This window comes from Pristiophorus japonicus, chromosome 17, assembly GCF_044704955.1.
Source record: "Pristiophorus japonicus isolate sPriJap1 chromosome 17, sPriJap1.hap1, whole genome shotgun sequence".
Lineage (NCBI taxonomy): Eukaryota > Metazoa > Chordata > Chondrichthyes > Pristiophoridae > Pristiophorus > Pristiophorus japonicus.
In genome coordinates this window covers 89339286-89483464 of record NC_091993.1, presented here as the reverse complement: position 1 = coordinate 89483464, position 144179 = coordinate 89339286, and the positions used below count along the sequence as shown (strand labels likewise).

At 43.7% G+C, this 144179-nt stretch overlaps 1 protein-coding gene across 1 annotated transcript; it reads left to right on the top strand.

Moving 5' to 3' along the window:
- Window positions 1-34916: 34916 nt before the first annotated feature.
- On the top strand, window positions 34917-106851 carry LOC139228225 (plakophilin-1-like). Its single transcript, XM_070859402.1, has 15 exons — window positions 34917-35154; window positions 36019-36122; window positions 60358-60782; window positions 68716-68845; window positions 70653-70860; window positions 74891-75056; window positions 86745-86862; window positions 90179-90343; window positions 91752-91769; window positions 94052-94213; window positions 94635-94788; window positions 97185-97371; window positions 98766-98850; window positions 100500-100633; window positions 106786-106851. The coding sequence occupies exons 1-14, from the start codon at window positions 34965-34967 to the stop codon at window positions 100602-100604; spliced, it is 2217 nt and encodes a 738-aa protein (XP_070715503.1). The 5' UTR covers window positions 34917-34964; the 3' UTR covers window positions 100605-100633; window positions 106786-106851.
- Window positions 106852-144179: the final 37328 nt, after the last annotated feature.

The following is a 144179-nucleotide window of genomic DNA, read 5'->3' as shown; positions in this document are numbered from 1 at the left end:
TTTCTGGGCGCTCTCCCCTCTGAGCGAGTTTGGTCAGGCCCTCACGCCAGCGGGGAGAGAAGACCGCTTCCTCCCAAGATTGGTCCGTGCGGTCCTCTGCTCCAGCAGCAGAAGAGACCACCATGTGGAGGCAGGTCTTACCTGAACGGTAAGTGCAAAGACCTGCAAGAAAAGGTCAGTGCACTTGTTTTCTTCATTTCTTTTGCAGCGATTTGGGTGGATGGGGTCATCTGAAGGATTTGCAGTAGTTTTTTTTAATGTTTTGAAAATATTTTCGTTTTCACGATCCCCTTCCCCCCCCCGCTTCTTGGGCCCGACTTTATCCTCTGTGTTACTTTGCCGTGGATCGCATTTGCTGTCCAGAATGCGGCCTACCGCCTGCTGCCTCCCAGAATCGGCGTGTAAGGCCCATTTTGTCTGCCGGGCATTTTTTCCACCAAACTTCCGTCCAAAGTACCGTCAGGATCTTAGCGGTCCTTTTGACGGTACATGGGCAGAACTTAGGTTTCACCAAACTCGGGCGCTAATTAGATTCCAAAGGTCTATCTCCATAACTTCCTTTGACCCCATGATAGCCTCTGTGCTGTTAGGCTGCCTGAATGACATCAAGTCATGAATGAGTCAAAATTTCCTCTAACTGAACACTGAGAAGACCAACATTCTTGACCTCCGCCATTAGCTCTGGTCCTTTGTCACTGACTGAAACCCCTCCTCGGCCCACTACATAGATTCAACCAGGCTGCACAATACCTTGGTGCCCTGTTTGATCCCGAATTGAACTTTAAATCCACCTGCAAACCATTAGCAGGAATGCTTATTTTCACCTCCAAAACCTTACCCATCTCCACCCCTACCTCAGCTCCACTGCCACTGATACCCTAATCCACATTTTTGTCACTTCAAGACACAATGGGCTGGATTTTCTTCTTTTTGGTGAGATTGGCGCAAGGCAGAACTGCTGCCCATTGCCCCAACCCCACTTTAACCGTAATGCATTTTTTGGGTTAAGGGTCATTAAGGCAGGGTAGGTTCCCAGTGGATCCCTGCTACCAAGAGATAGCCAACTGCTGTAGAGAAGGTGTTGCTGCAGTGGGTGAAGAGGAGGAGAACACCTTAAATGAGACAGAAGTGCCCTGAATGAGTGGGAAATTTATTTCATTGATGGCCTCAGAGTTGATTGAAGGTGTAAGAATAGGCCATTCAACCACTCGAGCCATCTCCACCATTTAATTAAGTCACGGCTGATCTGTACCTCAATTCCATCTACCTGACTTAGCTCCATACCACTTTACCTAATAAAATCTATTGATCTCAGTCTTGAAAGTTCCAGTTGTCCCAGCATCCATAGCATTTTGGCAAAGAGAATTTCAAAATTCTACTTTTGGGTGGGTAGTTCACATAAATTACCATATCTCAGTTTTGTTATCACAACTATTTCCACAAGTTTGTTTTATCATATTTTTTAGATTTTAAGATTATGCTTAAACAAAAGATGTATTCAGAATTAGAATATATCCTGTTTTCCAAACCTATTTGTGTCTGAGTGCATAACCTTGGGCCTGAATTTGCCGTCGGAGGCTTCCCACGGGGAAATGCCTCCGATCTGCAAATAAAGTCCGCGCCTACCTTCTGCCTCGGGATCCACGGAGACTTGCACCTCTGGGCCTCTATGCACAGACATGTGTAGAGGCCCACGTATCCCAGTGCCGCTGTCAGTTCGCAAGCTCACCCAACCAATCAAAGAAGGGAATCTCCATTCATAAACATTTACATATTTACATACCAAATAAATAAAAAAAAATTACATATTTAACATTAATTAAAATACAATTTAATTAAACATTTGAAACCAAAATGTATTTTTTTGAAAAATAAATGCAAATGTTTTAAAGGGGCTAAAAATAACCTTAACTTATTTTACAGGTGTTTTCATGTTTAAATAATTGAAATATATATATATTTATATTCATTTAAACTCTTAAGCTGGCAAAAGCAGCCTTTATGAATTTCAAGGGCAATAGCTGGGCAGTACTTGGGCAAATAACCCAACTCTCCGGCCGTGAATTCCCTTTTCCCAGCAATAGCTATAATTTGTCAAGAGGATTCTTAACAGATCGCAAGTTCGGGGTTTGCGCACGAAAACCCAGAACTTGCGTGGCCCTTTTGAGCATGTACACACCACGTACGCACCCAAAGGCACCGGAAAATATAGGACATTACCTTGTGCGTGAAGCACATTTACTTGCATGTGAACTGTATAGTTCACGTTGAACATGCTGGTTTTGGAACTGGCATGTGCTGATTTATGGTGCATATTAACTTGTGGGTGAATCATCCTGGAAAGGTCATTAATGTAGAAGAGACACTTGGTGCATCAGATGTAATGTAAATATACTGGTTTTCAGGGTGTGACAGATCAAAGTCTTTGTAGATATTGGTGACATATCTGGGTGTGCCATTTGTGGATTAACAACAGCGTGCATCGTTATCTTGTCATTATTTTTCCAGCAAGACCTGGCCCAATACGAATGATTGCAATTGGAAATAAAGAAGTGTATGATTGACTGGGTGGTTCAATGGATTAGAGACTGGATTTTCACCTTTGGGAACTGAATCCAATCCAGCCCCAGACTGATGGGGTGCAATTCTCCTCTACCTGCTGGCAAACATCCCTGATTTGGGCAAACGGTCAACTGTTTTAGTTCCTGTTTGCACCAATCTCAGATGGGCCAAGAAATGTGTTGCTTTTAGAAGAAAAGGGGAAGAGTATAGCCTTAAAATTTCTTGGACACCAGCTCTAGCTTGAGAAAAGCAGAACCTATGGGACAGATTTTAGACCCCAACGCCCCATGGAAATGGGGCGCATGGTGGGGGGAGGTTAAAATATCAACAGCATGGCACTTCCTGGGGCCATGTTCCAGACCCACCCCTGTGTCATTTTAAATGCATTGTTTGGCAGTATATGAGGCATTCACCCAAAAGTCTCATTTACATTAAAAAATCAAAGACCAATGACATTAATCAGACTCCTATTTAAACTGGCAGCAGCAAAGTCGGCAAATGGAGCCAGTGAATCCCGGCACTGAGGATCAGCAGGCCCAGAAGAAGGCCAAAAAGGTAAAGTTATTTTATTTTATTAGCTGAATGCATGCACTGGCAAACACAGTTAGACTGAGTGTAGTCTGTGTGATCTCATGCAAGACACTGAACTCGCACTGAATCAGTAGAGTCACAGTTTTCTTTTAGGACAGATTGACGGTGTTCAGTTATTTCATCAATTGTTTTACTAAAGCCATTTTGTAGCATACATACACTGGGTGAAAAATATTGTAAATACTGTTTGGATTAATTTAAGATTGAGAATGAAACTGAGGAACGACGGAGAGGAGATGAATTAGAGTGGATGAGGTATAGTCAAATCAGGCAAATAAAGACAAATAAGGAGAGGGAACGAAAGATTGGATTAAGAGAGAGAGAAAACTATTATTTGGATTAATGTTATGTGGCATTGTAACACTAGTGTGCAAGCCATGAAACTCAAATGGACCAGTGAAATGCACGAGTAGTCAATGGATAAACTAATGCAATATTGATTAGCATTTATTGTGTGTTCCAGTGCACTGGAAACTGTTCTGCTATGCAGTTATAAAGTTAAATGACAAATTAGAGCCCTACTCTGCATCTAGCCTGTACTATACCTGACCTGGGAGGGCTTTATGAGAATCGTGGTTGATAAAAGTGGGAAAGTATTTAATTTCATTGTGTTAATATTCCTCTCCTTAATGAGGATAAACATATTGACACATTTAAAAAAGTGTATTGAATAAATGATCATCATTTCAGATTATCCATAATAATTGTGTCTATTTTACAGAAATATTAACAAAACAGGATATATTGGACAAAATGAGCAACACATTGTACATAATGATCATATTTTAAATCTGCTCACAAATGTTAGAAATGAAAAATGTGACACATTGGAACATATTTTCCTCTGTTCACTAACGCCAGCAAAATAGTCGCTGTGGGCATAAAGCTTTATATTCAAATCAGCATATATTTTTCAATAACATTGGCAAATGGTGGAAAACATTTTTTTTTAAATATTCGTTTATAATCACGGCTTCTTCAGCAGCACCTCTCAAACCCGTGAATTCTACCACCTAGAAGGACAAGGGCAGCAGGGCGCATAGGAACACCATCATCTCGACATACCCCTCCAAGTAGCACACCATCCTGACTTGGAAATATATTGCCGTTGCTTAATTGTTGCTGTGTCAAAATCCTGGCATTCCCTCCCTAACAGCACTGTGGGAGTACCTTTACCACACAGACCACAGTGGTTCAAGAAGGCGGCTCACCACCACCTTCTCAAGGGCAATTAATGATGGGCAATAAATGCTGGCCTTGCCAGCGATGCCCATATACCATGAATGAGTTAAAAAAAAAACTTGAGTCTTGCAATACAAAAACCAAATTTGAACAAATGTGGTGAGACCATAACTAATTATATGATGATCGGCAATATGCCAAATAACCTGCTGAAGTTTCATTTGATTTGAATCTGTCTTGCACTTAGAACCCTTTGATTTAAAAATGAAAGTTATTTAATGTCATCATGACAGATAAGTTTGTCACCTAATTGTCTACACTACAAAATCTAAAACCAATGTGCATTCACTGATGAAGTGAATAAACCCAATTAGAAATGAAATATTTTACACCTTAAAAACCAGTGTGATTAACTATAAGAAAATCCTGTAAGTATTTGTTTCCTTGCATAAATGATTCACAAAAACGCCCAGCAGATTAATGATTCACAAAAACGCCCAGCAGATTAATGATTCATAAAATGGCATAGTTTTCTTTGCTGATGCTGCCACCCTATAAACTCCCCATCTAAAAGGGAAGCGGCAACTTAATCACTACAGGTAGACACAGGCAATATTGGGGTTTGTACCAACAAAAGGTATGTTATCTTCAGGGCTGAGAAGACCGAGTCAATTACTCTGAGAAAGGTGGAACAAAATGTTTACTATATAAGGCCTGGAAGCTATTCAGCTAGAAGCATTCAGCTCTTTTGGAATGGTAATCACCTGTGCTGCACCAAGCAAGTGGTAACGATTAATGGAAAAGCTAGTGGGACTAGGAGAATCCGCAAGACCCTCAACCCTAGCTCTCACTTTTTTATGCCAACTTATGCATATTTCAGATGTAAACTAATTCACGCACACAAATCTGATCATTCTCCATGGATATATGCTTATTGAACATTATCTGGAAAAGTGTGTCTTTATGAAAATAAATGCTCGCAGCCAAAATCAAAATAAGACTGAGCTTAGAAATTACAGTGGGGCAAAATTTAAACTTAGGCCTAGAAATTCGAGTGTACACAAAAATGGGCATGAAGTGGGTGAAGTGCATGCTGTGCCTGTTCAACATGGTGACAGGAACCATGCGAAATTGATGCTGCCTTCTCATTATAATGAGTCTCGTGGGCAGCCAGCACTATCCGTGCTATTTGGCAGTGAACCTATTTGGGATGGGAATTCAGGCTCCACTGATACCACTGAAAGGCAGCCAGTGTCTCTCAAAGGGAAGAAGCACTTTGGCGGCAGGCACCAGGGAATGCTTGTAAGGAGAGAAAGTATCTGAAGATTGGGCCCCTGGGTGCTCTAATACCATGTTGGAGGCCCTGATCCAGGCGGTGACATGAGGAGCGAAATCTTGTTTACAGGGGTTGCGAGAAGGCCTCCAGGCAACACCTCTGCCACCTGTGGGGAGAGGTTGCAGATGAGGTAAATGCCAGGAGACTAGTTCCCGGGGTATATCTGCAATGACCTAACCAGAGTTGTCAAGGTAAAAATCTTACTTCTCACCTCAATTGCTGTCTCATCAAACCTCTGCCACCTGTAGCCTCACTACTCACAATACTCCCCTCCCCTGCTACCCTCATTCTCCTACAATCAGTGCACCACACTTCACTTTACTACTTAAATAAAGTGTCTGCTAGTTTAAGGTGGGTGCGCATGCCACCATTAGTGCTGCTCACCTGAAAATTCTTCAGGGTATAAAGTGGATGGAGTTCCAACACGACATTTTCTGCTTCCTGCCACCTGAATATCACTTGGTTTCCATGGAAATATCTATAACTAATAATGTGTTATAACTAAAGCCAGTTGTAAGTCAGCTGCAATAATAGTTCAAGTTCATTTAATAAGGTGCCAAATAGCCAATTATCTGCTGTAAATAGTGCAGAGTTGAACAATTAATCTATGGAGTTCACTAACTGAAGTGTCCTGGTGGGAATATAGATCACGCAAAAAGCTTACTGAGGATAATTGTAGGAAATGTGATGGCCCAGTGAAGTGCTCTTTTCAGAGAGGAAGACTCATTAATAAGTGAAAGGTACAGCATGTATCAGAGGTCATTTTTTAGAAGGTGAACATACCATAAATGGTTGGGTTATTTTTTGATATGCACAAGGAAATATCTGATCTTGATAAAGTATGTCGATGAACAATGGAGATGCATGAGAATAACCTGAGCCTAGTGTGCCATTTAAGGTGAAGTTACAGGTGAGAAGAATTGATTCTAACCATTAGAATGGATAAATCATATGCACTCACACATCTTTTAGGTCAGCTATTGATATACTTCAAATTCTATTTTATGACACATAAAACCATATACATTGTGCTGCAACTATAGCTTCTCACTGCATAATGTCCTGTCAGTCAATGCATATTGTCTTTTTCGTTGAAGCAGACACCAGTTGAGAGGTACATATTATGGATGATTTTAATGATTTACAGTAAGTGTATCATGCGTCACAGATACGAAAGATACAGAATTGGTGGCTTTGCAATTTTAATGTCACCAGGTTTCCAATGAAATGCAGGATGTTTTTTTAATTAAATACCATTTACTACAGTCACTTGTGCACTTGAAAAACATGATGGAAACAGGTTTGGTTAGTACTTACGGAATCTACTATCCAGTTATATACCGTTGTGGAGCAACTATTGAGCAGTATAGATTATCTGTAACAAATGCAGAAAAGAACTTGGGCACTGAGGTGACTAGCACTGTAACAGAACTTCGCAGGAATATTGTGAAGGCATTTAAGTCTAAAATCAAAGGCATGATAAGGTCACCTTCCATGTATATAGAACAACCATAAAGGAATGGTTCGGAGACTTCACACAAATGATCCAATCTATGCTCAAACAAATTGTGGGCTAATTAAGAACTTATCCTCCAATAACTATGCATGCACAGTGGGAAATTGTGCACCGGCTTGTGACTATCCATCCTTTATCAATTATACTTTCAAAATGACAGGCTCAGTGTGCGCAATAAACATAGAAACATAGAAAAATATCCTAATATGTGCTCTTGGTGTGCTTCAGGTGCACTGAGGTGGAAAATCTCTGCTACCATCTTTACTCCCTCCCCTTCTACAGAGACACCAATTTGTGTGAGCATAGATTGGATCATTTGCCTATCCCACATAGCCATGCCTGCCAACCCCATTGAGGAATCCAAGGAGAAGACAGAAAGAATGCGAAGAAGAAAATCAGACAGACATATTAACAATAACTTGAGTATTGTATCAAGATAAGACTAAGGTAATCAGTCCAGTTCATCCTGAAAAGTTCTCCTCATTAACATCTGAAAGCTGGTGCCCAAGATGAGGGAGGGATCTGTCCCACAGACTAGTCAAGCAACAGTCTGACACAGTGGGCCCAAGTTTGCCCCCACGCTTAGAATGGCGCAACTCCGTGAGCTGCTCCGACTTTTTAGAACAAAAACTGCGCCTAAACTTCCCTCAGTATTCTCCCCGCTGCTGGAACGTTCCAGGCCCTTGGCGCAGCGCAGCACAAGCTGTGGGGGGGGGGGGCGGAGCTAGGTCCCGGCGCTGAAAACAGTGCCGGGACCTCTGCGCATGCACGCTAGTGTGTGCGTGCATTTGCAGTAGCTCCAGGCCGCCGAGGCTGCGTGGGAGGGGCCTGAAGTACGCCGCCCCTAGCCCTGGCCGAATGGGCTCACTGGGGCGGCAGAGTTCGGGCTGGACCTCCCTCGTCTTGAACTTTAGCTCTAGCTCCGGTTGCCCCCCCCCACCCCATTCAGGTCCGCTGCCTGCCGCTCCTCCCCGCTCCCCCGTTTAGGTCCCCTGCCTGCCGCTCCCCCCCTCCCACCCCATTCAAGTCCGCTCCCACTCTGGTTCCCCCCTCTCCCTCCACTCCTCCCCCCTCTCCTCTCCTCCCTCCCTCCTCTTTCCTCCCTCCTCTCCCCTCCCTCCCTCCTGTTCTCTCCCTCCCTCCCCTCCCCCTCCTCTTCCTCCCCCTTCTCCCCACTCCTCTTCCTCCCCCTCCTCTTCCTCCTCCCCCCCACCCCTCGCTGTCAGAAATACAGAGATACACTGACAGACAGCAAGAGAGACACTGACAGAGAGAGAGACACTGACAGAGAGAGAGACACTGAGAGACAGCAAGAGAGACACTGACAGAGAGAGGGACACTGACAGAAGGCAAGAGAGACACTGACAGAGACACTTGGGGGGGGGGGGGGGGGGCATCCCAGCACACTGCTGGAGGGCTCCCGGTGCTGCAGTCAGTCAGTAGAAACGTAATTTTTTATTAATTGATTTTTTTATTATTTTTTTTATTTTTAATTTTTTAATTTTTTTTTAATTGATTTATTGGTTGATTTATTGATTTATTTATCATTTATTATTGATGATGACTCTTTATTTGTAAAAGTGACGTGTTTCCCATTAGTAAACTTCCCTCCCCCCCCCCCCCCCCCCCACCCTACCTATCTCTCGTTCCCTACGCCTGATTTCTAAGTGTAGGCAAGGTTTTTCTGAGCTTACAAAAATCTATACTTACTCCATTCTAAGTTAGTTTGGAGTAAGTTCTCACTGCCTAAACTTGCAAAACAGGCGTAAGTGGCTGACCCCCTTTTGAAAAAAAAAACTGTTCAAAAATGAAACTGTTCTAACTTACTAGAACTGGAGCAAACTAAATGCCGAGAATTACAATTTCTAAGATACTCCATTCTAAACTAGTTGCTCCAAAAAAATAGGAGCAACTCAGGCCGAAATTTGACCCCAATCATTCTCAGATAATCATATCTATCAGACAGCATTCCAGACACCTGTCACCATCCCTGAATATGTTCTGTCACACCAGCAGGATAGGAACACTAGAGATGGGGGCACAGTGTCATGCTGTCAGGTAGGAGTGGCCTTAGGAGTCCTCAATATTGACTCTAGACCCCACAAAGTCTCATGGTTTCAGATCAAATAAGGTCAAGGAAAGCTCCCTCTGATGACCACCTACCATCCACTTGAATGAACAAATTAATACTCCTCCATGTTGAACAATACTCGGAGGATGCTCTGAGGAAAGAAAAGACATAATGGGCCCGAATTTGGTGGAATTACCGCCGGCTGCCGCCGAGCTTTCTTGGCGGTCTCCCTATTTTCTGGATGCTCTCCCCTCCGAGCGAGTTTGGTCAGGTCCTCACACCAGCGGGGAGAGAAGACTGCTGTGGAGCGTCCGCTGGCATCCTCCCACCCGCTCCCTCCCCAGTTTGGTCCGGGCGCTCCTCCGCTCCAGCAGCAGAAGAGACCGCCTCGTGGAGGCAGGTCTTACCTGAACAGTAAGCATGAAGACCTGCAATATCAGGTTAGTGCACTTGTTTTCTCCATTTCCTTTGCAGCAATTTTGGTGGCTAGAGTCTTCTGAAGGATTTGAACATTTTTTTTCCCCATTTGTTGAAAGAAATTTATTTTTCGCGTTCGCCTTCTCCCTGGGCCCGACTCTATCCTTGGCGCTACTTTGTTGAGGATCGCATTTGCTGCCCAGAATCCGACCTACTGCCCGCTGCTGCCCAGAATCGGCGTGTGAGGCCCATTTTTTCCACCAGGCATTTTTTTTCCCACATTTTTCCACCAAACCTCCACCCAAAGTACCGTCAGGATCTTAGCTGTCCTTTCGACGGTACATGGGTGGAACTTAGGCTTGACCAAGCTCGGGCTCATAGAATGTACTGTGGTTGGGAAAGTTCAATGTCCACCATTCAGACTGTCTTGGTAGTATCACCACTGACTGAACTGAGCAAGTCCTGAAGAATATGACATCAAGTGGTGAACATGAGTAAGTAACCTACTTGAACTTGTTCTCAACATCTACCTGTCACAGCCATGTCTGTCCACGATAGTACTGGTAGAGGTGACCACCTCACAGTTCTTGTGAAGAGAAAGTCTCACCTCACCTAGGAGGAGCTCTTTCATTGTGTAGTGTGGCACTACCATTGTGTTAACTGGGACAACTAAAGGCCAAATCTTGCAGCCCAAAACTGGACCTCCATGAGGTTTTGTGGGCCATTAGCAGTAGCAGAATTATATGACACCACAATCTGTCACTTATTTGGAGTCAGTTGCTACATTGTATCGAAACTCAGCTAGTGAGAGACTATCAACAAAAGCATAACGTAACATAAAAGCAAAAGCCATCATAAGATATATTGCGGAGGCACAAGCCATGAGAAATCTGCTATCCCGGAGGTTCAGCAGACTACTGATTGCGTGAGTGCAATCTTTGCAGAAACAATAGGCTGGATTTTAATGTGCAGGTGGGTTTGGGAGCGGGAGGGGGGTTAAAACTGGTGAAATAGACAGCGCGTCGGGAACATGGCTCCAACCCGCCAAATTGCGGGTTTCACGGCAACGCATTAAACTGTATACACATAACCCCCTTGGGAGAGGTGGATTACCAATTAAGATATGTCAATCGCTCAATTAGAGCGATATTGACATCAATTTTTCATGGGTTTGCCGGGCTCCCTGGAACTCGCCAGTGAAAGTACGGTGAGAACACAGCAACAATTGAGGTGCTGAAGCAATCTCAATTAAATATGCCACTAGGTACTCAGTACTCACAGCTGCTTTCTTACCTATTTGTGCAAAAGGGGTTGCTCACAGTACTTTTGCTTAACATAAGAACATAAGAAATAGGAGCAGGAGTAGGCCATTTGGCCCCTTGAGCCTGCTCCACCATTTAATAAGATCATGGCTGATCTGATCATGGACTCAGCTCCACTTCCCTGCCCACTCCCCATAACCCTTTATTCCCTCATCGCTCAAAAATCTGTCTTAAATATATTCAATGACCCAGCCTCCACAGCTCTCTAGGGCAGAGAATTCCACAGATTTACAACCCTCTGAGAGAAGAAATTCCTCCTCATCTCAGTTTTAAATGGGCGGCCCCTTATTCTAAGACTATGTCTGCTAGTTTTAGTTTCCCCTATGAGTGGAAATATCCTCTCTGCATCCACCTCGTCAAGCCCCCTCATTATCTTATATGTTTCGGCTAGGTGGATGCAGAGAGGATATTTAACCTGAGAGGTTATTTTATCCACTTTGGAGGTTTCTTCAACACATTGAAGGTTTGGAGGTCTGAACTGCACTTGGGAGATCTGATCTATCAGATCAGGATGGGTGCAGCTTATGCTGCCTTAGATTGGACCTCAGAGGAGGAACAAATGACCAGCAACAGCGCGAGCAGCAGCAGCCCACTGGTTTCAGACATGTGGCTCCACAGGAGAGAGAGGAGTAGCAGAGAGGGAGCAGCAGGGAGAGCAGCATCAGAGAGGTGCAGCTCACAGGAGTTCATACCCAGCACACAACATCGAGAGACAGAGGATAAGCTTCCTCGACATGTCTGAACACCAGTGTCTGAGGAGGCTCAAAGTTTTTTTTAATTTCAAAATATACTTTATTCATATAAATATTTGTACAGTACATTCAAAAGCAGTTCAGTATATTTAGCTGCGGTCAGCAATCCCATACACTACATTTGGGTGCTGACGGCAGTTCCGTTCGATACATTTCCTTGTTTTTCATTTCAAGTACAATTCGGTACAATACGGGATACATTGTAGTACATTTGACAAATTACATTACATGTGTCACTATACAGTACACGGAATGGGTGACGGTACATTTACATTTTTTTTCTTTTCAACGTGCATTACGAAACAGACCTTGCACTGCGTCATGTTCTGCTGAGACCATACCTTCCGTACTGTGTCCAATTGTGGTCCCCGAGATACAAAGGTGACATTTAAGCCACTGAAATGTGATTTATTGTTGTTACTTTAAACCGGCAGACTGAAATATTCTCTCCCCTCCCCCTGTTGAATTGTCTCTGTATGACAGCACAGTTACACACTTGTCCCTCGTCCCCTGGAGGAAGCCTGTTGCTTGGACTCCGAGAGTTCTGTGATGGCCTCTTAACGTCTCAACAACTCACATATATAAATGCTTTGCAGGGTACTGGCCATTTTTATCACTCCCTCTGTTGGAAGTAAAGTATAGCTGGAATTGAAGTATACCATGAGATTGATCAACAAATATTGAATTTACAAATGCATATATTTATAATTTTGATAGGCTCAGAGTGTCTCATCAGGAATGGGCAGACATTGCAGCCTGCTGGAAGAGTAGCCAGCTCAACCGGGTGGCAATGCTTTACCAGTGGCCGTCAAAATCAGCAGGGCCCTTATCTTTTTTGCCTTTGGATCCTTCCAGGGCTTTGCCGAGACATTTGCAGGATATCGCAGTTGGCAGCACACAAATGCATAAGACAGGTTACTGATGGCTTGTTTGCCACGGCCGGCAATTATGTCAATCTCACCTGTGATGAAGCCAGTCAGAATGAGCATGCGTTCGGCTTTGCGGCTCTGGCTGGCTCCCCACAGGGGCAGTGCATCGCTGACTGCACGCACGTGGCAATCCGGGCACCGCCAGAACAACCAGTCAACTGCCAGGGTTACCATTCCATCAATGTGCAGCTGGTGTGCAACCACAAAAAGATCCTTATGCAGGTGGGCACAAGATTCCCAGGAAAACGCCATGATGCCTTCATCCTGTAGCAGTCCATCCTGCCAAACGTCTTCACACCTGAGATACTGTCTGGCTGCTCGGAGACGAGGGATACCCACTTAAAAGGTGGCTGATGAAACCTCTCAGAAGCCCAAAGGAATCAGGCCCAATGAGTGCCATATGACCACCAGATGTGTCAGCAAACAAACCATCGGCATGCTGAAGATGCACTTCAGCTATCTGGGCAGAACCAAGAATAAGCACGAGGGGAAAGTGGTGCAAAAGAATAATATTTATTTGCTTCAAATGAGGAAAGGAACCTTCACAATATAACAATGTGCAAGACACCCACGTGCATATACGCTTTTGCAACTACAAATCTTTACTCTTCCTTTGCCTAGTGCTTCTATGTGGAGCAACCACTGTAAATTGAGCAGAGGTAGAGGCAGGCTGCTCACATCCCTGCTCTGACTGCTGAGATGCTCTTGGCCGACATCCTCTGGGTTTTGGTGCACGCGAAGCCCTGCCAAAGACTTCTGCACCTGCACTTGTGCCAAGGCAGACTCAGCCATTGGGACACGATGTCGGGTACTGACTGAGGTGGAGCCAATGGGTGACAAGTGGAAGCGCTTTGAGCAGAGTCCTCACTTTTATGTCTCCTTTCGCCAGCATCTCTTTCATGGCCCAGTTGAACTTCACTGCTACAACTGTGCTGGAGAACACTTTGCTGCAGATCAGTGGAGTGCTTGCTACAAGGCCAAGGCTAGGGTATCGTTCATTATTTAAGGTAGTATCCAGAATCTGCAAGCCCTTGTTCAAGGCCTGCATGCACTCATTCGATTGCCGCATTTGATGCTCCATGCAGTTGTCCACTCTATCCATGGAAGAAGACATCATCGCAATGGCCTGCAACAGCATCCGACTGATGCTTGAGATGGACTCCTCCAATCTCCCTGAAATCATGGACAGTGTGCTTGGAACTACTGTCAGTACATTGCACTTTCACTGCTGCTGCTCAATGATTATCCTCTTCATCAACGGCACCAGGGTTGCAGCATCTGCGTCCAGCTGAGCAGAGCTTGGAGAGGCTTGCGCCCTCCGATGCGGACTCTCCACTGTTGTCCCTGGCTCCACCACCTGCTCTTGCTCACTTGTGAAGTGTGAGTCACCAGATGAAAACCTAATTATTTCTCTTACTGGTGCCACCAAGGTATCTTAGTTTGCATGAGTTCTGTGATGGTGCACCCTCAGAGGGAATGAGTTCCCTTGAGGAGTTGTTGGCGGGTAACTCGACCAACTCCTGCTGGACATGTGAAGGCCCTGTGGGAGATAAAAGACATTCATCCAAGGAAGAATGTTGGACGTTATCATTATGAACATGATCTTATTTCACTCGCTGTTGACATTAAGTCAACATGACTGAATATTGCATGTAAGTGCATTCAGGTGTTTTCAAAGCACTCCCACTTTACTATAATTCTAACGCTGGAAATTATTACTGTACGGAACAGATGAGTCAGGGACAGGTACCTTGGTCCGAGTATCGGCAATGCTTTTATTAAAGTTAAAACACACATCTGCACCCAGTAAAACCACACACACCCTGGTGTGTAACACAAACAAATGCAGTACAATATACAGTCTGGCTTATCTAAACAGGCCCCTAACGCGAAGTACCCACGTCTAAAACACCTCCCCTGTAAATCCCTAAGAATTTGGTTGGGAGAACGCATGATACCCCCTCGCACCATGGCAGTGATCTTAAACGATGTGTGTGCAGAGGTGATGCTCACCGAATCGCTGGCTTACTTGCTGCTTCTTCCAATGAAAAGGTGTCTCTTCTAGTTTCTTCTCTCCGTCTATACAGAGTGTTGGATTCTTGTAGAGTCGAAGCAGCAAGGCAAGAGAGAACTCTATGGCCCACACGGCCTATTTTATATCCCAAGTTTGTTTGCCTTTTCAGGCTGCATAAAGTTTGTTTCGAGAGCTTCTTGTGGATGTGTCTTCTGCTTTTAGCTTAATAAAGTTTCTTCCTTTGTTTCGAGGTTTCCTGTTTTTCCAGTGATGGGTTTTGCTTCCGAGCACTCTGGGCTTAATGGCTTTCTATTGTTCTGCGTATCTCATCCAGGTAATTGCCCGATCACTGAGCAGTTCACTTGACGAGTTCATATTGCTTAACAAAATACAGTCCATTTGCTCATCACCTGCGATGAATTCCCTTAGCTTGGCCATTGTCTTCAGAACCCCTGCATATCCTTCCAAGTCCAACATGGAGCAGCACCCGGGCCCCTCCCACAAACAGCTTCCAGCTTTTTCTGCGGTGAGAAAAATATTAAAACGCAAATCCTTGGGGATTAAAACGCAATGTCCAGGTCCTTGGGGATTCAATGTTTACATTCCTTACAGTCCCCCCTACCAAAGTCTGCTGGTGAGGAAGAATCCGATCCCTTTTTCCTTTTAAAACACCCTGAATATACAGCCCTGAAATACAACCGTGCATTGCACTGTTACCATATAGATACAGAAAGTTATTTTCAAGGTTCGTTAACTACAGCCTCCCATCGACTCCGGAGCGCCTGACTTTTCTTTTTACAAGAAATACACAAGAGGTATATCACAATCAAAAACTATACAATGACGAGAGCATGTGAGCATATTCGGATCCACAGAGGAATCTCCACACTAATACCAAGGTCCCACCAGGGCGGGTAATTTATCCCTTTAATTCTTTCCCCTGTGTCATGGGTCCCGGCGCCTCTGGCGGAGGTCGTGCGTCCCTGTCCGACTCCCAATCCTCACCATCTTCCCCTTCCTTTTCCCAGTCCACCCGTGCTCCCCCCGGGGCTATTAAGCAGACCATTCCTTTGACCTTGGGTAGAGCATGGGTCAAGCTTTGGATTTTCTCTTGGCAGGGCCCGTGATTCTCACTCTCACTCTCAAAACCCTATATGCTGTCTTAATATCCTTCAGCTGCTCCTCCAGCCCATTTATATTACCCGCTAAATGAGCGGTCTCCTCTCATGCGACCTGCTCATTGAGCTTGGCCTCTTACCTGACACTGCAGGTACTCCCTTTTGTTACAGGAGGTTTCCTCCTGAGTGTGCCTCTCCAGCTTTTCTTCGCTCAACTCATCTAAAAGCATCGTTCCTACCATGGCTCTTGCGGCTGACTGCTCCTCGGACTCTTTGAGCTCTGCCTTAAGCCTACCAACCTGCTCCCTAAGCAGTTGGACTTGCTTCTGCAGACACAGGAGCCAGATGGCCTTTTCTTTTGCCTTTCTATGCTCCTTACTCCCCGTCCACTCAACAGCTTTGTCCTCCGGACTCTCAGCCCGCAAAAGATCTAGTACCCACTGTTGTGTTACGTTAACTTTCCCAAAGATATATGAGGAAATCCTAGCCTCCATTGCCGATCTCTTGGCTTTAATATCCTCCATAACTCTCTGTTCAGTACACCCAGCATCCAGCCTGCGGTCACCAGATTCTGTAAGTAGTTTCTCTTAGGTGTTTTCGAGGCGCCCCCACTTTACAATTGTTTTATCGCTGGGAATTATTACTGTCCGGAACAGGTGAATGAGTACCTTGGTCCGAGTATCGGAAATGCTTTTATTAAAGTTAAAAAGCCCACCTGCACCCAGTAAAACCACACACACCCTGGTGTGTAAAACAAACAAATGCAGTACAATATGCAGTCTGGCCTGTCTAAACAGGCCCCTAACGTGAAGTACCCATGTCTAAAACACCTTCCCTGTAAACCCCTAAGAATTTGGTTGGGAGAACGCATGATACCCCCTCACACCGTGGCTGTGATCTTAAAAGATATGTGTGCAGAGATGATGCTCACCGATTCACTGGCTTACTTGCTGTTTCTTCTGATGAAAAAGTGTCTCTTCTTGTTTCTTCTCTCCGTCCCATACAGAGAGTTGGATTCTTGTAGGGGCGAAGCAGCAAGGCAAGAGAGAACTGTGACCCACACGGCCTCTTTAATATCCCAAGTTCGTTTGCCTTTTCAGGCTGAATAAAGTTTGTTTCGAGAGCTTCCTGTGGATGTGTCTTCTGCTTTTAGCTCAATAAAGTTTCTTTCTTTGTTTTGAAGTTTCCTGTTTTTCCAGTGATGGGTTTCGCTTCCCAGCAGTCTGGGCTTAATGGCTTTCTATTGTTCTGGTATCTCATCCAGGTAATGGCTCAATCACTGATCAGTTCACATTCTTAACAAAACACAGTCCATTTGCTCATCACCTGCAATGAATTGCCTTAGCTTGGCCATTGTCTTCTCAGAACCCTTGCCCATCATTCTAAATCCAACATGGAGCAGCACCCAGGCCCCTCCCACAAACAGCTTCCAGCTTTTTCTGCGGTGAGAAAAATATTAAAACACAAATCCTTGGGGATTAAAACGCAATGTCCAGATCCTTGGGGATTCGATGTTTACATTCCTTACAGCTGTCTGATATTTAATTCTGTCACCGGGTAGCTGTGAGGTCCTCATCTCCACATCTCTGATGGCCAGGCATGCCAAGACTCTGCTGATCTCCAGTGCCTCCTCCTCTGCAGTTGTTGATTGCGAGATGGCTGGAAGACCACCTCCGGTTCTCTGCCTCTCCCTGGTGTTTTCTGCTCTCTTCTTCTGCAAGGAGGAAAAGAACAGATCTGTAATATAGAGCTCCCCCTGGTGGACTACTGCTCCACCTAGTGGACTACTGTGGTAATGCAACTATTGTTGTAAACAACAACGGATCATGTAACAAGGTTACATGATGACAAGTTCTGCTGGAGCCATTATGTAGAGTGTGTTTGTTAGTGACGTACTAAGAATATATCATATTAGCAAACGAGGATAGGATTTCTGGATTTCCTAGCTGAAATGTTTATTGGTGGATGATTGCCTGCCAACCAACAGAGAGGCTTTGAGAGGTTATTTGTTTTGCAGCACAGCTAAAAATCTAAGGTATTGTTCAAGCACATTGTTGACGTTACCAGAGTGCAGATGGCTGCGCCTATGGGAATAATGGGGTGCTTGCATGAGTTCCATCACAACCGAAAGACTTTCAGAACATATGTGAAGCGGCTAGAAATGTTTTTCCCTGTATATAGTATCGTCGAAGTCCCTGATGATGAAAACCGTAACTGGGTGGTGTTAGAAAGGAAATGGGCTATTTTCTTGACTGAAGCAGGCACTGAGGTGTACGAAACCCTGAAAAATGTGCTTGGTCCCATCAAGCCAAAGGACACTCCACTGATGGAGTTTGCACTACGGTCCCGAGCCTCTGGATATTGCTGAAAGTTATTGTTTTGGAGTATGAGATCAATTAACTGATGAAAATATCCGTGAGTAGATTGTCGTTTTAAAAGTGCTATCCATTCACTGTCATTTCGGAAACTTTCGGGACCAAGCATTGCCTGACCACTTTGTTTGTGGGATGCAAAATGAAGCAATCAGAAGAAGGTTGCTGACAACCCCTAACTTGACTTTAGATTTAGCTTGTCAGACAGTTATATCGATGGATGTGGCCGACCAATACTCCCGAGAATTTTGCGCCATTTCCAGTCATCAGACAACTGAGGTGAATCGTCTGCAGGTTAAAAGTAAAAGGCAGTTTGGTCCCAAGGCCTCAGCAACTGGCCAAGGTAACAGTACATTGTAGTCATGCTATTGGTGCCTGGAACAACATATTGCTCAAAATTGTCCATATGTGGAGGCAGAGTGTTTCTGCTGCAGGAAAGCTGGCCATCTTGTGAAGGCGTGCCGACTAAACATGTTCAATGCTATAAGTAGAAATCACCAGAGACTATATAGCACTAAAGAGAAGCAGCAGGACGAGGAGGTTCTGGAGATACATGTCATTAGGAGCACGAGGGCATTTAACAGTGATTCGCAAAGTAGGTGTTGCAGGAACCAGGATATCCATGGAAATCGACACTGGTGCATCCGTGAGCATAGAACCGGAATCACTATATCTCGACAAGTTCAGTGATTTTCCACTGGAGAAGTCGAAGATAGAGCTGCGAGGCTACTCAGGAGAGCCTGTGGTAGGACGTATCATTGTACCGGTGAAAGACAAGGGTCAGTTTCAGAGATTGCCTCTCATAGTAGTGGCAGGAGACAAGCCTGCCTTCATAGGTAGAAATTGGTTGGTATCACTGAAACTGGATTGGAATGAGATTTTTCGTGTTGAAACGAGATTTGCATCAAAGGATGATGTCATCACGCAGTATCCGAAGGTGTTCTGTGAAACAAGCAGTCTGATCCAAGGTTTCAAGGGGAGTGTCAGGGTACAGAAAGCCGCTAGATCAGTTTACTGCAAGCCACGTCCCATACCATATACACTCAAGGTGAAAGTTGAGCAAGAACTCAAAAGACTAGAAACTGAGAACATTATCTCCAAGGTAGAAGAAGTGTTCTATTTTTCATACATTGATGAGCTGCCAGTCACAGCTGAAGAGATTGGTAGAATAACCAAACGTGACCCAGTTATGTCAAAGGTGCATGATTACATAGAAAATGGCTGGCCAAACCAGGTGTCAGAGAAAGATATTCATCCATACTTCGTTCTTGGGAATGAATTATCAGTGGCTAAAGATTGTATCATGTGGGGTGCAAGAGTAGTTATCCTGACTAAGTTCAAGTTCAAATTGTTAGCAGATCTTCATAACCAGCACCTGGGAATGTGCTTGACCAAGAGTTTTGCATGCATTTACTTATGGTGGCCAGGTCCAGATAAAGATATAGAGTACATCATCAGTCAGTGTACAATGTGTCAATCGGTAAGCAAGAAACCACTATCAGTACCATTACAGCCATGGAAATGACCTCCCAGGGTGCGGCAAAGGTTACATGTAGATTTTGCTGAGCTAGAAGGATAACAATTGTTCATTGGAATTGATAGTCATTCAATGTGGGTGGGGGTGTTTTCGATGCAGAAAATAACAAGTAAAACACTAGACAATTTGCGGGAATTATTTTCTTCATATGGCCTACCAGAATAAATTGTGTCTGATAATGGACTGCAATTTTGTTCAGAAGAGTTTGCACAGTTCATGAGCAGGAATGGTGTGAAACATACCAAGGATCCACCGTACCACCCTGCTTCAAATGGTGCAGCAGTGCACATAGTACAAATTGTAAAACATGCCCTCATCAAGCAAATGTTGGATCCAAAATCCAAAGAAACAACAGTTGTCGTTGGAACACAAATTGGCAAATATTCTAATTACTTATTGTAATACTCCTCATACTACTACTGGTAAAACATCGGTAGAGTTGTTTTGCTAAAAGACATCCACGAACCAGGTTCTTGTTGTTAAAGCCAAACTTGGTACAGTCAGTAGAAGAGAAATAATTAAGACAGAATCATGATAGAGGTAGAGTAAGAGAGAGAAGTATGAAATTGAATCAGAAGGTTAGAGTGAAGAACCATCACCATAGATGGTTAAAATGGTTACCAGGAAGAATGGTGATGATATGTGGCCCTCACACATATTTGGTCAAGATGTTTGAGCATGGAAAGGTTAGCTTTGTTCACATTGATCATATTTTACTTACAGATGTGGAAGGAGTTGAAAGTTGGAATGATTCGATTATTTCTGATGAGTCAGAAGTCTTATTGCAAGTAGAATACCAGTAGAAAATCCAAATCAGATGTTCTGGAAACAAATCCAAGAGAAAGTCATAATTTAAGTCGGAGTCGAAGTCAGGCAGACAAACAGTCTGAAGTTATAGAGAGTCAAATTGTAGATCAAGGGTTGCCCTTGGAGAAAAACTCTCCTCAGGCTCAGCCTAGAATGAGTCTAAATTCAACACCAAATTTGGAAAGTTCTGTTGAAGAGTGAAGGCATCCCCTTTGAAACAGAAAACCAGTGGTTAAATTTGATTTGTAAGTATGGCAAAATATGTCCATATCTTTAGTTATGTATAACCATGCAAGCTATGTTTGATGATTATTTTGTTGTGATTACTTCTTCATTAAAGAGGGAGAAGTGTAATATAGAGCTCCCCCTAGTGGACTACTGCTCCACCTAGTGGACAACTGTGGTATTGTAATTCCTGTTGTAAATAATAAAGGGTCATGTGACAAGGTCACATGATTACAGTTTCTGTTGGTGCCATCTTGTAGAGTGTGTTTGTTAGTGATGCAGTAAGAAAATATCACAGGATCCATGAGTGACTGTAATGGCATGTGTTCACCTGATGGATTGGGAGCATTTGGTGAGGGTGACTATGAGGGAGAGGCATGACATTGCATAAGCATGAGAGTGAGTGTCAGTGGTGGATGGGTACAAGGGGATGTGAGGAAGTGCATAGACAGAGGGATGGGTGCCCTGCAAGGTAAGTTGGTGTGAGGAGTGATATACTGGAGTAGGCTTGAGAAGGCAGTGAGGGGGATGGGGTGATGCACACAGCAAGATGTGAATGTGCCACTGCTCTCACCTTTCCTGCCCTGCTTAGGTCATTAATCCACACTCTGCATTAGATTCAGGACGTTGCACTATGCTGCTGAGCTCCTCCCTTACCTCCAACCATACATAAGAATTTGGAACAGGAGAAGGCCATCTAGCCCCTCGAGCCTGCTCCAGCATTCAAAAAGATCATGGCTGATCTGGCCGTGGACTCAGCTCCACTTACCCGCCCCGTAACCCTTAATTCCCTTATTGGTTAAAAATCTATCTATCTGTGATTTGAATACATTCAATGAGCCAGCCTCAACTGCTTCCTTGGGCAGAGAATTCCACAGATTCACAACCCTCTGGGAGAAGAAATTCCTTCTTAACTCGGTTTTAAATTGGCTCCCCCGTATTTTGAGGCTGTGTCCCCTAGTTCTAGTCTCCCCGACCAGTGGAACAACCTCTCTGCCTCTATCTTGTCTATCCCTTTCATTATTTTAAATGTTTCTAGAAGATCACCCCTCATCCTTCTGAACTCCAACGAGTAAAGACTCAATCTATCATCATAAGGTAACCCCCTCATCTCCGGAATCAGCCTAGTGAATAGTCTCTGTACTCTCTCCAAGGCTCGTATATCCTTCCTTAAGTAAGGTGACCAAAACTGCACGCAGTACTCCAGATGCGGCCTCACCAATACCCTGTACAGTTGCAGCAGGACCTCCCTGCTTTTGTACTCCATCCCTCTCACAATGAAGGCCAACATTCCATTCGCCTTCCTGATTACCTGCTGCACCTGCAAACTAACTTTTTGGGATTCATGCACAAGGACCCCCAGGTCCCTCTGCACCGCAGCATGTTGTAATTTCTCCTCATTCAAATAATATTCCCTTTTACTGTTTTTTTTCCCAAGGTGGATGACCTCACATTTTCCGACATTGTATTCCATCTGCCAAACCTTAGCCCATTCGCTTAACCTATCTAAATCTCTTTGCAGACTCTCTGTGTCCTCTACACAACCCGCTTTCCCACTAATCTTTGTGTCATCTGCAAATTTTGTTACACTACACTCTGTCCCCTCTTCCAGGTCATCTATGTATATTGTAAACCGTTGTGGTCCCAGCACCGATCCCTGTGGCACACCACTAACCACCGATTTCCAACCCGAAAAGGACCCATTTATCCCGACTCTCTGCTTTCTGTTAGCCAGCCAATTCTCTATCCATGCTAATACATTTCCTCTGACTCCGCATATCTTTATCTTCTGCAGTAACCTTTTGTGTGGCACCTTATCGAATGCCTTTTGGAAATCTAAATACACATCCATCGGCACACCTCTATCCACCATGCTTGTTATATCCTCAAAGAATTCCAGTAAATTAGTTAAACATGATTTCCCCTTCATGAATCCATGTTACGTCTGCTTGATTGCACTATTCCTATCTAGATGTCCCGCTATTTCTTCCTTAATGATAGCTTCAAGCATTTTCCCCCCTACAGATGTTAACAATAGGCCGGTTAGTTTACCTGCCTTTTGTCTGCCCCCTTTTTTAAACAGAGGTGTTAGATTGGCTGCTTTCCAATCCGCTGGTACCTCCGCAGAGTCCAGAGAATTTTGGTAGATTATAACAAATGCATCTGCTATAACTTCCGCCATCTCTTTTAATATCCTGGGATGCATTTCATCAGGACCAGGGGACTTGTCTACCTTGAGTCCCATTAGCCTGTCCAGCACTACCTCCCTAGTGATAGTGATTGTCTCAAGGTCCTCCCTTCCCACATTCCCGTGACCAGCAATTTTTGGCAAGGTTTTTGTGTCTTCCACTGTGAAGACCGAAGCAAAATAATTGTTTAAGGTCTCAGCCATTTCCACATTTCCCATTATTAAATTCCCCTTCTCATCTTCTAAGACAGCAACATTTATTTTATTCACTCTCTTCTGTTTTATTTATCGGTAAAAGCTTTTACTATCTGTTTTTATGTTTTGCGCAAGTTTACTTTCGTAATCTATCTTTCCTTTCTTTATTGCTTTCTTAGTCATTCTTTGCTGTTGTTTAAAATTTTTCCAATCTTCTAGTTTCCCACTAACTTTGGCCACCTTATACGCATTGGTTTTTAATTTGATACTATCCTTTATTTCCTTGGTTATCCACGGCTGGCTATCCCTTCTCTTACCGCCCTTCTTTTTAACTGGAATATATTTTTGTTGAGCACTATGAAAGAGCTCCTTAAAAGTCCTCCACTGTTCCTCAATTGTGCCACCGTTTAGTCTGTGTTCCCAATCTACTTTAGCTAACTCTGCCCTCATCCCACTGTAGTCCCCTTTGTTTAAGCATAGTACACTCGTTTGAGACACTACTTCCTCACCCTCAATCTGTATTACAAATTCAACCATACTGTGATCACTCATTCCGAGAGGATCTTGTACTTGGAGATCGTTTATTATTCCTGTCTCATTACACAGGACCAGATCTAAGATAGCTTGCTCCCTTGTAAGTTCTGTAACATACTGTTCTAAGAAACAATCCCGTATGCATTCTATGAATTCCTCCTCAAGGCTACCCCGTGCGATTTGATTTGACCAATCGATATGTAGGTTAAAATCCCGCATGATTACTGCCATTCCTTTTTCACATGCCTCTATTATTCCCTTGATTATTGTCCGCCCCACCGTGAAGTTATTATTTGGGGGCTATAAACTACTCCCATCTGTGACTTTTTTCCCTTACTATCTCTAATCTCCACCCACAATGATTCAACATTTTGTTCATTAGAGCTAATATCATCTCTCACAACTGCCCTGATATCATTCTTTATTAACAGAGCTACCCCACCTCCTTTCCCTTCTTGTCTATCCTTCCAAATTGTCAGATACCCCTGTATGTTTAATTCCCAGTCTTGGCCACCCTGCAACCACGTTTCTGTAATGGCCACCAAATCATACCCATTTGTAATGATTTGTGCCGTCAACTCATTTACTTTATTTCGAATGCTGCATGCGTTTAGGTAGAGTGTTTTAATACTAGTTTTTAAACCATGATTTTTAGTTTTGACCCCTCTTGCAGCCCCTTTGTATTCATACATATTGTCCCTTCCGATCACCTTGTGGTTTACACTTACCCCAGTGCTACTCTGCTCTGTTGCCTCCTGCCTTTTGCATTCTTTCTTGGGGTTCTGTTCATCTGTGCTCTCACCCACTCTAACTAGCTCACAGCCCTCTCCTGTGTTCCGAATACTCCTCGCATTGAGGCACCAAGCTTTCAGGCTTGCCTTTTTATTACACTTTGAACCTTTAGAATTTTGCTGTACATTGGCCCTTTTTGTTTTTTGCCTTGGGTTTCTCTGCCCTCCACTTTTACTATTCTCCTTTCTGTCTTTTGCTTCTGTCTCCATTTTGTTTCCCTCTGTCTCCCTGCATTGGTTCCCATCCCCCTGCCATATTAGTTTAACTCCTCCCCAACAGCACTAGCAAACACTCCCCCTAGGACATTGGTTCCGGTCCTGCCCAGGTGCAGATCGTCCGGTTTGTACTGGTCCCACCTCCCCCAGAACCGGTTCCAAGGCCCCAGGAATTTGAATCCCTCCCTGCTGCACCACTGCTCAAGCCACGTATTCATCTGCGCTATCCTGCGATTCCTACTCTGACTAGCATGTGGCACTGGTAGCAATCCCGAGATTACTACTTTTGAGGTCCTACTTTTTAATTTAACTCCTAGCTCCTTAAATTCGTCTCGTAGGACCTCATCCCTTTTTTTTACCTATGTCGTTGGTACCAATGTGCACCACGACAACTGGCTGTTCTCCCTCCCTTTTCAGAATGTCCTGCACCCGCTCCGAGACATCCTTGACCCTTGCCCCAGGGAGGCAACATACCATCCTGGAGTCTCGGTTGCGGCTGCAGAAATGCCTATCAATTCCCCTTACAATTGAATCCCCTATCACTATCGCTCTCCCACTCTTTTTCCTGCCCTCCTGTGCAACAGAACCAGCCATGGTGCCATGAGCTTGGCTGCTGCTGCCCTCCCCTGATGAGTCATCCCCCTCAACAGTACTCAAAGCGGTGTATCTGTTTTGCAGGGGGATGACCGCAGGGGACCCCTGCACTACCTTCCTTGCACTGCTCTTCCTGTTGGTCTTCCATTCCCTATCTGGCTGTGGACCCTTCACCTGCGGTAAGACCAACTCGCTACACGTACTACTCACTTCATTCTCAGCATCGTGGATGCTCCAGAGTGAATCCACCCTCAGCTCCAGGGCTGCAACGCGGTCCGTCAGAAGCTGGAGGCGGATACACTTCCTGCACACGTAGTTTTCAGGGACACCGGAAGTGTCCCTGCGTTCCCACATGGTACAGGAGGAGCATATCACGTGACCGAGCTCTCCTGCCATGACTTAACTCTTAGATTAACTTAAATTGGCGATAACAATGTTAACAGGTTACTTACTGATATAAAAAAGAAAAAGAAAAGCTACTCACCAATCACCAGCCAATCACTTACCCCTTTGGCTGTGACGTCATCGTTTGATTTCTTCCTACTTCTTTTTTGCTTTTTCTCCTGGCTGGAGCTGCACAAGCCTCGCCTTTATAGGCCTCACCCCGCACCCCGGACTCGTGCTGCTCGAACTGCCGCTCCTCCTCCGACATTGGGCCTTTATAGGCCTCACCCCGCACCCCGGACTCGCGCTGCTCGAACTGCCGCTCCTCCTCCGACATTGGGCCTTTATAGGCCTCACCCCGCACCCCGGACTCGCGCTGCTCGAACTGCGCTGCTCCTCCGACGTTGGACCTTTATAGGCCTCACCCCGCACCCGCGCTGCTCAAACTTCCGCTGCTCCTCCGATGTTGGGCCTTTATAGGCCTCACCCCGCACCCCGGACTCGCGCTGCTCGAACTTCCGCTGCTCCTCCGACATTGGGCCTTTATAGGCCTCACCCCGCACCCCGGACTTGCGCTGCTCGAACTGCGCTGCTCCTCCGATGTTGGGCCTTTATAGGCCTCACCACGCACCCCGGACTCGCGCTGCTCGAACTGCTGCTCCTCCTCCGACGTTGGGCCTTTATAGGCCTCACCACGCACCCTGGACTCGCGCTGCTTGGTTTCCCCAGCAAGCTTCTTCCTCCCATTGCTAGGGACGAATATCCCTCTCCTACCCCTCATAGCTCCCAGTAGCACATCCAGGGAGGTGTTTGCCAATCTGGACTCCATTGCAACACTTCTAGTTCTCTGACAGCCAACTCCAACTCCTTCAATTTGCATGTTTGGGTTGTCCCTTTAAATACTGGAGTTGGGATTGCATCATGCGAGTCATCATCCCACCTGCTGCCACTGATTGGACGGGAAACCTGGAAGGAAAATGATAATGAGGTGGCTGCTTTACAAAGCCACTGACAAACACACTTAACATATTGCTAGTTTCCCCATGTGCTACTGAGACCTTACCCCGCTCCCAGTGTGCCTGCAATCTAACGCAAAGGTTTTAAACATTTCTTCCAGAACATTTGGGATTTATACATCTTTAATGTAAAAAAGATTCCTCACATCGCTTAACTCGGGTGTGAGGAAAAATTGAAGCCAAGCCCAACAAGGACAGATTAGTTACCAAGAACTTGTTCAAAGAGTTGGGATTTAGGGAAGAGAGGGAAGTAAAGAGAAAGATTGATTTAGTGAAGGAATTTGAAATAATAGGGTCTAGCTGACTAATGCACAACCACCAATGGGTAGGATGCAAGGATGTGGAAGAGTTAGGAATGGAGAGCGGGGTAGGGTCGGTGTAGTGGCTTAAGGTTAGAGATTTGCAGGGATAAGGCCATGGCAAAATTTAAAATTCTAGATAGTGTAATTAATTTTCTCAGAGTTCCTTATTTAAAAAAAATTATTACTTGACACTTCAGCTCTCCTCTCCTCAAGGCAATAACTTCTTCAGCATAAGGAGTGTAATGTTGAAGACCCAGGTCATTTTAATAAACCTGAAATACTGGGATCCTGTTTAAATAGCCAGAAAATGTTGGAATTACCCACCAAATCAGTCAGCATTTGTACAGGGGAGAAATGTTAATGCTTTAGGTGTATCACAACACAGGCTAGTGACTTTTTCTCTCTACAGATCTGCTGTGTATTCCCAATGTTTTATGGTATGTTTTTATTTTAGATTTCTTGCAATTGCAGTTTTTCTTCTCTTTTATCCTATTTAAATAGACTAGTGGAAATGTGAACATTATCCCCTGTTAAAGGGACAATACTGTTATAATTCAAAAGGAATGTGGCCCATTCAAACTGAATTGTAAACAATAATTATGCCTTTAAATTACGACTGAGTTGGTAGAAATTAGAACCAAAATTGCACATGGTGCCCACTGGTTCCAGGGGGCAACCAATCAGAAGAATCTTGATCCAATGCATCCTGAAATTTTGTGATCCATTTGTTATAAGTTGAGGCAAATGTGAAGCTAGGAAAGAAAACTTGATCCTCATGGGTGTCCTCTGCCTTAAAGGGGAGACACAACTGGATATCTCAAGGAAGGGTTGGCTTAATCAAACTGATTGTATCTGGGAAAGTAACAAACTTTTCCAGTTCCCACTGGTCATGACATCGAGCAGAGTTTAAAATCTTGAAGGATTTAGATAAAGTAAATAAAGAGAAACTTTCCAATGGCTGGAGGGTCGCTAATCAGAGGGCATAGATTTAAGATGATTGACAAAAGAACCAGAGGCGAGTTAAGTAAAACTTTGTTATGCAACGAGTGTTTAAGATTTGGAATGCACTGCCTGATAGGGTGATGGATATAGATTCAATAGTAGCCTTCAAAAGTAAATGGAATAAATACTTGAAGGAGAAAAAATTGCAGAGCTATGGGGAAAGAGCGGGGACGTGGGATTAACTGGATGGCTTTTCGAAAGAGCTGGCGCAGACTCGATGGGCTGAATGGCATCTTTCTGTGATGTACTATTCTATGATGGCAGAGTTAGTCATTGAGAATTTTTATTCTTTGGTGCTCATGCTCACTTTTGAGCTCATTTACATCTTTGTGGTTTTCACCGAATGATTGTCCTGTTGCCGCTGTGGTCAAGATATCATTTTTTACTGTTCTATTTAACCTTAGCGGCGATGCTGTTTTCTAGATCTCTGGCATAGATCTTGGCAGTGTGCAATAGTGTAAAATGGGTGATCATGAGTCAGCATCCTGTTTTATAATCAGGAGAGATATAGGGCCCAATTTTGGCCATGACTTGCATCAATTTTTTGGAGTGAGTTGTTTTTTCTGGAGTAAGTAAAAAAATGTCATTTTCCCCAAAATATTTGCTTCAGAGTAAGTCAGTTAGGTACGATTTTTTTAAATTCCATTTTTTTTCAAAAGGGGTCGTTCCCAGACACTTACGCCAGTTTTGGCCATTTATGCCATTTTGGCCAGCTAAAAGTTACTCCAAATCCACTTAGGTCAGCGTATGTGTCCAGCTCTGAAAACCTTGCGGGCAGTTAACAAATCGGCAACCTGCACCAAGCACCAAGCAGCAAACATTCAATATAAAAGTTCAAATAACTACATAAAATAGGGTAAACAATTGAACAACAATTAAAAAATGGTATTAAATCCTACCTTTAGTTGAAATCGGCCGGGGAAGGCAGCGGGCCGGGTCGGGAGTGGGGAGAGAGAGGAAAGGCTGGTCTCGGCGGCATCTTTATAAAGTTGAACTCAAACTGTTTTGTTGTTTGCCCTTCAGTTGGCCTCCATAAAATGGGACTGCACATGGTCTTCATAGGCAGCTTGTCTGTTCTCTGGAAAGGACCTTTGGCACACTGGACACTCGTAAACAAAGTGCTTCACAACGTGCTGCTCGAAATCAAAACAAAATCCTCCAGGTTGAGCGGGAAGACGACCTCACACACTGGACACTTTTGGCTGTCAATGATCTCCTCTTCGGTGTCCTGTGAATTCTCCTTGTCATCCTGGCTCTGCACCAAGTCAATGCTCGCACCGGTCTGCGATCTTTCAGTCATGGCACTGTGAATCACTTTACAATTATGAACACTTAGCCTCCCTAGTTCTAGGCAGGCCTAGATCAACTAACTCAGCACTGACTGGGAATGGAATCTGGGATACAGACCTAAAGCTATGATGTTCAAAAACTGATGGTTATTTTGCTGTCCCAATTTTTTGCAAGAAGGTAACAGACACAGAAATGCTTTTCCAATCCCAATTGTTCTTAACAGAGAGTGCCACAGGCCACTCGGTCCAGGATAGGGATGGCGTGCTTTGGCCCCTCCCACACAGCGTCGGGCTGCGAGGAGCAACTGCACATGCGCACACACTCTAGCGCGCATGTGCAAAGGTCCTGGCACTGTTTTCAGTGCCAGGATCTGGCTCCACCCTGAATCGAGTTGCCACGCTGCGCCACCATCGGGGAGAGGCTGGGGAGTGGCCAAAATGGGCCTGAAGATTTATGGCACACAAAAGCGGCAGACCTTTGGTGAGTGCGGCAGAAATTTGTACTGGCCAAAATTGGGCCTATAAGCAGGGCTGCCGACATCCTCTCGCCTGTTTTACACTATCACACAGTCGAGATATAACCAACCCTTTTTGTCTAACATGCTTTTGCATTTAATTTAGACCCTTCACTTGTCTCCCTACAGCATTTTTATAGGCCAATTTTTCTCTTGATCTAGTTTTTAATTTATTTGCTAATCCAGTTAATGTTAAGTTTTATTTAATCTGCGCTTGTTGGTTTTTGGGAATGCAAGCTCGGCATTATACATTTAAAAATGCAGCTGGTTAACTGACGGCTTGGTGATTCTTCAGTTGAAAGATTTGTGATAAAGCTCAACAAGTGAGTCATCTCATCTGGATCCACACTCATAAAACAAATATCAAAACAATTTTAGCTCTTAATATGTCACAATAGAGCTGTCGACTGAAGATGTGCAGACATAACTTTTTTGATGCTGCCTGCCAATCTAAAGAAATCATGACTGGACTTTAAAAAAAATATTGCTCACCATCATCATCATAGGCAATCCCTCAGATTCGGAGATGACTTGCTTCCACACTAGAAATGAGTTCTCAGGTGACTGAAGAGTCCAATGCGGGAACCAAAGTCTCTATCACAGGTGGGGCAAATGGTGGTAGAAGGAACAAGTGGCTGGGCTTCCTGGGTTGCCACACGCTCCTTCCGCTGTCGACGCTTGGCTTCAGCTTGTTCTCGCGAAGAGACTCGAGGTATTCAGCGTCTTCCCGGATGCTTTCCCTCCACGTTGGGCAGTCTTGGGCCGGGGACTCCCAGGTGTCAGTGGGGATGTTACATTTTTTCAAGGAGGCTTTGAGGATGTCCCTGAAGCAGTTCTTCTGCCCACCTGGGGCTCACTTGCCGTGTCGGAGTTCCGAGTAGAGCGCTTGTTTTGGGAGTCTCGTGTCAGGCATGCGGACAATGTGGCCCGTCCAGCGGAGCTGATCGAGCATGGTCAGTGCTTCGATGCTGGGGATATTGGCCTGAGTGAGGACACTGACGTGGGTGCGCCTACCCTGCCAATGGATTTGCAGGATCTTGCGGAGGCATCGTTGGTTGTATTTCTCCAGTGTTTTGAGGTGCCTGCTGTACATTGTCCATGTCCCTGAGCCATATAGGAGGGCGGGTATCACCACTGCTCTGTAGACCATGAGCTTGATGCCGGTTTGAGTTTCTGGTCTGCAAACACACTCTTCCTCAGGCGACCGAAGGCTGCACTGGTGCATTGAAAGCGGTGTTGGACCTCGTCGTCGATGTCTGCCCTTGTTGACAGTAGGCTCCCGAGGTATGGGAAATGGTCCATGTTGTTCAAGGCCTTGTCGTGGATTTTGTTAACCGGGGGGGCAGTACTGTATGGTGGGGGCAGGTTGGTAGAGGACATTTGTCTTACAGATGTTTAGTGTAAGGCCCATGCTCTCGTACGCCTCGGTGAAGGTGTTGATGATGGCTTAGACTTCGGCCTCTGAGTGCGCGCAGATGCAGATGTCGTCTGTGTACTGTAGTTCAATGATGGAGGATGGGACGACCTTGGATCTGGCCTGGAGGCAGCAGAGGTTGAACAGATTCCCATTTGTCCTGTAATTTAGCTCCACTCCAGTGGGGAGCTTGCTGAGGGTGAGATGGAGCACTGCAGCAAGGAAAATCGAGAAGAGCGTTGGTGCGATGACACAGCACTGCTTGACCCCGGTCTGAATATGGAATGGGTCTGTGGTGGATCCGTTGGTCAGGATCACGGCTTGCATGTCATCGTGGAGCAGGCGAAGAATAGTGACAAACTTTTCAGGGAAGCCGAATCTGAGGAGGACGCTCCAAAATCCTTCATGGTTGACAGTGTTGAAGGCTTTTGTGAGGTCGAAGAAGGCCATGTACAAGGGTTGGTGCTGTTCCCTACATTTCTCTTGAATCTGCCGCGCGGTGAAGATCATGTCCATTGTGCCCCTTAGTGGGCAGAATGCGGATTGCGACACTGGGAGAAGTTCTTCAGCCACAGGAAGGCGGCGATTCAGGAAGATTCTTGCGATGACTTTCCTGGTAGTCGACAGCAGGGTGATTCCTCTGTAGTTACCGCAATCGGACTTGTCACCTTTCTTGAAGATGGTCATGATTACAGCGTCTGAGATCTCCTTACTTGATCTCCTCCTTCCAGAGAAGAGAGATGAGGTCATGGATCCGCACCAGTAGTGCTTCTCTGCCATGTTTTAGTGCCTCGGCGGGGATTCCATCTGCTCCTGATGACTTGTTGTTCCTTAATTGTCGGATGACCTTTTCAACCTTGTGCCGGGCTGGGATTGTGCTGAGATGATGGCGGGTGGCATGCTGTGGGATGGAGTCGAGGATACTCACGTCGAAGACAGAGTCTCAGTTGAGGAGATCCTCGAAGTGCTCGTTCCAGCGGGCACTGACTTCCTCTCTGTCCTTGATGAGCACCTCTCCGTTCTTGGCCAGTAGTGCGGTAGGGCCTTGGGTGCTTGGGCCGTGGGTCGTCTTGATTGTGAATCCTCGCATGTTGTGGTTGTCGGCTAGCTGATGGATTTCTTGAGCTTTCTCCACCCACCATTTGTTCTTTACATTGCGAGTGTTCTGTTGGACCTCGGCCTTCAGATGCCAGTAGAGCTGCTTTCCTGCCCTCGAATTGTGTTGCTGCTTCAAGTCCAAGAATGCCTTGCGCTTGCGGCGTATTAGCTCCTGGATCTCCTGGTCATTCTCATCGAACCAGTCTTGGTGTTTCCTGGTCGAGTGAGGTTGGTAGCGAGGCACTGGCTGAATAGGGCTTTCTTAGCAGGATCTTTGAGTGCATCGGCGTTGATTTTCCTGCGGCATTGTTTCTATGTTAGGGAAATTGATGGGATTGAAGGTTGATCAATCCCCAGGGCCTGATAGTCTGCATCCCAGAGTACTTAAGGAAGTGGCCCTAGAAATAGTGGATGCATTAGTGATCATTTTCCAACAGTCTATCGACTCTGGATCAGTTCCTATGGACTGGAGGGTAGCTAATATAACACCACTTTTTAAAAAAGGAGGGAGAGAAAACGGGGAATGAACGATCGGTTAGCCTGACATCAGTAGTGGGGAAAATGTTGGAATCAATTATTAAAGATGAAATAGCTGTGCATTTGGAAAGCAGTGATAGGATCGGTCCAAGTCAGCATGGATTTATGAAAGGGAAATCATGCTTGACAAATCTTCTAGAATTTTTTGAGGATGTAACTAGTAGAGTGGACAAAAGAGAACTAGTGGATGTGGTGTATTTGGATTTTAAAAGGCTTTTGACAAGGTCCCACACAAGAGATTGTTGTGCAAAATTAAAGCACATGGTATTGGGGGTAATGTATTGATGTGGATAGAGAACTGGTTGGCAGACAGGAAGCAGAGAGTCGGGATAAATGGGTCCTTTTCAGAATGGCAAGCAGTGACTATTGGGGTGCCGCAGGGCTCAGTGCTGGGACCCCAGCTGTTTACAATATATATCAATGATTTAGATGAAGGAATTGAGAGTAATATCTCCAAGTTTGCAGATGACACTAAGCTGGGTGGCAGTGTGAGCTGTGAGGAGGATGCTAAGAGGCTGCAGGGTGACTTGGACAGGTTAGGTGAGTGGGCAAATGCATGGCAGATGCAGTATAATGTGGATAAATGTGAGGTTATCGACTTTGGTGGCAAAAACACAAAGGCAAAATATTATCTGAATGGCGGCAGATTAGGAGGAGAGGTGCAACGAGACCTGGATGTCATGGTACATCAGTCATTGAAAGTTGGCATGCAGGTGCAGCGGGCAGTGAAGAAGGCAAATGACATGTTGGCCTTCATAGCCAGGGGATTTGAGTGTAGGAGCAGGGAGGTCTTGCTGCAGCTGTACAGGACCTTGGTGAGGCCTCACCTGGAATATTGTGTTCAGTTTTGGTCTCCGAATCTGAGGAAGGACATTCTTGCAATTGAGGGAGTGCAGCGAAGGTTCACCAGACTAGACTGATTCCCAGGATGGCAGGAGTGACATATGAGGAGAGACTGGATTGACTGGGCCTGTATTCACTGAAGTTTAGAAGAATGAGAGGGGATCTGATAGAAACATATAAAATTCTGACGGGACTGGACAGATTCGATGCAGGAAGAATGGTCCCGATGTTGGGGGGTCACAGTCTAAGGATAAGGAGTAAGCCATTTAGGACCGAGATGAGGAGAAACTTCTTCACTCAGAGAGTTGTTAACCTGTGGAATTCTCTTCCACAGAGAATTATTGATGCCAGTTCGTTAGATATATTTAAGAGGGTGTTGGATATGGCCCTTTCGGCTAAAGGGATCAAGGGGTATGGAGAGAAAGCAGGAAAGGGGTACTGAGGTGAATGATCAGCCATGATCTTATTGAATGGTGGTGCAGGCTCGAAGGGCCGAATGGCCTACTCCTGCACCTATTTTCTATGTTGCCTGTGATGAAGTGCCCAGATAAGAATTTTACATGCCTGAATCATCATTTCTTCCTTCATTTCGAGCCAATAATATTTACAGCGACTAATTACTAATGATGCTACTTAGAAGTCGTAACTATAGCCTAGAAATTACTGTTTCACTTGAGGAGTGAAACGTTATGACCTTCATCTTTATTGACACAGATGTTAATCTGCATTATAATGAACCAATTAACACCAACTTTAAAACACTTGAGCCATGCGTGTCATATAAATGCTTTGAACTTTCATAAGCTAACACTGAAAACATAAATTTGTGATTTCCAGCCTTATATTTCTTACTGAGGATAGGACTTGGTTATCATACCGATCCCCGAGTCAATCGCACAGCACAAACAAATAATGGCCACTTCAGTGAAGTCGCAGAATCGGCTTTGGATTTGCGGAATTATAGCCCTTAAAGGAACTAATAGTTTCAGGCAGGGTAGAGAAAGTTTTAACCTTGCCTTTTTTCCAACGCTGCATACGTTTGACAGCATTTCCTTTCTTACTTTTTAAATGTCGCCCTCTTCAAATAGCTCCTTTAAAAGCTCTGGGCATGATTGACAGAACAGCCAACCACACCGATAACGCCTCCACCCAGGCTCCTGCGAATCAGGCGCAGCGCTGGGCGAGGCATGGGAAAGGTATTAAAAGTCTGTAGGAGGCAAAAGAATCAGAGAATTCAAACAGGACAGAGGAGTGCTTGTAGTTACCTGTGGAGGGGGAGAGAAAAAAACAAAACCATGACAATGGCTTACGTGAAGACAGTTACAGCCGGTGAATATTTTGATATTCAGGGTAATTCCACACTGGCTCTGCCGCCGCCCGAGAAGATGAGCACCCTGGCCCGAGTGGACAATGAGAAGAGAGTCAACAGCCAAGTGCGGATGATGATGCAGAATAAGAAAAATCATCAAACCAATCCTAAAAAAGGTACTTCGCCAGCTTTCCACTCGCCCACTTTGACGCAATCTATTCTCTGTCGAAATATAATTAAAGAAACTAATCAGAATGCTTGTATTTTTCACAATCGTATATTTCCAGTTATTATGGTTATAGCGATTAATATTCGAGTATTATTATATTGTGTACTGATGTGTGCTGCGTTATTTAAATTAATATCAACGCACTACTAACTTATTGTGATACATAACATATTTTATCAACACTGATAATTATAACGTTTTCACTTATGTGTTTGAATACTATTTTCATCTATTGTGAAACCGGACCTCTGAATTAATTCTAAGTAAATATATACTTAGATTCAGATAAAATTAAAACATTTTCTTATCATTACAGTTTACCTGTTATATATTCCATTATTGCATTTCGCCTCTGAATCACATGTAACTATGTTGGCATACTCTTTGAGCTGAATATGTCTTTCAGGGCATGACTTATTTTAGTCTAAATCACAGATTTGATTCAAATATGACAACCATTTATATTTGTGGTTACTTTTTTAAACTAAAGTCATGTGTATATATAACAGTATTATGGGTGATGTATATAATTGAAAGGATAGGTTTAATTTGCCTAGATTTGACAGGATTTGTTCCTTTTACACAATTACCTCAATGTAACCAAAACTGCCCAGTACAATTGTTAAATCACCTGGGTTCGGATCAAGTGCCTCATATTATACAATACTGCTAGAACTGACAATAAGATGGGTGGATTGGTACATTTTTAAGTATCACAATGCACAATGCACAATGCAAAATGGCAGTTGAATATATTATTTTAAAAATCACTTTACAATGTGTTTTTTCTCTACTTCTGTCTGTTGAATAGAATGTTCAAGTAATCAGCGGAACACAAACCAAAGAGACATTTTTGACAATGGAAATGGATTTCAAATTATAAACATCAAGAATCAAGGGACTCAGAGGCACAAGGTAATTAAAAATAAAGGCCCAATTCTTTGTTGGTAGGCAGTATATCGCAGGCTTTCATAAGCTATAGGACTGTGATGGAAAATCAGATTAATATTGTATTACAATTCATGCAGCAGGTTATGGAATGCTGTCTAATATGTTGCAGTCCAGAGTTATTTTCCTAAAAGGTAGATTTTACAACAGAATTTTAATCTAATTTGCAGTAGTGTTGCTAAAATCCTATTGCTTTATTTTTCTTGAAAGAATGGAAATAAAGTACATTTATTCTTGGCACTACATTTTCATTTCCCTCAGAGCATCAAAACTCTACTATTGAACACAATTTGAAATAGCATCTGATTCAAAGTTCATTGAAATTAATTTCTGTTTAATGATGCAAGTTATTGGACAATACCAAGTGTGAAATGGAGAACTATTATGATAAAAAGTAAAAGAGATAGGCTTGAAATTGAATGCTGTATTTATCTATTGTTCAAGGGGTGCGGGTGATGCTGGTAAAGCTCCCTATCCCCGAGTTGCCCCAGAAAGTAATGGTGAGCCTTGTTGAACCATTGCAACCCTTGTGCTGATGGTGCTAGGCAGGGGAAAAATAATTTATGTTTTCATTGTATCTTTAGATGTATAATTACAGTTGTTTTTAGGAAAAGACAACAGCTAATTTGCACAAAGTGAGATCCCACAAATAGCCATGAGATGAATAATCAGCTCCTTTGTTTTGTTGGTATTGCTTGTGGGAAATATGTTGGCCAGTACAAAGGAACACTTCCCCAGCACCTGTTCCAAAAGTGCAGTGAAATCTTTAGTATCCGCCAGGGAATCAGGTTTAACATCTTTTTTCAAAGATGGAAACTTTGACAGTGCTACAGCAGTCCTCTAGAGCAGAACTGATGTGTCAGCCTAGATTATGCGCAGAATCTCTGGAGGGAGGGCTGAAACCCACAACCTTCTGACTCCCAAGTTGACAGTGCGACCAACCAAGTTAAGCTGACACTTGGTCCCAGAATTTTCTCAGAGCTGCTCCTTCTCCGCCACCAGAAAGTAATGGAAACCCCATTTGCACATGGATCTTATGCATCCCCCCAACTCTTTACCTTACCATTGGTGGCTTTGTCAACCCCATAAATCCTTCCATCTCACCATCACCTCTCCTCCTTTAGGACTCTCCTTAAAACGTCCTTGACCAAGCTTCAGGTAACCCCTCCTAGTATCTCCCTCTTTCACTGAGCGTCCATTTTCTAATTACACCTCTGAAGCACTTTGGGGCGTTTTCCTGCATTAAAGGTGCAATATAAATGCAATTCATTGTTGTAACTCATCACTTGTTTTTGAGAAAAAAAACTCTTCCTCTATTGTTTTTTTAAAAAATTGCTTAATTCAAACTGCTGTATAAATGGAGCAAAAAATGACTTTGAATTAATAAGTTATAATGCAACCGATGAAGCAGTTTTAATTATACACATACAACATTGCTGGGAACATAATGATTAAAGTATTTACAAGCACAAATGCTTTCAAAATGCAAATCAACAATTGAATAGTATCTCTTGACCGAACAAAAATAGTCTTTTCTACAGTTTTGAGTAACAAATGTTAAAAAAATTTATAATATAAGAGCTGACAACTTTTTAGAAATGGAGATGTGATCGCAAAGTTATTAGGGTTATCATTGTTTGTTAGATTCAATTCGTCATTCTGTGGAACAAAGAATTGCAATTAAGTAGATCACTAACCTATAAATGCAAAACAGTATCCAGTTTATAAATATTTGATGACCGTGCTTACTAATTTATAATAATCTATGGTTTTGAAATCTGTTGCTGTCACTTTTGGTTCCACGATCTAAAGTTTAGCGTCTTGTCCGGAACCATATGTCAATTGTGTTTCAGTTAGTATTTCAAAATGGAAAATGGCATGTTATTAATAAGATTGCAATATGGTAATAACATTCACATGTTGCAATGAAAACTACACTTTTAAATATTTTCCAACCAATAACTGTCACAAATTAATAAGACATTATACAACATGACCAAACATTTCAATAATGGCCATCTTTTAATAAAATATGACTTTAGATTGATTATTCCAATGATATTGCCCTCACATTAAACATATGCTATTTATTTCTATTAGGAAACAGAATATCAGTGCTGTAAGAAATTATGTTAAATCATAGTTGACAAATTTTGTAAAATATATTGCAGTATAAAAAGGCAAATTTGAAGCTGTGGAAGCTGTAACTGAAAATTCATATGATAGTTAATTTATTTTTAAACGAAGACCGTGGCAGTTGTACTTGTATCTAAAGGATCAGGCTAGCAATTTTTGATCATTAAGTTTAGTTAGTGATGGTAAAACATTGTTATTATACAGAATCACTGATTCAAACATAGTAAATTAAACTTAGTTTTTAAAGGTTAAGCATCTGGCAATATATGGCAATCTGTACCAAAAGAGTAACAGCTCTACATGTCTTATGTCGAATCATAAAATGGTTACAGCACAGAAGGAGGCCATTCAGAACATCGAGCCCATACCGTTCTCTGCAAGAACTCTTCAGCTAGCCCCACTCCCTTGCACTTTCCCTATGGCCCTGCAATTTTTTTTCCTTCAGGTACCTATCCAATTCCCTTTTGAAAGCCACGATTGAATCTACCTCCACTACCCTTTCAGACAGTGTATTAAAGATCCTAACCACTCGCTGCGTAAAAAAGTTTTTCCTCATGTCGCCTTTGGTTCTTCTGCCAATCACCTTAAATCTGTGTCCTGTGGTCAACAGCAACTAACTATATAAATGATTTTCCAATTTGATAAATGGTGTTTATCCAGTTACTGTAATTTGATAATTTAAGATAATTACTGAGCTTATTAGTTATTCACGTTTGTCAGATTTTAGTGGGTAGCTAAACGTTTTGATATTTGCTATTTGAGAGAGTGTAACTCTGGTTACAACCTCTTACAAAACGTATATACTGCAAGGAATTCAGGGCCAGAGTGATCTGGACTAGTTTTGATCGCCTAGATGGGTCAGAGAGGAAATTGCCAGATTTCAGTTCCCAAATTGGCCTGGACTTTTACTTTTTGTTGCCTCTTGCAGGAGATCACATGGCTTTTGGGTGGAGTGGAGTGTATTGTCATACACAATGTATCACAATAATGTGTGACAGGCTGGAGGGACGAGAGGATCTTTACCAGTCCGTCATTGTTCGAATGCTCATAAAATTATACATTTGAACAAAATGTCCTTTTTTATGTCGTGAACCAAACTGGCATCCATAGAAATGACTGAAAGATAATTGTGACTTTAAATAAAACTACATTTACAGGAAGCAGTAAAGAAAGAATTTGAATCCTCACAATGTCCCAAAGTGCATCACATTCCGTGAATTACATTTTGAAATGAAAGACTACTTTTTGTATGCACACTTGTGTACACCACCTCCCGTCCCTAATGAGCTTGTCCAGCTAAATAATCTCTTCGCATCCTCCGGTCCTCCGAGACTGGATGGGTGTACTATGACATCCCATGCTTAAACGTGTTGAGTGCTTGGGCTGTAAAGCAAAAATTAACTTGACAGAACAAAATGGAAAGGCAGGGGTTAAAATTAATACTGGACCATTGACGTGGTCATGTCTCTTGACTGGTGGATACATTCTTGTCCACGCTCTGTTGAGAAGGTCAGTTGGTCGTGGATTAAGCTTGGTATCACAAGGCCTTTGGTTTAAACCCAGCAGGATTTACTCAACCCTTTTATCTGTTTGAGATGAGAATGAGTACTAAGTCTTGGTGAGAAAATGTGAGAATGCAGGATCTGGGCTTGCAACACTAAGTATCATCTGGAAGTATACCAGTGGAACCAGGGAGCAGAACTATACCCAATTGACATTTTATGATCAAGTTAAGAAAGACCTCTGTGCATAATCCCTCACTGTGCTGCCGCATACCTCTCGTATAAGCTTTTTCAAAATCACCTCCAAAATATGTGCACAAGATATAGCAAGTACATTTCAATTTCTATTATTTCCTGTGGATTTATAATTTTACCCTGTTGTCAAATGATTCTTAATGTCAATCATTACAACTTCAGAGGGCTGGTCTTACAAAGCATTAACTGAATATTAGCCATATTGTCACAACTAATAGAACAGATTTCCATAAAATAAAATTTTTACAGTAAATGAAGCTTATTACATATATGATTAAAATAGGCAGCTTTGATAATTTGTGAATGGCATGGCTCTCAGAATACAACAAAATATTGGACAAAGATTGTCTTTGGCGGTTTGAATAAAAAGAACAGTTTTGCAATAAGCTTGCATCTGAATCATGACCTGTACAAACTGAATACATTTCTTAGTTTCCTAATCACTGAATCAATTTTTGAAATACTGTTCAGCCATAGTGTAGCTGCAACCTTTTTGCAAAACAGCTTCAACCCGTAGTAGGTCACGGGAAAGCTTTTTTCCCCCTCTAAAGAGATCCAGCTTGTGGCAGAAGCTATTTAATCAGCCCCTTTGGGAGCTTCTCTCTTGATCATACTAATGGAATCAACCGAACTAGTCATTTCTTGTCAAAGAGGTATGTAATGGTCAGATTATTCCTGTACACTAGCCATTTTTCTTCTGTTTCTGTACTTCTTGTGGATTATGTTGTTACAATTTTACCTCTGCTTCAATATAAGTGTAAATGCCTTGAAAAATATGAGAAAAAACAATTAATTTGGTAGCAGTAAAGAATAGCTAAAATGTAGTTGCACCTGGATTACCATGTGAGTTTTATTTCTGTAATGAACTCTCTGCATTGAGAATTGTAGGCTTGATGATATCTGATTCCAGACACTAAAGGAGGTACTTATCTTGTCTATTCTATTTCATGTTGCTTGTCTTATCCCAGTTTAAAACTTCCATCATGACAACGTATGCAGACAGGCTTTATGTCTGCTAAGCTTAAATACGCATTACTCATGCAAAGTTGCAAAAGCTGAACATGCTTTTTTTGTACCATTAAGGAGTCTATACAGACTCTGCAGTTCTCCTTCCACTTTCATGTTAACTTGCACCTGGCGATGACCACATAATGCCAGCCAAAGATAGCTTCTGAGATGTGTCAAATGGTAGAATGGAAGAATTGTGGAATTGTGTACACTCACTCCTTTACCGTGCTTGGGTTTTTATGGAAAAAAAAATTACATGATAAATTAAGGATGTGACCATTAAAAATATTTTTAAATATGAATTGTAGATATGTCTTAAAGTGAGCTGTAACAAGAATGAGTTCCAAACTGAATCTAAAACGGTTGCAATGAAAGTCAGACAGAAACATTAAAGGATTTGAAGAACTTTAGCCGTCAATCCACAGATACCTTTATAGAGCACCTTTCATGACCTCAGGATGTCCAAAATGCTTTATAACATGCATTACAGTCAATTAAGTACTTTTGAAGTGTAGTCACTGTTATAATGTAGGAACTGTGACAGCAAACTCCTACAAACAGCAATGTGATAATGACCAGATAATCTATTTTAGTGATGTTGATTGAGGAATAAATACTTGGCCAGGACATCGGGGAGAACTCCCCGCTCTTCTTCGAAATAATGCCATGGGATCTTTTACATCCACCTGAGAGAGCAGATAGTTTCATGTCTCATCTGAAAGAGGGCACCTGCAAAAGTGCAGCACTCCCTTAATACTGAACTGAAATGTCAGCCTAGATTTTTGTGCTCAAATCTCACTTAACTTAAACCCACAACCTTCTGTCTGAGGTGAGAGTGTTACCCACTGAGTCACGACTGATACGGCAATGACTTTTAAAAACATGAGCACATTATATATTATAATTAAAACATGTCACAAATTTGATAATACTGAGAAAAGGCTGTGTTTTGATTATAGTTGTATATTGTACAGTGTCATTAATTCTGTCATTAGCATAAGTTGTTCTTCACAATGTCTTTCTGAAAAATCTTTTACATGGTGCAGTTAATGTTATGTGGAAAAATGTGGCAACCATTTTGCACAATGGAAAGTACCCAAAAAGCCATGAAATAAATGACCAGTTGGTTGAGGGAAGAATGATAACTAGGAAAGCAGAAGTCCCTGCTGTTTAAAAAGTGCCTTGGCAACTTTAATGGACACTTGAACTGCCATAGAGGGCCTTGTTTTAACATCTCATTGGAAGAATAGCACCTCTAATAATACAGCACTCCCTCAGTAAGTAACAAGGAAAATATGTGTGATTTGTTTTGGAGCTTGGAAGATTAAGCTATAAAATGGAGTGAGGAGGGATCTATCTGTTTTCTTTTGAAGTGAAGAAATTTGGGAGTAATAAGATCCAAGTGTTTACAATTTTGAAAATATCTCCTTTCTATGGGCCCAAATTTCTCCCCAACCCCTTTTTCTGGCGCACTCTCCCGAGATGTGCCGACTTTGTGCGCTCAAAACAATGCCAACAAACTTGCTAACAATTCTGGCCACTCTGCTGTGTGTCCCGGCTCCTGGTGCAGCATTTCTCATGGAGTGGGGGGCGGAGCTATAGCCCTGCGCCGAAAACAGTGCCGGCAGCTGCGTGCATGCGCAGTGGAGTCTGCACGCATGCACAGTAGCTCGTCTCCCTCTCAGCGCGTCCTGCAGGCTGTGACCCAGACCCGATGCTCGCCGCTCCTATCTCACGCCGAGTGGCCTGCCGCAAAGGCCAGCCGCTGCCTTCCCACGCTGAGGGTTACAAGAAACAGGTTGGTGCTTTTAATCACTGGGGAGAGGGAGTGTTTTGATCACGGGGTGGGGGGGAAGGAGAAGAGTTTTGATTGGGGGGCGGGGGGGAGGAGAGAGGAGAGTTTTGATGGGGGGGGGAAGAGAAGAGAGGAGCATTTTGATGGGGGAGTGGGGAGAAGAGAGGAGAGTTTTGATGGAGGGGAGGGGAGGACAGAGGAGAGTTTTGATGGGGGGGGAGAAGAGAGGAGAGTTTTGTTAGGGGGGGGTGGTGCAGGGGGGGGGAGGGTGTGATAACTGCGCAGCCAGTAATTTTAATAAGCTTACTTGACTTTCCTTAACCCTGTTGATACTTTCCTACGAGCAGGAGGTACTTCTATTTTTTATTTGGATATTGTGAAAAAATTATGTAAATATGTTTTGTCTCCTTTTATTTTTGTAGTTTAAGCTTCCGTGAGTGCTTCTGTTGTATAGTAAATTAACTCAGAAGTTTGTCAGTCTTATATAGCTATTTGATCCTATTCACATTCTTTAGTCAAGTCATTAAGTACCTACCTGCGCTGATTTCTTAACTCTCCGCAAGGGATTTCTGTGCAGCCACAAGTGGCCACATACGCTGGCCTAAGTTAGTTTGGAGCAACTATTAGCTGTCCAAACTGGCTTAAATGGCCCAAACTAAACTAAAAAAAAAAAATCCTAACTCACTTACACTGATGCACATTGAATGTGCAGAATGGGGATTTTTAAAATACTCCAGAAAAATCAAGTTGCTCCAAAAAAAACGGCACAACTCCTGGGCAAATCAGGGCCCTATGTTAGTCTTGTTAAAATCTTATATTTAGCAAACCATATTGGAAGAGCAGAACTAAATAATTGGCTTCAAATGATTGATTATTTGAAAAATTAGAATAGATATTAATACAAACATGAAGGAACAAGAATAGAAGGATCATGAATGAGCCTGCTTTTTGTTTTGATTATCTACTGACATACTTTAATCCTATTCTATTTCACTGCCAAACTGTTACTGTACAAGCTTAAAGCCAATGTGGGCTGGAAATTCCCCAACCTTGTGCTCGGTTTTTAGGTGAACCGGGAAATTCGCTGAAGTCTTGCGCCAGTGGTTTTTAAATACCGCCGGCGTGCAAGACTCGAAATATTGCTTTTGCCAGATATCTGGCTTGCAGCGCACCTGAAGATAGGACCAAAAAAGAAACGCCTGGGAAAAACCTGCATTGCAGCCCTCGGAATGGCGGTTCCAAGACCTGCAAAAAAGGTAAGTTAAAGTTTTTTTAATTAATTCTTTCACAGCAATTTGATAGAAAAGGATCTTGTGATTTTTTTTTACATTTTTTTGTTTTTTTTGAATTTTTTGGCGGGTGTTTTCCCGCCTCCCTGGGCCCAACTCGCAGCGGTATCGGCCTCAGAGAAAAGTTGCAGAAAATTTGCGGTTTGCGCCACGAGTCCTCGTACCGCTGGGTGCTATTTTATCCCGAATGTTAGTCCTCGGAATCATAGCGGAGTCAGCAGTATTTTTGGCCCTTTATTATTGGCACAAATTCTTATTTGTAATTAGTTTGTTCAAAAGTGTAGATGAAAGCTGTAAAGTCCTGTCCCCTCAGTACAGATTCACACGAGGCATGCAGTGAAGTCAAGGTCACTCTGGACCTGTACCTTTATTTCACAGCTCTGGAATGCTGCACTTGCCTGAGATCTGTCCTTATATACCTGTCTCTTGCAAGTGCACCCCTAGTGGTAAGGTATGCTGGTGGTTACAGGTCATATCTTATTACAGTCATGTATAGCATGTTAGGATATAGTTGTATATAATAATGTAAGATACATGACATCACCCTCCCCCAAAGTCTTATTGTCTTTATAGCTTCAGTCTCTCAGGTGGTCTACGCTCTCGCGTGGAGCGTCTGAGTTGTGGTTCAGTTGTTTGCCTTGGTGTCTGTTTTTCTTTGGGTGTGGTTGCTGGGATCTCGCCTGGGCTGTCTGTTTCGATTGGTGTGATTGTTGTTGACTCGCCTGGGCTGTCTGTTGGGATTGTCCTTTCCTCAGGTTGTTCCCTCTGTCCACCAGGTGTGGTGCGAGTTCCACATTGTAGTCTGCCTCTGGTTCCGCAGTGTTGTTGGCTTTTGACTTGGTCGACATGCCTCCGGCAGGTTTTGCCATTGTCCATTTGTACTACCAGTAGCCTGTTTCCTTCCTTGCCCGTTACTGTCCCTGCAAGCCATTTGGGACCCCTGCCATAGTTTAGTACAAACACTTTGTCCCCTATCTCATTCCATCTCCCCCTCGAATTTCTGTCATGGTACTCAGTCAGCTTACGGCGCTTTGCCTCAACGATTTCGTGCATATCTGGGAGGATTAATGAGAGCCTTGTTTTTAAAGTCCTTTTCATCAACAGTTGCGCGGAGGGGATCCCAGTCAGTGAGTGCGGATGAGATCTGTATGCCAGCAGCAGTCGCGACAGGCGACCCTGCAGCGTGGGACCTTGGATTTTAAGCATGCCCTGTTTAATGATTTGCACTGCTCTCTCCGCCTGGCCATTGGAGGCCGGCTTGAACGGTGCCGTCTTGACGTGATATTTATGCCGTGGTCAATTATAAAGTCTTGGAATTCTGCGCTGGTGAAGCACGGACCATTGTCACTGACCAATATGTCAGGGATTCCGTGCGTTGCAAACATGGTTGCGAGGCTCTCCACAGTGGTGGAGGTTGTGCTTAAGTTTAAAATGGTGCATTCGATACACTTTGAAAATGCATCTAGAACTACGAGGAACATTTTGCCCATGAATGGGCCCGCATAGTCTACGTGCACCCGCAACCACGGTTTGGTAGGCCAGGGGCTCAGTGGAGCCTCCCTAGGGGCATTGCTGAGTTGGGCACAAATGGTGCACCTTCGGACGCAGAGCTCCAAGTCCGTGTCAATACCAGGCCACCAGACGTGGGATCTGGCTATGGCCTTCATGAGAACGATCCACGGGTGCTCGCGGTGGAGCTCCCGGACAAATGCCTCTCTGTCTCGCAGAGGCATGACTACTCGGCTGCCCCACATCAGGCAGTCTGCTTGTAGTGATAGCTCATTCATGCGCCTGTGAAAAGGTTTTAATTCCTTGGGGCAGGCATCGCAAGCCTCTGCCCAGTCACCGGTGAGGACACATCTTTTTACTAAGGATAACGTGGGGTCGCTGGCCGTCCAGGCTCTGATTTGGCGAGCCGTCATGGGCGAAGCTGTGGACTCAAAGGCATTGATTGCCATGACTATCTCGCAGTCCTGTTCGTCAGACCCTTCCGTGGTCGCCAGGGGTACAGTCATGTATAGCATGTTAGGATACAATTATATATAATAATGTAAGATACATGACAAAAGCAGTTTTGTTGCACATCAAATTAGAAATGTTTAGGCTTTGCAGATGGCACATTGACATACAGATAAGAGAAAAGGGTGTTCTTTTTTACTTTTCCATTCTCAAGCCAGTTTTCAGGGTGTAACGTTTTGTTAAGAATGTGATCAGGCTTCCATTGTTAAGAAACTAGTTTTGCAACAAGACATCTGAACACAGTTGCTGCACATCTCTAGCTGCAAATTTTACACTTTTTCCTCAGGCAAGAATAGAAGTTTGCAGCCTGCCAGGGGAATGTCCTTGCAGGTTCTCCAATCGGACACCATAAGTTCATGGAAACCTTGCATACACTTGTTAGCGCGATTTCCGCTGAGCTTCTACAAAAGTTACAGCGGCCAATTGAGCAAACGCTTGTGCACTATTCAAAGAAGAACAAGGCAGATCTGCTGTGCTTCTCTACATTACAACAGTGACTACACTTCAAAAGTACTTCATTGGCTATAAAGCACTTTGGGATGTCCTGAAGTTTAGTCCTTTTTTTTTTCTTACTTCCTCCTTTTCCTTCCTTCCCTCCCTCCCTCTCAAACATTGCATTGTTCCATATCTTAACAGCAGGGCCTCATTTAAATAAAAGGTCCTGGTATCCCACCCGATACCTGGCCAGATTCACTACCTAATCGGTGGGTGGAAGCTTGGATTTGGCGGCAGAAGGCCGAGCTGGGAATATATGGAAATAGTCTTACCGGCAGTCAGTGAGAGGAGAGGTTCCAGCCACGGTGGGGTGGGGGGGGGGGGGGGGGGTGGTGGGTGGTGGGGGGGGGTGGTGGGTGGTGGTGATTACACTGGGATAAGTGCCTTATCCCAGTGCTATACATGCCTCCCCCATCCGAAGTGCCTCACCCCAGTCCAAGTGCATCCCCCCCCCCAGCCAAAGTGCCATATTCCAGCACAAGTGGCTTCCCCCACCCCCCCCCCCATCGGGCCACCTGTTGCCATTGAGACCCCCCCCCCTCTCCGCGGCCATTGGGCCCAGGACTGCCGCCTTCAGTCCCCCCTTCCCCACCCCGGCCACCATCAGGCCCCACCCCCCACTGCTCTCTGGCCTCCCCCCACCGCCATTGGGGCCAGAACTGCCGATATTGGGATCACCGCCTCTCCTGGGCCCAGGACCACTATTATTGGGGCCCACGCTGGCCGGGGGATTGGGGGAGGGTGGGGGAGACAGAGAGTCGGAACCTCAGGTCCTGCTTCTCGGCACCACGTTCATGGAATGATTCAACCGGGAGAGAGGCGGAGCTTGACGGGGGGAGGGTGGGGGCTTGTCGCCTGTCGGTCAAAAAAGTGCAGTATGGGCGGGGGGGGGCAAGGCTGGGGGGGGTGCGGTAAGGCTGGACAGACACCTGTCTGTCAAAAAAAAGTGCAGTACAAATAGTTACATCGATAAAATTATGAGGGGCCTTGATAGAGTGGATAGGAAAGACCTATTTCCTTTAGCAAGGGCGGTCAACAACCAGGGGCATAGATTTAAAGTAATTGGTAGGAGGTTTAGAGGGGATTTGAGAGGATTTATTTTTACCCAGAGGGTGGTGGGGGTCTGGAACTCACTGTTTGTTTGAAAGGGTGGTAGAGGCAGAAGCCCTCACCACATTTAAAAAGTAGATGGATGTGCACTTGAAGTGCCGTAACTTACAAGGCTACCGACCAAGAGCTGGAATGCGGGATTAGGCTGGATAGCTTTGTCGGCCGGCGTGGACACGATGGGCCGAAATGGCCTCCTTCCATGCTGTAAGTTACTATGATTCTATGATAAGCGCCTCGAGGAAATCCAGGCACTCCAGTACTTGGGACATGCCCACCCATTTCCCCCAAACAGCACCACCGGGAACAATCAATCATATGTGTTCAACCAACATCTGCCGTACGAACTAGGAACTTGCATGATCAGAGCTTAGAAATTATGATGCAGGTGATTCGTTATACTTTTGGGTTTATCAACTTTCAGTCTGAGTCCACATTTCTGGACAAGAAACACCTGAAGTTTGTTTATCACAATTTTTATAAAATGTGAGAGTTTGGAGAATGCTCCCAATGAGAAATGGTTTGTAGAAATGAGAAATGTATAGAAATCAGTTTTGGAGATGTTCTGTGCAGTTTCAAATAAAATGCAGGCTCAAATGGTTAGCATAACCATTAAACAAATTGACTGGGTTCATTATAGTATGACAAAGGATATACTGTATCATTAACAGTGAGATTTATCCATCTTTGTTACTGAGTAGACAAAAGAGAGTGCGTGACAACTTTACCTTTTTCTCTTGGAATAATGACATCCCACGAGCTGTAAAAGGAGTTTTGTGTTTCCCCAAAGGCTGTGGTGTGCCACGCCCAGTATTGAAGTTCTATATCCTTATCTCTTGATCAAACTCCAGGCCAACTGCCAAAATAGTTGAAATGAGACGATTGAACATTAACTCTTGCTGCTCTCTGTAAGGCATGCGCCTATTTCCACAAAATGATGTTGCCCACAATTAAAATGTTCAGTTGTACAGTTGTCCAAACTTAACTCTTAACTAGGCAGACTGTGTTTGAGATCCAGAACTGTCCATTACACAAAGTCCTGGCCAAAGACCGCCCTAAGTGGAGAAAGTGCATCTGGGAAGGCGCTGAGCACTTCGAGACTCAACACCGAGAGCATGCAGAAATCAAGCGCAGGCAGCGGAAAGAGCGTGCGGCAAACCAGTCCCACCCACCTCTTCCCTCGATGACTATCTGTCCCACCTATGACAGGGGTCTGTGGCTCTCATATTGGAATGTTCAACCACCAAAGAACTTACTTCAGGAGTGGAAGCAAGTCTTCCTCGATTCCGAGGGACAGCCTATGATGATGACACAAATTCACTTTGGATCCCTTCAGTGCTTTCATTTGAATCAACATTTGAAATACTTATATTTGATAAATTGTATATAATACAGTAGTTTTAAAACTTTTAAGGGCGAAAATTAATTTGCTTAGCACCACCTATTAGCGACCGAGAGGGGTGCTAATGAGCCGCTAAGCGCTTACTGCCCGAGCGCCGGGCTGTCAGTGCCAATCGCAGCCTTCAGTGGAGGTTTTGCGGCGCGCTAACAGTTAGCACCGCGGACTCTAGCGCCATCCACTTGGTGACGTCAAGAGTGTGCAGCGCCTTGTTAGCGCCGCAATCGCTAACTTCAATGTTTTCGCCTGCCGTAGCGCCCGACACTAATCCCGACAGGGAAAGCAGGCATCCCGAAGAAGCTCCCGGGGCGATATTTCAATGGATGAGCAGGTGGGTCTTTAGAATGCACTTTATTTATATTCATGAAACTCTCTTAGCTGTTGAATACTGTTGCTAATGTAAACAGTAGCTCCCTTCCATTTTTATTCCGTTTTCAGGTGTTCCAGCTGACCTCCCCTTTAGGCGCTGGGATGCCGGTTTCCTAGCACCAGAACTTCATCTGTGCTCCCGCGATAGCGCCCCAAGAATCAGGATTAGTGCCCCAAGAGGAGTGTGGAATGCTTCCCTTAGTGCTCCACTTCCCTCTTGGGGCACTAAAAACCAAATCCCGGATGGAGGCGGTAAACATCGCCTGCCGCTAAAGTTAACGACCAGCTAATGTCACCGGCTCAAATCGGGCTACACTGAATATTTAGCCCTAAGATTCCTTTTCATGGAAAATTCTATTTATTGACCATAAATATTCTGATTCCTAATATATTAAATACGTAGTTAATATTTTCAGTGCCCTACCCAATGCGTAAGCAATGGAAATAGATAGGGTGGATCTTCCTTTAAGCAACTGAGCTTAAGGGATCACCTAAAGGATGAACGATGCAGAAATCACACCCAAAATGGAGCCTGCCAATTGTCTGCCCATTAAATTAACATTTAATTACTATTGGGCAGGCTCTGTTATAGGCATGTGATTCTCCATGCCTGATCGTCCTCTCTCTGCTCTGCCTTGGTGATCCCTTACACCCAAGTGCTGTAAGAAGAAACTCAGCCTTGATAGTTTAACATATTTTGAATTTTTCCCAGTTTTTATTAAAATTCCAATTGGCAGATAGAGAAATCTAGACACAAATAAATTTTTTCTAATTAAAGTTAAAGCCACGTTCCATCAATGATTTGTCTTTGTCAAGTTTAAAAGGACATTACTGAAGTAACTCTTCAACAAATTGCTTTTTTGTTACTTTTACAGAGCATTAAACGTATCGTTCACGTACGTATGTATGCCTGAATGAACTCTTACTGAACCATGGCCAGCTCGAAGTTACTGTTGGTGTTAATTGAGCAGACAAGACAAGTGTTACTTTGAAATAGAACAAGTAGGCGTATGACAAATGTCAGGTTCATAATTCAGTAGCCAAGCTTAATACAAAAAGTACAGGGGAGAACTGAAAAAGGAAATAAGAGGGACAAAGAGAGTATATGAGAATAGATTAGCAGGTAACATAAAAAGGAATACAAACATCTTTTATAAACATAGAAGTAGGAAAAGGGTTGTCAAAGGAAAAATGGAGCAGATTCGGGACCAAAAAGAGATCTTATGGCGGTAGACGGCTTAGCTGTGGTATTAATTGAGTTATTTGCACCTAACTTCACTAAAGAAAGGGATGCTGCCAATGTCACAGTAAAGGACGAGGCAGTAGAGAAATTGGTTAGGATAAAAATAGATTAGAGGAAGTACTTAAAAGGTTGGCAGTACTCCGGTAAAAGAGTCACTCAGTCCAGATGGGAGGCATCCTATATTGGTGAGGGAAGTAAGGGTGGCAATTGCAGAGGCTCTGGCCACAATATTCCAATTCTCCTCAGATAAAGGAGTGATGCCAGAGGACTGGAGGATTGCAAATGTTACACCCTGTTCAATTATCGGGAGAGGGATAAACATGGCAATTACAGGCCAGACCGCTTAATGCCGGTGATTGGGAAACTTTTAGAGCCATTAATCTAGGCCAAAATTAATTAGTGCTTGGAAATGGGCTAATAAATGAAAGCCAGCATCGATTTGTCAAAAGCAAATTTTGTTTGACCCACTTGATTTATTCTTTGATGAACTAACTGGGAGCATGGATGAGGGTAGTCTGGTTGACATTGTGTATATAGACTTTCAAAAGGCATTTATTAAAGTACCACATAATAGACTTGCTAGCAAAATTGTAGTCCATGGGATTCATCAAAGGCAGTCCCTCGGAATCGAGGAAGACTTGCTTCCACTCCTGAATTGAGTTCTTTCATGGCTGAACAGTCCAATACAAGAGCCACTGACTCTGTCACAGGTGGGACAGATAGTCGTTGAGGGAAGGGGTGGGTGGGACTGGTTTGCCGCACGCTCTTTCCGCTGTCTGCGCTTGATTTCTGCATGCTCTCGGCGTTGAGACTCTAGGTGCTCAGCGCCCTCCAAAATGCACTTCCTTCACTTAGGGTGGTCTTGGGCCAGGGACTCCCAGGTGTCAGTGGGGATGTTGCATTTTATCAGGGAGGCTTTGAGGGTGTCCTTGTAGCGTTTCTGCTGCCCACCTTCGCTCGTTTGCCATGGAGGAGCTCCGAGTAGAGCGCTTGCTTTGGAGTCTCGTGTCTGGCATGCAGACTATGTGGCCTGCCCAGCAGAGCTGATTGAGTGTGGTCAGTGCTTCAATGCTGGGGATGTTCGCCTGAATGAGGATGCTGATGTTGGTGCGCCTGTTCTCCCAGGGGATTTGTAGAAACTTGCGGAGACATCGTTGGTGATATTTCTTCAGCAAATTGAGGTGTCTACTATACATGGTCCATGTCTCTGAGCCATACAGGAGGGCAGGTATTACTACAGCCCTGTAGACCATGAGCTTGGTGGCAGTTTGGAGGGCCTGGTCTTCAAACACTCTTTTCCTCAGACGACCGAAGGCTGCACTGGTGCACTGGAGGCGGTGTTGGATCTTGTCGTCGATGCCTGCTCTTGTTGATAGGTGGCTCCCGAGATATGGGAAGTGGTCCATGGTGTCTAGGGCCGCGCCGTGGATCTTGATGACTGGGGGCAGTGTTGCGCGGTGAGGACAGGCTGATGGAGGACCTTTGTCTTACGGATGCTTAGTGTAAGGCCTATGCTTTCGTACGCCTCAGTAAATACGTCGACTATGTCCTAGAGTGCGGCCTCTGTATGTGCAGGCATCGTCCGCGTACTGTAGCTCGACGACAGAGGTTGGGGTGTTCTTGGATCTGGCCTGGAGACGGCGCAGGTTGAACAAGTTCCCACTGGTTTTATAGTTTAGTTCCATTCCAGCGGAGAGCTTGTTGACTGTGAAGTGGAGCATGGCAGTGAGAAAGATTGAGAAGAGGGTTGGGGCGATGTTTGACCCCGGTCCGGACGTGAATTGGGTCTGTGATGGTAAGGATCACGGCCTGCATGTCGTCGTGGAGCAGGCGGAGGATGGTGCCGAACTTTTGGGGGCATCTGAAATGGAGGAGGACACTCCATAGATCCTCGCAGTTGACAGTGTCAAAGGCCTTTGTAAGGTCGAAAAAGCCCGGGATTAAAGGGGCAGTGGCTGCATGGATACGAAATTTGCGAAGGGATAGAAAGCAGAGAGTAGTGGAGAGCTGTCGTTTTTCAGACTCGAGTGAAATTGCGCAGTGGTGCCCCCAGGGGTTGTTATTGGGACCTCTGCTCTTTATATTAATGACCTGAACTTGGGTAAAGGGGCATAATTTCAATGTTTCCAGATGACATGAAACTCTGAAAACTGTAATAAACAGTGAGGAAGATAGTAACAGACTTTAGGAGGGCATAGATAGATTAATGAAATGGGTAGGCACATGATAGATCAAATATAACACACACAGATGTGAACTGATTCATTGATATAAGGCAATATTAACAAAGTGGTACAGTTTTAAAGGGGGTGCAAGAAAACAGAGACCTGGGGCTGACCTTTATAAAGCAGTAAGTAGACCCCAGCTGAAGTATTTTGGCCAATTCCGGTCACCACACTTTACGGAGGATGTCAAGGCCTGAGAGAAGGAGAGTTCAAAGGAGATCTACTAGAATGGTACCAGGTGTAATGTAGTTGCTTCATAGGTTCTTTGCTTAAGAATTCATAGCAACACATTGAATTAAGAACTAGTTCGTTTATTAGCAAAGGTTTAACAATCACACTACACATTACCAGTTCATCCACTAGGCTCACAACTGCATACCTCATCGTGGATGACCTAGACCCAACTGACTGGGGTTTGATTGAGTCTTGTGAACATCACATGACTGGCTAAGCCACTCACAATGCAACAGCTCTACAAACCTGTGAGCATGCTCACAGATGCATATATTACACCAGGCATAAAAGACTTCAGTTACATGGAGAAATTAGAGAAAGTGTGGTTGTTCTCTTAGAGCAGCGAAGGTTAAGGCGAGATTTGATAGAGGTGCTCAAAATCATGAAGCGTTTTGATAGAGTAAATAAGGAGAAACTGTTACCAATGACAGAAGTGTCGGCATCCAGAGGACAAAGCTTTAAGGCAGTTGGCAAAATAACCAGAGGCGACACGAGGAAAACATTTTGACACAGCGAGTTGTTATGATCGGAAATGTACTGTCTGAAAGGGTGGTGGAAGCAGATTCAGCAATATTTTCAAAAGGAACTTGGATAAATATTGCAGGGCTATGGAAAAAGAAGTGGGGAGAGAGACTAATTAGATAGCTCTACCAAAGAGTCGGCACAGGCACGATGGAGCGTATGGTCTCCTCCTGTGCTATATAATTTAATGATTGTATGATTCTCACTATTTTAACAGAGGCATTGAGTTAACAGCAGCATGAAAATATCATAGAAAATAGGCAGATCTCACATGAGTATAGCAAACATATCTGCTAATATTAGCTGTAATTTCTAGCCTAATCATATTCTTTTGGGGATGATCACACTGTTATTGGCACAGATGTGGTTGATGCTTAACTGACCTCTGGAAATGGCCTAGCAAGCAACTCGGTTGTAACAAACCCACGGACTGCAGCAGTTCAAGAAGGTGGCTCACCACCACCTTTTCAAGGGCAATGAGGGATGGGCAATAAATGCTGGCTTTGCCAGCGACGCCCACATCCCAGGAGTTAATTTAAAAAAAAACTGAGTTAGATTATCCTGTAGTAGCAGATTTTTATTAAAATGGAGTAATTGTGAGAGCACTTGCACTGAAGTACCCTAAAAGTATTGCCTTTGGAACCGGTTTTTAATCAATCAGAGGCCAATTTTCCAAAGTGAGAACCTGGCTGGAAATAGAGAGTTCAGAGAGGAAGTGAAAAAGGAAATAAGAGGGACAAAGAGAGAGTATGAAAACAGATTGGCAGCTGAAAGCGAATCAAAAAGTCTTCTATTGGCATATCAGTAGTAAACCGGTAGTAAGAGGAGGGGTGGGACTGATTAGGGACCAAAATGGAGACCTACGCATGGAGGCAGAGGGCATGACTGAGGTGCTACATGAGTACTTTGCATCTGTCTTTATCAAGGAAGAAAATGCTGCCAAAGTCATAGCGAAAGAGGAGGTCGTTGAGATACTGGAAGGGATAAACATTGATAAAGAGGAGGTACTAGAAAGGCTGGCTGTACTTAAAGTAGATAAGTCAGCAGGACCGAATAGGATGCATCCTGGGATGCAGGGGAGAAGTAAAGTTGGAAATTGCGGAAGTACTGGCCATAATCTTCCAATCCTCCTTGGATACAGGGCTGATGCCAGAAGACTGGAGAATTGCAACTGTTACACCCTTTTTTGAACAAGGGTATAAGAATAAACCCAGCAACTACAGGCCAGTCAGTTTAACCTCAGTAGTGGGCACGCTTTTAGAAACGATAACAGTGACTGTTAATTTTGTCTAAGTATGGATTAATTAAGGAAAGCCAGCACGGATTTGATAAAGGCCAATCATGTTTAACTAACTTGATTTGATTTTTTTGATGAGCTAACAGAGAGGTTTGATGGGGCGTACATGGACTTCCAAAAGGCGTTTGATAATGTGCCACATAATAGGCTTGCCAGCAAAATTGAAGTCCTTGGAATAAAAGGGACAGTGGCAGCATGGATACGAAATTGGCTAAGTGACAGGAAACAGAGCGTAGTGGTGAACAGTTGTTTTTCGGACTAGAGGAGGGTATACAATGGTGTTCCCCAGGGGTTGGTACTGGGACCACTGCTTTTCTTGATGTATATTAATGACTTAGACTTGGGTGTAAAGGGGTGGGGGGGGGGTGGCGACGGGGTGGTGGTGGTCCAGTAGCGCACGGAAGTCTGGATTTCCCCGTACGCTGTGGAAATTTAACTGCATAGCATGCGTCTGACGTCATTGACCGGTTCCCTGCCTGGAAGTCAGCCTGATGGACAGGCTTGGCTTGCAGTTGGGCAGAGAGTACTCTGTAGGAGGTTGCAGGACTAGAAAGGTCCAATCTCCGACATCTGGGTGAGGGTCAATCCCCAAAGCCCAGGGGGTGGGGTAGGGACTGATTCCCAAACCCCGGGGTGGGGTTCCGATCCCCGACCCCAGGAGTTTCCGACTCCGAGGGGTGTCCAATTTCAACCCTGTGGAGGGGTGGTGGTCTGATCCTCAATGGTGGGGGGGGGGGGTGGAGGAGGTTTGTAGGAGTGGGTTGGCTACCCACCCCTTGTCCTGCCTCGGGTAATACCTGGAAGTCGCCGGGTTGGAGTTGGCTTACCTACATGCTTCCAATGTTTCCCCATTTAACCCCTGCCCGCACCCACTCCCACCTGCTCGCCTATGTTAAAATTCCCCCCATTTCCAGAATCCTTTGAGGAGTAGTTTTAGTAACGGCTTTTCTTTCTATGCTATAGTTAATGGACCCCTCTGCCTATATTTATTACACTAGCTACTAAAGTTGTACTTTAATCTCTCATGATTAATGTATTCCCAGTCACTAAGTTCCTCGGGCATTTCTCGTAGATAATACTCGGGCATTAAAAGCACAAGATAAGCCATGCTTTCTTTGGCACCCTGAAGCTATCTTGTTTTTCTTGGAAAGTCTGTGGTTCCAGCTCTACAGTCTCCAGGATGTCCAACATTTCGTGCCCGAAGCTGAGTGCAATTCCGGCGGAATGTAAAAGCCCGGGGACCAAAGGACCAAAGTAAATTCATCCTTGGGCCTCATCAGAATACATTGGGCAAGATGTGGGTGCCAATTAGTCCACTCACCTGTCAGGGCCAATATCCATGGCCAAAGGCAAGTCTAGGGTGGGAGGAGAGGAGGAGTGGGCGGGGGGAGGGGGCAACATGGCAAGGGCGGGCCGATAGCGGTTGCAGTTATTTACTGGAGCCTGGAGGCGCACTCATGTTCCTTCCGATTCCACAAAAAGCAAAATTTTGGAAATATTGGAGCTCTTTTTTGAGTAGCCCCTTTAAGGATGGCTGTTTAGATGAGTCAAAACCCGGAAATGCTAGTGGATCAAAGCAAGCTCCGACTGAGAGTTGTTACACTGCTGGGTGTTTACTATAGACCTCCAAATAAAGAGAATGAGATAGATGAGCAAATCTGTGGGCAAATTTCAAAGAAATGTAAAAATAATGGAGCAATAATAGCAGGGGACTTCGATTACTGTCCCCTGACTGGGGACAATATAGAGTAAAGGCCAAGGAACGGGAAGAGTTCCTAAAATGTGTACAGTAGAACTTTTTTTAATCAATATGTTTCTAGCCCAATGAGGAATGAAGCAGTAACAGATCTAGTTGAGAAATGAAGTCGGGCAAGTGGAATGTGGTTCAGAAAACATCTGGGTAATAGTGATCATCATATAATTCAGTTTAAGTAGTTATGGAAAAGGGAAAAGAAAAATTAAAGTTGACAACTGGAAGAGAGCCAATTTCAGTGATTTGAGAAGGCATCTAGCACAAGTAGACTGGAAAAATAGATTGGCCAGAAAAACAGTAAATGAGTAATGGCAGACCTTACAAGAAAGAAATACTTTGGTTACAAACCAAGCCTAGTCCCAGAAGGAATAAAGATGGGGCATCCAAAGCTAGAGCTTCCTGAATGACAAAGGAAATAGTGATTAAATAAAACAGGAAAAAGAGGTCTATGCATTCTGCCTGGTTTGCGATTGTATTCTGTACCTGACATTTGTCGGAGAGTGCAGGGGGAATTTGAAGAAAGAAAAAAGAAGGGCAAAGAGAGAGTAGAAGAAAAGATTAGTGGCAAACATAAAGGGACACCCAATTTTTTTTAAATAAACATATAAAAAGTGACAGGATAGCTAAAGGAATGGGGCAGCTGATTAGGGACAAACAAGGAAATCTTCTTGTGGAGGCAGAGGGCATGACTGAGGTACTGAATAAGTACTTTGCATCTGTGTGCACAAAGCTGAAGATGAAGTTAATGTTGAAGTAGAGAAGGGGGTATAGAGATATCCAGTAGGATAAAAATAGATAGAAAGGACATGCTAAATAGGTTGGCCACACTCAAATTTTACAAGTAACTTGGTCCAAATGGGATGCATCCTAGGTTGCTGTGCGAAGCTAGGATGGAGACAGGAGAAGCTCGTACCATAATCTTTCAATCCTCCTTGGATATTAGAGTTATGCCAGAGGACTTTAGGATTGTAAATGTTGCACCTCTGTTCAAAATAGGGGGAGGGATAAATCTGATATCTATAGGCCAATCAGTCTTGCGTCAGTGGTGGGAAAACTACTAGAGACCATTGTCAAGGCAAAATTCATTCTCACTTGTGGAAGCATGGGTTAATAAGCAACAGCCAGCAAGGATTTGTTAAAGATAAATTGTATCTGACTAACCTGATTGAGTTCCTTGATGTAGTAACAGAGAGGGTTGATGAAGTTAGTGCAGTAGATATGTATATGGACATTCAAAAAGCATTTGATAAAGTACCTCCTAACAATCTTATTTGAAAAGTAAAGGGACGATGGTAACTTGGGTACATAATTGGCTAAGGGATAGGAAGCAGAGAGTTGTGGTGAATTGATTTTTTTTCTGACTGGAGAGAAGTATGCAGTGGGGTCTGCCAGGGGTTGGTATTAGGACCATTGCTTTTCTTGTTATATATAAATGACCTGGACTTGGGTAGAAGGAGTACAATTTCAAAATCTGCAGATGATACAAAACTTGGAAACATAGTCAATAGTGAGCATGAGAGTAGCAGACGTCCGGAGGATATAGAAATGGGCAGACACATGGCAGATGCAATTTGATGCAGGTAAGTGTGAAGTGATGCACTTTGGCAGAAACAACATAGAGAGGCAGTATAATATAAATGGTAATACAAAAGCAAAATAGTGCGGATGCCGGAAATCTGAAATAAAAATTTAACGTTTTGGATTGGTGACCTTTCATCAGAACTGGAAAAAGTTCGAGATATAACAGGTTTTAAGCAAGAGGCAGAGAAAGGGGGAGGGGAGCAAAAAAAAAGAAAAGAAAGACTTGGATTTATATAGCGCCATTCACAACCACCGAACGTTTCAAAGCACTTTACAGCCAATGTAATACTTTTGGAGTGTAGTCACTGTTGTAGTGTAGGAAACGCGGTAGCCAATTTGCGCACAAGGAAGCTCCCACAAACAGCAATGTGATAATGACTAGATAATCAGTTTTATGTGTTATGTTGATTGAGGGATAATTATTGGCCAGGACACTGGGAATAACTCCCCTGCTCCTCTTTGAAATAGTGCCATGGGATCTTTCACATCCACTTGAGAGAGCAGATGGGACCTCGGTTTAATGTCTCACCCGAAAGATGGCACCCACGGCAGTGCAGCACTCCCTCAGCACTGCACTAGAGTGTCAGCTTAGATTTTTTGTGCTACAGGTTCCTGGAGTGGGACTTGAACCCACAACCTTCTGACTCAGAGGCGAGAGTGCTACCCAATGAATCACAGCTGACACTACAAAGAACAAAACAAAAGGTCTGTAATAGGGTGGAAGGCAGGAGAGATTAAATGACAAAATGGATGACGATACAAAGCAAAAGGGGATGGTAATGGGACAAGTAAAGAAGCAATAGATGGGTCTAGGGGAGGTGTAAATGGCAATAACAGAATCATTACCAACAGCTACCATCTGAAAAAGTGGGAGCAGTGGCTATGATCTGAGATTGGGAGTTGAATGGCTCTAAATGGTATTATTTAAGGGGGATGCAAGAACAGAGGTACCTGGGGTTGCTTATCCACAAATCTTTGAAGGTGACGGGGAAAGTTGATAAGGTGGTTAAGAAAGCATATGGGATATTTGGATTTGCAAATATTGGCATTGAATGCAAGGAAATCATGCTGAATCTTTATAAATCTCTGATTAGGCCTCAGCTGGAGTATTGTGTACAATTCTGGGCATGTTAAGGCCCTGGAGAGGGTACAGAGGAGGTTTAGCAGGATGATACTAAGGATGATGGAGTTCAGTTATGTGGAGAAGATGGGATTGTTCTCCTTTTGAGTAGAGAAGGTTAAGGGGAGATCTAATAGAGGTATTCAAAATTATGAGGGGTTTTGATAGTTTCTCCCTACTTGCTCTATCTCCCCCAGCAAGTGAGTCGGTAACCAGGGATCACTAATTTAAAATAATTGATAGAAGAACTGGAAGGGAAAGAGGAGAAATGTTTACACACAGAGGACTGCTGAAATCTAGAATGCACTACCAGAAAGGGTGGTGGAATCAGATTCCATAGGAACTTTTAAAAGACCTGTACTTGAAGAGGACTAATTTGCCGGGTCATGGGAGAAAAAATTGGGGTGTGGAACTAAATTGGACAGCTCTTTCAAAGAGCCGGCACAGGCATGATGAGCCGAATGGCCTCCTCCTGTGCTGTAAGATTCTATGATTCTAGGGCAAAGTAGAGAAACCCAAGTCTGAAATGAGCGGAGGAGTTTCATTTAATATTGAAATGAGGCGTGTACTCATTTGTCGCCTCCTAATCTAAACGGTCCAATTGATTTAACAGTGGCCTGAATTCCCATGGAGATCAGGTGTGGGCCTCTGCATTCATAAATTGATTTTAGGCCTATAAAATGGGTGCAACAAAGTTTAAAAGTAGACGTGTGTGATCTTAAGAGTACTTACTTTTACCTTGCAGTTTTAGGTTTCAGCTCTAACTCTACAGTAAATGGAGCATTTAAAAAAAAATCTTTAATAAAGAGTGAAAGATGATCAATTCTATACGTTAAACATTCTCTTTTTTTAGGGTTCACAGTATAATGGTACCATGAATGGATTTTCTACCATGGAAAATAGCCTGATTCACAGAACAGGAAGCACAAGAGAGCAGCAACGAAAGGGCATATTTAGCACTTTCAGCATGAAGGGAAACCGATCAATCAGCATACCATCACAATATTCGAAATATTATTACCCGCAAAGTCCACTGGGTGAGAGTGAAGTCTTCTATCAAGGCATTTCAACTAGTCGAAGTGAACCAGATCTCGTAAATATAGAGTCATTTAAAAAACTGAGAAGTAAGCATCAATCTCCAGACCGGACCAAGAGTCTTTATATATCAAAGACAAAGAACCGACGTCCTCACCTCCTTTCAGATACTAAATGTCAGGAAAACCTAAACATTCACACTTCAAAAGGAGTCGGTTCTTGGAGAACAGTAGATGGAACGCGGTAAGTTTGATCTTGATTTAATTATATAATGTGGCTAGGATTTTCCTCTTTGGCAACTTTGCTGCAAGAAGTAAGCTGGGGCGAAGTTTTCTGCCTACCTGTCGAATTTGAAGTTGGTCCCAGCAATCTCCCATGGTCAACTTAATTAGAATATTTTTGCCGGACTTCCAGTGGCGGTCTGGCCTGCACTCGGGACCAAGCCATGGTGAGGTGTGGATTTTTGTAACAACTGCAGGACTTCCCTGCCTGCAGCAGCTCAATGGGCCTGCCTGCTCCACTTCATAAAAAGTCATGGACAGCCTTTCCTGAATAGTCAAATTTTCCCAATGTTTAAGACAGCATCAATTTCCCAGTGATCAGTTGTTGTCATGGGAGGGGTGGGAGATTCACATTTTAAAAGACATTCCCTCAGCCTTAGCAAGCTGGATGCTACTAATATGCTGCTGTTCCTTACGTGCAACTTTACTGTGGCAGCAAAGAATCATAGAATCATAGAAATTTACAGCATGGAAGGAGACCATTTCGGCCTGTCGCCGGCCGACAAAGAGCTATCCAGCCTAATCCCACTTTCCAGCTCTTGGTCCGTAGCTCTGTAGATTACGGCACTTCAAGTGCATATCCAACTACTTTTTAAATATGGTGAGGGTTTCTGCCTCTACCACCCTTTCAGACAGTGAGTCCCAGACCCCCATCACCCTCTGGGTGAAGAAATGTTTCCTCATCTCCTCTAAACCTCCTACCAATTACTTTAAATCTATGCCCTCTGGTTATTGACCATTCTGTTAAGGGAAATAGGTCCTTCCGATCCACTCTATCTAGGCCCCTCATATTTTAATATACCACAATAAGGTATCCCCTCAGCTTCCTCTGTTGCAAAGAAAACAAACCCAGTCTCTCCAATCTGTCCTCATAGTTAAAACTCTCCAGTCCAGACAACATCCTCGTAAATCTCCTCTGTACCCCCTCTAGTGCAATCTCATCTTTCCTGTAATGTGATGACCAGAACTGTACACAGTACTTTAGCCTTTCCTGAATAGTCAAATTTTCCCTGCTTTTATATTCTATGTCTCGGCTAATAAAGGCAAATACTCCATATGCCTTCTTAACGACCTTATCTACCTGGCCTGCTACCTTCGGGAATCTGTGGGCCTGCATTCTAAGGTCCCTTTGTTCCTCTACACTTCTCTGTCCAACCATTTATTGTGCATTCCCTTGTCTTGTTAGCCCTCCCCAAATGCATTACCTCTCACATTTCCGGATTGAATTTCATTTGCCACTGTTCTGCCCACCTGACCAGTTCATTGATACCATCCTCCAGTCTACAACATACTACTTCATAAGCAACCACATAGCCGATTTTAGTATCATCTGCAAACTTCTTAATCATACCCCCGACATTCAAGTCTAATTCATTGATATATGCCACAAAAAGCAAGGGACCTAGTACTGAGCCTTGCGGAACTCCACTGGAAATAGCCTTCCAGTCAAAAACCACCCATCAACCATTACCCTTTGCTTCCTGCTTCTGAGCCAATTTTGGATCCAACTAGCCACTTTGCTCTGCATCCCATTGGCTTTTACTTTTGTGACCAGTCTGCCATGTGGGACCTTACCAAAAGACTTGCTAAAATCCATATACACTACATCAAACACACTACCCTCATCAACCCTCGTTGCCTCCTCAAAAAATCAAATTAAGTTAATCAGACATGACCTTCCCTTAATAATTTCATGCTGACTGACCTTGATTAATCCGTGTCTGTCTAAATGAAAATTTATCCTTTCCCTCAGAATTTTTTCAATAATTTTCCCACCACTGAGGTTAGACTGACTGTAATTACTCAGTCTATCCCTTTCTCCCTTTTTAAACAAAGGTATAACATTAGCAGTCCTCCGGTCATCCAGGCAATGAAGCTGGGCAAGTGGAAGGGGTATCAGTGGGAGAGCATTTAGATGCTAGTGACAAGGATAGACCAGGAATAAAAGTTCTAAATTGGGGAAAATCCAATTTTGCTAAGCTGAGAGGTGATTTAGCCATAGTGGACTGGAAACAGCTACTTGAAGGTAAATCAGTGTCCGAGCAGTGGGAGGCATTCAAGGAGGAGATCTGGAGGGTTCAGACCAAATATGTGCTCTTAAAGAAAAAAGATGGGATTAACAACTCTAGAGCCTCCTGGCTGTCTAGGGACATACAGGGTAGGATAAAGAAAAAAGGGAAAAAGGGAAGCTTATGACAGATACTGCAGAATCTCGAGAGGAATATAGAAAGTGCAGGGGTGAAATTTAAAAAAAATTAAAAAAAATATTAGGAAAACAAAGAGAGAGCATGAAAACTTCTTGGCAAGTAAAATCAAGGAAAACCCAAAGATGTTTTATAAATATATTAAGAGCAAGAGGGAAAACTAAAGAAAGGGTAGGGCCTATTAGAGACAATGAGGGTAATCTGTGTGTGGATGCGGAGACGTGGGTATGGTTCTTAATGAATACTTTGCGTCTGTTTTCACAAAAGAGGGACGATGCAAACATTGCTATCGGAGAGGAGGAGTGTGAAATATTAGATGAAATAAACACAGAGAAAGGAGGTATTCAGGGGTTTAGCAGCTTTGAAAGTGAATACATCTCTAGGCCCGGATAAAATGTATTCCAGGCTGTTAAGCAAAACAAAAAAGGAAATAGCAGAGGCTCTGACCATCATTTTCCAATCCTCTCTGGCTTCAAATTTGTTGCCAGAGGACTGGAGGACTGCTAATGTGGTACCTTTGTTTACGAAGGGAGAAAGGGATAGACTGAGTAATTACAGGCCAGTCAGCCTAACCTCGGTGGTGGGAAAATTATTGGAAAAAATTCTGAGGGACACGATAAATCTTCATTTCGAAAGACATGGATTAATCAAAGACAGTTAGCATGGATTTGTTAATGGAAGGTCATGTCTGACTAACTTGATTGAATTTTTTGAGGAGGTAACAAGGAGGATCGATGAGGGTAGTGAGTTTGATGTAGTGTATATGGATTTTAGCAAGTCTTTTGATAAGGACCCACATGGCAGATTGGTCACGGAAGTAAAAGCTCATGGGATCCAGGGCAAAGTGGCAAGTTGGATTCAAAATTGGCACAAAGGCAGGAGGGTAATGGTTGAAGGGTGTTTTTGTGAATGGAAGGCTGTTTCCAGTGGAGTTCCGCAGGGCTCAGTACTAGGTCCCTTGCTTTTTGTGGTATACATCCATGTTCTAGGCTTGAATATAGGGGGTATGATTAAGAAGTTTGCAGAAGATACTAAAATTGGCTGTGTGGTTGATAATGAAGAAGAAAGTTATAGACTGCAGGAAGATATCAATAAACTGGTCAAGTGGGCAGAACAGTGGCAAATGGAATTCAATCTGGAGAAGTGTGAGGTAATGCATTTGGGGAGAGCTAACCAGGCAAGGGAATACACATTAAATGGTAGGATACTGAGAAGTGTAGAGGTAAAAAGGGACCTTGAAGTGCATGTCCACAGATCCCTGAAGGTAGCAGGCCAGGTAGATAAGGTGGTTAAGAAGGCATATGGAATTCTTGCCTTTATTAGCCGAGGTATAGAATACAAGAGCGGGGGGGGGGGGGGGTTATGCTTGAAATGTATAAAACATTAGTTAGGCTACAGCTAGAGTACTGCGTGCAGTTCTGGTCACCACATTACAGGAAGAATGTGATTGCACTAGAGAGGGTACAGAGGAGATTTACGAGGATGTTGCCAGTAGTGGAGAATCTTGGCTATGAAGACAGTTTGGATAGGCTGGGTTTGTTTTCCTTGGAACAGAGGAGGCTGAGGGGAGATCTCATTGGTGTATAAAATTATGAGGAGCCGAGATATAGTGGATAGAAAGGGCCTAATTCCCTTAGCAGAGGGGGTCAACAACAAGGGGCATAAATGTAAAGTAATTGGTAGAAGGTTTGGAGGGTATTTGAGGTGAAATTTAGAATTCAGCTGAGGAGGACAAAGGATTTAATTAGGAGTAGGAAAATAGGGTATGAGAGTAAGCTTGCAGGGAACATAAAAACTAACTGCAAAAGCTTCTATAGATATGTGAAGAGAAAAAGATTAGTGAAGACAAATGTAGGTCCTTTGCAGTCAGAATCAGGTGAATTTATAATGGGGAACAAAGAAATGGCAGACAAATTGAACAAATACTTTGGTTCTGTCTTCACTAAGGAAGACACAAATAACTTTCTGGAAATACTAGGGGACCGAGGGTCGAGCGAGAAGGAGGAACTGAAGGAAATCTTTATTAGTCAGGAAATTTTGTTCGGGAAATTTATGGGATTGAAGGCCGGTAAATCCCCGGGGCCTGATAGTCTGCATCCGAGAGTACTTGAGGAAATAGTGGATGCATTAGTGGTCATTTTCCAACATTTTATAGACTCTGGATCAGTTCCTATGGATTGGAGGGTAGCTAATGTAACCCCACTTTTTAAAAAAGGAGGGAGAGAGAAAACACGGAATTATAGACCGGTGAGCCTGACATCGGTAGCGGGGAAAATGTTGGAATCAATTATTAAAGATGTAATAGCAGCGCTTTTGGAAAGCAGTGACAGGATCGGTCCAAGTCAGCATGGATTTATGAAAGGGAAATCATGCTTGACAAATCTTCGAGAATTTTTGTGTATGTAACTAGTAGAGTGGACAAGGGAGAACCAGTAGATGTGGTGTATTTGGACTTTCAAAAGGCTTTTGACAAGGTCCCACACAAGAGATTAGTGTGCAAAATTAAAGTACATGGTATTGGGGGTAATGTATTGATGTGGATAGAGAACTGGTTGGCAGACAGGAAACAAAGAGTAGGAATAAACAGGTCCTTTTCAGAATGGCAGGCAGTGACTAGTGGGGTACTGCAAGGTTCAGTGCTGGGACCCCAGCTAGTTACAATATACATTTAATGATTTAGACGAAGGAATTGAATGTAATATCTCCAAATTTGCAGATGACACTAAGCTGGTGGCAGTGTGAGTTGTGAGGAGGATGCTAAGAGGCTACAGGGTGACTTGGACAGGTTAGGTGAGTGAGCAAATGCATGGCAGATGCAGTATAATGTAGATAAATGTGAGGTTATCCACTTTGGTGGCAAAAACTGGAAGGCAGAATATTATCTGAATGGTGACAGATTAGGAAAAGGGGAGGTGCAACGAGACCTGGATGTCATGATACATCAGTCATTGAAAGTTGGTATGCAGGTACAGCAGGCGGTGAAGGCGGCAAATGGCATGTTGGCCTTCATAGCGAGAGGATTTGAGTATAGGAGCAGGGAGGTCTTACTGCAGTTGTAGAGGGCCTTGGTGAGGCCACACCTTGAATACTGTGTACAGTTTTGGTCTCCTAAATTGAGGAAGGACATTCTTGCTATTGAGGGAGTGCAGCGAAGGTTCACCAGACTGATTCCTGAGATGGCAGGACTGACATATGAAGATTGGATCGACTAGGCTTATATTCACTGGAATTTAGAAGAATGAGAGGGGATCTCATAGAAACATATAAAATTCTGACGGGATTGGACAGGTTAGATGTAGGAAGAATGTTCCCGATGTTGGGGAAGTCCAGAACCAGGGGTCACAGTCTAAGGATAAGGGGTAAGCCATTTAGGACCAAGATGAGGAGAAACTTCTTTACTCAGAGAATTGTGAACTTGTGGAATTCTCTACCAGAGAAAATTGTTGAGGCCAGTTCGATGCAGAGGGGATGTTTCCACTGATAGGGGAGACTAGAACTAGAGGGCAAAATCTTAGAATAAGGGGCCATCCATTTAAAACTGAGATGAGAGGAAATGTCTTCGCTCAGAGGGATGTGGATCTGTGGAACTCACTGCTTCAGAGAGCTGTGGAAGCTGGGACATTGAATAAATTTAAGACAGAACTAGACAGTTTCTTAAACAATAAGGGGTTATGGGGAGCAGGTAGGGAGGTGGACCTGAGTCCATGATTGGATCAGCCATGATCGTATTGAATGGCGGAGCAAGCTGAGGGGCCGTATGGCCTACTCCTGCTCCTAATTCTTATGTTCTTATGAAATGTCCCAAGGCGCTTCACAGGAGTATTTTGAGATAAAACATTTGACACTTACCATTATTTATATTTCAACTTTCTGATTGTACCTACCTAAAGAAATATTCTAAAATATCCAAAATCATTACTTCCGCAAAGCAATAGCTAAATCTTAAATGAATATTTTTATTATCTAGCTGGCGACATTTTAGTATTTAATCTATTTCACTGATATTTCAGTTCTTTGGGCCTAAGTTTGCCCCCCCCGCTTAAAACGGCGCAGCTCCGTGAGGTCCGCTGACTTTGTAGAAGAAAAAGCGCGCCGAAAATTTACCGCAGTATTCTCCCCGCTGCTGGAACATCGCAAGCCCTTGGCTTCGCGCAGCACAAACAGTGGGTGGCAGATCCAGGTCCTGGTGCTGAAAACAGTGCCGGGACCTCTGCACATGCACACAGGTCCTCGTCCCCACTATCTCTGCAGGCAATGTGGGAGGGGCCCAAAGCACGCTGCCCCTAGCCCTGGCCGAATGGGCTCCCTCATCGGCTTTCCCTGCCGCGTTCAGCCTTCCACCCACCCCCCCCCCCCGCCCCCTTACCGATGCCACGTTGAGCCTAGCCTCCCGGTGTGCATCTTACCGCCCCTAGCCCTGGCCGAATGGGCTCGCTCATCGGCGGCCAGCTGCTAGTCTTTTTCTGCAGTAAAGCTTTGCTGAAGGTAGGATTTCTATTTCTTATTTATTTGTTTATTTATTTATTTATTTATTTATTGATTGATGATGTGGTCCTAAATTCTTGTTTGATTTACATTCAAGTTTACTCTTCATCTGCTTTCAAAATAAATTTTGTAAGATAGTTTGGCTAAAACTCTTATTTACAGGACTTGCTATAATGTATTTCCTAGTTTATCAATCCATTTTTAATCTAGTTGTTTAGTGCTTTGTAAGTCTTGGTGCTAGGTGCAGGCCCTCTCAGCTTCCTTGTATTTTTTATTTGTTATTGAATGCTTATTTTTGTGCTTGGATTAGTGCTTGGTGCTTTAAATGTATTGCTTTGTTTAGTGCTTGGTGCTTTAAATATACTTATGCTTCTTTAATGTTGTTGTGAAAGTGTTTAGTGCTTTGCAAGGTCCTCTCACTTCCCTTCCCCCCCCCCCCCCAAATCTCTGGCTACCTGCGCTGATTTCTTAGCTCACTGCGGACACAAGTGGCACATACGCGGGCCTAAGTTAGTTTAGAGTAAGCTTTAGCTGTCTAAACTTGCTTAAATGGCCAAAACAGGTGTAAGTGGTAATGCCCCTTTTGAAAAAAAAAACTAAACTTAAAAAAAAACGTAACTAACTCACTTATACTGGAGCAAATAAAATGGGCAGAATTGCGATTTTTAAGCTACTCCAAAAAAATCTAGTTGCTCCAAAAAAAACGGAGCAGCTTCTGGGGAAACTTGGGCCCTTTATTTTGAACATCATGAGTGTTGTAGATGGAAGGGATAAACCATTTAAAAATCAATAGTGGGCAAATCGTGTTCGTACCAATGCCCGCTATAAATGATGGCATAGAATATAGCCTGGAGCTGCAAAGGGAGAAAAAATGCACAAGAGAAGTATCAGTTACTGTTTACTTTGAGCTAACTTAGATTTAAATTCATTTTGACATCTATTGGGTTTATTCTGTATTAATAGAATCAGAATGTGTAGTTGCAGATCCTAACTACCGTACAATTAGCTGAATTTAAGCAATTGCCTATCTCGTAGTGGCTAGACTTAATTGGTGTTCCATAGATAACACATAAAACCTTATGGTTGGGGCATGCATTGATATGATCCAAATACACTACTCAGCAGTAAACATACATTGTTCATCCACATAATGTGGAGCTGCATACTTCAAATATGACTTGTTTTCATTGTTGTGACCTATTCCAGAAGATTTGATTCAGACATGAACCTACAAAAAGCAGTGATGCTTTTATCCAGCAAGGATCCCAGTGTTCTGGCCTATGCTTCTTCCTACATCCAGCATAAGTGCTTTGTGGAGGACAGTGCTAAAGCAGCGGTAAAGTAAAACGTTACAAATATCTCTTGAAACAGAAAACTTTCACTGAACAAAATAGAATATCTAGATAGACAAATAAAAGAAGCCCTTCCATTGTAGTGCTTTTTCTCCATAGGTTGGTAAAATTAATAAGTACATTTTGTACATAATTATAGACTTGTAACAATTATCCTTTTTAAAATCTATGGGGCTGAAATTCCATATTATCTTGGCAATCTCTCTGGGGTCGGACATTCTGCGCCCGGCCCAGACGTCCCGCCCCGGAAGCAAAATTCTGGTTACCACCCCTCACAGGAAGTGGAGCACAATGTCGTGCACTCCACTTTCTCTTGGGTGGGATCGGGGGGCTACCCAGGCGCATCGCGGAGTGCTACGCGGCCTCTCCATGTAGCGCTGGCGCGTTTCACCACCCCTCCCCTTCCGTTGAAGTGGACGAACTCTGCGAGCTCCGCAGGCCCTTTGATGGCTTCCACTGGGCCACCAGGGATAAGGGGTGCAGTGGCTGCAGCCCACTACCGACACGGAATGCCGGGCTGCATGCTCGTGGCCTGGATCTAGCGGCATCGCTGAATGGCGGCCTGACCGGTGAGTCGGGGAGAAAAATGACGCCGTCCGACACAGCGCACCTCCCCTTTAAGTTTCGCCCCGTGAAGGATGAGCGGCCTGGTTCGCGACCTGCGACTCTGATGCGGACACTGCTTATGGTAGCTACACGGGGCGCAGGCCAATTTATGGCGCTGGGTGGAAAGGAGCCGCCGCAAGGCTAAAAGTAGTCACCGCGCACGGCGATGACGTAACCGCTGGAGACGCAGCGGCTTGGGACACTACTAGCGGGGCACGGCACTACTGCATTTGCGCCTCCGCAAACTCCCGTGCAATTACGCGGGAGCCAGTAGCGCTCCCCCCCCGCCCTGGACAAAAACACTTTTGCATCCTGTTAGCGCCTGCCGGAGACGCACAACAAGGGAATTTCGGCCTCTATATATCATTTGAGTGGTCACTAAGGGATACCTTTACAATCCAGACAATTCTCAAGTATCCTGGTTCATAAGTAATGGATCTATACCTGGCTCAGACATATGGAAGGAAAATTTGATTGTGTGCAAAGTAATGCAATGTATATATTTTAAATGGGCTGTGGGGGTCTTACCAGTGTGATTCACGATTATGTGCTCTGGGAAATAGAGTAATGCCACATTTCTCTGGTCCATTGCCATTATAGAATCTGCTGAGTTCCCTGCACGTCTTTAAGACATAACCTGAACTTGTATAGCTTCTTTCATGACCTCAAGATGTCAAAGTGCTTCACAACCTTCAAGCTCAGACTGACCCTTTTTTGGTGTCACTTTTTTTCCACTTCAGGATTCTTATCCTCATTTTCTAGTTCGCTACCTTATTTAGAAGATCTTCTCCAGCCATTCATTGCAGCCCAAACTCCTCTTCCCTCTGATTCCAGAATATTGCTTGTCCCTCCAGCATTTCTGTCAGAAGCTAATCTTGCATCCATTCTGAATGCCCCTCTCCTTTGGAACTCTCTTCCAAAATGATTTGCTTTACTAGCTTGGTCCTTAACCTAAAAAACCTCTTTAAAAGCCTATTCCCCCCCCCCCCTCCTCCCAAGGTCTTTAGTTCTTGCTTCATGTCCACTTGTCCCTCTTAAAAAGGAGTCTTTTTGATTCTAGCTGCTTGATTCTTGGATGCTTGACCTTGTAGTATTCATCCTAAATACCTTATTATGTAGTATTGCTTATCCAGCTAGATTTAATAAATCCTTCAGCTAGATTTAATAAATCCATATTTTTTTCAGATTTACAAAATGGGTGCAATTCCTCAACTAATCAGCCTTTTAAAAATCCAAAATCACAATGTTCAGCAATCTGTTTGTGGAGCTCTTCGAAATGCAGTCTACAAGAACACCACCAACAAGTTGGAAGTAAAGAAATATGATGGAATAAAGCATGTACTTCCGCTCCTGAGAGAAACATATGAACCGGAAACAAAGAAGCAAATAACTGGTACAAACTTCTGTTTAATTGGAGGATTTCTTATGGCGTAGCTCTTATCCCCTACTCCTCTGGTACCTTCTCTTCTTTTAAACACCTTTTTCCATCCTTCATGTCTCTCTCTTTTTTGCTTGTCATGTACCACCCTCCCAAGCCCCATATCAACTTCCACACCGAGATACCCTCCCTTAGCCTATGCACTAAGTGACTTCTCACACTCCGTGATTTCAACATACACCTAAACTCCCCTATCCCTTTTGCTCCAATTTATCTGTCTTATCCTTACTCAGTTTCTTCCTTCACATAAGCGGCTGGATTTTCAGGTGGTTTGTGACCAGTTTTTTGCTGCGTTTTGACCCTCCGCAGCGAAAAACTGGGTGCTCAGCTGTTTCTCACCCGGTCATGATCCTCGGCTCGGTTTTTGCGGTGGTGAAGCACCACCGGGGAGAGCAGCGTCTGGGTGTAATGACTCGGATTGCGACAACGCCCGAGTTTTGAGACTCGCCTGAACCGTACGCTGCGCCCCAATGACCGCCAGGAAAAACACAGCGATCCAGCCCTGCTGGCAGCGGTAAGATGGAAAAAACTGAAAAAAGGTAAGTTCGTTTTTCATTTTTCATATTTTTGCAGCGATTTGTTAGGTGATGTTTTTTGAACATTTTTTTGAATTTTTTTTTCAGGCCTCCCTTGGAGCGCTCCCGGCCCCGCACAAAAGTTGGCGAGGATCCCATTTTTGCACCCCAAAAATAGTGCAACGCCTCCCTTTGTGCTGCGCCACTGGCATAGACCCCAAATGCTGAAAGTTAGGCAATTAATCGCTAACGCTAATTGGGCGGTAATTTTCGAGTGATGTTAGGATTCTAAATCAAGTAAAATAGGGTAATATCGTCTCCTGCCACAATGCCACCCCAAAAAACTTGCACAAAGATTCATCTGCTAAAAGCCTGTTAATCTGCAGACCTGGACCTCATCCCTCTACATGTAAATAATGCTGGGTGATTGTGGCCAACATCCCCATGCCATTTGCCCCAAACCCAATCTCTGAATATGGGCATCCTATAAGTGGCTGTAAGAGCAGCACAGGACTATCCCTGGGGCAATACAGCATCAAGGAGGCCAGTTTTGATTTTTCTCACTAAAACTTGCACAAATATTTTAGTTGGTTCTTGCTCTGAAATTTCTCTGAAGATTTTCTTCTGACAGTTTTTGAGATCTTGAGAAAGTAAATTTCTGGATTGGAAAGTGAGAGATGAAAGATACACTCAGAATGTCAATCATTCACATGAGTGCAGAATGAGATCACCTAATTCTAAAATTTGAGCCGAGTTGATTAGAACTGAATTTGGCTAAACTGTCTTCACACAAAATGTTATGAGAATGTGGAAAGCACTATCCCAGAAGGCTATAGATACAGAATTGATTGATGTGTTTAAAAGTGTTTACTCACTTAGAAAGTAAAGGATATTAAAGGGTTATGGAGAAAAGGAAAGGATTGGATTAAAAAGAGCTGCAATGGGAAATAATAATGGTGGGATAGACTCATTAGCTGAAGGACCTACTCCAGTTTCTGAGTGAAGATTAATTCAGGCAATTAGGACTAGAAATTTGATAGCCCCGTTTGGGATGATAACTTTTCAGGGTACGCAAAAGTATCGCCAGGTTAAATCAAGCGCAACCACTTCTCTTAGAGCGCTAAAGGGAGTGAGTGAGGAAATATTGGCAGAGCGCTGAGCAATGTTCGGGGCATCCTCAAAGAGAAGGGCCAATGCTGCATTGAATGAATCTTCAGGCTATGTCTGTTGGACCACAGCACCTGCGCTACGTGCATAGGAGACCCAAGCACTCTAAGAGAATGCAGGGCTGAGCAGTCGCGGGGGCAAAAGAAAGCAGGAGGCACCAGAATGGGGCCATAAATAAGTTTTGCCCGACCCGACAACCACTGCCTTCAAATATCACTCCCCAAGCGGCCAGCCGAAGTGACAATGCCTCTTGACGTTGTTGATGCCTGGCAATGCTGGAGGGGGCAGGGGCAAATATTACATCCGGGTGGTAAAGTGGCACTGTGCACTAGATGACATCATGATCTACGGGGCGCAAGGGATTGAGGCGGTAAGTCTTAGCGCCAACGCAAAACCGCAAGAGAGGTTTGCGGGCGTCAGTGATTTTGCCGCGTCCGGTCGGTAACCCATTAGTGCCCTGTTACCAACCCCCCACCAAAACGCTAACGGGGGGCACAAACCAGGCCAATTTCTCCCCCTAAAAGTTGAGCGTATGCCTTAGATATTCTCTCTTACATTGTCCTAAGTGCTCCGAAATAGGGGTGTGCCTCTAATGCCCAATCTCTAACTATAGAATAGTATAACCCAGGGATGTAACAGTAGTATTCCCTGTGATCTGCTCTTTGCCTCTTTCTCTTAATTCTGGTCCCAGTAGGTAGAGGGGTTATATCTCTTAATACATTCCTGTCCAATGATTTTTCAGCAGGCGTGTCAACTCAACTAACTACCCATTCTCCAGGAAGTATATCTGCCACAGACATCTCATGCCATGTCCACATTAACAAAATAGTCCTCACCACTGGGTATGAATATTTGTTCTTGCCATCTGAGAAGTACTGATGATTTGGTCAAAGTCCCTGGACATTCTCACTATTGGGTATGGGATGAGACAACTGATCCTCATTCTGAGTTTGAAACTGGCTGTGAGTTGTAACAGCTCCCCATCCCCAAACTGCTGATCTGGTTTTGATGTGCGTCCTCCAATGACTGCAACTTTTCCTTTTAACCTGTGCAAATTTACTTGTTTTAAAACATAAGCCTTAAACTTAACTCGGTTCCAAAAAGATGATCAAGAATCCTGAAATGTGACATTAGGAAATCAGCAGCTAGTCTAGACATGGAAATCATTTCGATTAAATTACTGGTTGAGATATTATTAAACCAGAAATAATTGTGTTATAAAATAAATATATAGTTAATTGGAATTTAATAATTGTAAATGGATAATGATGCTGGGAGGAGGAATAAAATCCAGTTTGACTATAATAATTCTGGCAATCATATTATTTTCTTGGCACCAGTAAGCCCAAGTGTTTAAAAAGATCTTGATATGCTACTCTTTCCAACACATGCCCTGGATATTATTAATTGATCGACCTTTTAGAACTTCAATCTGGTATCGGGTCTTTTTAAGAGCACAGTACAGTCAACTATTACCTACTGCTATGGGTCCCCTCGTCTTCGACAGGTTGTGAAAGCTGATGATAGGGCACACTATTAACCTGCACAGAAATAATAAAAACAAGACTATCTATTTAGTGGAATAATATCATTAGCTTTCAAGAAGCATGTAAAAGTCTAGAAAGACTTCTTTGCATTCATTGCCAGGCAAAAAGTTTAGCCCATTTTAATGTTTCTTTTCATGATGTGGTCCACTGTAGAAGTTTGCCAATATTAATATCACTCACATACAGGCTCTTGTCAATTGATTCATAGACTGAAAGCGATAGCTGAAGTTGTGCAGGCTTTGTCCAGAGCAGTATTGGGGTTGTTGGAGCAAGCTATAGCCTCCCAGGTCAGTGCCAGAATAGCTAGCAGTGGAAATGGAACCAATATTTAATTTTAAAAAGTAATTGTCAAAATGATGCATTCTGCACAGTTAGTTACACAAACAATGAATGCAAACAAGAAGTCTTTCCAGACTTTCACATGCTTCTTGAAAGCTAATGATATTAATCCACTAAATAGATATTCTTGACTATGTTTTTATTATTTCTATGCAGATTAATAGTGTGCCCTATCGTCAGCTTTCACAACCTGTAGAAGACGACGGGATCCACAGCAGTAGGTAATAGTTGACTACTGTGCTCTTTTGCCAGGTTCCCTGTTTCAAAAGAATGGTCTGAAAGAAGCTGTTTTAAGAATGAGCGACATAAGCAAGGAAATGGATGAGGATACACAATAAAATGTCACTTTCTAAACAAGTGATTGTTTTAGTTTGTATGTCGCATGTTTGATCTGCTAATTATTTTTCCTGTTATTAGGGCTTTTATGGAATCTTTCATCGTGCGATAACCTCAAGGAGAACCTGATTAATGATGCCTTGCCAGTCCTGACTGAATCTGTGATTATTCCATATGCTTCTGAAGAGAATGGAAACCAAAAAGCTACTGATTCAGAGGTTTTCCACAATGCTACAGGGTGTCTAAGGTATGATAACCTCCCTTCCATTGGTGGGGGACTAAAACTCAAATGTTTGTGTAACTGTGCAGAATGCATCATTTTGACAATTACTTTTAAAAATAAAATATTGGTTCCCTTTCCACTGCTAGTTATTCTGGCACTATGACCTGGGAGGCTATAGCCTGCCCCAATAACCCCAGTGCTGCTCTGGAACTAACCATTAAGGCAGTCTTGTCTGGACATTTGATCTCAATACTCATATTCTAGTGCCATATGCATGTGTACTTTAACCTTTTTGTGCATTTGTTGCTAAAATGGTAAGAAAAGCAGAGTATGTGAGCTTTTTTTTTGACATTGTGTGTACTTTATATCCTTGGTTACTCTTTATTGCTTATCTGAAAAAATGGTGCGTAACATGGATGAAAACGCAAACTTCAGCACTATGGAAATGCCAGCAACATTGGCCTGGATTTTCCAGGGCCTATGACCAGAACATGCGATCTATCAAGAACCTTCTTGACAGATCATCTGCTATTTACCCAACTACTGCCCAGCGAATGTCCATGAAACCCTTATACCTGATAAAAGCAGGCGTAAGGCCTTTTACCAGCAGAAGGGTTTAAATAAATATTAAAATACATTTTTAAAAATAATTTTAACACTCAAAAACCTGTACAATAAGTTTAGGTTATTTTTGGCTCCTTGAAAAATTTTCTTGTTTTAAATGTTTAATTAAATTGTATTTTAATTTTTTAATGAGTTTTTAAAATTTCAGTATTGTGTACATGTATTTTTTGGGAGACTCCTATTAATCTTACGGGGATTCCGTACGTAAATGGAATCCTCGTGAACATGATGGGAATCCCCTTTCTGATTGGTTGGGCCGGCCCATGAGATCCCGGGGATGCTTGCAAACTGCCTGCGCCCTTGGGTTACAGGAGCGCAAGTCTCTGTGGATCGAGGACCATCAGGTACGTTCGTAGTTTTATTACGGTTTGGGGGCAACCACCTGTGGGAAACCTCTGACTGCAAATTCATTGTGTGGAGAGGGGAGCTATCATTGTGGTCAGTTTGACCAATCAGAATGACTGCTTCTGGCCAGTAGAAGAAAGCAAGGCACCACCACAATCCCCTTACCACCTCCATCCCTCTGGCCTTTCTCTCCCATTAGTAGAGCAGAGTTGGGAATGGAGGGAAATTCACCCAGAGCCCTCAGTCCTGCTCCCTCACTGTCATTTACATGTGACAGCATGTGCAATGGGTGAGCATTGTCATCAGGGGCAGTATAGCAGAGGAAAATCTCAACAGCCCATTTTGGGATGGGGAGTTGGCTGGAGGCCTCCCTGCCCTATGTTCCTTGCTTCTCTGCCCTATGACGATCCATTTTTGGGTGGGAATTCAAGGAAAATTCTCCCTGAAGTGTTTCATTTCAGACCTGCACCTGCAGGCTCTCTCTATTTTGTTTCCAATTTTCTCCAATTACTTCCCGTTTTCTTGAGTGGGCCTCTCGCTGTCATAGCTACCTGCAAGTACTTTGTTTGTTTAATGTCTTTCTGTGACCGACTGAGATAACCTTTTGTATCATCTAACAATCTCTTGCTTTTCTTTAATGGAAATTGCACGTTGTTCATCCCGATCGTAGCTGTTGTTTCCTTTCCTCCTTTTCTGATTCTATTAAATTTGCTTATCTTTCAGTTTTAAAGAAGAGTTACATCCAAAACCTTAACCTGATCAGCCGTATTAACAGTATCTCTTTTGTTTCAGGTGAAATTGTGCGATGCAATATTAGCGTACACATATTTGTGTGATATTCCTTAGTATGGTATTTTAACAGACAGATTAACTCATTTTAGTATAAAGAGGTTGACACATATTACATAGAATTGGAAAGATATTACAACACAGAAACAGTCTGTTTGGCCAAATCTGTCCATGTTGTTGTTCATCCTCCACATGATCAGTAAACCTAATCCCACGTGCCCACCCAACTCCCTTATTCCTTTTATACCCCTTCCCTTCGACTACCTATCTAACTTATTCTTAAATGTTGACTTGGTCTCTGCTTCTATCACTAACTCAGTGCATGCCACAGCCTCACAACCCTCTGCCTTAAATAAAAGTTACTTTTGCTCTCTGCACTACACCTGTTGCATATAATCATAGACATATGTCCCATCATTCGAGGTCCTTCAATCACTGGAAATAATTAATTCCTATCTACTCTATCCCATCCTTTCATACTTCAATGAAGGTGTTTTAAATTGTTAGAGGAATGTTATTTGAATGTGTTAATGTGTTTGCTAATACTGCACAGCATGTTTCATCCGTAAAAATTCTATCAGCTGTTTTTTTTGGTATTTGATTATTTTGACTTATTGGAACCCATATTTAATTTTTTTAATTGGATCCTGCTGAGTGTTGCTCCCAGTGCGACAAACTACAAACCATATGAATTCTGGGATTCTCAAGTCATTGCTGTACCAACTATATTTCCTTATATCATGTATAGGGGTGTGGCACTATAGTGGTTATGTTACTGGACTAGTAATCCAGAGGCCTGGACAAGTGATTTGGAGCAGATAAGTTCAAATCCCACCTTGGCAGCTGGGGAGTTTAAATTCAGTTAATTAAATAAATCTGAATAAAAAGCTAGTACCAGTAATGGTGACGACTGGAATGACATAATGTCCTTTTAGGGAAGGAAATAAGAACATAAGAAATAGGAGCAGGAGTAGACCATTTGGCCCCTTGAGCCTGCTGCGCCATTTAATATGATCATGGCTGATCCGACTCAGGTCCACTTCTGTGCCCGCTCCCCATAACCCCGTAATCCCTTATTGGTTAGTAAACTGTCTATCTCTGTCTTAAATTTATTCAATGTCCCAGCTTCCACAGCTCTCTGAGGCAGTGAATTCCACAGATTTACAATCCTCTAAGAAAATAAATTCCTCACCATCTCAGTTTTAAATGGGCGGCCCCTTATTCTAAGATTATGCCTTCTAGTTCTAGTCTCCCCTATCAATGGAAACATCCTCTCTGCATTAACCTTGTCAAGCCCCCTCATAATCTTATAAGTTTCAATAAGATCATATCTGCCGTCCTTGCCCATTTTGGCCTACATGTGACTCCAGACCCACACCGATGTGGTTGACTCTTAACTGCCCTCTGAAATGGCCTAGCAAGCCTCACCACCATCATCTCAAGGGCAATTAGGGATGGGTAATAAATGCTGGCCATGATTTGTAGTTTGTCAAAATATTTATTCTACACTTTTTTTATAAAATATGATCATCCTTGGAAAATCCCCACTGTACCTGTGCCCTAATTCCTAACCACACTGAATTCGATCATGCCACTGAATTTGCAGATGGTTTAAACATTCATTTCTATTATAACTTTTTCATAGGATATGAGCATTGCTGGCAAGGCCAGCATTTATTGCCCATCCCTAATTGCCCTTGAGAAGATGGTGGTGAGCCACCTTCTAGGAATGCTGCAGTCCTTGTGGTGAAGGTATTCCCACAGTGCTGTTCGGGAGGGAGTTCAAGGATTTTGACCCAGCAACGATGAAAGAACAGCGATATACCTCCAAGTCAGGATCGTGTGTGACTTGGAGGGGAACGTGGAGGTGGTGGTGTTCCCATGCATCTGCTGCCTTGTTCTTCTAGGTGGTAGAGGCCGTGGGTTTGGGAGGTGCTGCCGAGGAAGCTTTGATGAGCTGCTCAGTGCATCTTGTAAATGGTACACACTGCAGCTACGGTATGTCAGTGATGGAAGGAGTGAATGTTTAAGGTGGTGGATGGGGTGCCAATCAAGCGGGCTGCTTTGTTCTGGATGGTGCCGAGCTTTTTGAGTGTTGTTGGAGCTGCACTCATCCAGGCAAGTAGAGAGTATTCCATCACACTCCTGACTTGTGTCTTGTCGATGATGGAAAAGCTTTGGGAGTCAGGAGGTGAAATATTGGCCACAGAATACCCAGCCTCTGACCTGCCCTTGTTGCCACAGTATTTACGTGGCTGGTCTAGTTAACTTTCTCTATTCTGTATTCACATAGTTTACACATACACACAAACAGATCTGTTTTTGAGGTTTATGTGAGGGGATTGTTTGGCTTGTTGGTATTAACTTACATGAAGATGCAAAGAAAGAATGAAGATTTTATAAAAAGGTGATTCTTCCATCTGTGTCAGTTACTGGCATTTTGGAGGTGCTGTCTATTTTTGCACAGTGGAAAATTAAAACAGAAAATGCTGGAAATATACAAATGGTCTAATCAATACTAATCCATAGCAACAACAACAACAACAACAACCTGTATTTCTATAGCACCTTTAACGTAGTGAAACATCACAAGGCGCTTCACAGGAGTATTATGAAATAAAAAATTTGACACTGCGTTGGAGGGTTGTGGAGCTGGAGAAGATGACAGAGATAGGGAGGGGTGAGACCATGGAGGGATTTGAAAATAAGAATGAGAATTTTGAAATCGAGGTGTTACTTAACCGGAAGCCAATGTAGGTCAGCGAGCACAGGGGTGATGGGTGTCGGGGGCGGGACTTCTGGGCTGGGCGCAGGAAATCCCGGCCCAGGAAGGTCACCGCCCCCAATCGGGGCGAAGGGCAATTTTGGGGCCTGTATTTCTAGACACAATGGTCATACACTACGTTGTTATACTTGAGGATAGGTACTTGGTGCAACTTTGGACATGGGCAACCAAGTTTGGACCACCTCTGGTTAACGTAGGGTAGAATGTGGGAGGCCAGCCAGGAATGCATTGGAATAGTGAAGTCTAGACATAACAAGGGCATGGATGAGGGCATTGATGAATATAATAACAACTTGAGTGACACGGATATTAGTATTAGGCTTGGTTATTTTATGTGTGTCTTGTTTTTGGTGCAAGGATAATGAGGACTATGCCTTACAGTTGTCAATCTGATGGATAGGCAGAGGACAAAATCCGACTTTACTAAACACACAAAGCATTGTGCTTGCAGAACATCAAAGTCTGTTGGTGCATACACTTGCAAATGCTGTGGAGCCAGTCTTTCAAGTGTTGTGAATTGATTAGTAACTTGTCAATTATGTTTAAAGTTGTAAAGGGGTCAAGTTTCGGCCTGAGTTCCTATTTTTTTGGAACAACTAGTTTAGAATGGTGTATCTTAGAAATTGCAATTTTCGGCCTTTAGTTTGCTCCAGTTCTAGTCAGTTAGAACAGTTTCATTTTAGAACAGATTTTCTTTTTCAAAAGGGGACGTGTCTGGCCACTTACGCCTGTTTTGCAAATTTAGGCAGCAAAAACTTATTCCAAACTAACTTAGAATCGAGTAAGTGTAGATTTTTGTACGCTCAGAAAAACCTTGCCTATACTTCGAAAATCAGCCATAGGTTAAAATCAGGCGCAGGGAACAAGGAGGGGCGGAGGTGGGGGAAGAGGGGTTTACAAAGATTAAACACTTCACTTTTACAAATAAAGAGCCATCATCAATAATAAATGATAAATAAATCAATAAATAAACTAATAAATCAATCCAAATAAATTAAAAAAATTAAAAAAATTAAAAAAATATTAAAAATCACTCAATAAATAAAAAATTATTTCTACTCACCTGCAGCACCAGGGAGAAGGGGGGGGGCGAAGCGAGAAGATGGGGTGGGGGGGGAGAAGAGAAGAAGATGGGGTGGGGGAGGAGAAGAGAAGAAGATGGGGGGGGGGGGAGGAGAAGAGAAGAAGATGGGGTGGGGGAGGAGAAGAGAAGAAGATGGGGTGGGGGGGAGAAGAGAAGAAGATGGGGTGGGGGAGGAGAAGAGAAGAAGATGGGGTGGGGGAGGAGAAGAGAAGAAGATGGGGTGGGGGGGAGAAGAGAAGAAGATGGGGGGGGGGGGAGAAGAGAAGAAGATGGGGTGCGGGGGGAGAAGAGAAGAAGATGGGGGGGGGAGAAGAGAAGAAGATGGGGTGGGGGGGAGAAGAGAAGAAGATGGGGGGGGGAGAAGAGAAGAAGATGGGGTGGGGGGGAGAAGAGAAGAAGATGGGGGGGGGGGAGAAGAGAAGAAGATGGGGGAGGGGGAGAAGAGAAGAAGATGGGGGAGGGGGAGAAGAGAAGAAGATGGGGGGGGGGAGAAGAGAAGAAGATGGGGGGGGGGAGAAGAGAAGAAGATGGGGTGGGGGGAGAAGAGAAGAAGATGGGGTGGGGGGGAGAAGAGAAGAAGATGGGGTGGGGGGGAGAAGAGAAGAAGATGGGGTGGGGGAAGACGACGAAGAAGCCCCGCGCGCAGCCGATGCCGGGCTGCTGACGCCGCCGATTCTTCGGGCGGGATACCAACCCCAGCGAGATGCAGGGCGGGCAGGCTCTGCCGACGACGAAGAAGTCGGGCCCCGCTGAGGACTTTGGGTGGGGCCCGCATGCAGCCAATGCTGGGCTGCCGACGTCTCTTCGGGCGGGCCCCGCCGCCGAGGTAAGATGCGCAGGCCACTCGGCTGGGGAGAGGGGCGATGTCCCTTCGGCCTGGGATAGGGTCGTCGCCCCGAAGACAGGATGCCGGCAGCTACTGCGCATGCGCGCAGCCTCCACTGTGCATGCGTGCAGCTGCTGGCACTGTTTTCGGCGCAGGGCTGCAGCTCCGCCCCCAGCAGCTCCTGCTGTGCAGCGGCGAGGTGGAATTGGGCCTACAGCTATCTGAGAATCGCGAGGTAAGTATTCGCCGCAATTTTTGTTCTATAAATTAGGCAGGCCTCTCCAATGTGCGCCGTTCTAGCTGGCGGCCGAAACTTGACCCCAAAGAGTGCATTGCAGAATCTTGGTAAAACATTGTGGGGGCAAAATTGCTCCTTTTTATAGCCCTGTTAGTGCCTCCGGGGGCGCTAACTGGGCACAATGTTGTTTACACTCGGGGGAACAGCCTCCTGCAAATTGCCCCGGAGGTTTTGGGGGCACTGTCTTGGCAGCATCGCGCCCCGCGATTAGAGCTCCAGGCCAGTGCGTAACGGGCGATGAAATCATCACGGTGCGCGCCGACCCCTCACCATCCCACACTTACCCCTTTGTGCCTCGTGGGGGAAATTGCACCATGCGCCGCGAGGCTGGCACGGTGGATATCAACACCATCCGAGGCGCCCCTTAAAGGGATGGCCTTTAGCACCCCAGGCAGCCATCTTTATTTGCCAGCCGACAATTGCGTCGGCCTGACAATGGTAGCCCACGTGTCGACCGGGCTGCCACCATGTAGCCCGGCACCCGTCGCCGAGTCACAGGACTCGCCCCTTTGGGCATGGGCTGTAGAGCGGCCGGCGTGAGGCTGGTGGAGATCCGATAGAGTGAGAGGCTGGGGTGGAGAGAGAGAGAGACATGGGTGGGGGGTTCGGAGGGGAGAGAGTGAACTCGGGGAAGACGGATTACGTTCTTCCAACCCCCTACAAGGAACATTGTTGGAGTGGATGCTATCCAGAAGTCACGACACTGTCGCTATTCACTTCATACCCAATAAACCTGTTAACAATCCATACACAATTCCACATCTATGGTGGGAGGTGGGAAGGATGCACTTGCACTGGCGTAAGGCATTTCGGCTGGGGGAGGGATGTACTTGGACTTGGGTACGAGACTTTGGCTGGGGGTGGGATGTACTTTGATTGGGGTAAGGCACTTTGGCTGGGGGAGGGATGTACTTGGACTGGGGCACGGGACTTTGGCTGGCCCTTGCTGTCCTCCGGGGAGCTCTGTCCTCTGTCGTTTCAGGAAGTCAAAGTGGATAGAGTTACAATTTGCAAAGTCAGTGAAACCTTGGGATGGGTGGTTCCAGTGACACATTCCTGTGAAATTTCAGGGTGTGATTTATCCTCCAAAGGGACCAATCAGAAACAAAAGGTGGAGCATGTTGGCCATTTTGGCAGTACAAATAAACACTTCCTTAAAGTAAACAGGGCAAATTTTCCTTTTTTAGCACTCTCCGTTGTGAAGCCCTGCACTGAGAGCACTACAGATGAAAATTCATTATATTCATTAAGCAATGCAAATGATTGAATTTGAGGCTATTTTCATTATCTTAATTACATTAGAAACACTGCCAGATTGGTAGATGCAATGATCTGCAGTGCTCCTAGGTTAGGGAGGGGGAAATTATCCAACATTTCCACTCCTGGCCCCTATCAGCAAACCCTGCTAGAAATAGAAACGCACGGACGTCAACTCAAGATGGTTAGCGTATACCTGGGCAACATTTGAAGCTGAGCAAGTCCCTTCACATGCCTCTGAACAGTGCTTTGTTTTTATAAAGACCAAGGGATTATTTTGCACTGGCAAGTATATATTTCATCAACTAAAGGGACAAAGCTGCTACTGTGTACTGGGCGTGATGCATAAAGAAAAATCTTGGATTGGTTTAATATTGCACAGACCATCAAACAAGGATATTAACATTAGCAATGGAAACTATAAATAGGGGAAAGGCAGTTGGTCCCCTAGAGGGTGAGACTGGGGAATTAATAATGGGGAACAGGGAAATGGCGAGACATTGAACAAATATTTTGTATCGGTCATCACAGTAGAAGACACTAAAAACATCCCAATAGGGCATAATCAAGAGGCTATAAGGAAGGGAGGAACTTAATACAATCACTATCATTGAGGAAGTAGTATCTGTACTCTCTAAAATAATGGGACTAAAAGCGGACAAGTCCTGTGGACCTAATGGCTTGCATCCTAGGATCCTAAAAGAAGTGGCTGCTGAGATAGTGGATGCATTGGTTGTAATCTACCAAAATTCTCTGGATTCTGGGGAGGTCCCGGTAGATTGGAAAACTGCAAATGTAACACCCCTATTTTTTTTTTAAAAAAGGAGGCAGACAAAAAGCAGAAAACTGTAGACCGGTTAGTCTTAACATCTGCCGTTGAGATAATTCTAGAGTCCTTTTATTAAGGAAGCAGTAGCAGGACATTTGGAAAAGCATCATTCAATCAAGCAGAGTCATCATGGTTTTATGAAAGGGAAATCATGTTTGACAAATTTGCTGGAGTTCTTTGAGGATGTAACGAGCAGGGTGGATAAGGGGGAACCAGTGGATGTGGTGTATTTGGATTTCCAGAAGGCATTCGATAAGGTGCCATAGAAAAGGTTACTGCACAAGGTAAAAGTTCACGGGGTTGGGGGTAATATATTAGCATGGATAGAGGATTGGTTAACTAACAAAAAACAGAGTCGGGATAAACGGGTCATTTTCCAGTTGGCAAACAGTAACTCATGGGATTCCGCAGGGATCAGCGCTGGGTCCTCAACTATTTACAATCTATATTAATGTTTAGATGAAGAGACCGAGTGTAATGTAGCCAAGTTTGCTGATGATACAAAGATGGGTGAGGAAGCAAATTGTGAGGAGGGGACACAAAATCTGCAAAGGGATATAGACAGGCTAAGTGAGTGGGCAAAAACTTGGCAGATGGAGTATAATGTAGGAATATGTGAGGTTATCCACTTTGGCAGTAAAAATAGAAAAGATTATAATTTAAATGGAGAAAAATTACAAAGTGCTTCAGTACAGAGGGACCTGGGAGTCCTTGTGCATGAAACACAAAAAGTTAGTATGCAGCTACAGCAAGTAATCAGGAAGGCAAATGGAATGTTGGCCTTTATTGCAAGGGGGATAGAGTATAAAAGCAGAGAAGTCCTACTACAACTGTACAGGGTATTGGTGAGGCCACACCTGGAGTACTGCATACAGTTTTGGTCTCCATTTTTAAGGAAGGATATATTTGCATTGGAGGCTGTTCAGAGAAGGTTCACTAGGGAGAAGAGTTACTTTGTCTTTGGTAGAAGTAGCAGTCTTTCTTAATTTGTGTTAATCAGAAGAATACTTTTATTTCCTCTATTATTCTTTAGATGTGGAGGTTAGAAGCTAAAGTTTGAGCTAAGATTGTTAATTGATAGCAAGTTGTACGAGATCAAGAAAGGTGAGAGGGAAGCCAGCTCAGAAATCGTCACCCGGGTGTAAAATGAGTTCAGTCAGAACCAAAGATAACTCACAAAACTCCTGACCTCCTCCTTACCTGATGTGATGCCCGAGCAGTGTAAACCCCATGGACAACCTGGTAAAGTGCTAGGTTCAGCTCAAAATTCTTCTAACGGACTGTTAACAAGGTCATAATGACCTAAATTGTCTCCCCACCGCTGCGTGTCGGGTCTGTTCAGTGTTGTCAGACTCGACATCTAGGAAAATAGTGTGATGGCGGATTGACAGCAGGGTCCCGACCCACTGTCAATCATTTAAAATTTAACAACTGACTCGCCACCCATCCCAGCCGCTGAGCGCCGGCAACATTCCGGCCATAGACTTGAGATATTTGATAGACAGCCTATTCACAGCTGTTAACTTGTCAGCTATCTCAAGAATTACTCTTAAAGTAATCTCATCAATTTATAACCTCAGATTCTGGTCACTGCTATAGTTACTACGCAGCATCCGTTAGTGTTGATTTACAGTGATATATAGTCAGTGTAACTTTGTTTCGTTAAGTAGCTTTGTCCATTAATGATTTTCTACTCAACTGCTAAGTAACTCTCATCACATTTATGTGTCTCTGTTAAGTGTTTATGTACCCAACTTTAAATTTTGATTTCTAAACAATAAATAATGTTTAGTACATGATTTGTAGTGGGGCTTCTTCCTTTATGATTTGGTTAGAAAAATGTAATTCACTTACTCAGCAGCTTGAGGGTAACTTAATCGAGGGTTATTAAATTAAATCCATTTTGATCTGTAATAAATAGTTTAAGACGTTTCAGCTTGCTGAGTCAGGCATCATTGATCCCTGGACCTAAGTTGTGAGGTAAAACTTCAGACGGTTCCTTAGTAAGGAGTTAAAGCAGGGAATTAGGATTTGTGTGGTTCCTCGATGTATATTTGTCAGGTCACCGAATCTCATGCTTTCTTACACCAATACCCTCAAGTCTTTAGCTGTTCCATGTTTCCTTTCTCCTGCAACCTGTAGGCTTTTGAATTCCGAGCTATCATGTAATCATTACTTCCTGATTTATTTAAACTTTTAGAGCTAGAAATTCGCCGACCTTGCAACTGTTTTTTTGGCACTATTTCGCTATTTTTGGCCAGCGGGAAATTCAGAAACGTCTTGCGCTGGCAGTTTTTAAGTACCGCTGGGGAGCAAACCGCCTCCATGCAAGACTCAAAATATCGCTTTCGCCAAAAATTTGGCTCAGCTGCACCCGTATTTAGTGCAAACAATACCAGCAGGTAAATATCTGCATTGCAGCCCTTGGAGCAGCGGTAGGTATGAAGACCTGCAAAAAAGGTAAGTTAAAGTTTTATTTTTTATTTCTTTTTCAGCGATTCGATAGTTAAGTGTCTTGTGTGAATGTTTGTTTTTTTTTTTGTTTTTTGCAATTGATTTTTGGTGTTTTCCCACCTCCCCAGGCCTCTCTCGTAGCGATATCAGTCTTGGAGTAAAGTTGTAGATAATTTGTGGTTAGCGCCATGAATCCTCGTACAACGCCAATTTTTACTGCTGTGCAAAGTGAAGCTTGAATTTTAGGCCTCGTAGCGGTAGCAAAGTGAAAGTGGTATTTTTGGCGCAAAAATACTGTTTTCGCCAAAAAAAACTAATTTCTAGCCCCTTTGGCGGTGCTCTGCACTGTGGGCTTTTGACACTTCAATTAGGTTTTACATTTTTTTAAATTCAGAAACCAATTTTAAATTTTGCTCTGTAGGAACCTAAGCTCCGCTGGTCAGACCGGCCGCCAGTTGATGCGCAACTCCCGTGGGTTAATTGATTCTCTCATGTCTCATACTCAAGCATGCATTGATGCAAACGAAGCTGATGAAAAGGTAAGTAATGTTAATTAATCTAGATTGGCTGATGATTATGTTGATAAAGATGCATATGTATATTTTATCACTGAATTATGAACATAGGAATATTGGAACAGTAGTAGGCCATTCAGTCCCTGGAGCCTGTTCCGCCATTCAATGAGATCATGGCTGATCTGCGACCTAATTCCACATACCTGCCTTTGGCCCATATCCCTTAATACTTTCGGTTAACAAAATGCTATCACTCTCAGATTTGAAATTAGCAATTGATCTAGCATCAATAGCCGTTTGCAGAAGCAAGTTCCAAACTTCCACCCTTTGTGTGTAGAAGTGTTTCCTAATTTCACTCCTGAAAGGTCTGGCCTATAATTTTTAACTATCCCCCTAGTCCTAGAATCCCCAACCAGTGGAAATAGTTTATATCTATCTACCCTCTCTGTTCCCCTTAATATCTTGAAAACTTTGATCAGATCACTCCTTAACCATCTAAATTCTAGGGAATACACCCCTAATTTGTGTAATTCCTCCTCTTAACCTAACCCTGCACTCCCTCCAAGGCAAATATATCCTTCCTAAGGTGTGGTGCCCAGAACTGCTCACTGTACACCAAGTGTGGTCTAACCAGGGCTTTGTATACGTGCATCATAACTTCTACCCCCTGTATTCTAGTCCTCTAGATATAAAAGCCAGCATTCCATTAGCCTTTTTGATTACTTTTTCTACCTGTACATGCCATTTTAACGATCTATGTAACTGGATTCCTAAGTCTCTTTGGATATCCACTGTTTTTAGTTTTTCACCATTTAGGAAGTACCCTGTTCTATCCTTTTTAGGTCCAAAGTGGATGACCTCACATTTGCCTACATTGAAATCAAATTGCCACGGTTTTCCCCATTCACTTAATCTGTCGATATTTCTTTGTAATTTTATGCTTTCATCTACAATGCCACCTATCTTTGTGTCATCGGCAAATTTAGATATTATGGCTTTCTATGCCATTAACTAAGTCATTAATAAATACTGTGAATAGTAGAGTCCCCAGTACAGATCACTGCGGGACGCCACTAGTCACATCTTGCCAATTTGAGTACCTACCCATCATCCCTATTGCCTGTCTTCTGCCACTCAGCCAATATCCGAACCAGATCAATAATTTGCCCTCAATTCCGTGGGCTTCTACCTCAGTTAACACACACTCATGTGGGAATTTATCAAATGCCTTCTGAAAGTCCATATAAATAACATCAGTAGACATTCCCCTTTCCACTACTTTAGTCACCTCCTTAAAATATTCAGTCAGGTTTGTCAGGCATAACCTATCTCTCACAAATCCAAATATAGGACAACCGAATAACAGAACTATTAAGTTGTTCAGCTCCATTCCAAAAGCTGTGTGTACTTGTGTGAAATAATCAAATTATGCTTTCTGATTGATTTTATGGGCTTCCTCGGTTGTCATCCCATTTACAGGAAACAAGGTGCTACACTTTGGAGAAACATGGCATGTTGTTTTTCTTGCCATTAGGAAACTACATGCTCTCCAACTCTCCATTTAATTAATCTATAAAGCTGTGCTAAGGCTCAAAACAGGACAAAAAAACAGAGGCCTATTTTTAATATCTGTAATAGTATCAAATGCATCTTTAATTTTGAAATGGCTTGAAAATATGTTCCAATGTGAGTAATTCTAACAAGGAGCCTACTGCTTACTTTGACTGTGCTCAGTCACTAGCATATAAGTTGTAATAAGAGAGAACGAGTCAACGTTTAAAGAAAAATTGACATCATGAGAGAGTAGTATATTTTTTTATAATACGTTACTGAGTACTCATATAGGAATGTATGTTTCCTTTCGTAAATTAATATAATGTCTCAATTAACTGAAACTTTACATGATAGTTTAAAAAAAATTAGGGATACACGCCTGAGATTGAGCCTGGCACACATGATTGAAACAGATCATGCAAACCTTTACAAAGCATCTAACTGTCCTGCACAAGACTTGGAAATGTTTGATTCTGATGCTGTGAGCCTGAAATGTGAAGTACCCTATTCCCTGGCATTAATGACCATCATCTTAATTAGCACAATACTTTAAGAAAACAATATTTTGCTTATGTTTGTCCAAAATCCTTTGCCATCAGCAAAATTAAGCAATAGTCAATTCCCTAAATATGTAAGTAATTATTTTTCATCATCAGTGAGTTAGACTTTGCTTGTCTTCCTTCCCTCACAGTAAAAATAGGCCAAATATCATTTAACACACAAAAGCAGTTGTGACAAAGGGTCATCGACCGGAAACGTTAACTCTGTTTCTCTCTCCACAGATGCTGCATGATCAGCTGAGTATTTCCAGTATTTTCTGGTTTTTAACATTTAACACACAATGGGATTTAATGTCCTCTAGTTGTATAATGTTTAACGCATTTGCATAAAATTTCTTTGTATACTAAATCCGGTTATTGACTACCTTAACACAGTACGCAGAGTAATTTAATTCAAACATGTTAACTGATGCACTACCTCCATATTACTTGAAAGTTAACACAAGAACAGGAGTAGGCCAGTCAGCACGTTGAGCCTGTTCCGTCATTCAGTTAGATTATGGCTGATCTGTACCTCAACTCAAATTACCCGCCTTTGATCCATATCTCTTGATTCCCTTACTGAATAAAAATATGTCGATCTCAGCCTTGAAAATTGTAATTGACCCAGCATCCACGGCTTTGTGAGGGGAGAGAATTCCACATTGCTGTTACCTTTGTGTGAAAAGATGTTTCCTGATTTCATTCCTTAATGGCCTAGCTTTAATTTTAAAATTGTACCCCCTTGTTCGGATTCCCCATCAGAGGAAGTAGCTGATTTTATCGACATCATCGGAACCTTTTGTCATTTTAAACACTGCAATTAGGTCACCACTCCAGCTTCTAAACTCAAAGGGGAGGAGCAAATTTACTTAAAAAGAAAGTCTTGGATTTACATAGCGCCTTTCATGACCACTGGACATCTTAAAACGCTTTATAGCCAATGAAGTACTTTTGGAGTGCAATGATTGCGACTCAAAGACTCACTTTACAGGACTATGTTTGAGGGCTTGGTTCTTGATGAATTTTCACGTGCAGTTAATTATCCTAGTTCTTGAATAGTCTCAAATACCCTTCAGCTTGAGAAACATGACCGTATAATACCTTATATTTGGATATAATTTATTAGTGAAATATTTTAGCCACCTTTTGGTGACTCACTTATATTATTAAAAGGTAACAAGCATAAACACCAAAGAAGTATTTTATGCTTGTATTAACTCTGTTGTACCTTTTATTTCTACCAGTCTGTTGAAAACTGTGTCTGCATCCTACACAACCTCTCGTACCACTTGGATTCAGAAATGCCAATCGCGTTCACCCGCAGTAATGAGAATGAAAGTGTGCAGAGCCGAAATAAAACAAAGAGGTCCTCTCTGGGCTGTTTCAGCCCTGCAAATGACCATTTTGATGTGGTAACTATACCTATGATTTCTATCACTTTCATGATGTTCTAATAAAGTCTGATCTGCTTTGAGGCCTCAAGACATAAGTTGTCCATCTTTTGAATTTCACAAATCCTTTTCAATATGGTAATCTAAACCCATAGCAAAATAAATACCTGGGGCGATTTTGCTTTTCTTCTTTTAGCAAGTTTCCTCCGAAAACTAGAAGCTTAAGAAAAGGAGTAGGCCATTCCGCCCCTCGAGGCTGTTCCTCCATTCAGTTAGATCCTGTCTGATCTGTATCTTAATTCTATTTACCTGTCTTGGTTCCATATCCCTTAATAACCTTGCTTAACAAAAATCTATTAACCTCTGTTTTGAAATTTTCAATTGACCTAGCCTCAACATCTTTTTGGGCCGAGAGTTCCAGAATGCCACTAACATTGGTGTGAAAAAGTACTTCATGACAACATCCCTCAATGGCCTAACTTTAATTTTAAGCTTATGCCCCCTTGTTATGGACTCCTCCACCAGAGGAAATTGTTTCTTTCCATCTACCCTATCAAATCCTTCAATCATCTTAAACACCTCAGTTAGATCATCCCTGAATCCTCTGTACTCCAAGGAATACACGCCTAATCTATGGAACACCGAACACTAAAATGCTGTCTATGCCTTTGCTAAAAGGTAAAGAGAAGCTGCTATGGAATATTCAGTGGTTCAGACTGCTGCTGAGAACTTTCCCAGTGGCAATTCCTATCATTTAAAAAAAATAATGGTAGTCCAACGCTTCACCAAGACACCAGGGGGCTGAAATTGCCCTTGTTTATAACCCTGTTAGCACCTGCAGGGGACACTAATGGGGCACAATGATGTTTTCGCCTGGGTGAGGGGGGTGGTTGCACCTCGCGGGAAATTGCCCCGTAGATTTGGGGGAGCGATGTGCCGGTAGCACCGTACCCCGCAATTTGTGCCCCGGGTTGGTGCACACCCAGTGACGACGTCATCATCGTGCGGCTGACCCCTTACCGCCCCACGCCGACCCCTTTGCACCCCATGGGGGAAGTTGCCCAGCTGGCGGGGCCCCCCTTAAAGGGGAGGCCTTTTGCACTGTGGGCCGCCATGTATTTTTGTTGGCCGACTCTTCCGTCGGCCCGACAGTGGCGGCCTTCGCGTCGACGTTATGGGTGCTGGACTGCTGGCCCGGTCGTTTGCCTCCCTGGTGGCCCAGTGGTGGCCACCAAAGGGCCTGCAGAATCTGCAGTGGCCCTCCCCTTTAAATGAAGGGGAGTGGCATTGTAGCGCGTTAGCGCCACGCAGAGCATTTGCATAGCGTTGTGCTCCGGAGCATGGCGTGGCCTCCTGAGCACGGCGTTGCACTCAGTGCCGAGCTCCCGCCCCAGGAGCGCCCCTCCAAGGACACAGAGCGCCGGAGAATGCAAACAGTTACAATATGAATAATACCAGCTGTCTTTAGTTTTTCCCTGGCTGTGATGCTTATTTATGTCCGACATGAGGAGGGCGGGCCTTCTGGCCCAGCACAGAAGTTTACCGTCCCCGATCGCGGGGCAATTTCGGCACCAGTTGATTTGGATTTAATTTTTCCCATGTACTAATCATTAAAAGGTGAATTCCTGATGAAAATAGCTTCTGTTAATGTGGCGTTTTTGTTAAACTGGAATCTTCTCCTTGGTGTTGAAAAGAAATGACTACACAGTAGAATCTCAGTGATGTGCAATCATCTATCTGCCAGAAGGTTCACAGGACAGAGCCTTATTTGACATGTGTCTTTGTGGCACAATCCACGAAAAACCATTTTCCTCATGTCTGACATAAATAAGCATCACAGCCAGGGAAATACTAAAGTCAGCTGGTATTATTTATATTGTTCCTGACTTCATTCTGATGACTAGGGTATTACTGTGCCTTGGGTATAAGAGTGCAATTTCAGGACAGTAGATTACCTGCCAATTTCAATTATCCACCAGATGTCCCCTCTGCTATGGAAAAAGTGGAGGATCCATTGTATTTGAATTGATAGACATTGGCAAAGAGATAGATGGAAATTTATAATGGGCATTTATAACCCAATATTTCAGGGACACACTTTATAGCCATTGCCCCAACCATCACGATTGTCTGCAGGGTGCAAAGATGAGGATGGACTGAAACTTGGAGTATATATGATGCATTTTATTAATATTGGGTTCAATCTGGGATGGAATTAAACCACAAGCTGTCCGTGATCAGGAAGAACTCATGATAGGAATCCAATATGGATGGAACTTTGGAAAACTTTGATTCGAAATTCATTTGGCTTTCTCTCATTTTTAGAGAAAACTATTACCATTGGTGAAAGAAGAAATCTAGATGAGAATACAGGTCCTTAAAATAGTAGTAAGATAATAGTTAATGTAACTATTTTCTTGAAATATCCATATTTTTGTCTGAACTTACACTATTTAAGTAATTTTACTGTTCATTTCAATAAGAGCATCAACAACAGGCCACAGAAATGGGTCTGCTTTTCACCCATCTTGCCAGCAGCCAGTATTGGGTTTTTACTAAACTTCAACATTACATATCTTACTCCTGGTATTTAGTTTGCAGATATGTGCTATAGCATAGATGCATTTAAGGAGAAGCTAGATATGCACATGAGGGAGAAAGGAATATTCTCATTATAAACTAACTATGTTCATATTTGATGTTCCCTTCAAGCAGAGCTCACCAGTTTTTAAATGAAAAAAAACGTGTATGCATGGTATATTGAATGATCCTTAAAGGGGCCGCGCATCCAAAAAAACATTAAAGGGAACATTGGCAGCTTCATTATAAATGTGAACAATATAAACGTGTCACATTGTAATTACATCCTCCTGCCAGTGGCGACGCTGTAGCACGTACCCCGGCAGGTGGCTTTAGCAACAGGATGAAAGTTTTACATTCACGGAACTCCTTTTTTGTTGACTTTACTCACCCAAAACCAATGCTGAAACATTTAATTATAATTTATTTAGTTTCATGTAACATTTTTATCATTGATTGGTTTGAATCTCTTTCCCAATTCCAATACTACGTAACTATTTTGCAGAAATGCTTGTCATATTGCGACCTCACAATAGAAAGAAAATAGGGGGTCATTTTCACTTTCGGTGTGGGCGGTAAACTATTGATTGCGGATTGGCTTTCTGTTGTGCGGCCCATCTTTTCGTTTCCATTGGCTTTAATGGAATTGATACTCCTCAGGACAGCCAATCCATAACCACGAGTATGCCGTCCCTGCCGAAAGTGAAAAACGGCCCTTAAATAGAAACATAGAAACATAGAAAATAGGTGCAGGAGCAGGCCATTCAGCCCTTCTAGCCTGCACCGCCATTCAATGAGTTCATGGCTGAACATGAAACTTCAGTACCCCCTTCCTGCTACAGGTTGATCCGGCACCCTCAGGACCTGGCCTGTGCCGAATGAGGGATTTTGCTGGATGAGGAGAGGTCATCGGTCCAAGGAGGGTGGTGGTGGGGAGGCGGCCTATGGTGGGAGCGGGGGGAAGGAGGTCGCCCAAGGTTGGGGGCGCGGGGAGGAGGTCGGTGGCCCGAGCGGGCCCCGAGAAGTGTCTGCCCATTCGGCAGCCGGGAATGATGCCGGACGAGGAGTGGTGCCGGATAAGAGATGTTCAACCTATATTGACCTTTTTATAATTAGAGGTATTTTCTTTTCCTTCCACAGCCAGACATGCCTCTCCCTCAAGAGGATGACAATCCCAAAGGTGTTGACCGTCTTTTGCATTCGAAAGCAATCAAAATGTATACAGCTCTTTTGAGTAAATCCAAGTCTGATGCAACATTGGAAGCGAGTGCTGGAGCTCTGCAGAACCTGACTGCTGGCAACAAAATGGTATGAACTCTTTGGATGGAAGGAAGAGGAAGGCCTCTTTTCAGATGAACTAGCAAAACATTGTTGTTTAACATAAAAAAGGGTTGGTGTAATGCTTTGGGCTATTATGTTGTCTGTTCATCTCTGGAATCAAATCCAGACTGATCTGGGTGTCCTCTCTACGCTAACTAAGGATCCTGTGCAAAATCAGTCTGGGTAGAATTGGCCAAACCATTGAAAGCAAAAGTGATTCACGGAATGCATTTATTTAAATTTCTTTTGCAATAGAAAAAGAAACACATTTTCTATTTTAATATCAATTTTTAAAGCTTGGAGTTAATTTTCACTTTACTTAAATCATTGCCGCAGACTGGCATATGATCAACAGACATATCATCCTATTTTCACAGTTTTGGAAATATTTAATTCTTTTTTTTTCAAGTCATCATACCTGATGAGTTCAGCAATAGTAAATAAAGAAAAAGCACTTCCTCAGGTCACAAAGCTTCTCTCTTCAAGCAACTCGGAGGTACAGAAAACCGCAGTTTCATTGCTGAACAACATGTGCAGGCATAATAATCTCCAGGGACAATTGGGTAAGACATTTGCTTATAACACGCTCTCCCAAACAGGGCAATTGGGTACATATTCAATTGACTGTGCCTACCAAAACTGTGGCGTATAGGCAATGTTCAGCCAGAGGTAATACCAAGAGTCTTATATATTTCCATAAATGGAAATTAAAATAATTTAATGTGATTTTATGAATTATCTTCCAATTTTGCATGGCATCATTGTTCTATGATATGTTCTTACTAATTTCAATTGTAACAGTGACCAATATGTTTTAGAACCAACAAGAAAACAGGCCATATTAGACTTAGAGATGAGAAATGACAGTGGTATGGTAGTATAGTGGTTATGTTACTGGACAAGTAATCCAGAGGTCTGGACTAATGATCTGGGGACTGAGTTCAAATCCCACCACGGCAGCTGTGGTATTTCAATTCAGTTACATAAATGTAGAATAAAAAGCTAGGTTTATGAAAGTAACGGATTGTTGTAAGAGCCCATCTGGTTCACTAATGTCCTTTAGGGAAGGAAATCTGCTGTCCTTACCTGGTCTGGTCTATATGTGACTACAGACTACAGACACACATCAATGTGGTTGACTCTTAACTGCCTCTGAAATGGCCTGACAAACCTCACCTTCTCGAGGGGTGGGCAATAAATGCTGGCCTTGCCAGCAATGCCCACATCCTAGGAACGAATAATTAAAAAAGAACCAGAATTCATTAACAATTTGACAGTAAGTAAGGAAGCATCTTGTGAAAAGTAGTGCAGTTAAATTACTATGGTCAACAAATGAGGTATCAAGCTAAAATATTTACTTAAATCTTATCCCAAGGTGACTGGAATACAAAGGGGGAGTGTGTTATGCTTCAGTTGTACAGAACCTTGGTCAGACCCCAGTACTGCATTTTGTTTTGGGCATCGCACTTCAGAAAGGATTTATTGGTCTTGGAGGAGGTAGAGCACAGATTCAACAGAATCATATCGGGGCTTAAAAGGTTGAATTAAGAGGACAGGTTGCATACATTTGGCTTGTATTCTTTTTGAGTTTGGAATGCTATTGGGTGATCGAATCAAGATGTTTAAAATGATAAAGGGTTTTGATAGGGTAAATACAGTGAAACTATTTTCTCTGGTAGGGGAATCCAGAACCAGCAATGCCCACATCCTAGGAACGAATAATTAAAAAAGAACCAGAATTCATTAACAATTTGACAGTAAGTAAGGAAGCATCTTGTGAAAAGTAGTGCAGTTAAATTACTATGGTCAACAAATTAGGGCTAGGCCATTCAGAAGTGAAAGCCGGAAGTATTTTTACCCAAAGGTAGTGGAAATCGAGAACTCCCCAAAAGGCTGTGAATATGGGTCAAACTTTCAAGCAGAAGATAGATAGACTTTTGTTAGTTAAGGGTATCAAGGCATAGGGATCAAAGGCGGGTAAACGATGTTGACGTGTAGATCAGCCATGATAATAAATTGTGGATCAGCCTCGAGGGGATGAATGGCCTACTGTTCATATGCACTATGGACGATGACCTAGTTAATGTTCTTGAGAATAAACAGGGTACTGACAGTTTATTATGTTTCTCTGGAGATTCCGCTTGTCACCTCCCAAAGTTACAACAGGTGTGGGAGAGTCCCCGCAGAATCTCCAAGCCACTCTTACCATTTCATGCCTATAAATCTTGAAATGACACCATGCAAAGATAGTATATGACTGTTTAACTCATCAATAGAGTATTACATTCTTTTTTATTCATAAACAGGCCAACACCTTTTTTTTTAAAAGTGGAAAAAAGAATGTAATACAAACACAGAAAGCATTTGTATTCCAGTCTTTGCACAGTATCATTTCAAAGATAAGGGGGGGAGAAATGCGGTCGGGCCTCAGTTGGGGCAGTGTCCCGGGCACCGGCAAGTGGTTTCCGTCTGCTGCCGCAACATTCAACAGCTGGGCCCGGAGTTTGGAGCGGGACTCTAAGGGAGGCGTTGCGTTCCTCTTTTGGGGCGCTAGGCCGAGTGAGCATTAAGGGTCGGGTGGCAAACAAAAATCAATCTGGTGTCGCAACCAGGGGCGTTGCACACAGGCTCGCCACTTCCGGGTGGTAATGCCGGCGATACTGGCACTGATTGTCCCGGTGGGGCGCTGGAAGCTGGCCGCCCTGGCACAAGTGCTATTCGCTGCCATTGCTGCCCCTCCGGAGCGCTAAGAGGGGCAGCAGAAGACCAAAAATCCAGCCCATGAAGTTATTCTGGGGTAATACACTCACTATGTCCATGAGAAATTTACCCAGCTGTAAATCATGGATGGGGGCGTTTAAATACCACAACGTTCAGATGTTGGGAGAGCCAAGATTGTGATTTTAATATTCGTGTCAAAAAAGGAAAATGCTTAACCAATTTTTAATCCTTCTGTCAGCATCTCATGCATTGCCAGAGTTAGCACGACTTCTCCCTAATGGAGGCAGTAGCTCCAAGACTTCGGATGACACCATCACTTCTGCCTGTAACATTATGCGAAATCTGATGCCCAGTAATACGAGCGTGGCAAAAGCAGTACTACAGGGTTCGATGTTGAAAAATCTGATGGGCCTCAGTAGATCCAGGTAATTGTTCGATCTTTGTCAGAGATATTTTATCTATCAAAGCAACCAAGCTGTTTTTTTTAAATACAAAAGCAAAATACAGTGGATGCTGGAGATACAAAATAAAAACAGAAAATGTTGGAAATACTTAGTAGGTCAGGCAGCATCTGTAGCGGAAGAAACAAAGTTAATGTTTCAGGTTGATGATGTTTCATCAGGAGTTGTTAAACTCTTCATTATCCCATCATAATTTGAAGATGTTAGTGCTTCAATAAATGGGTTAATGCCTTTACTAAAATAGTAAAGAATCTCAAATGTGATGTGTTGGCTACCACAACATAATTTCAGTGGCTCGGCTACTGAAGTTAACTGAAAATCTTATTTTACAAAATACAAGTTGATTTATTATTCAGAAATTTAGAATCAACTTTGCGGTGCAGAAACATTCCATTTGACCCTTTGAATTCTCAGTTTTGTTCTTCACCTGGTCTAATCCTGCTGCATTAATTATGATGATTATTTTCAAAATCAGGCCAATTTGTCAGTATTTCGTCAAATCTAAATAAATGAGATTTAATCTCACATTAATCAGAAGTAAAGAAGTAGCTAACTCTACTATTGAATTCTGCAGGGCCTTCATGTGGCCATGAAAGTGTTTATAAAACAGAGCGCACAATAACGTCCCACAAACAGCAATGAGCTGATTGACCAGTTGACTTATTTTTGTTTGGTGTTGGTTGAGGGATAGATGTTGGCCAGGATACCTGGAGATCTCCCCTGCTCTTCAAATAGTGCCATGTCATTTTTTTACATCTAGCCAAGAGGACAGAAAGGATCTCAATTTATCATTTCATCCACAAAATAGTACCTTCTGACAACACAGCACTCCCTCAGTACTGCATTGAAGTGTCAGCCTAAATGTGCTCAAGTTTCTGGAGTGGAGTTTGAACCTACAACCTTCTTAAAAAAAAAAATGTCATATGCACTGTCTTATGCATTTGAAGGACTGCAACGTATGTATGTTTGCAGTCCGTGTGTGTGTGTGTGTGTGTGTATATAACTTCTGCAAAATGAAATTGTTTCACTTGCTAGAGTAAAATAACAACAGGTCGTGACCTGTTTTGTGGGCGGGGACTGCTTCAGACAAATAGACCTTTGTACCAGTGTAAAAAATCACATACTCCAGTATAAAGTGGTTATGGGCGTAACTCACTTGCATTTAAAATTCACTGAGCTTCAGCTCAAATTCATTTGTTTTCTCCCAGATATCATGCGGAAACTCCACGCATATATATTAGTATGATGTATTTGATCAAAATTATGTATATCTAAACAGTACTGTGCGTAGTTATATAATTATTTATATTCTCTATATATAATATATATATATAAAAAATTTTTTTTCATTTTTATAGTACTCATCCCTCAGCTGGCAAAGCTGCCTGTCTTTTCCTGCATGAAATGTGGGCACAGAAAGACTTGCACAGTTTCTTCAGAAGGGTATGTAATAAGTTTTTAACCATAGCTTGATTTATTTCTGAGGGGCTTCTTGTCTGTTAACAATTATGTATCTGATCGTTTGCTTTAAATGCCCTGAAATATCGCATATGTGCGCACACATGCACGGTGCATTTGGTAAGGCTTCCAATTTCAGAGGAAGCCAAAAGTCTATGGTTTTTTTTTAATTCATTCTCCGGGGACGTGGGTTTAACTGGCAAGGCCAACGTTTATTGCACATTCCTAGTTGCCCATGAGAGTGTGGTGGTGGGCCTCCTTCTTGAATGACTGCAGTTCATGTGGCGAAGCGGCTCATACAATGCTGGGAGCTCCAGGATTTTGACCCAATGACAATGCAGGAATGGCAATATATGTCCAAATCAAGATGATGATGTGACTTGGAGGCCATCTTGGCCATGATGATGTTCCCATGCGCCTGCTGCCCTTGTCCTTTTAATTGGTGGAGGTTGTGAGTTTGGAAGACTGAGATTGCTGGACATTTGTTAGGCACGGGCATCAAGGGATATGGAACAAAGGCGGGTAAATAGAGTTGAGCTTTTAATCAACCATGATCTAATTGAACGGCGGAACAGGCACTAGGGGCTAAATAGCTCACTCCTGCCCCATGTTCCTATGCTGTCTGAAGCCTGGGCAAGTTGCCACAGTGCATCCTGCAGTTGGTACACACTGGCCATGGTACGCCAGTGGTGAAGTGGGGTGGATGTTTCAGCTAGTGGATGAGGTGCTCATCAAGTGGACTATTTTGTCCTGGATATTGTCGAGCTTCTTGAGTGCTGTTACAGTTGCATCCATCCAAGCAAGTGGCGAGTATTCCAATACACTTCTGACTTGTGTCTTGTAGATGGTAGAGATGCTTTGAGGAATCAGAAGGTGAGACATTCACCACAGAAGATTGGTGGCTAAAGTGTAGTCCGGAATATACCATGAGGCTGTATTTTCAAGTAAAGAAAATGACTGCACTGGGGCACTGATGATTTAAAAAAAATATATATACTAGTTTTTTTTCTTTCTGGTACAGTTGCAGCGTCCAAAATCCGGAGTTCCTGAAATGTCCGAAATCCGGACTCCAGACCAATCGGTGGCGGGGTTATCCGGGATCCGTAAAATGTTCCGGAATCCGGACCTGCCGACCCTGCCGAACTAGGGGCTCCGCCACTGCCTGACCTTGGGCCTTGCCTCCACTCGCCTCGCCCCGCTCGTGGCTGCGGCCCTTAGCTCGGGGCCCTGCCACTGCTGGACCTCTGGCCTCGCCTTGCCGCCGCTCCCTTTACCCCACTCGCCGCGGCTGCTCTTACATCTCTTACCTCCTCACTGGCCCACCCCAACACCTCCCCTACGACGGGACCGACGGCCCGAACAGCTCCTCGGTGGTGCCCCACCCTTTTTGACGTTTCGAAATCCGGAAATATCCGAACCTGGGCTCGGGTGTTTCCGGATTCGTGACATCAGAAAGATGATCCAAAGTCCGGAAAAACACGGAATCCGGAACGGACTTGTTCCCGAGGGTTCTGGATTCTGAATGCTGCACCTGTACAGTGAAAAGCCTTTGGGTTTTGATTAACAATGGTGAAAAGCAAATCTTTCGAAACAAAAATGCACTAATGTGACAATATATTTCTGCGTTTTAACAGGAAGGATTTGGCAAGAAGGACTTTGTAAATGATCTGACATCATCTGCTGTCAAATTAATTCAGCAGAATTCCGGGAGGTTCCTAAGCAAAAGGTTCCTGAACTGAAATGTTTATGATGCCATGATGCTCCAAAGGTGACTGCCGAAATAATTCCTCAAGTTTTCACTGATTTTAAATTCGATTTCAGAGTGTGATTAGCTAGCTATAGGTTTAATATATGTATTTTGATAAAATATTTTTTATTAGGATCATGTCCTGTGACAGAACCTGAGTGGCTTGATCGGAGGTAAACCTGTGGTATTCACTGCCACAATTGGGGTGAAACGCATTGAATTGAGATTGTCACCAAACTTGGACCAAATCTTATTCTCACTGTCTTCACCGGGCAATAAAGCTGCAGTGGCTACCCACTCAGACCAGAGCTAAAATAGCAGTCGGGTCCCGATGACATATTTCGACCCAAATGCACATATTTAAAAAAGGACCCCACCTGCTCGAGGTGTGGCATATAAGCCTACTTTCCAAATACTCTGTTCCCCGTGTGATTGGGCACACTCTCCTGGAACACATTTCCTTTTTTAAATTCAGTTTGTCAGATGAGCGATAAGTTTTCTGTCTACTTTTCCCTGAGTCTTTGGACATGGTTGACCAGTTTACCGCCTCTAATCCCACTTGGTTTGTAATATCCAGGTCTTTGAAAGTCTAGAATCCTGTGGCATCCCAAATGCCACCGCATTACCCACCCTGCTGCGCTGGTGGGAGCTGACCCACCAGCTGCCTGCACTGGACCAAGAGGGCTGGCCCTATATCGTGTTGACCTGATCTCCTCATCCTTAAGCTGCTGTCTATAACACTCTTGGTATCTATGCCCAGTGGCGTAACTACGCCAATGCAGTGGCATTGGGGCCCTCGCCTGAAGGGGGCCCTTGAACGTTAGGAATTTTTTTCCCAAACTTTTCATTTTATAGGGTTTTCAGTCCTATTTCGCTTTTGTTCGGTTCAATTTTGCCTAAATATTTCCTTATCTTAAAAACTAATCATTTAATTAAAAATTTTGGTTCAATTTCGCCACACAAATTCCCTAACCTCTAAAAACGAATTATTTAATAATTGTTTTTGATTCAATTTTGTTAAAATTTTAAATAACTATATAATTTGAATAGTAATATGATATATAATAAGTAACATTTTAATTAATGTGGCTTCTGTATAAAGACATCCTAATATATCTTTTCATGTTGCGGTAATATCCACCACAATCCCCTGATATAGCACTAAGCCGCCTTCCATCTTGGTTGAGAGGGACTCTTCGCTATCGGGTACCCTTTGATGATTTTTCCACTATTCCTGTTGTTAAGTATCTTTTTATAATACTTCTCACATAACTGCAAGATTATCCCACGTATGCTGCAATTTCAGAAACTTTCTTTCCATCGTTATGATTTTTTATTATTGTTTCTCGTTGTTCATCATTAGTTATTTTTGCGTAATTTTGATGAGTTGTTGGAGTCAAATGTTGATTTGTTTCAGTGTTCATTTTTAGAGTAAGTGAAATTGAACCAAACAAAAGCGAAATTGAAAATTTTTTAAAATAAATAATTAGTTTTTAAGATAAGGAAATATTTTGGCGAAATTGAACCAAACAAAAGCGAAATAGGACCGAAAACCCTAATTTATTTTGTAAAAAAAATGTAAAACCATTTTCTTTCAGATTGAAAATTTAATGCAACAGTTGTTAATTAATAAAAGTCTATGCTCTATATTTTATTTATAAAAATACAATTTCAAACATTTATATTTAAATTATATCTAAATAAAGTTATTTTGCAAATATGTTTGCATTGGGGCCCACATCCTTTAGTTACGTCACTGTCTATGCCATTCCCTATTTAAAATAATGCACAAATAAAATCACACTTCCATGATAATTGCATAACCAAAATATTCCAGCCAAACTCTGGCCATGGGTACTTCTGTGGTCATTCATATTCCCTGAATGTGAATGCAACTTTGCCTTTTATGTAATGCTGGTCCTTCACCAGGGCATCATATACTATTGTGAACTAGCATCCAGGTCTTTCATCCTCCTTACATGTGTCACATTCAATGTATTCTGGTGAAGGTACGGAGCCAACCCATCTACAACAGTGGTCATTGCTTTACTGCCCATTTTATAGCTTACGAGCTCATATGGACTTCCAATTTCTGGCGCAGACCTTGTGTCCTATCTCACCACATTTAAAACCTTTGGGGGTCGAAAATACCCCCTTTTTTTTTTAAGGCCGGCTTTTCGCCCATGGGCAGGCGCCGGGTGCAACCCCTCCGCAATTGCCCCAGGTCCTACCCCTTACCAACCGGCACCGACACCATTTGCGCCCCACGCGTGCTCGGTTAGTGCCGATGGCTGGGCGCTGCAGCCGCTCTTAAAGGGGAGGGCATACTGCTGCGGCCGCCATTTTGTTTTAATTGTCGGCCGACTCCTGAGTCGGCCCGACAATGGCAGCCGTTGGTTCAGCCTTGCCACCAACAGGCAGCCTGGCACCCTCTCTTGGGTGCCCAGCCGCTGGCCCGGCTGAACCCCTCCCTGGTGGTCCAGTGGGCTTCACGGAGGCCTTATGAGGCCTTGCAGTGTCCCTCCCCTTTAAGAAAAGGGGATGGGTGTTGCGACGTATCCACGTCATGCTGATGGACACCGCCCCAGTCCCACCCCGATCCTGTCCCTCTACCACTTTCAACAGCGCCCGAAAGCACTGGGAGGCTTTTTTTGATTTAAAGAGCTTAATTTCCCGGCTCGTCCCCCCCCCCCCTCCCCAACCCCTCCCCTCTTGCCAGGCAGTAACCAAATTATCCGCCCGACACCCGCCCCCCCCTACCGGGTGTATCTCTCACACATTGGCTTGTGAGGCCATAAAATGATCATTATGTGTGCCTAACTTCTTGAGAGTTTTATACTCCTGAGCAAGTAACCAGATTCTTAAGTCATCTGGACCTGTTTAAAAGATCTGTTTCTTAGTATTAAATGGCAAAGGTCTTCTCACGACTTCACTTTCAAGTCTGGCACATGTCTTGTAGATGTATAACTGACCAGCTAATAAGTCAAATTTCAGTTAAAAATATCAATATCATTCCCCTCTTTAAAACCAGGTGACATTTCGAACCTCATCACTGCAGCCTTTGCTGGGTCTGACTGTATATGGGGGAATTTTAACTCCAAAAAACGAGTGAGATTGAGTCGGATGGGAAATAAAAGTGTTCAAAATCTGAATCCCGACCCCAACCCCTCTACCTCTGGTTTTTAATGGAGGTGGGATGGGGGCATGGACAGCCAACCTACTCCCAGGAGGCGGGCTGGCACTTTAAATGTGATAATGAGGCTGGAAGCGTCAGATTTAGCTGTGGTCGGCCGACGTTTCCAGTCCTCAGGCATTCCGGCAGCTGCAGGAGGTGATGACAACCTCGGGGAGCACTCCTTGTGGCGGTAACAGCCGCAAGGCGGGAGTTCCTGCGCCAGGCGAGTGGAGCACAAAATAACATGCTCCACTTGCCCTGGGGGTTGCGAGTGGGGCAGCAGCAAAAGGAGAGGGTGTATCCAGGTCCTGGCCTTGTCCCAAGGTGTTCTCCCAGAGTGATGACAGGAGTTCAGCAGAATGACTGATGGATTTCAGCACCACTGCTATGTTTTAGGTGCCTAAAAGCTACTTGGAAGTTTCAAAGCTTCTTTTGTCTCTTTTCTGCCCCCAGAGATATTCCAAATTGACTCTTTTTCTGTGAGATTTAAAAACTGAATCTTGGGATGTAATTTTAAGCTAACCCATCACCATTTACACGCCATTGAGGTCATTCGAGATCAAATGGCGCGGGGTGTAAAATCAGCTTTCCGCCAAGTGGGTTAACTTAGATTCAAACAGAACAGTTCTTTTATATCCCAGGAAAGTGTCACTAGGACTTTTTTTAATACATTCACGGGATGTGGGCGTCGCTGGCGAGGCCAATATTTATTGCCCATCCCTGATTGCCCATGAAAAGGTGGTGGTGAGCCACTGCAGTCCGTGTGGTGAAGGTGTTCCCACAGTGCTATTAGGGAGGGAGTTCCATGATTTTGATCCAGCAACGATGAAGTAACTTTATTGAATATCTGACTCGCTCAACATTTAAAAAGGAATTTTCAGTCATACATTGACAATCAATTACACAACAATGTTTTAAGTCTGAATTATTCCTCTCTTCAGACTATTACTGATTAAACTTGCAGCATTGCATCAAGTTAGGCTGGTTATTTGACTGACTGAATTTAAGGAACAGCCACTAAACTAAACTAGACAGACAACAAAAGAAAATGTTGTCATGGGCACCTCTGACAACACAGCATTCCCTCATAGTTCCACCTGCTGAGCCAAGCTGACACTGCTATATTTATAGCTTTACGAGTGCAAGATTGTGGCATTTGATTGTTTTTGAATTCAATAGCAGTTCCGTGCTCAGATACCAGTTTGGAATTCTTTTTAAAAATTCAAATGAAAAATACACAATACATCCCTCATAATAAACAGGTTTGCTCTCCTTATTTGTATGATTAACTTCTTTTCATTTCTAGGTAGGCCCAGATTTATTCACATTTTAGCATTACATTGCCACACCAAATCTGAAACTTACCTCAATTGTTTTCTTGCAGTTTGAATTTACGGATCTGTGATTGACATAGTTATAATATTTTCTTTGATCTGTGCATGCCTCAAAACTCCTTTGAAGTTATTTATATTAGATTTGGTACTCCGAGACTAAAGGGAACCTTGCTCCAAAGTATATGTGTTGATTATAGCTATAATAGAAGCTACAATACAAAAAGTAAAGAAGTTAAAGTGCAAAGGTTTTACTTATTAAACAGTGAGTGGCATTTGATATACAACCTGTCTATCACCACAAGGTTTCGAGGTGATCAGACTCGGAATAGCCATGGACCACTTGAACTTGTCAAGTTTCGCTCTGAGAAAATTCTAAAATCTATGTTCCAAGTTCAGGCTTATTCAATAAAACGTAACCTTGGAAAGGCTTCCCATCAATAATGTTCTTTGTCTCTCGTCTAGCAACCATCTGAGATAACACACACCGTACCTAACCTTCCAATACTTCCTAAAAGCATATCATAAAACATAAGGGGCTAGAATTTCCTATCAACCCGCCAGCGCCCGATTGCCGCCCAAAAAACCGCTACGGCTGGGAAGATTATTGCCGGCGAAAACTTCCCCAAAAAAACGTTTTAAAATCAGCCCAGCGAAAAATATCAGCCTTGCACCCCCAACCTGGGCGAAAAAGTGCAATTTCAGCTAGATTGGCCAGTGCCTAAAGAAAATGGGCGAAAAATTTAAAAATCTATAAAAAATTTACCTCGAGGCTGTGAGTTGGGCCTAACACCAAAAAAAAAATAATTTTTCAAAAAACCTAACTTAAAAAATCTTAAAAACATTCCCAAGACACTGTTAAATTAATCACCCTAACAGATTTTGAAAATAAATAGTAAAAAAAAATCACTTGCCTTTTTCTTACAAACTACTTACCTAGTGCCCAGCTCCGCTGATGCTTGTGGGCAGTAAAAAAAAATGTTTTTATACCTACGGGTCCCCGCTCACCCAAAGATCACACCAGGGCGATCTGTGGACAGTACACGCCGGCGGTCCGCTCCCCAACGGTACATCGAAACCACCGCGTGCCTCAGCTGGGGAATTTTTCACTGTCCCGGTTCTCGCCCAAAACAGCCAATACTGCCGAGAAACCGGGCGGTGAACCACTGGAAATTCTAACCCAAGGTAACAAGAATGCCTCCTTTACTTGGAATGCTCCATGGGCATGCTTGATTAGACAAGGTTTCAATCTTTAGCGGCCTAATTAAACTGCAATGTTTATATAAAGGAAGGCTTATTATAAAATGGAAGCCTGCAAAAGCACTTTGCTTACACTTATTGTACCTTATAATTCCTTTTTATTATTCTTTGTGGCAATACAATTTAATTATATTACAGAACATTTCTGAGACACTTCCTCTCGGTTTGATTCATATGAAGTTCTTGAAATACATCTTCGACCTTTTCACAAATTCACTTTGTATTTATGACTGGAGTGACAGTAAGGCAACTCTAATCTACCAAAAATGTTGTTGAAAATCGAAATTTGCACTACACTTTGATGTGAATTGTATTTGTAATTATTCCTAATTTATATATTGTTAAAGTCAAATCTGATCACCTAAAATTAATCCACTGTAATTAAAAGAATCAATTTTATTTTCTAGGTGGATTCTCTTCATCACTGATGACTGAAGATCACTTCAACAAAACTCCTATTAAACTGAATGAATGCAGAAAATGTATATGTTGATTCACAAGTGAATCTAGTGGGTCAGGGATTGGGGAGGGCTGTAAATTAAAACTGATAGCAATTTTGTTTTTAATCTTTAGCTTTAGATTATAAAACTAAGTGTTGCAGGCTTACAGTTCTCAATGTATATTGATAAGTAAGTGTGGAAAAATTTTCACTAAGCAGCATGGCTCACCCTGAAATTCCAACATGTGTATTGTATTATTTCTTTGGTCAAGTTGGAATAATCATGTCAATCAGCAAGGTGGCTAATGTCCGGGTGAAGTGTTCTCTGGGATATATTGGATGTTTATGTTAACACTTTGAAAAGATGTATATAAAGGAACTTCAGATAATTTTGGCATATTATATCAGCAGAAAACCTTTTTAAGGTAATAAAATGCTAACGGTTGTATTAGATATGTGCCAAACAGCACTTCAAATTTCCAATCCTTTAAAATAAATACTTAAACGTTATTTTTTTCCTTCAATTCCTCAACATTTGTAATATTTGCCTGTGGGAACATTCCTTAAGAATGCCAGAATAATGAAGACACTTTCTCAGAAGACAAATAGGGCAGCCCAAATATTATGACTTACTATGAGCAGATCTAATCATAATACAAATGTATTAAATGACAAAGCTAAATTTTCACTGTTTAATTAACCTCTATTCGATTTGTTATGTACTCTCGATAAATATGTTGATCACATGTGCCAAGCTACTTGCATACCTGCACTGTATACGAACATTCATTATAATGTTTTCTTTAGTCCTTTGTCTGGAATAAGTCAATGCTTAAAATGCCTTTATTAAAATGATGTTGGGAGTTTATATCTGTTAGGACTGTATCTCTGCCTCTAATGCCCATAACATTTTTTGGTTCTGTGGGATTGTTATGTTAAGTAAATATATCACACAAAAATAGTTCAGCAATCATAGCGAAAAGAAGATTAGAGAAAATTTTAATTACAACTTCACAGTGACAAGAATCTTGTACTACAAGAACTTAAACAGGAGCAAACTGAAGCATCCATAACTTTACTGGGTGGATTATTATCGGTGTCATTAACTTGTGGTTTGCTGAATTGATCTCTGAGCTCACACACTGTTGGAATGGATCCCAATATAGATCATCATTTTATTGACTGATGTAACACAGCTAATATAACCACTGACAGTAGCCTTGTCTAACTTACCTTTTTTAAAATCATGCATCTGATTTTCTTCAGACTAAAAAGAAAGCCTAACTAGTTCTGATTAATTGCCTCTCCATCTTCGTAGTTGCAGAAAAGTATTCGGTTGATCTAGCATGCTTAAATATTGTGTGCCACAATCAAACCATTCAGCCTGCTCCTTAAGGCAAATAGGTGTGTCATTTCAAATGCACCGTCTTCTTTCACAGCTATACAGTTGGAATGCGCCCTTATCGAAATAATCTGAACGGAGGTAGATTTTAAATAAAATGCTTTAGAACCAAACGTTCTGAAAAAACATTTTATATCGTCTCCTTTGGCACATATCTGATCTGATGCGCAGTATATGTAACACTTAGCATTAACAGTAAAGCTTTACTTTCAGTGAAACTTGGGTAAGTTTCCATTGGAAAAGAAAGCGATAACCTATAATCTTGAATGTTAAACAACTTTGCAATGCACCTGCTCCAACAATTCCTTTTCAATTATATACTTCAAAAACATCCACAAAGTGCTCAAAACTTTCTTCATTCATTGTATGTAATGCTTTTATTTTATGGTTATGGGAGATGAGCATGGAGAAGGTTCAAAATGTTATTTTAAGATTGCTTCCTGCTTAATTTTATAAAGAAAAGGAGTTTGAGAATTCTCACTTTTTAATAGATTTGTATTTGCCTTGCTACGTAAGCTGTAAAATCAGACTTTGTGGGGAACTTTTCAGCAATCTGTTTAAAAAGTACTAGCTCGTACCATCATATATAAATCAAACTAAGGCTTTGGGTGTTATACCCATAGATACTGATTAATATTACACCTGTAATTACCACTGATACTCGAGTATCTAGCTTCTGTATCATAACTAACAGTTTGGTAGAGATATCCTACTAACTTGCTAAAGTCAGTGCACACATTCCTTGTTCATCTTAAAACAAATGCCCTCCAACCAGTTCATTGTTAAGTAGCTGATTTATTAAATTTCACTTGGTGTTAGTGACACTTGGTGTATAGTGACTCATCATCCACCATTATCAGGCTAGACCAAAACAGTTTCCATCCTAGAATGGTTTGGGGAAAATATTATTTTGGAAAGCTGATCAAAACAAATATGGTTTTGTTGTGGCTTCCTGCTATAGTGACTGCACCATTACTGCAGGCTGGTTTTGCAATATAAATGCAGTGCCCCATGAACTATTAACAAGTCCTGTAATTATTCATTTTCCTCTAAACCCCTGAATCCAATGTTCGTTTGTTGACATGTTCAGCCTCATGTAATGTTTTGCATTGCATATTTGATGAGCTGACCAGATTGCATAACTGCCAAATGGTGCTGGAAATGGGTACAACTGGGCAGTAACACCTCCAGTTGCATTAACTCCTGGGGGAGGACAAGCAAGTAGAGCAGACATATAGTTGATACAGAAAGTCAGAGACATGGAAGAAGGTAGAGAGAGTATGGAAAAACAGTAAAACCAATAATAGAGCGATGTAGCCTAACGAAGAAAGTCTAAATCATTAACAAAATAGAAGCAGAGTACAGAGCAATTGGAGAGAAAGTGAAAGTGGTGGGGGCCAGTAAACCACCTACAATGTTATTGAGTGCTACAATAATAACTTGCAGTTATATGGTGTCTTTAATGGAGAAAAACATCTAAGATGCTTCACCTAGGTGTAATAAAAAAAAAATAGATGCTGAGCCAAAGAAGGACTTATTAGGAAGGGTCGCCAAAGTTTTGTCAGAGGTGGGTTTTGAGAAGGGCCCTAAAAAAGGAGAGGGAGAGGGTGGTGGAGTGTCAGAGAGGTTTAGAGATAATATGTTAGACAGTGGGGCTTAGGTGACTGAAAGCCAAGTCTCCAAAACACCTGCTACGAAGCAATCTGCTGATATTAGGCAAAATATGATGTGGCAAGCCATTGTTTTGTCTCAGATTGTATAACCACAAAATATTCAAGATCATGTGCAGTTAGATCCCTTATATTTCTGATGTTACAGTAAAATATATCAATTTCTTTCTAAATAAAAATGATTTAAAATGAAGGAGTTTTGCTGGCTCATTGACTTGATTTAGTTATAATTAGATGCTTGATTTTTCTTTGCTTGGTAGGTACAAGATTTCTGACTGGAAAGTCTGGTGAAGTAATATAGCTGGATGGGAACAAACTAGTTTGGTCCAGTTCCATCTGCAGTCCACCAAGTCCATTGAATCTGGAGCAAGGAATGAATTATGAAGTGAAAGTCCATGAGACTATCATCACTATTCAATAGAGGGGATTTTAACGATCAGATAGCCCGGCGACAGTGGGAGGCCTGGTCCATTTAGAGGGCCAAGCCTTATTGACATACAGCCGCCAAGCTACACACCCTGAACGGGAATCTCGCTGCAGCTCACTGGCTCAGGACCAGTGCAATATCTGCATGCACAACCACATATTTACCTTTGTCCCTCAAATATCAGATAAACCTGTGTTATTAGCAAATGTGTTCCCTATTCTTCATAAGTCCCGATGGAGCAAAAGTGAGTCATGGCCTACCCATCAACTAATACTGACTCCAGTAAGATTTGGCAGCAAGAAAGGAAAAAAATCTGTGGCATGACTTAATTAAATTACACAACCGAACTTTGTGAATTCAGCAGAGTTCTTGGATAATAAGAAGTGAATCTTTGTTAAATATTTTATTTTGATTGTAGGAACTACAGCAAGCAAAATATCTTTGCACAAGCCAAGACTGCATTAATACGAGATTAATAGCTACATTATCCTTTCATAGCTGGTCGTACCTTATTTATATTGCTTGGCTCAGAGTTCAAAACTTGGAACTGAGCGATATATCAGTGAAAGAAGTAAAATGGGGCAGGAAGGCCTTCCACCAGATCTCTGATCCATAGCGCACCACTGGAAATGTATTCCCATTCTCTCCTTCCCCCTTCCCCCCTCCGGCCAGGGCAATCAGCTGCCCAATCCTTAAATGCACCACCACATTTAAATGATGGTGGACAGTAAGCCAGAGAAAGTTGTCAATTTCCATGCCTCCTGGCTTATGTATGAACAACCCCAGCTACCATGGTGGCTCAGCAATGGAAAGCCTGTTAATAGCTTTGTTGGAGGAAGAGAACCTAGTAATGAGTACCTTTTCCAATCTTCAGTCGCTGTATCTGTTCCCAAGGAGGTATATGGTCAGTGAGAGGGACCGAAATTCACCGCCACCCGAAATGCATTGCACCTACCGCTGTGGATGAGGTGGTCTCTTCTGCGAAATTCAGCTCTTTGTCATTTTTTTTCGAGCGGACCGGAAGTCGGTCATAATGGGGGTGGTAGTGCGGCAGTGAGCACAGTAGAGGGGTGGAAATGGAGACGAGTCGGAGCCTCTGCCACTGTCAGTCATCAGCGTAGCGCTGATCACGTCATCACACCGGCGCGTCACCATGTCTCTCCCCTTCACTTAAAGGGGAGAGCCGCTGCGAGCTCTGCGATTATTTTAGTTAGGTCCACTGGGCCACCAGGGAGGGTTTCAGCCGGGCCAGTGGCCTGGCACCCAAGTCTGCCTGTTAGTGGCCCGGCCAAAACCGGGGGGCATAATTGTCGGGCTGACCTGACAGTCGGCCGACAAAAAAAATAAAATGGTGGCCGCGGCAGTGCGCCTTCCCCTTGTATGGCCGCCACACAGCCATGTCAGACACACTGAAAACACAGTGCACTGACTGAAAAAACTGTCAGCGGCACGACTTGGCAGCCCAAAGATTTTTTTTCCCCTGAAATTTAGATTGAGGTGCGGAGATCGGCGGTGCCGCTTTGACGCTGCCCTTAGGAAGGGCCGGCAGCAACGGGGCGGAAGTGGTGACCATCGTAAAAAGCACCCAGGAAAATTTCACGAGCGGCGGCCATTTGACTCCGCCGCATGGCCTCCACTTTCCCATGGCAAGAGGCCTTTTTTGGGAGGCTGCATTTCGTCCCCAGAAACTCTATAAACTTTTCAAAAAATCTTCAAGGCTTTTATGCTATCTCTATGCAGCTTCTTGTTCTTTTTGCTGTGTCTTGCTGCAGCAGCATTGAATTTCACTTCTGAGCATTGGTGGGCTCCCTCTATGTGGCTGAGTTGCCAATGGGAGTTTGACCTACAGTTGTACTGAGTCCTGTCCCATGAAAATGGATAAGGGTTGGGGTGACAATGGGTCCGTCCTAACCCATCTCCAGCACCAAATCTGCCTCAAAGGCGAATCCCAGCCCCAATGCTCTGGTCCATGAGATTGCATGCAAACAACAGCAAAGAATGATTTGCATTTATACAGCATGATTAATGTAGAAAATACCCCACACTGCTGCACAGCTAAGTGGAAAATAGATGTTGAGCAAGGTAAGGAAAAATTAGGAGATGCAATAAAAAGCTTAGTCAAAGAGGTGGATATTGAGGAGTTTTTTTGAAAGGAGGAGAGCAAGGAAGGCGGGCAAAGGGTTTGAGGAATTAATTCCAGAGAGTCATAAATGGCGGGGCAAAGGGAGGAGCGATGCCAAGAAGCCAGACTTCAAGGAACAGTGGGAATAGATGTAGGGCTGAGGAAGGTTTCAGATGTAGGTTGAGGTGAGACCATGGAGTGATTTAATGAGATGAGGGCAAGGAATTTAAATTTGAGGAGCTATGATGGGGAGACACTGCAGATCAGCAAGGATGGGGTAATGTGCAAAAGGGTTTAATATGGGACAGGATATTTGCGGAAGAAGTTGGAGTGGAGAACAAGCATGTTGGAAACAGCCACCAGGCCAAAAGAGGCCCAGCAAAGTCCTGACTCCCCAAAGCCTTTCCACCATCTACAAGACACAAGTCAAGAGTGTGAGGCAGCAGCCCGCTTGATTGGCACTGTTATGTCTTTAGATGCTCTGATAATGACTCCACGAGGCAATGTGTTGTACTTGAACTGTAGTGACCTTAGTCCTTTATTGATTACTCCAGAGTGAGGATCACACCTGGTGGCCTGCCTTTTATACAAGGCCTGGCATACCTGTGCAGGTAACCTACAAGTCTCCCACTGAGGTGCCCCCTGGTGGCACACCTTGTAATAGTACAAGCAGTAACCATGTGGGAAACATGACATCACTCTACCCCAAGCCTTTAGTGCAAATCTCCTTCATGCATTGACTGTGCTCTGGGCTTAGCTCTATCTGGTTGACCCTTGGAGGGTTGTTTCCATCTTGGGTGAGTAGGTGGTGTTTCGTTGGCAGTGGAGGTGCTGGTGGTTTCTGTTTGTGTGTCCATGACCACTCCATTTTCTCCCCCCAGCCCCACATATAGATTATATGCCGGTGGTTCATTACATTCATACACATTCAAGTGCAGAAAAAAAAATTGCATTTACATCATTGCATTTGTGGTACAGTTGTGAGGCAAGTACATTTGACTGGTGAGGTACATACTTGGAATGAGTACTGGTGTGTGAGGACAAACTAGTACCAGAACTGCTGGATGGTGTCCAGGTAGTCTGCTGGTGGCGCGGTGCCCAGTGCTGGCAGTGGGAACCCAGTTGGCTCAAGTTGCCTGCTCTCTGGGCCTTTGTCGTTGCTCCTAGTGTCGGGCAGGTTCACAGATGTCTGTGACATCCCTGTCCTCTCCTTGCGCCCCGGGTCGCTGCTGCTCCCTGAGGAGCAGTTGTCTGGCAGTGTACAGGGAACTGATGACTCGCTTGCCTGGGCGTTATTTGGTTTGGGATCCTGGCTGGTCCCAGTCCCATTTGGGTGAACCGTTGCGGGTGACCCTTCGTTCCCGAGTGTAGCCTTGGTGGCAATAGGGTCTGGGGGCTGCGCCTTAGCGCAGTTTGCTCTTTCAGGCTCGTGGCAGTTGGTGCCATCGAGTACCTGAGAGGTGGAGCCGATCGGGGCAGGCTATCGATACCGGTGTCGTTGCCCTCCTGAGATCACTTGCTCTGTGGCTTGTATGTATTGGCGGCTTGTGGCCACACTCTATGGTGCATAACTCTGATCCCAGGGACGCAGGCTACTACATTGGATAGCTCGCTGGACCTGTGTGTTCCCGATGGGTATCTGCCTGCTGCATTGACTGTATGCAGTTGAAATCCTACATTGCACAACGTTTCATTACTCATAGTAAATAACCTGTAGCTATGATCGCGCGACTTTTCTTTGCTTATTGCATGTACACAACTCTGATCATCAATTGCACATTTTACATCTAACTCACAGTTGCTCTTACATTGATCGAGAATGTGGAACTGTCCCTTTAAGTGTGGTGGGTTGCAGGCCTCCTTCAAGAGAGCCTTGCTTTCTTTATCTCAATCCTCTTCTTCGCTTGATGCCATGTGTTGCTCCATCAGCGCTGCATCTCGTGGTCTGGCCGCCGCCATCTTTTTCTTCAGCGCATCACCGCGTGGTTTGGTCGCCATCTTTCCTCCATCCACGATGTCGACTGTGGTGATCCTCTTCTGCCCGGGTTCTGCCACCAAAGCTGGGGAGTCGCCTTTGGATCCAATTTTCTTCCTCTGGAGTCCTGCCACTGGAGCCTGGAAGGTACGTTCGGGTCGTCTCAGCTGGATCCTCTTCACGCAGTCGTGCTGAGCGGTCTGTGCCTCGGATGCTGTGCTGGCTGACTCTCTGGTACTGGGTCCATCCTCAGGTGAGGGCTTGCTTTGCCTCTGAGCGTGGAGGACGTCAATCGCTGGAGGGATGAAATCTTCTCAACTCCAATGGACCTTCTCCATTCACCTTCTTCCTAGTAGCGTTGGTCCATCACCTGCAACAATCCACAGAGGTAATCTGTGCACCGTGCCATCATGGAGTACCTTTACATTCGCATTACCAATAACTGGGATAAGTTCATCAGTGTAGGTGCGCAGCTTTGCCTGAACCAGGACCAACTTGGGTCATTCAGCTTGATTGTCCTATAGCATCTAGGATGTAACTAGTAGAGTGGACAAGGGAGAACCAGTGGATGTGGTGTATTTGGACTTTCAAAAGGCATTTGACAAGGTCCCACATAAGAGATTGGTGTGCAAAATCAAAGCACATGGTATTGGGGGTAATATACTGGCGTAGATAGAGAATTGCTTGGCAGTCAGGAAGCAGAGAGTCGGGATAAACGGGTCCTTTTCGGAATGGGAGGCAGTGACTAGTGGAGTGCCGCAGGGCTCAGTGCTGGGACCCTAGCTCTTTACAATATACATCAATGATTTGGATGAAGGAATTAAGTGTAATATCTCCAAGTTTGCAGATGACACTAAACTGGGTGGCGGTGTGAGCTGTGAGGAGGATGCTAAGAGGCTGCAGGTTGACTTGGACAGGTTAGGTGAGTGGGCAAATACATGGCAGATGCAGTATAATGTGGATAAATGTGAGGTTATCCACTTTGGTGGCAAAATCACGAAGGCAGAATATTATCTGAATGGCGGCAGATTAGAAAAAGGAGAGGTGCAACGAGACCTGGGTGTCATGGTTCATCAGTCATTGAAAGTTGGCATGCAGGTACAGCAGGCGGTGAAGAAGGCAAATGGCATGTTGGCCTTCATAGCTAGGGGATTTGAGTATAGGAGCAGGGAGGTCTTACTGCAATTGTACAGGACCTTGGTGAGGCCTCACCTTGTCTATTGTGTTCAGTTTTGGTCTCCTAATCTGAGGAAGGACGTTCTTGCTATTGAGGGAGTGCAGCGAAGGTTCACCAGACTGATTCCAGGGATGGCTGGACTGACATATGAGGAGAGACTGGATCAACTGGGCTTTATACACTGGAGTTTATAAAGATGAGAGGTGGATCTCATAGAAACGTATAAGATTCTGACGGGACGGAACAGGTTAGATGCGGGAAGAATGTTCCCGATGTTGGGGAAGTCCAGAACCAGGGGACACAGTCTTAGGATAAGGGGCAGGCCATTTAGGACTGAGATGAGGAGAAACTTCTTCACTCAGAGAGTTGTTAACCTGTGGAATTCCCTGCCGCAGAGAGTTGTTGATGCCAGTTCATTGGATGTATTCAAGAGGGAATTAGCTATGGCCCTTACGGCTAAAAGGATCAAGGGGTATGGAGAGAAAGCAGGAAAGGGGTACTGAGGTGAAGGATCAGCCATGATCTTATTGAATGGTGGTGCAGGCTCGAAGGGCCAAATGATCTACTCCTGCACCTATTTTCTATGTTTCTTTGTTTCTATGTTTCTCTCATGATTCATTACTGACTGGCTTGCCTCGTGTCCACCTCCCTGAAGACTGGAACGCCATTTATCTAGATTTCCAACCTCAACGGGGAACGCTAGTTGGTGCAGGTAAACATGTTATATACCTCATCATGGGGCTGAGCTGCCTCTCTGATGATGGTTTCATAATCCGCGCTGGATTCATAGCCATCTGCAGACTCTTCATCAACACAGTGAGTCATATTTCTTTTACACATTCATTGGAGGTGGCCCTTTGTGCTGCAGCCTTTACACACTTAGTCTTTAAAGCAGCACTGGTGAGCCCTGTGATTCCCTCCACAACATCAGCATGGAGCTACTCGGTTAGCCCCCCTCAGCGGAATCTGAGTTAAGGGACTCGGGGGCCTGTTCTCTCTCCCCTGAGAAGGTTCACGTTCTGCAGTCCAGCCTCTAAAAGGCGCCACTCTGTGCGCAGTACCTGCTGGGCTTGAGCCCTGAGGATAAGTCATCTGCCTAGAGCCGCAGGTCGAGGTCATGAATGCCTGGCTCACGGAGATGGCCTTCTGCAGTGTGACTGTGGTATTAGCAGACAGTAGCTTATGAAGAAGGCCCTCGTGGCCAATTCCAATGACAAAGATATCCTGCAGCGCTTCGGTGAGGTGGTTGCCGAAATTACACGGTGCCGCCAGCCTTATGAGGTGTGCAGCATATTTCGCAATTTCCTGGCCTCCGGGCCATCGGTGGGTGTAAAACCGGTGTCTGGCTGTGAGGATGTTCTCTTTGGGCTTGAGTTGTTCTTGGATCAACGTTACAAGCTCCTCGTACGTCTTGGTCGTTGTCTTCGCTGGTGCCAGCAAGTCCCTGACGAGGCCATAGGCAGTAGGCCCATAACTGGTTAGTAGGATAACTCTGCGCTTATCAGCCAGTGTGGGCGGATTGTCGCCTGCCAGGTCGTTTGCTGTGAAGAAATGGTCGAGCCTTTCCACCAAGGCATCCCAATCATCACCATCGGCGAGCTGCTGTAACGTACCAAGGGTAGCCATTTTTGCGTGAAGGTCCGTAATCTCGTCGCCAATTGTTATGTCTTTAGTTGCTCTGATAATGACTCCACGAGACAATGTATTGTACTTGAACTGTAGTGCCCTTAGCCCTTTATTGATAACTCCAAAGTGAGGATCACACCTGGTGGCCTGCCTTTTGTACTAGGCCTGGCACACCTGTACAGGTAACCTACAAGTCTTCCACTGAGGTGCCCCCTGCTGGCACACCTTGTAATAGTACAAGCAGTAACCATGTAGGATACATGACAGGCCCCCCATCCACCAACTTAAACATTCACTCCCTGCACCACCGGCGTGCCGTGCTGCAGTGTGTACCATCTACAAGATACACTGCAGCAACTCACCAAGGCTTCTTCGGCAGCAACTCCCAAACCCGTGACCTCTATCACCTAGAAGGACAAGGGCAGCAGGTGCATGGGAACACCACCACCTGCAAGTTTACCCCCAAGTTACACACTATCCAGACTTGGAAATATATCGCCGTTCCTTCATCGTCGCTGGCTTAAAGTCCTTGAACTCCCTCCCTAACAGCACTGTGGAAGTACCTTCACCACGTGGACTGTAGCAGTTCAAGGCAGCGGCTCACCACCACCTTCTCAAGGGGATTTTAATGATCGCCATAAATGCTGACCTTGACAGCGACGCCCACATCCCAGCAATGAATAAAAAGAAGGTACGTTTTAAAATATTTTTAGTTTCTCTGTGGGTCAGAAGGAGCAGGGGCGCCCCTCCGAGCCCCACGAGGAAACCTTGACTCCCCCTCCTGAAGCACTCTGCTGAACTTATCTTGTGCTGGGGACCGTTCCCACATGTTCCGGGTGGTGTCCCACCTCCGCCAAATTCTTATTCCTGTCGGCCGGCCATACAGTAATTGGAGTTAGATTTGGGCGGGAGTCACGATCTTGCATATGTAAAGGAGGCCCCGGGAGCTATAATCTCTTTGGGCCTCAGCATGCGAGGCATATCACTCGCCTAGGCCTCCCCAACGCAACAATCCCACCCCGAGTTAAAATCAGTGTCCTGGTGTCTGAGATGCAGAGATCTGCATCCAGGTAGCAAATGTTTTCAGAGCAGAGACAGGAGCGAGGGACCCGCAAACATTCAAGTAAATTCTGCACACTCTGAGGAATTCACACGAGATTGGAGCCAAGGTGTACATGTTGTCATGCCAAAGTGGCTTCCTCCAGAGGTATCACAGGGCTCTACTCTGGAGTCAGATCAGAAGCCATTTAACAGCAAGGCAAAAGTGACATTATAAAGTGACATGCAGAAAATGTCGGTAATCTCCTTTTGCCTCTTGGAGGCAACATTAGAAAGAATGGGAGAGCAAGAGTAACAACATTAAGGAGAGCAAGAATCTTAAGAACTATTAGTATTCCCCACACGCAAGAATTATCCAGCGTGTTGTTTTTCAGGCTTGTCCATAACAATACCTCCCAGTCTGCGTGGCCCACCCTACCACACCTTGCCTCACCTCGCCTCAACACCGTGAGTGAAGCAAGAACTTGTTAATTACTCCTCCTAAAAGCTATTTGTGTACAGTGATTTAATTCTGTTTGATCTTAAATGTAATTGTATTGAGCTGTCAATGTGTGCAGAACGTTTAATTATACTCAATTTGGAGGATTTTCAAGTTGTGCTTAAAATGGGGTTGTGATAAGTCTCAAACTTCCACTCACTTTTTAAAATTTGTTTTCTTACTATTTATTGGAAAAGGCTGATTGTGAAAATCTGCTTTAAAGTGAAAGATTTGGAGTTCACGCTCGTTAGTTTTGAAGTCAATAAATGAATGCAGAAAAGCTGTTGTGCTGTTGTACCCGATAGCGTGCAGTCTTGGGTTTCTGCACACTTGGGTGCACTTCACAATCTGTTGCACCAGTCCATATCCTCTTCTAATTAACATTGCACTGCATTTGCTGTAAAATCGGAGCAAGTCAGACAGAAATTAGACCTCAGTTGGGCCTGTGGTCTTCCTTATTTTCTCTCAAGTTCTTGTTTTTAAGTGTTTGATTTAATAACTTTCCTCTGCCTTTATTCCTTATCGATGCTTTGGCTTGATCATTGCTGACTGTTTATTTTGCACATGGGCCTTATTTTGAACACAGCACCTTAGTACCATGATTTACGTGCATAATTGGGTCTGTTTATCCGTCTGTCGAATGAGATGTTAAACCGAAGCGTCGTCTGCTCTCTCACGTGGGCGTAAAAGATCCCATGGCACTATTTCAAAGAAGAACAGGGGAGTTATCCCCGGTGTCCTGGCCAATATTTATCCTTCAATCAACATAACAAAAAAAAAAAAATTATCTGGACATTATCACATTGCTGTTTGTGGGAGCTTGCTGTGCGCGAATTGGCTGCTGCGTTTCCCACATTACAACAGTGACTACACTTTAAAAGTACTTAATTGGCTGTAAAGCACTTTGGGACGTCATGTGGTCATGAAAGGCGCTATATAAATGCAAGTATTTCTTTACTTTTTAAATTTTCAGTCAGATTGCATTTTCTTGAGTTTAATTGCTGAGAGATAAGGAACTGGGTGCATTTCAGTTAGGCAAGTTATATGCTGTTCATATACCAAATAAACAACGCATTTCTGAAACTTGAAGGCAAATTCCCTCACGGCTTATCTATAGTAAAATCATACTTTGTGGCATATTCCAACTTTAGGTGTCTTTAAACAGTGAAATTCAGATTGTCACAAATGCTGATAATTAGGGCAATTAGGGAGAGGCAATCAATGCAACCTTGGTACTGCCAGCCAAATCCTGAGAACAATATAAAAACATGGCTCAAACCTACTTTCAGGTCAAATTGATAATTGAACCCACAGGCAAATTTTCAGAAAAATGTAAAAAAAGATCTAAATTGTTGACTTATTCAAGTTGTTCAGAGTTCATGTGATGGCTTCCTGGCTCACATTTCTATGCAGTTTATATGGTCATTATTTTTCACACCCTGACCCAGCTTGTCAATAAAATCTATTTGGTACATTGCTTTATGGCAACATCATATTGTATCATGAATCAGTAAAATAATGATCCACTTTATTCAACTTGAATTGTGCCTTTTGTCAGCTTTACAAGGTGTGGTACAGACTGTGGATGTAGAGAAGTTTATAGCCCTGATTCTCCTGACACCACCTTTTTTGCGGGGTTTACTGACTCTTGCTCACAGCTTGCTCACTCGCCTTCTTTATGCTAGTTGCCTCATGGGGCTTTGTAGGCCCAATAGTACAAGAAGCAGGCATTGGATTATCAACTCGCTGTGCCTGAGCCAGCAGGTCCAGAATCAAAGTCACACTATTGTTATGAGAATGAACACCAGAAACCTCTTGGGTTACCTACCACACTGGCCTTCTCTGAAAGGCAGTAAATACCAGAATGTCAGACCAATGTGTGTGGTAAAACTAACCGTAATATTTATTTGCAAATAAGATAATAATATGCAGCAGCAATAAAACACATACCAGAAGTACAGTTCGAGACTTGCAAAATCTATAATCTGTTTCTAAACAAAAAATAATCCAAAGCTCATTTCATCAGCCTTTAATTGTGTCTCTGATGGAGTTCAATGAAAATTTGACCTTGAGCGAAGCTTCCCCATGTGGTACAACCAGTGAGGAACAGAGCTAAGAAATTAAACATCATTGCGCCCAGTTTAGGGGCAGAAACCGGGCACAAGTATGAAGAAAGAAAGACTTGCTTTTATGTAGCGCCTTTCATGACTACTGGATGTCTCAAAGTGCTTTACAGCCAATGTAATACTTTTTTTGGGTGTGTAGTCACTGTTGTAATGTATGAGAAGAATTTACCAGTACAAAGGCCCGCGCTCGATCTGCGTGTACATTCGTTTGACTGCTAAATTCGTAAGGATAGCCGCCTAAGACAGGCATTAGGCCCACTGAATAAAGGACCACTTGGAGATATTAGCGCTGAAAAGAGCAGGCATCGGATTGATCCACTCAGGTTTTCATGGACTTGCTGCAGCCTAACCAGCAGCCACCAGCAAAAAGGTAAGCCACCAGCAAAACAGGTAAGTTTTTTAAAAACATACTTAAATGTGGAACTGGGAGAAGCAGGTGTGCTCCTCCTGGCTCCACAGAACTATTGTGGCCCACTGCTGTGCTGTGATAGCCCCTCCATCTCCTGTCCTATCCCATCCCGTATCCCCTCCCCTTACCTGAGGGCTGCTCCGGCAAAACAAGTGGCCCAAATTCCATCCGGTCACACGAATGGATCTGAACAAATGTTAGAAAATTCAAAATCATATAATTCATCCTAGACATAAAGTTATAGGGCCCGAAATTGGTCATTACATAAGTCCACCCATTTCTCGGCGGTATGATTTTTTTCCGGTGGTGTGCAGGTAACATTGTAGTCGATCCAGATCGACTTTCTTTTCAATGGACGGTGCGCCACTGAACTGCGCAGGCGCAATTTTATTTTCCTATTTTATTCAGAGAAGCTTTTTATCCACAATTTCGGGGGTCAGGGGTCACCCGCACATGCGCAGTGAGTTGAAGGAAGGAGAGAGAGTGAGAAGGAGCAGCGAGCTAGTCGAGGGTTAGTTGATTTAATAACAGATTGCAGAGTTAAACAATATTCATAACAAATAATAATTATACAGTTTGAACAATAATAAGACATATTTTACAAATCATAAATCATAACTATAATGGAAATGTAAAAAAAGGCGAAGCGCAGGAACATCAAAAAGGCCAGGAGGTTGAGGGCATCCACCTTCGAGGAGACAGAGTCACCTGCCCTTCTCAAGAATACTACAGAGAGGTACTCCGACCTAATGAAGGATGGTCGTGGAAAGCCCCCCCCAAACAAGTACAACAGGATATGGGACATAGAAACATAGAAACATAGAAAATAGGTGCAGGATTAGGCCATTCGGCCCTTCGAGCCTGCACTGCCATTCAATGAGTTCATGGCTGAACATGCAACTTCAGTACCCCATTCCTGCTTTCTCGCCATACCCCTTGACGAGATCGGGGAGGCTGTGTCCTCCACAAGTACCATGGAATGCACTGGGGAAAGGTGCCGTAAGAGGTGGAACGACCTGGTGAGGGTAACAAGAGTAAGTAATAATTTTATTTATGCACCTCCCATGTAGGTTCAGTGTCACACGGATAATGTTATTTATCTTAAGATTACTGTAATGATTGTAATGACTCAAGACTTGTTACAGTAAACTGCCTCAAGTGTAAACCTGATTCAACTTTATTCGCCCAAAGTAACCCACGTGACAAGGTACCCGTGCTTATATACCAGTGACTGCACATGTGCGCGTACAGCCCGATGACCTCCGACAGTGGTGCCTCCTGGTGTCTGGTGACGCCAAGAATAAATACATAACAACATCCCCTTTCAAGATCTTAATATCAGTCTTTTTACAAATTAAGACGGTCTGCTTACGAGTTGATCGTCTCAGTTCAACTACAGTTCTACGCGAGCGTTCTGAGTCAGTCGTGACTGAAGGCTGAGTAACTGATCTGATGGGAGTGATAATGACCACATCAGAGACTGGAAGTCCAGTTTCAATACTGACAGCAAAGTCCTCTGATGAATGAACATTGGTCGGTTGGTCACTGACTGCAGCTTCCTCAAGCGGTTCCAGTTCATCCGTGTGCCGCAGTTTTATCTGATCAACATGTTTCCTGCATGTTTGCCCATTCTTGAGCATGACAATAAACACTCTGTTACCCTCCTTGGCTTTAACAGTACCGACGATCCACTTTGAACCTTGACCATAGTTCAGTACATAAACCGGATCGTTGACAGAGATGTCACGTGACACAGCAGCACAATCATGATACCCTTGCTGACTTTGACATCTGTTTTCAACACAATCATTCAAATCGGGATGAACAAGAGAGAGCTTGGTCTTGAGATTTCTCTTCATCAGTAGTTCAGCAGGGGAAACCCCAGTAAGCGTATGAGGTCTGGCCCTGTAACTGAGCAGTATACAGGACAAGCGAGTCTGCAGTGAACCCGTGAGTTACAGGTTTCACATTCTGCTTGATCGTTTGAACAGCACGGACTGCTTGACCATTAGAAGCAGATTTGAATGGGGCTGACCTCACATGTTTAATACCATTGAGTTTCATGAACTTTTGAAACTCCAGATTTGTGAAGCAAGATCCATTGTCACTCATAACAATGTCAGGCAAACCAGGAGTAGCAAACATGACACGAAGGCTCTCAATGGTAGCTGTAGACATACTGGATGGCTTAATAATACACTCTTGAATATGCATCCACCACAACAAAAAGCATCTTTCCCAGGAAAGGGCCCGCAAAATCGATGTGGATCCTCGACCATGGTTTAGATGGCCACGACCAAAGACTCAGCGGAGATTCCACTGGTACTTTACTTAGCTGCATGCAAGTATTGCACTGATGCACAGATGATTCCAGATCAGAGTCCATTCAAGGCAATCATACATGAGCCCTAGCAATGGCATTCATCATGACAATACCAGGATGAGTGCTTTTTAGTTCACGTACGAATTTCTCTCTACCTTTCTTGGGCATGACAACACGATTGCCCCACACTAAACAGTCTGACTGAATGGACAGTTCATCTTTGTGACGGTTGTAAGGTTTGGTCTCATCACACATTTCCATAAGTATTGCAGACCAATCACCACTGATGATGACACAATGTTTCACAACTGATAAAACAGGGTCATGGCTGGTCCAGATCCTAACTTGTTGAGCAGTGACAGATGTTCCTTCCCTCGCAAAAGCATCCATGACTAACAATAGATCTGCAGGTTGAGACGTCTCCACCTCACTTGTTGGCAACGGCAGATGACTCAGTGCATCAGCACAATTCTCAGTACCAGGTCTATGACGAATAACATAATCATAGGCAGACAATGTCAACGCCCACCTCTGGATACAGGATGATGCATTGGTATTAATTCCTTTGTTTTCCAAAAACAATGAAATGAGTGGCTTGTGATCCGTTTCGAGTTCAAAACGAAGACCAAACAGGTACTGATGCTTCTTTTTGACCTCATACACACAGGCTAACGCTTCTTTTTCTATCATGCTGTGAACTCTTTTCGCTTTTGACAAACTTCTCGAAGCATACGCAACAGGTTGTAGCTTACCCGACTCATTTGCTTGTTGGAGTACACAACCAACCCCATATGATGAAGCATCACAGTCCAATACAAGACATTTACACGGATCATAATGAACAAGCAACTTGTTTGAACAGAGCAGATTCTTAGCTTTCTCAAAGGCTCTATCTTGAGACACACCCCAGACCCAGTTGTTGCCTTTTCAGAGTAGCACGTGCAGTGGCTCTAACAAAGTGCTCAATCTGGGTAAGAAATTACCAAAGTAGTTGAGTAGCCCAAGGAATGAACGCAGCTCTATCACATTCTGAGACCTATATGCATTTTTGATGGCCTTACTTTTCGAATCAGTAGGCCTGATGCCATCTTCCTCCCCAGGAATTCAACTTCAGGTGCCATAAAGACACACTTCGATCATTTCAGCCTGAGCCCCACTTTGTCCAGACGATGTAGGACTTCTTCAAGATTGTTCAGATGTTCAGTAGTGTCGCAACCTGTGACCAGAATGTCATCTTGAAACACCACAGTTCTAGGAATGGACTTCAGTAAACTCTCCATATTCCTCTGAAATATGGCTGCAGCCGAACTAATTCCAAAAGGACACCTGTTGTCGACAAACAGTCCTTTATGGGTGTTGATGCAGGTGAGTTTCTTCAAAGTGTCGACAAGCTCCTGTGTCATATAGGCCAACATCAGATCCAGTTTAGTGAACGAGTTTCCACCAGCTAGCAAGGCGAACAGGTCATCAGCCTTCGGTAATGGGTACTGATCCTGTTTCGAAAATCGGTTAATTGTAACCTTGTAGTCTCCACAGATTCTGACAGTGCCATCACTCTTCAACGCAGGAACAATAGGACTGGCCCACTCGTTAAACTCAACCGGTGATATGACCCCTTGATGTTGGAGTCTGTCAAGCTCAATTTCAACCTTCTCCCTCATCATGTAAGGAACAGACCGAGCCTTATGATACACAGGCCTTGCATCCGAATCCAGGTGAATCTGCACCTTGGCTCCAGTAAAATTACCAATGCCCGGTTCAAACTAAGAAGGAAACTTCTTCAATACTTGAGTACACGAAGTGTCATCCATCGAGGACAACGCTTTGACTTCATTCCAGTTCCACTTGATTTTCTCGAGCCAATTCCTGCCGAACAGCATTGGACCATTACCTGGGACGATCCATAATGGTAGATCATGAACCACACTATCATATGACACTTGACCACTGCACTGCCAATCACCGGTATGTGTTCCTTAGTGTAAGTATGCAACTTGGCATTGACTGGACTCAGCTTAGGCTTCACAGCCTCAGTGTCCCACAGCTTGTCATATGTCCTTTGATTATTATCGACTGACTCGCACCCGTGTTCAGCTCCATTGATACAGGCACGCCATTCAGCTTCACATTAACGATTATCGGCTGGTTCTTTCCCAAGAACGAATACAGACCATACACTTCCTCCTCGGGTTGTGCATCCGGGCCAGCACTCACTGGACTGGTCATCATCAGCAATGTGATGAGCGGCAGCATGCTTGCTCAGTTGTGGGCACATTCTCTGAGGATGCCCCATTTTCGAACAGCCATTACAGGAGTACTGTTTAAACCGACACTGATGAGGCCGATGATTGCCCACACAATGCCAGCAAGGTGAATTCGGATTCGTACCAGTTGGCGGATTTGAGCAGCTACAGGTTTCACATAAGCAATCGAGTAGGCCCTGCCATAAGCAGCTCTGCCAGACGACGACACAATCTTGTTTACAGTACTTGCTGTGGAGCTCCGACTCTTTGATGATATCTGCCTCAAATTATCATCAGTCGTCATGCATGCCTGGGCAGTTGCGATGGCTTTGCTCAAATCCAGCTTCTCTTCGGCCAATAACTTCTGAAGAATCACATCATGTTTGATGCCTATCATGAAGAAATCTCGCAGCATGTCTTCCAACACATTCTCAAACTTACACGGCTCAGCAAGACGTTGCAGTTCGGCGACGAATCCTGACACATCCTGGGCCTCAGCACGAACATGCGTGTAGAAGCGATAGCGTGAGATGATGATCCCCTCTTTTGGCTTAAGATGGTCACGCACCAAAGCACACAAATCCCCATATTCTTTGTCCATTGGACGTAAAGGCTAGAGAAGATTCTTCATGAGGCCATAAATTTTTGGACCACAATCGGTGAGGAAAACCGCCCTGCACCGAACTGCATCAGCCTCTCCCTCCATTTTGTTGGCCATGAAATTCTGATCCAGGCGGTCATTAAAATCCGCCCAATCCTCGCCATCCGTGAATCTCTCTAGAATTCCAATAGTGCCCATTGTACATGCGAAAGTTCTTAAGTTACCTCGTCGCCAAATGTAATGATTGTAATGACTTACAAGACTTGTTACTGTAAACTGCCTCAGGTGTAAATCTGATCCAACTTTATTTGCACCCAAAGTAACCCGTGTGACATGGTACCCGCGCTTATATACCAGTGACCGCGCACGCGCGCGTACAGCCCGATGACCTCCGACAATGGCGCCCCCTGGTGCCTGGTGACCCCAAGCATAGATACATAACAGTTACGGCGATGTATTCATGCTTTCAAGTAATGACAAGAGGATCAATGCAGTGTTTTAATGTGTGTGTGTGTGTTTGTATGTGTGTGTATGTGCGTGTGTGAACCTGTGTGTCTGCGATGTTAAATGGATTGAAGATTTTTGCTTTCATTTACTTCATTTTCTGCAGAAGAAGACATCTGCAATATCAGCCGATCAGTGGCATTTGGGGAGAGGAGCCATAACCTAAGAGCCATTGACAGAAAGAGAGATCCGTTCCCTGTCTCTGGTCGGGGATAGCAACCCTGCATTGGAGCTGACCCACTCACACAGGATGGTAAGTTGAATACAATCCCCGGTCTGAGTTGCAGTCCTGTCATGTCATGTAACGTAACTGTAACTTTAATGATGGCCTCATATAATGTAATGTAAGTTTATTGCACTGTAATGTTGGCCTCATGTGATATACGGCAATGTTGGGGGCATGTAAGACAATGCATATATGCATTGTCTGTCTGCGATCTGTAATGCCGTAATGCAGCAGTAAGACTGTGCTAAGTCACTGTACTAGGTACTCATGTAACCCTGACCCCTCTCCTGGTGCCAAACATTTTTAAATATTGTTTTGTACTTCCAGACTCGCACGGTTCAGGCCACCCTTCCACAGAGAGACCCACTGCCTCCGCCTCTGGCATCATACAGCCCTCTCTCGACTTCACCCCTGGCAGAGATGATGAAGAGGAAGAGAAAGAGCCGCTGATCCTGGAGCCAGTGGATGTGGAGACAGAGAAGGATACATCAGTTCCATGTGGGCCAGCTGGAACATCCTCCACCACCGAGTCTGTATTCAGGGGATTCCACCATGGCTCCTCTGATTCTGCGGGACCAAGTGGTGTGCAGCAAAGCACCCCCAGTGTTGCAGCGCCTTTGCCACAGCGACGGAGGTTGGTGCAGAAAAGGTCCATTGTTGTAAGACAGATAGGTGTGTACCAGGACATAGTGCACCTGTCACAGGCCAGTGTCGACATAGGTTGAGAGCTGCAAACATCGTGGCTCTATCAGAACGGCAGTCAGAGGATATGTCACGTATGAACACCGCGATGGAGCGAACCGCCGCTCTGTCGAAGCCATGCGGCAATCGACGGGATTGGGACATGGCGCGGAATCCTCCCATGCCATTGTAGTCGGGTCGACAGCACCTGTGAGTGGGGAGCTGACAGCAGCTTCCAGTCCTGAAGCTGTGCCTTCCACATCACGAGCTTCACAGGCCCCATTTATTGCGCCTGTAATGTCTGACCCCCAACGACAGCAATACCATTCAGGTTGCGGTGCTGCACGCTGGCTTGGTACCACCACGGTGGGGGGGGTCCAGGCTCAGTAGCAGTGGGAAAGGGAAGGACGAGAGTAAGAAAGGGGGGAATAGTCCCAAGGGTGCTGTAGCACCCGGTCGAGGTCGAGGTCAAGGTCGTGGTCGAGGACAGTAAAGTGTCTTTTGTTGTACTTGTTCGATTAATAATTGAAGTTTGATTTTTAAAAGGTTATTCAAGTTGTTGAAAGTTTGTTAAAGTTGTTATTAAAGTTGTGAAAGTTTTTTTATAGTTATAAGTTTTACAAAGTTTTAAAATTGTTGTATATTTTTTACATTTTTACATAAGCGTTTGAATTGAATTTAAGCACTTTCTTGCACAGTGTCAAACTTTTGGGGTAACAGTCATCAGGGTCTCAAAATGCAGCTCTCCACATTCAAGTGTTCATTTATGAGCTGCTGACGTAACAATTTTGTAGTGGCATACGCTCGGCGTGCCCTCCGCTGTGGTGTTGTTGGGGAGGGGGGGGGGTGCCATGGGTTCATCTGGAAGCTCCTCCTCATCCTCCTCCCCATCCTTTTCTTCGTCTTCCTCCTCCGCCTCCTGCACTCTCTCCTCAGCTGGCCCCGCAGTCCCCTGTGGCAATTCCTGTCCCCGCATGATTGCTAAATTATGCAATATGCAGCACACCACTGTGAACTGAGCAACATGCTCAGGGTGGTATTGCAGCCTGCCTCCCGAGTGGTCCAAGCAAGTGCTGCTTCAGCAATCCAATTGTCTTTTTGATGCTATTACGATGCTTATTTTATCATTGCTCGGCTTCTCTCTGAGGGTTCCGCAGGGGGGTCAAGAGCCAGGTAGCGAGGCTGTACCCTTTGCCGCCCAGCATCCATCATTTACCTTGTGGCTCAGATTTCAACAGGTCAGACACAGTGTTCTCACGCAAGATGTGCGCATCATGGATACTCCCTGGAAAGTTGGCATTCACTGCCATTATGCGCTATGTATGGTCGCAGACGAGCTGCATGTTGAGAGAGTGGAATCTTATGGTTTTGGTACACCTCCACCTCCTGTAATGGTGCTCACAAGGCAATATGGGTACAGTCAAAGCACCCTGCACCTTGGGGAAGCTGGCAATGTGTGCAAATCCCAAAGCCCTGTCACTCTGTGCCTCCCAGGTCATTTGGAAGTTTATAAATGTCATCCGGCGTGCGTATAGTGCTTCGGTTACCTGTTGAATGCACTGATGAATAGCATACTGAGAAATACAGCATATGTCTCCAGCTGATGCCTGGAAAGAGCTACATGCATAAAAGGAAAGTGCCGCCGTCACTTTCATCTCGACAGAGAGTGCAGTAATGTTGGTGGTACTGAGCTGCAGGTCTGCCTTAATGAGCTAGAAACTCTCATTGATCACCTTTTTTTGGAAGCGCACCCTTCGAACACACTGTCGATCGGTTAGGTCCAAGTATGAACGCTTCTCCCTGTAAATCCTCTGTGGGTAAGGCCTCCTCCTCCTCATCAGTCTGCGACCTCCTCCATTACCTTGATAACTCTGCTCAATAAACCTTCTCACATCTGGATCCTGCATTAGACAGGTAGTCAGCAATACAGGCTGAGATAGTACAGGTCCCATTCGTTTTAAATCTCCAGATTATTTTTTAATTAAAAAAATATACCTGAAATGCCTTTGATTTTAATAATTTATTCAATAACAATAAAAATACATTTCCCACTGTAACTTGCACTGTAAAATCACTGTCCCCGATTTTAAAATGGCAGCTCCGAGCACTACCGCCCATTCCCGTCCACTTAACATCGTATAAAACCACCTTTTCCAGGACGGTATGCAACTCCAGTGCTATGTCGGCGGTATGTAATGAAAATCGGACTTTTTGGGTGGTAACATAGAAAACATAGAAAATAGGGGCAGGAGTAGGCCATTCGGCCCTTCAAGCCTGCACCACCATTCAATATGATCATGGCTGATCATGCAACTTCAGTACCCCATTCCTGCTTTCTCGCCATACCCCTTGATCCCTTTAGCCGTAAGGGCCACATCTAACACCCTTTTGAATATACCTAACAAACTGGCCTCAACAACTTTATGTGGTAGAGAATTCCACAGGTTCACAATTCTCTGAGTGAAGAGGTTTCTCCTCATCTTGGTCCTAAATGGCTTACCCTTTATCCTTAGACTGTGACTCCTGGTTCTGGACTTCCCCAACATCAGGAACATTCTTCCTGCATCTAACCTGTCCAATCCCGTCAGAATTTTATATGTTTCGATCCAGTCTTTCTTCATATGTCAGTCCTACGATCCCAGGAATCAGTTCGCTGCACTCCCTCAATAGCAAGAATGTCCTTCCTCAGATTAGGAGACCAAAACTGTACACAATATTCAAGGTGTGGCCTCACCAAGGTCCTGTACAACTGCAGTAAGACCTTCCTGCTCCTGTACTCAAATCCTCTCGCTATGAAGGCCAACATGCCATTTGCCTTCTTCACCACCTGCTGTACCTGCATGCCAACATTCAATGACTGATGTACCATGTATAAGGGCTTCTCGGGGAGTGTTGTTGCGCCTTGGGTGTCTCTCTCTGGGCTTCTGCCCTCACAGCTTATACCTGGCCTGTGAGGTACCCTGAGTGCTGCAAGAGCACCCCTGGAGAGACTGTGTCCACAGCTTATGAAGGGGGTTTTGAGACTCATGCGTCCCCACAGCTTATGCCTAGCCTGTGAGGCATCTGTGAGTGTCAAACACTCCTAACCCCTTCTTCCCTAGCCTGTGACACACAATTGAGCGTTTTCGAGGCACTCCTAGCTTCCCTTACACTGTTCTGACATAAGACTCACGATCAGGAGATGTAATACAATAGAACTGAGACAAGGTGATCCCAAGAGGAACTCAGGCTTTCAATTTATTTGACAAGGTGTATCTCAACAAACAGCAATACACCAACAAAACAATCCCCCTAAATCCCACCAAACGGACACAATAAAAATCTTTACACAAGTTTAGCAGTACAATGCCCAACCTCCCACCTTTCCTGGCCTAACTGAGTTGAGAGTTCTGGGGACCAGAGGTTATACTCACTACTGTGCCTTCTGCAGTCTGGTGGTTTGTTTCTTCTATCTTCGGTGTCTTTGGACACTGGTTTTCCTTTTGTGTCGAGAGGCTTGCTGGTTGTTGGATCACGAGAGCAGGGAAAAAGCACACACACTGTGTCAGAAACCCCTTTTTATAGCCAGATTATCCAGTCCGCCTCTCCTGCTGAAATCGATCCTTCCCATTGGTGGGCTTTGTGATTTTGAAAAATGCAGCAGTTTTAGATTATTGCGGGTTTTTTCCACTGATGTTAACCTACTCAAGGTTTGAGTAGGTGTTGATTGAGTTGGCCTCCTGTAGTCATTGTATAGGCCCTTGGTTTGTTTTGGGTTCCCTAGTTTTCTGAAGGTCTGCATAATTTCCCTCCGTAGTGTAAACATGGGGAAGACAATAGCCCGATAATGGCGATGAGTCAGTCCCACAGTTTTCGAGCAAGTGCTCTCCCATTGGCTTGAAAGCCCCATGCTTCGGGCTGACTCTGTCCCACCATTGGCCCTCCGGTGTCCTCCCCCGTCCAATCACTGCTCTGCCAAGGTCAAACTGTCTCGGTTTCAATTCACATTGCAGCATAGACAGATCCCACAGCCCTTTTCCTTCTGGATAAAATGAGGGGGTTTTCGTCCTCCCCTACACATGACACCCAGGTCTCATTGCACCTCCCCTTTTCCTAATCTGTCACCATTCAGGTAATATTCTGCCTTCCTGTTTTTGCCACCAAAGTGGAGAACCTCACATTTATCTACATTATACTGCATCTGCCATGCATTTACCCACTCACCTAACCTGTCCAAGTCACCCTGCAGCCTCTTAGCATCCTCCTCACAGCTCACACTGCCACCCAGCTTAGTGTCATCTGCAAACTTGGAGATATTACATTCAATTCCTTCGTCTAAATCGTTGATGTATATTGTAAATAGCTGGGGGCTCAGCACTGAACCTTGCGGTATGCCACTAGTTACTGCCTGCCATTCTGAAAAGGACCCATTTATTCCTACTCTTTGCTTCCTGTCTGCCAACCAGTTCTCTATCCACGTCAATACATTACCCCCAATACTATGTGCTTTCATTTTGCACACCAATCTCTTGTATGGGAATTTGTCAAAAGTCTTTTGAAAGTCCAAATACACCACATCCACTGGTTCTCCCTTGTCTACTCTACTAGTTACAGACTCAACAAATTCTAGAAGATTTGTCAAGCATGATTTCCCTTTCATAAATCCATGCTGACTTGGACCGATCCTGTCACTGCTTTCCAAATGCACTGCTATTTCATCTTTAGTAATTGATTGTAGTATTTTCCCCACTACTGATGTTAGGCTAATCGGTCTATAATTTCCTGTTTTATCTCTCCCTCCTTTTTTAAAAGTGGGGTTACATTAGTTACCCTCCAATCCATAGGTACTGATCCAGAGTCTATAGAATGTTGGAAAATGACCACCAACGCATCCACTATTTCTATGGCCACTTCCTTAAGTACTCTGGGATGCAGACTATCAGGCCCTCAGGATTTATCGGCCTTCAATCCCATCAGTTTCCCTAACACAATTTCCTGACTAATAAGGATTTCCTTCAGTTCTTCCTTCTCGCTAGACCCTTGGTCCCCTAGTATTTCCGGAAGGTTATTTCTGTCTTCCTTCGTGAAGACAGAACTGGAAGACAGCCTATCAATCAGACTGACTTCTGACATCATACGCAGGTAATACCAGTGTGCGGAGACACCTGGACTTCTGGGTTTCCCACCATCCCCCACCCCCGATCCAAAAGCTTAAAATTGTGGCCATTATTTCAATAGCCTTTATATGGTAAAATGACAAAGTATGGAAATAAAGGCAAAACCATTGTGGTTATTTAAAATTATTTGATGTTATAACAAGAAATCTAGGGGTAAAAATTAAATTTTATGGGTGGGCAATTGTAGGCTGCACAGTTTTGTGGCTATAGTGGTGAAATTTCTCTATGCTTGTAGTGGGAAACAGGCTGATAGCCAATCAGCAGCCCATTTCACACTGTGCACCATTTTCTTTTCCATTGACATTAATTGGACGTGGTGTTACATCGGCTGCCGATTCACTGTCAGCCCTTCTCACGCTACTGGTGTAGACTAAGTTCACTCTATGTGTTCCCAGTGCATGAGCATGAGTCAGAGATTTACTAATATCTTAATTTTGTGTTTTAAACCACATAATGGAATGATTTGAATGATGCAGTAACATAGCTTGAGACAAAGGCAGATCCTGGAGCCAATGTGCTTTATATATTAGGGTTAATCAGTGCATGTAATTCTGTTTGGCTGCTATTGGAGCTGAAAGCAACTTGAGTCCTTTCGCAAGACAACATGTGCTGACATGGGAAAAATTGACATAGCCGAGTCCTAGTCTGTTACGTCCATCTAATTTCATCCATCCTGAAATAAATGTTGGCACAATATTATTTTTTTCTCTGGAAAAACACAGAAACTAAACAAAATATTGATTAGGAATACAAATAATACCACAGAGTTGATGTGGAAGAAATGGCAACAGTTGAAAGCCATGTATGAATCATTGTAGCCTTTCCCTATCATGAAGCATGATTGAACATTTGGCTTGAAGTTCGCACGTACATGCATTGGAAATCAGATTTGTCAAAACTTGTGGGTGCGATGTCTGCAATTACATAAAAACATCCAGTTTTTATTGTGGTGGAGTTTTGGAAAGTTACAGTTTGAGAGAAAACTACCACTCTCCCCATCTGCTCAACAACAACAAAAGACAGCAACAACTTGCATTTATATAGCGCCTTTAACATAAAAAAATGTCCCAAGGTGCTTCACAAGAGTGGTTATTGAATAAAATTTAACACTGAGCCACATAAGGAGATATCAGGACAGATGATTAAAAACTTGGTGAAAAAGTTAGGTTTTAATGAGTGTCTTAAAGGAGGAGAGAGAGGTAGAGATACAGAGAGGTTTAGGAAGGGAATTCCAGAGCTTAGGGCCCAGGCAGCTGAAGGCACGGCCGCCAATCTCCCGTATTCTTAATTCTCCCATATTCCTCATTCTCTGTATTCCTCATTTTCTGTATTCCTCATTCCCCATATTCCTCATTTCCTGTATTCCATGTTCTCCTGTATTCCTTATTCCCCTCTATTCCTCATTCTCCTGTTGTGAATGAGTCAAAGCTGCCCATATTGCATCTGTGACCTTGATATATCTATGAACAGTAAATATGCAAACAATGTAATTCTTTGACGATGGCAGGATAAGTTGATAAGGCTGTTCTAAAAGCATATGGTATCCTTGGCTTTATAAATAGAGGTACAGACTATAAAAGCAAGGAAGTTATACATCACTGGCGAGGCCTCAGCTGTATTGTGTCCAATTATGGGCACTACACTTTAAGAAGGATGTCGAAGCTTTGGCGAAGGACAGAGGACTGTAAATTGTCAGACTGCTTGTCCGAAATCCAGTTCTGAATGAGCAAACATTTTCTCCAGTTAAATATTGGAAAGCCTGAAGCCATTATTTTCAGTCTTCACCACAAACTCCGTTCCCTAGCCACTCCATCCCTCTCCCTAACTTCTATCTGAACCACACTGTTCGCAACCTTGGTGTCATATTTGACCCTGAAATGAGCTTCCAATCACATATCCACCTATTTCCACCTCCGTAACATCACGAGTCTCCGCCCTTGCCTCAGCTCATCCACTGCTGAAACCCTCATCCATGCCTTTGTTACCTCTAGACTTAACTATTCCAACACACTCCTGGCTGGCCTCCCATGATCTACCTTACGTAAACTTGAGGTGATCCAAAGCACGGCTACCCGTGTCCTAACTCGCACCAAGTCCCGCTCACCCACTCCCCTAACTCCGACCTCGTGCGCATCCCTGATTATAATCACTCAACCATTGGTGGCTGTGCTTTCTGTTGCCCAAGCCCTAAGCTCTGGAATTTCCCTATCTAAACCTTTCTGCCTGTCTACCTTTCTTTCCTCCTTTAAGACGCTCCTTAAAACCTACCTCTTTGACCAAGCTTTTGGTCACCTGCCCTAATTTCTACTTATGTGGCTCGGTGTCAAATTTATTGTCTTATAATACTCCTGTGAAGCAACTTGTGACATTTTAATACATTAAAGGCGCTTTCTAATTACAAGTTGTTGTATTAGTTGTTGATACCAAGGATGAGGGACTTCAGTTATGGGGAGAGATTAGCAAAACTGGGATTGTTCTCAAAGCAGAGAAGGTTAAGGAGAGATTTAATAGAAGTATTCAAAATTATGAAGGGTTGTGATAGACTAAATAGGGAGAAATAGTTTCCACTGGCATGAGGGTTGGTAGCCAGCGTACAGAGATTTAAGATAATTGGCAAAATAACCAGAGGAGAGATGAGGAGAATTTGTTTTACACAGTGAGTTGTTATAATCTGGAATGCATTGTCTGAAAGGGTGGTGGAAGCAGATTCAATAGCAGGGAATTGGATAAATACTTGAAGGGAAAAAATTGCAGGGCTGTGGGGAAAGAGCAGGGGAGTAGGACTCATTGGATACAGGTTGGACCTCTCTGGTCTGGCACCATTGGGACCTGACCGGTGCCGGACCAGAGAATTTTCCGAACCACGGGAGGTCAACTGGTGACAACGCTGCTGACAACGACTCAGACACGTTCTGCACAGAACCACATAATTTTTTTAAAACCTCGCGCCCAGCTTTGGCACCTCAGGCAGCCGCCTGCCCTGCCCTTCCCTTCCCTTTCCTTGCCCAGCCTGCTTACCTCAATGAACACCAACATCTCAAAAAAACACATATATAGACATACAAAATAATAGAGATCAGAGATAAAGTGGAGGATAAAGTCAAGGAGAGACGCCGACCCTTACCCACGATCCTACTCCCGGTGCCAGTCCGTGTGTAAACCGCGACAGAGCCTGACTGGTGGAAGCAGCAGCCTCCTTGCACCAAGACACACACACACACCAAGCCTCTGAGACCGCAGCAGCCCACACACACACACACACACCAACCCCTGAGACCGCGGCGGCCCCCACACACACACACACACACACACAGCGGTTCTTGCAGCATGGAGTGTGCGATGGATCCTGAGATGGAGAATCAGGGCCTGCCTCCCTCACCGACCCCCCAGCCTATCCCCGGGCTGGTCAGAGAGCTTTGCACAGTGCCCAATGCACAGATACAGACCCCCCACCGAGAGAGACAGAGCGAGAGAGAGACAGCGAGCTGCAGGCAATGCCATCGTGCTCTGTGTCAGCGGCTCCCATTCGCAACCTGTGGGCGTGGTCCCCAGCACCAGCAGAACCCGCACTAACTGACAGCCACTCCAGCCAATCGCCGCAAACACTCACTGACTGACAGCTGCTCCAGCCAATTGCTGCACACATACACAGCAGCAGCACCCCAGCCCAGCCCAGTCTGCGCGCTGCAACACCACTTAAGACTGATGCCGGACCAGGGATGTTTCCGGACTAAAAAGTCCCGGACTGCAGAGGTACAACCTGTAGCTCTTTCAAAGAGCCGGCACAGGCACAAAGAGACGAATGGGTTCCTATTGTGCTGTAAATTTCTATAAATTGGTCTATCACAGACCGCAATTTTAGAACTAGCAACAAACGGACAGTATACCATATTCCTGATATTACTGCCCACTGTCACATATTTAAAGCCAGTGTTAGGCTTAAAACCACCAAACATTTATAAACGAATTAACCAGGTTTGATCTGTAAAATCTCTATAGGCTAATTCTAGAATCTCTTACCAATCATGGTTGAGTTTAGTGGTTTTATATGTTTACTGGCAGTCTCAGTGTTAATATGTTTTTTTTAATGTTATCCAACGTAACTAATTTGAGCTACAAATCTATCAGAGTTAGTTGGCTAGCAGTGTGATTGTGTGCATCTATTTTCAGTACAAATGACAAAGTCAAAAACAAATGATGCATCATCTGTTTTAACAGCACTGATAGCTCACAGTGTGCATTGTGTCACTAGGTCACCAGTTAGCCATCAATCCAACCAGTGAAAAGATAACCCAAGAAAAACAGTCAGATGTGTTGATGTGTCTGTATGTTCAGATCCTATGATCATTATCACTGTGCCATCTATAATGATAACAATTTTTGTGAATTGTATTAGCCCAGGGGTTTTCTCCCCTTCCCACATTACCTCTTGGTTATTTTTCCGGCCATACCGTCATTATTGTTAGTTGTCACTAAGCATTCGCCTTTAGCTGGATGGGTGCACGAATGGATCGTAGATTCTTTCATGTTTCTATGCTACATGAAAATTTGCTACACATATATTGCTCTTGTTCACAAATTGCACAACATGATACAAAAGCAAAATACTGCAGATGCTGGAGATCTGAAATAAAAACAGAAAATGCTGGAAATACTCAGCAGGTCAGGCTGTGGAGAGAAACAGTGAGAAACAGAGTTGATGTTTCAGGTCAATGACCTTTCATCACAATATTGAACTGAAACATTGGCTGAGATTTCCCCGACCTCAATTGGTCTGTGGCGGGCGATGTCGATGGCGGGTCCCAAAGTCTGCCCAGCATGGTTCCCGGCCAATTGAAGGAAGTGGGTCTGGCGACGCCATTTGATGACGCGTCATCAGCTGGTTTCCTTAAAGGGACCATGCACAAATTGATTTTGACAGTTTTGCCGTCAGTGTTCGACAGCATTGAGATGCTGCAAACACTGGCAAGCACTGCACAGAGGAGCACAGCTGCACCCAGGCTCTCCCATGACTCCCTCCATATGCTTTTATGATACGGCTACTGATGCCCTGTGTCCTGTGCAGCATCAGTTGATTGCGGAGAAGGTTGGTGTTGCTGATGTTGGGGCTGATCGTGGTGAGATTCTGAGGACCAAGGTGAGATAGTTTCAAGAGCCCCGAAGCTGATGTAATAGATGGCAGGTCAACTTGAGATGACAGAAGCGACCTGATAATGGTGAGAGTGATTGTTTCAATGAGGTGACACCGGATACAGAGTCTACTCCAAACGCTTGCAATCTGCATAAAGCTCAATCTGTTTTCCAAATATAGTAAGCAGCAGCTTCTGAGGTTGGAAAGTGAACAGCTGTGAGTTGGGAGCTTTTATAGCACATTTGCGACTGTCAAATAATGAGATGATTCCATGGTCATACAACTCCCAACCTGCTTACCTGACATGAATCCTGAGCAGCATGGACCCCATAGGCGACCTCGTAAAATGTAAAGATGAGCTCAAAATGCTTCGTAATGGGCTGTTAACAAGATCATAATGACCTGAATTGCCTCATCCGTCGCTGCGTGTCCAGTCCGTTCAGCCCTGACAGATCTGACATTTGGAGAAGGCATCTGGCAGCGGGTTGACCGTGGGGTTCCGATCTGTTGTCAAAAAAAAAATTCCACCCGACCCGTCATCACCCGCTGACCCCCCCCCCCAAAAAAACATTACCACCATTAACTCTGTTTATCTTTCCACAGATGCACGCTAACTCGCTGAGCATTTTTCACATTTTCTGTTTTTATTGTACAACGTGATGATGTGCGCCTCATTAACATGAGGTGATGTCATCACAATGAAAATTACAAGTAGTTCTTTTCCCATCCCAAAGGGAAAAAAAAGGATTACCAACTAATTTTGTTGTCTGCAAGAATGAGACAAATCTGCTATTATTCACCCAGAATTGAGATAAGTAGCAGACAAGAAGATAACAAAACTGAGCCATTCGATAGCTAGCTCCCAGACTCAAAACCCACAATTGCAGAATGGTGAAAAAGCACAGAAAAGAACATATGGAATTGCTATGTCTTTCTCTGCGCAGGTATACTGCGGGCAATTTTCACAAATAGTTTAGATGCTAAAGGGGTAAAAAAGATGGCCAAGATAGGGTCTTAAGCTGATATGCCGGTTTAGCCTGCGTTTAGCATGAGATGCCATCTTGGTAAAGGAGTTAAAGCTTGTGCTGGGAACAACTGCCCGCAGGCCCATTAAACAGCTGATTGTCACTTTTAATGCCTGCTAATGCTGATTAGCATGGTATTTTGCTGGCTAGCACATCAACTAATGCCCTCTCTCAACAGCAATCAGCTATTTGGGAGTAAACACGGCATGGATGTTAATTTCAAGCGCTGTTTAAAGGGGTACTCACCATTTCATGTTCATTGCTGCTGTAGCTGTGAAGAGGATCACTGAAACACATTGGGAGACTTTCTGGGACACTTTGCCAAAACTCCACCAACACTCGAGCAACATTTATTCTGTAAATTCTCTGAAGACTTTCACTAAAAATATTAAGAGCTCTGCTACTGCACCTTATTGAACACATTATAGGGGTCACTAGGAGATAGGGAGTGCTTGGTCATGAGCATCTTGCTAGGGGTCCCCCTTGGTCTGGACGAGGAATGGAAGGAGGACATGAGGCCAGGCAGAGCAACACCAGCTGCTGCAGGAGAGAAGGACAGGAGGGCGAGGTGGCGACTTTCACCATCCCCCTCCCCCAGCCCCCCACATGTACAGGACATCCCACCTCTTCTAGACCTCCTTCACCAGCACCTCCAGTGCCACCTCCGAGAACCTGTGTGCCCTCTCCCTTAATCCCTGAGCCATCCTGCAACATGCCACTCTGTGTCAGTCAGAGCACTCCACATCTTTAATGGAAGTGGGAAGGAAGGAGCCCACATATACTGTTCCATAAAAATTGTGTCTATTCCACATTTGACTGCTAAACCTGCAGGTGTCTGCTCCAGCACCTCCAGGCAAGTTCAAATTATGGTAATCAGCAATTAGGTTCAAAATTGTGTGCAAAAACCAGATTTTCAAACAGGTGTGTCTTATTGGCACAGCGACCATTTAGTGTCTGTTTTCACCCTTTCACCAAAATAACCCCTGCTGTTTTTGGAACACCTATTTAACAGCTGCAACTTTGTTTTATGTCTGCATGTCTTATACTGCTCCCTTCGACAATTGCTCTCTTTTAAGCACTTTTTGAAAAGGGCGACTTTATTCAGGCCTTCGACTCGGTTCTCCAAGTGCTTATGCTGCGCTCACGTGCTCTGTTATGTACCTCGACGCAGCTTGCCTCCATATTGTCATTGGGAAGAGGGCATCTTCCTCTTCCAAACAGTTTTATACACAATTTCTCATGATACACTGTCTAAGACAGACATAAAGGGAACTTTGGCACTTATTCAGTTCATAAAAGCCATTCTTCCTCCACAGCTGAATTCTGCTTTTATACCAGCTAAAAATTGTTTAGGTTATGAAGGATTGATATTACAGGCAAACATAATCGGTTGATTCTTTTGCCTTTTCTGCCCTTTAACATTTGAATGTCACATTAGGGTGTCATATTAAAACAAAATATTAAAAAAGGGAAAATCCATGAAATCAGCTCATGATGATTCACCTTTCAAACCACTGTGGGAAACCACACCTTATCTCACCACAGGCACCACTCACTAATGTCATAGACTAGATTGGGACAACACCTGGGAAAGTACAAACATAAGCCCATGTCCTATCATTAATCAAGTACCGTGTTGCTGGAACAGACGTACTGAAGCATAGGGTTTCAAATCAACAAACTTTAATACAATGAAGGAAGATTGAAAATCCACGATTCAACAAAAAATGATAATACAAATTGAATACATTTTAAGGAGTTTTTACAAGAGCTGAGTTGATGCAGTGGAAGGAATGGAATTCTTATGCTGGTAAATCTAACTGACTTCTAACCTGTCCCAATATGAAAGTAATTTCAAAGAAAGGTGGACTTTATGCAAGGACTAGCTCCAAATCTAGATCTGCAATATTTATATTTTCAGTTAAATTTTGATGTCAGCCAATAGACCCTCTAAGACTTCCATTTGACAGAGTTACTGGATAGAGAAGAGAGAGAGAAATTACTTAGATGGGAGAGAGAGAGAGTGAAAAATAGGTTGGGAACTAAATTATAATTGAAAAGGATTGGCTTGAAAATGATGGCATCATTTAAAGTCATGTAGCAAGGTTTCACACTACTTAAGCAATATTTTGAATATATTTACTGTCATGTATGTAACCACAATGTAACACCACTGTATTACTGTAGACACTCAACCTAGATGCACACCTTGACCACAAGGGGTGATCTTGTGGGAGACACTCCTTACCTGATCACACAGGTATAAAAAGGGAGGTCCCACGCAGGGTCATCATCTTTGGAGTCCTGTGAATAAAGAGTTAAGGTCACAGAGTGACCTTGTCCCCAGAATGTGCCTCATGTGGTTTCATACTGTAGAGTAAGGATTTTACATTGGCGACGAGAAACGGGAATTCACGACCCATGAGAATGGCCACCGGTAGCACAGAGGAACGGTACTGTGTTGGGAAAGACTGGGACGATTTTGTCGAGAGGCTTCAGCAAAGCTTCATTATGAAAGAATGGCTGGGGGATGCAGCGGCCGACAAGTGAAGGGCTCATCTTTTGACCAGCTGCGGACCTAAGACTTACGCGCTCATAAAGGACTTACTAGCACCCGAAAAGCCGGTGGACAAAACCTTTGAAGAACTTAGCAAATTGATCAGGGAGCATCTCAAACCGGCGAGTAGCATACATATGGCCCGACACAGATTCTACACCCACCGACGTCGTTAAGGACAGAGCATACCGGACTTCGTAGCGGACCTCCGGCATTTGGCCAGCCTCTGTAAGTTCACAGACGCCTGCAGGGGGGAGATGCTAAGAGACTTCTTTATCGAGGGGATCGGTCATGTGGGAATTTTCCGCAAATTAATTGAGACCAAGGATTTGACCTTGGAAGCGGCGGCTCAAACTTTCATGGCGGGGGAGGAAGAGATTAATAATATACGCGCGCAATTCTGCCTCTAGCGCAGCGATGGATCAGGGAGTCAACATCATCAATGCGACTCAGGGCCCCGCAGGCAGGCAGGGGCAGTCCGACACTCCCCAGGCAGCAATAGACCCCAGAGTAGGACTTCAACAGAGACAATGGCAGGCTGAACGGACATTCACGCCATCACAGTGGACAATGCGGCCCGGGATGGGGCCATTGACACCCACTAATAGGGTACTTAAGAGCAGTCAAAAGGACAGTCAGCGCGGAATGCCTGGCCATAGTCCCTTTGTTCCCAAGAATGGAAACTTTAACTCATGCTGGAGGTGTGGGGAAAAACACTCAGCTAGATCTTGTAGATTTCCACAGTTTGTCTGCAGAACTGAAATCTCAGTGGCCACTTAGCTCAAATGTGCAGGAAGTCTGCAACCAGACTAATATATGAGGCGGATGGACCAGAAGAGGGTTCTTTGAGGCAGGATGACTTTTGGGGCAAATCAATGGATGCCGAGGTTCAGCGGGTCCATGTGGCGAATATTCACAGTTTATACACCAAAACGCCACCAAAGATGATGAGGGTTGTATTAAACGGTATCCCAGAATGCATGGAGATGGTCACTGGGGTCAGCCAGTCACTCATGGGCGTTCAGCAATTTGCGAAGCTATGGTCACTTAAAGCCTGTAGACCCAAATTAGCACGTATTGAGACACAATTACAGACTTACACTAAAGAAATCATTCTGTTGCTAGGCAGTGCAATGTTGGCTGTCACACACAATGGGTTAGTGAATCGGCTGCCGCTCTGGATTGTCCCGGGCAATGGTCCCGCACTGTTGGGGAGGAGCTGGTTAGCCGAGATGAACTGGAAATGGGGGAATGTTCATGCAATGTCACCTGTGGAGCGAAGTTCATGCTCACGAGTCCTACAACAATTCGATTCAGTATTCCAACCTGGCGTCTGGACTTTCAAAGGCACTATAGTAATGATACACAGCAAATTTGAATATATGACTTTTTATGTCATCATCTAAGTCATTAATACATACTGTGAATAGTTGAGGGCCCAACACCAATCCCTGTGGGACACCACTAGTCACATCCTGCCAATTTGAGTACCTGTCCATTATCCCTGCTCTCTGTCTCCTGCCGCTCAGCCAATTTCCTAACCGGTCAATCATTTGCCCTCAATTCCATGAGCTTCTACTTTAGATAACAGTCTCTTATGTGGGATTTTATCAAATGCTTTCTGGAAGTTCATATAAATAACAACCATAGACATTCCCCTGTCTAGTACTTCAGTCACCTCTTCCAAAAAATGTAATCAGGTTTGTCAGGCATGACCTACCTTTCACAAATCCATGCTGGCTCTCTCTGAGCAACTGAAAATGTTCAAGGTGTTCAGTCACCCTATCCTTAATTATAGACTCTAGTAATTTCCTGACAACAGATGTTAGGCTAACTGGTCTATAATTCCCTGGTTTGCCTCTCTCGCCATTCTTAAAAAGCAGAGTGACATGCACAATTTTCCAATCTAAAGCGATGGTTCCTGAATGTAGAGAACTTTGGAAGATTATAGTTAGGGCATCTGCAACATGCTCACCTACTTCCTTTAAAAGCCTGGGATGGAAACCATCTGGCCCTGGGGATTTGTCACTCTTTAGTGCCATTATTTTCTTCATTACTGTTATTCTAATTAGGTTTCCATGTACCTTGAAACATTCCCTAGCTAAGTATGTAAAATAATGGTATTGATTGAATATGGATGTGAAATTGGTTGTAGGGTAGAAACCAATGAATACTCTTTCGAGGTGTAATGTCAATATGGAGTGAATACTGAGTGAGGCAGCCCAGGGCTGAGTAATAAGATCACTCCTGCTTCTAATTTACAATGACTTGGATTCAGAAACTCAATGCAATTTAATCAAAGTTGCAGATGATACCACACTTGGAGGGGCATGGAATTGAAGGAGCCAGAAATACAGATTAAGCTAATCAAAATATTTTAGTGGTCCGCACAATTACAGATGAAATTTAATAAAGACAAGTGTAAAATATTGCACATAGGAAAT

What these genes read in the sequence shown, in the direction of transcription:
- LOC139228225 (XM_070859402.1), top strand. Translation starts at nt 34,965, where the DNA reads ATGACAATGGCTTACGTGAAGACAGTTACAGCCGGTGAATATTTTGAT. An exon ending in AGAACAGTAGATGGAACGCG is followed by an intron (nt 60,783 to 68,715) that starts GTAAGTTTGATC and finishes GACCTATTCCAG; the next exon opens with AAGATTTGATTCAGACATGA. An exon ending in AGGACAGTGCTAAAGCAGCG is followed by an intron (nt 68,846 to 70,652) that starts GTAAAGTAAAAC and finishes TATTTTTTTCAG; the next exon opens with ATTTACAAAATGGGTGCAAT.